Raw genomic sequence first — 139,243 nt, 5'->3', positions numbered from 1 at the left:
TCCTTGGAAGAAAAGTTATGACCAACCTAGACAGCATATTGAAAAGCGGAAACATTACTTTGCCGACTAAGGTCCGTCTAGTCAAGTCTATGGTTTTTCCTGTGGTCACGTATGGATGTGAGAGTTGGACTGTGAAGAAGGCTGAGCGCCGAAGAATTGATGCTTTTGAACTGTGGTGTTGGAGAAGACTCTTGAGAGTCCCTTGGACTGCAAGGAGATCCAACCAGTCCATTCTGAAGGAGATCAGCCCTGGGATTTCTTTGGAAGGAATGACGCTAAAGCTGAAACGCCAGTACTTTGGCCACCTCATGCGAAGAGTTGACTCATTAGAAAAAACTCTGATGCTGGGAAGGAGTGGAGGCGGGAGGAGAAGGGGACGACAGAGGATGAGATGGCTGGATGGCATCACTGACTCGATGGACGTGAGTCTGAGTGAACTCCAGGAGATGGTGACGGACAGGGAGGCCTGGCGTGCTGCGATTCATGGGGTCGCAGAGAGTCAGACACAACTGAGCGACTGAACTGAACTGAACTGAACCCCTCAGCACAACCGCAGGTTGTGCTGACCCCAAAATAAAAGATAACATGGGCTCCACATGTGAACGAAGTGACGTACTCACCAGAATGACGGTGAAGGGAGGTCCCAGGACAGCTGAGCCTCCGACCTCAAGGATGTCTGTCCAGGAGGGAAAAGGGTGGAGGGCTCCATGAAATATGTCCCCAGCGAAATGATCATATTGATAAACCACCTAACTTGTCTTAAGTGTATAGCAAGGAGATTAATTGTTTTTAAGAGACAGTTTAGATGTATTAATTATAGGTTCTGCTGCTGCTACTGTTGCTAAGTTGCTTCAGTCGTGTCCGACTCTGTGTGACCGCATATACGGCAGCCCACCAAGCTCCCCCGTCCCTGGGATACTAAAGTTTAAAAAAGAGGAGAAAATCAAAACTATACAGAAAGACTGATGATAGTATACTACTTGACTCAGAAATGCTGTTTCCATAGTTTTAACATGTAAACCCTCAGTATAGAGCTAAACAAAATGATGCCCCAAGCCTACTAGAATGACTTTAAAAAAGGAAAATCCTGGAAATGATATGGATCAAACGGATCCTCTCGTTCTTTGCTGGAGAGAATGCAAAGTGGATACCAGCACTTTGGAAAGTTTCACAGTTTGCTAGGAAACTAAGTACACATTAGCCCAGGACCCCAGAACCCCCTGCGCGGTGCTTACCTGAGTAAAAGAAAAACCTATGTTTGCACAAAACTTGTACATGAACATTACAGCGGTTTTATCTGAAACTGCCAAAAACTGGAAACAATCCAAATGCTTCTCGTCCAGTCAGCGGCCACACCACAGGGCATGCATACTCGGGACAGCTCCTGGGCAATGAGAAGGAACAAACTACTGCGGACCACGCGCAGGCGTCCTGTGCTCAGTGAGAGGCTCAGAGCCACACCCGGGGGCGGCCCTGTGGCCCAGCGGCTAGGACTCCGTGCCTGCACTGCAGGGCTCGCGTTTGATCCCTGGTCGGGGAACCCAGATCCCCAGGCCTGCTGCGTGGCCAGATAAATAAGACTAGGTACTGGGATGTTTCCAGTTATATGACCCTCTTGCAAAGGCAAAACTATGGGGCCAGAAAACCATTCACTGGGTGCCAGGGGCTGGGAGAGTGGGGAAGGGTATTAGTGAGTATGGGGGAATTAGTATTAGTGAGTATGGGGGATTTTTCTGAACTGATTGGAGCTGTTCTGGATCTTGGCTATAGTGGCAATTTCACAGTTGTATACATCTGTCAAAACTCACAGGACGGTACACTAAAAAGCATGGATGTCACTCTATTTAAATGTTCCTAAATTTAAAAAAAATGAATTAAAAAGAGCCCACTTTGTGGGAGAGGAATTTAAAAGCCAAAATGTCATAAAAGTCAGCAAAAAAAGCAAAAATAATTCTTAACTTTTAACAACTAAAGATGTCTTTATTCAAAACATTTAGAATGCCAAAACCTAGGATATAAACATGAGGAAGACTAGAGCAAGGTGAGACGTCTGTTGGAGGTGGCAGTAAGTGTTCAGTTGTTACAAGAGCTAAATCCTCACCTCTTGTTGTAATAATTCATTAGATACTGTTTAAATCTCATCAATCTAGATAAAGCAGGATAAGCTTTCTATTTAGAACACAGGAGGCAAAATCAACGGCTTCAACCAGAAAGGTTTCCACCCTGGGCTGTGAGAATTGTGGGTGAAGAGGATCAGGACAAACAGCAGACTTTTTCCAAGTCTTAAAACTTTGATCCATCAAACTATGTACACAGATATCTTTGATGTCAATAAAGTTTTTAAATGCAAGTTTGGTTAATGAAAATAAAAACATTAAGGAAACAACCTAGGACTCTGTCTCTCAAAGTGAAAGGTGCTCAATCGTGTCCAACTCTTTGCAAACCTACGGACTATTCAGTCCATGGAATTGTCCAGGTCAGAATACTGGAGTGGGTTGCCCTTCCACTTTCCAGAGGACCTTTCTGACCCAGGAATTGAACCAGGGTCTTCTGCACTGCAGGCGAATTATCCACTCACTGAGCTATTAGGGGAGCCCTAAGGTACCTGCCCACCTGGGCCTTCTTAGGGGCTCTCCAACCTCTGACACTCACTCCCTAACTCTAGCCCACACATCTCCGTGCTGCTGGGTCACACAGAAGCTTGTCCACATGAAACTCTTCTCTTCCCAGTAGCGCCAGAGGGAGAGCAGGGGGCCTCCAGAGACCAGGCATGTGCCTCTAACATGTAACCTTGGGCAGCCTGGGTCCAGTCACTGTCCCTCTGGGAGCCTAAGTTTCCTCCTCTACAAAGTGGGAGCTGCAGGTGGAGGCGGGGAGAATGGACACACGTGCATGCATGGCTGAGTTTTTTCACTGGCCACCTGAAACTCTCACAACGTGTAATTGGCTATCAGTCCAGTTCAGTCGCTCAGTCGTGTCCGACTCTCTGCGACCCCATGAACTGCAGCACGCCAGACCTCCCTGTCCATCACCAACTCCCAGAGTTCACTCAGACTCACGGCCATCGAGTCAGTGATGCCATCCAGCCATCTCATGCTCTGTCGTCCCCTTCTCCTCCAGCCCCCAATCCCTCCCAGCATCAGAGTCTTTTCCAATGAGTCAACTCTTCGCATGAGGTAGCCAAAGTACTGGAGCTTCAGCTTTAGCATCATTCCTTCCAAAGAAATCCCAGGGCTGATCTCCTTCAGAATGGACTGGTTGGATCTCCTTGCAGTCCAAGGGACTCTCAAGAGTCTTCTCCAACACCACAGTTCAAAAGCATCAATTCTTTGGCACTCAGCCTTCTTCACAGTCCAACTCTCACATCCATACATGACCACAGGAAAAACCATAGCCTTGACTAGACGGACCTTAGTCGGCAAAGTAATGTCTCTGCTTTTGAATATACTGTCTAGGTTGGTCATAACTTTTCTTCCAAGGAGTAAGCGTCTTTTAACTTCATGGCTGCAGTCACCATCTGCAGTGATTTTGGAGCCCAGAAAAATAAAGTCTGACACTGTTTCCACTCTTCCCTATCTATTTCCCATGAAGTGATGGGACCAGATGCCATGATCTTTGTTTTCTGAATGTTGAGCTTTAAGCCAACTTTTTCACTCTCCATTTCACTTTCATCAAGAGGCTTTTGAGTTCCTCTTCACTTTCTGCCATAAGGGTGGTGTCATCTGCATATCTGAGGTGATTGATATTTCTCCCAGCAATCTTGATTCCAGCTTGTATTTCTTCCAGTCCAGCGTTTCTCATGATGTACTCTGCATATAAGTTAAATAAGCAGGGTGACAATATACAGCCTTGACGTACACCTTTTCCTATTTGTAACCAGTCTGTTGTTCCATGTCCAGCTCTAACTGTTGCTTCCTGACCTGCGTACAGATTTCTCAAGAGGCAGGTCAGGTGGTCTGGTATTCCCATCTCTCAGAATTTTCCACAGTTTATTGTGATCCACACAGTCAAAGGCTTAGGCATAATCAATAAAGCAGAAATAGATGTTTTTCTGAAACTCTCTTGCTTTTTCCATGATCTAGTAGATGTTGGGAATTTGATCTCCGGTTATAATTGGCTATAACCCAGTACAAAATAAAGTTTTTCTTCACCATTCACCTGAAACTGTCACGTTTCCTGGCTATACTCCAACACACACACACAAATGCTGCTGGGAGCTGCGAGGTTTCACCAGATTGTCAACCCCTAATCTGGCTAGTGACTCTCAGTGGACATCCAGCTTCCATGTGTGTTTTCCTGACTGAGGGCTGGGAGTAGGGGTTTCAGTCACAGGTCCCTGGACCTGCAATGTCCAAGAGGATATGTGACCCCAGGGAGATGTCCTGCTCACCACCACCCCCTTCTCGTACGAATGTGGAACCATATTCCAAGGCTACTCACACAGTAGGGGTCATCTGTTCCTGTCGGTTCGTCTAGGTTCCTGCCACGGACCCTGAGATGAGCTTATGGCCACGGAGCCCTGAGGTGACCATACAGCCAGCCCGAGGGGGTGCGGGAATGGGGGTGGAGAGCGGGGCTTTGACACTTTCCTGAGAACACAGGGAATTTCTCCAGAGTCCTCACACACACACACACAGTTGGTCAATCATTTCTGATCTAGCCGCATGACCGCTCTTGTGCTACGTGAGACAGTCCCCGTAGCCCCTGACAGAGGTCCCCACCTGTGACGACTCCACAGCAATCTCATGGGCAGGGGCTGTTTCCACAAAGACCCCTGAAAAGAGTAGTACACCACACCTGCAGGTAGGTGAAGAAAGACTAGTTAAAACATTTAAAAGAGTAACGTAATTATATTTAAATATCAGTGTTTACAATATGGTAGAAATGGTAGATTTTTAAAGTATTTTGATCTGTGATAGACATTAGACATTAACTTACTAATGTGTGAGGGGACAGCTATTCAAAAGATGTAAGTAAATATTTGAAGATCACTTTTGTAGGATATGACTTGGTTATATGTGTTTTGAGGGGGGAGTTTGCAAGGATGTGTTTTGGGAGGATGCATGGGTTTTAGAAAACAACCCTGCTGCCTCCCTACCCCCTGACTCAACTTCCCTCAGCCACAACAGGTGGAAACTGAGGCAGCAGCCAGCCAGGTGCAGGCGCCGGCATCCCTGAGAGCAACCTCCAGGTGCAGGGAGGTCGGCTGACTCCAGGCAGCCGCTAAGAACTAGAGCCCTTGCTGCTGGGTCTCTGTGAGTGGAAAGTGGTAACACAGGCACTCATGGATGTGGTCGTGTGGGTGTGTAGATATGCATGTGAGCATGGGCTAGTCAGGATGTCAATGTGTGTAAATGTGGTTCATGAGTGTGTGATTCTGTGTGTGTGTTGCGTGTACCAGTGGGAAGTGAGGGGACACCAAGAACTTTATCAGTGGTCCCTCCGGTCATCAGGTCCTCCCGCCAGCACGGGGCAAGGACCAGAACATACTTGGGAGGCGAAGGCCACTAGGAGGAAGACAGGGACACGTTCTGGGAACGGGGCTGTGGCCGCATTAGAGGCTGACAGGCGGCAGGTGGTGGCAGACCCATTCCCAAGACCCTGGATTCTTCCTCGACTCTGCTGAGCTGGGGAGTCAGGCCGGGGGCGGGGGACTTCTCGTGCTCTCCAGCCACCTCCGGTGGCACGTGGAGAGCACGCGTGAGGGACAGTGGGAGCCCGTGCGCCTGACTCTCCTTGACCCCTCTCCTACCCTCTGGCAGCACAGTCTCCCCTACAGCACACCTCAGGGCAGAGGGCAAAGGCTGGTCCTCCGCTCCCTTTATAAGGAGGCCCCGGACTGGTGGAGCCCCGGAGGCGGAGTGAGTGTGCCGCGCTGGGCTGGTCCTGGGTGCCGGTGTGGTGAGGAACACAGCGCCCACGGAGGCAGCCATGGGGCTGCTGTCTGGGGACATGCTGGGGCCCCTGGCTGTGGCTGTGCTCATCTTCTTGCTCTTGCTGGACCTGATGCACAGGCGCTCACGCTGGGCCCCACGCTACCCACCAGGCCCCATGCCACTGCCGGTGCTGGGCAACCTGCTGCAGGTGGACTTTGAGGACCCGTGTCCCAGCTTCAACCAGGTGAGGACGGATGGGTGGGGAGTGCACAGCGGGGGTCCTAGGGCCCCACCTAGCAGCGGACAGTGGGCGCTGGGTGAAGCCACAGGCCGGAAGAGGACTGGGCCAAGAAGAGGAGGCGGATTCGAGAGGCCTCCTGAGGGAGGGCGTTTGTTCAGGGCCCGAGAACTGTTTGGATTTTCCAAACAGAGGTCAGAGAGGACAAAGGCCACAGGTGGGGGGTTTACAGGATGGCGAAGGCTGGGAATTCAGCCAACCAACTCTTAAATTATGTGAGTCTGAGTCCCTGAGGGTCACGTTGGGAGGAAAGGTCTTGAGAATGGGGGAGATGTCTGGTCATGAGCCCTCTTTAAATCAGGCGAGTTAAGGTTGAGAGAGGCACAGTGATCTGGTTCAAATCTTTTGCCTCCATGAGACCTTGGGCCTCCCTGCTCCCCTCTGTGAACCTGGGTTTCTTCACCTGTAAAATAGGATGCTAACTTGGCCTGCTGGCCATTTTGTGACGCTTGCACAGTCCTAGCTGGGTCTGTGAGTAGGATGGTCTCATCCAACTTGAGAGCCTCAAAACTAGTGGATGTAACCCCCGGGGCTCACAAGACTAGATTAAGTCCTTGCGGTGGCTCGCTGCTGGAGAGGGGCCCAGAGGTACCAGAGGCTAACGCCAGGAGGCTGGGCCCACAGCCTGGCGGGGCCTGGGCTTGCCAAACACCCTCGACCTTTGGCCTGCAGCTGCGGCGCCGCTTCGGGAACGTGTTCAGCCTGCAGCAGGTCTGGACGCCGGTAGTCGTGCTCAACGGGCTGGCCGCTGTGCGCGAAGCGCTGGTGTACCACAGCCAGGACACTTCCGACCGTCCACCTCAGGCACTCTACAAGCACCTGGGTTTCGGGCCGCGTGCCGAAGGCAAGCAGAGAGGGCAGGCCACGTCCCTGCAGGCGGAGGCAGGGTCGCGGACTCTCGGTGCAGGAAAGAGCCAACGAATCTGAGGGGGCGGCAGGTGGTGAAAGGAGACTGTGCCAAGCGTTGGAGAAATTGGATGAGGCAGAAAGCAGGGGCCTTACTAAGACAGGGCGGCTCAGGGCCACTGCGAGAGTGTAGGGGACATTGGTGTGGGCAGGAAAGAGGACAAAGTCGGGGTCGGCAGGGCAGGGGTAGGCCAGGACCTTCCCCACGTGACAAACGTGGTCTCGGATGGTAAAATAAAAAGTAGAGCCAAGATGGGCCCTTAGAAGAGGAGCCTCGGGGAGCAGTGTGGGCCGACAGCGAATGGGACCAGTCCTCAGATGGAAGAGGGTGTCAAAGTGGGCCGGATTTGGGAGGGGAGGGCGAGGCCATTGAGGGCAGGCAGGGCGGACAGCTTCCCCCACGGGGGCGGGGCTGTGAGCAGATCCCCGGGAGGGGCGGGGCCAGACCCGACCGCCTCCCAAGTGCCCGCCCCGCCCCCAGGAGTGATCCTGGCGCGTTATGGGAACGCCTGGCGCCAACAGCGACGCTTCTCCCTGTCCACCCTGCGCAACTTCGGCCTGGGGAAGAAGTCACTGGAGCAGTGGGTGACTGAGGAGGCCTCGTGCCTCTGTGCCGCCTTCGCCGACCAGGCCGGTGAGTGAGTGCTGGGGCTGAGGGACACGGAGGTCTGGGAGGTTTGGAGAGGTCTGGGACAGAAGAGATGGAGGCGTGCCCTACCTTGCACCTTCCCCTTCCAGGACATCCCTTTAGCCCCATGGATCTCCTGAATAAAGCAGTGAGCAACGTAATCGCCTCCCTGACCTTCGGGTGTCGATTCGAGTACAAGGATCCTCGCATCGTCAAGTTGTTGGATGTGATGGAGGATGGGCTGAAGGAAGAGATGAAAATAGCGCGCCAGGTGCGGGAGGAGGAGGCGGCCTTGGTCCTCCAACGAGCGCCCCCCCTGGAGGACTTGTGTAGAGAGCCAGCACAGGAAAGGGCTTTCCTGGAAAGGCACCAGCAAGGAAAAGTCTTAAAAGTCGGGAGAGATGGCAGACAGCCCAGGTGGGAGAGGCCAGGTCGGGGTCATTGCTCTTAGGGGTGGGAGTACGGTTTCACTGGAAGGGACCGGTATCCATGATATGTATTTTTTATGTTAGTCTTTCTGGGCCTCGGGCCAGGATAGAGGGGCAGGGTCTGAACTTAGGGAGGAACAAGGTCGATGGTGGGGACACTGGACGAGGCTGGGACCTGACTGGTGAGCGCCTGAGCACCAGGAGGTCCCAGGTTCCAAGGGCCCACTGCTGTGACCCACACAGGTGGTGGAAGCTGTGCCTGTGCTCCTGCACATCCCAGGGCTGGCCGCCAAGGTCTTTCCGGGGCTGAAGGCCTTCATGGCCCTGATTGATGAGTTGATCACCGAGCAGAAGATGACCCGGGACCCAACCCAGCCACCCCGACACCTGACCGACGCCTTCCTGGATGAGGTGAAGGAGGTAAGGTGATCAGAAGACAGATCTGTGTTGAGGGCCCAGGAGGCAAACTCGGGGCTCTGTATCACCCAGGGATCAGACACCTGGGCTGACCGGAGCAGGGTGGGAGGCCATGTGGGGACTTCACCTCTGTCCCTGAGCTTACCTTCCCGGTGTGACCCAGGCCAAGGGAAACCCCGAGAGCAGCTTCAATGATGAGAACCTGCGCCTGGTGGTGGTCGACCTGTTCTCCGCTGGGATGGTCACCACCTCGACCACACTGGCCTGGGCCCTCCTCCTCATGATCCTGCACCCAGACGTGCAGCGTGAGTCCAGCCTGGGGTGGGTGCTGGGAAGACGAGGACAGCCCGAGGCCTCTGAGCTCGGTTGATTTGGCCACCAGCACCAGCTCTGTGCAGGGCCTGAGCCCCAGCTCCGATGTCACAGCCACTCCTCCAAGTGGACGCAGTGCTACCCGGGCGTCAGGAGGAGGCAGGAGGCCAGCCCTTGGTTCTGACCACCACGAGGACACTTGTTTTCCAGGACGGGTCCAGCAGGAAATCGATGAGGTGATAGGGAAGGTGAGGCGACCAGAGATGGGGGATCAGGCCCTCATGCCCTTCACCGTGGCCGTGGTCCATGAGGTCCAACGCTTTGCAGACATCACTCCCCTGGGAGTGCCCCACATGACATCCCGTGACATCGAGGTGCAGGGCTTCCACGTGCCAAAGGTAGGCCTGCGGCTCTCCCAACCCCGCCTCCCCACCACCTGCCACCTGGTAGCCGCAGTGAGTGTTGCCAGGTCGGCCAGAACTGGAATCCAAGCCACCCTGTCCTCATGGCCAAGGTACTTAATGTCCCAGCCTGGGTGGGCGTGGACAGGAGAGCAGAGCAGGGCTGGCTCTGTCCACTCAGAGCCCCCGGTCGGGAGGGAAGACGAACGTATCAGAGCATTGCAGGAGGCCAGGCACTAGGGGAAGTAAGGGCACCTGCCACGGGCAGAGGGACGGTGCTGAGAAGCGTCTTGGGCTGAGAGTTACTTGAAGAGTTCGGGTGTGTGCCAGGCAGTGTGTGTGCCCAAGTGTGTTTGGTGGCAGGGGTCTAGGCACCCCCTTACCAATCGAGACCCACCCATGCCAGACATTTGCCACCAGGGGACGACACTCATCACCAACCTGTCGTCAGTGCTGAAGGATGAGACTGTCTGGGAGAAGCCCTTCCGCTTCCACCCGGAGCACTTCCTGGATGCCCAGGGCCGCTTCGTCAAGCAGGAAGCCTTCATACCCTTCTCCGCAGGTACCTGGGGGTGGGGTGGGGTGCCTGGTTTGCTTCCCCATCCTGAGGGGGTCTTAGACGGGGAGACCCAGGGTCAAAGAGCCCCCGTGCCCACCCACAGGCCGCCGCGCATGCCTCGGGGAGCCCCTCGCCCGCATGGAGCTCTTCCTCTTCTTCACCAGCCTCCTGCAGCACTTCAGCTTTTCGGTGCCTGCCGGGCAGCCCCGCCCCAGCGACCACGGTGTCTTTGCCTTCCTGGTGACCCCAGCCCCCTACCAGCTCTGTGCGGTGCCCCGCTACAGGCAGGCACCCTGCCCCAACCCGCTCCTCAGCCATAGCCCTGATGCTCAATAAAACCGGTTTCTGGTGGCTCCATCTTGACTTGAGTCTCACCTGGGGCCCCTGACCAGCCCCTGGCAGTCATGTGGCCTCAGCAGTCTCTCCAAAACCAGCCCTACCCCCCGGCCTGATTCATCCTTACCTGGCATTTGACCCCATTTAACACATGAAGTGTACTGAGGCTCAGAGTGTCCTGGGGTGTACTGTGAGATGGGTATACTGAGGCTAGAAGGTTGAGCTGGGTGTACTGTGAGATGGGTGTACTGAGGCTTACACCCAGACACTCTGGGAGACCCAACTTTGGTTACTGGGCGTAGTGACGAAGCTTATATAATCAGGTCCTGGCTTCTGCTGGAGGGGCTCACATGGGCTGAGGAGAGATTTCAGGCCCCCATGGGATAAGGGGGCCCATCAGCTCAGACACCCACATTTCAGGCCTAGCCACAGCCACCTGGCTCCACAGGTCGCAGGTCAGCCAGCACCTCAAGTCAGCTGGCCCAGAAGGTGGTGGGATGGGCGCCTGGGAAGCGATATGCCGGGTGAGCCCCCAGCACTCAGTGCTCTTAAGGCCGGAGCTCTTCCCAGGAGAGAGCGACCTCCCTGGGCCTCTTTATAGGATGGGCCCCCTTTCCCTGCCCCTTAAGGACACTCATCCCCCAGCCCCTGCCCAGTAGGAGTTGCCACTCAAGGCCGCGCTAGAGCTCGGCTCCAACCTGGGGCTCCATCCTCTGAGGGGCCAGGTGAGGCCGGGCTCTCAGGAGCCTAGGCAGGGGCCAGAAATGAGCCCGTGTGGACCGCGGCCGTGCCCTGGGGCAGGGTCAACCTTGGATCCTGGGACAGTGGGATGGCAGAGCAGAAGGAAGCCCTCAGAGCTCAGAGGAGGACACCCTGGCTCTCGTCCTTGCTGTGCTACGACACCATGTGACCTTGGGCTTCTGTTTCCCCTTCAGCCAGTAGGAGGTTTGCCTCTGATGGCTGCCGGACCCTGTGTTCCTCGGCCGACTCTGAGGCTGTGACCTCAGCCTGGAGCCCCGGCCGAGGGCAGGGACCCCCATTCTCCAGCTCCAGCCCCCAGTCTGGTCTGGACTGAGCTCACACAGACACCACCCAAGGGCTCTAACTGTCTTAGGCAGACTCCTTGGCACATTGAGGTTAAGAGCTGGGAGACACCAGTCAGGCAGGCCAGAAGCACCAGCCCCTGATCACGCCAGCTGTGCCTTCATGACAGTCAGCTCTCGACATTCAGGGAGCCTTGTCTGTCCCTTGGCACAGACTCAGAACACCAGCCAGGGCCCCCTTGAGTCTCCAGCAGAGCCACGTCGAGGGCTAAGTGGCAGGAGGTGGTGTTGCTGCAGCTTGTTGGCACAGGGGCCATGGACGAAGCCACACTGAGTTTGCAGAAACTTGAGGACCCTGAAAGGAGGAAACCGGGCCTGCAGAAGCAACAACTGTGGATTTATTGGACACAGGGTCACTCGTGGCTCCGAGTCTTGGGGATGTCAGAGGCGGGGAACCATCCCAGCCGGAGCTTCCTCAGGAGCTGGGGGACCCAGCCCCCGGGCCTTTCCTCCATGATGTCCTCCTCGGAAGCCTCTAAAAAGCACAATCAGACACGCCCTGTGGGTACCTTGCCGGAAGGAACCTTGCCCAGGGCTAGGGTACCCTCTGTTGCCAGGAGAACACATCAGCATTGCTTAAAGGGCAGTACCTTCCACCAGCCCAAGGGGAGTGGCCTCAAGTCCTGCCAAACCAAGAAGGAAGAAGGACACAGGGGGCTCAGTCAGGAAAGACTGGGCATCAGACTACCTGGGCTTCACCCCTGCCCCTTCCCTGGGCCAGGAGGGTCAGGGAGGAACTCAGCTATCTGTGACCTCTGCAGGGTCCCTGGGGTGAGGGAGCAGGGCAGTCCTGCTCACAGGGTAGGGTCTGCTGTCTGACCTGAAATGTACACGGCTGTCTCCTTTTGGGCCTTCTTATTCTCCTAGGAAGGGAGAAGGGGCAGAGGGTGGGATGAGGCAGGTTCTACATTATGTAGCTGGGGAAACAGGTCTCACTTCCCAAACAGTCGGGTAAGGCCAGGGTTCAGATCCACTTGTTGTTGCTCAGACCATGTCTGCACCTCTCAGCTCCACACAGAGCTGTTGCTCTACCGAATTGGAAGTTTGACTCAGTGGTCTTGGGGTGCCCTGGCCTCCCCCAACCGTTGCCACGGTGGCATGAGCCTGGCCTCTCCACTCCACCGTGCAGAGCCCAGGGGCTTCCCAGGAGGACCACATGGGGCCAATGTTTCAATTGAGCACCAGGCTTCCTTACCTGCCATCCTGGGGTCCCTGCCACCTCCTCTTCCTTCTCAGTTACCCCCTTCGCACCACGAATGAGGCTCGCTGGTTCCTCCCCCAGGGCCCCCACCTGCCGCTCCTCCCTAGACAAGACAGCAGTCTCCTCCTTGGGGGCAGCATCTTTCAATCCTCGCATTGCCTTGGGGGTCATGGCCTTCAAGGAGGTGCAAGAGGGGGCTATATGGGCAGAAAGGCCCACTGATGCTCTACACCTCCCCTCCTGCTCTGCACACTTGGAGTATGCATCCCCTCCTGCTGTGCACACTGGGAGTCCACATCCCCTCCCGATGTGCACACTTGAAGGGTGCACCCCCTGCTTCTGTGTACACTTGGAGTGAGCACCCCCTGCTTCTGTGCATACTTGGAGTGCACAACCCGCCTGTTGTGCACACTTGGAGGGCGCACCCCCACCTGCTGTGCACACTTGGAGTGGGACCCCTGCCTGCTGTGGCCACTTTGAGTGGGCATCCAGGCCTGCTGTGCACACTTCGAGTGGGCATCCAGGCCTGCTGCGCACACTTCAAGTGTGCATCCTGGCTTGCTGTGCACACTTATAGAGTGTGTATTCCCTGCTTCTGTGCACACTTGGGAATGTGTAGCTCTTTGTTTTTCCAGGGAAACCCCTCCCTTCTCAGCTCGAGGTGTGGTCGGGTTGTTAGTGTCCTAAAGGAGCCCCCCTACTATCCCTGGGGCCCTGACCATGCTCTGGCGAGTTCCTGTCTCAGGGAGCACTGACAGGTGACAGCCCCAGCCCCCGGCCCTTCCTGGCCAGGCCTCACTTACTTCAGAGTCATGCTTCTTCCCACTCCTGACTCCGCGTCTCTACAGAGGGAAACGGGCCATCACATACAGCTGAGAGTGCCCAGGGGTCTTCCCTGCCTGACCCATCATCCTCTGTATGTGTGCCCACCAAGGAGGCCCAGGACAGCCACCCCACTCCAGGGGAGGAGGAGTCCCCAGCCCTGACCCACCTGAGTGGTCACGGGGTAGCACTTATCCATCGGCCCCCACACTGGCCTTAAGGTCTCCCCGATAAGCTGTATGACAAGGAGAAAGAGAGAAGCCTGAGGTGACGTGTCAAGGGCTCAGTCACGCATTGGTCCACATCAGTGCATGCTGCAGACACCGAAGACTGCGAGGGGTTTCAGGAAGCTTCACACTAACAAATGATTGATGTCTTTAAACATAAAACGCTGCATTCACAGAACAAGGACGGGTGCTAAAATAACAATGTTCCAACAATAACCTCTCACTCCTTCTTAAATTTCATTTTGGCTGAATTGGGCCTGTTGTGGTGCATGGACTCTTCATTTCGGCGCTTGGGCTTTTTTTTTTTTTTTTCTCTCCAGCTCAGTGCACAGGCTCTTCTCTAATTCCTGGTCATGGCCTTCGTTGCCCCATGGCATGTGCGATCTTAGTTCCCCGCTAGGGATCGCACTGGCATCCCCTGAGTCGGAAGGTGGATTCTTAACCACTGGACCACCAGCAAGTCCTTCCAACTTCTAATTCTTCAAAAACAGAAATATGATCCTGGGACTTAAAAATCCAATCACAATGTAGAGGATAAAATTGAAAAAGAGTTTCTCCCAGAATAGGGAGATCAGGTGCTGCAATGGCTAAATCATAGATCTTTCTGAAAGAAGGAACAGAATCAACAAACTGAGGTGGCTGGGAAAATCCCAAATAAATCCCATTCATGTATTATTGAGAATATTCCCAAAGATGCAGGACCTGAGTTTGCACAGAGAAGGAATCGCCAAGTCTCCAGGAAAATGGATGAAGGAGACCCACCCCAGATGATGTCATTACTAAATACTGAAACACCTAGGATGAAAAGAAGAACCTAAAAACTTCCAGAGATATGAAGAAAGAAGTCTATTAAGTTTCATCAGACTTTTCAACACCAACCTTTGAAAGAAGAAGAAAATGAGAATCTTCAATATCTGCGAGAAAATTATTTCTAGTCTAAAATTCTGTACATAGTCACACTGACTTAAATACGCAGTAAGACATTTTCAGACAGGTAATATCTAGGACTACTCCTCAGGAGTATCTCAGGATTACCCCTCAGCACAACTGCAGGTTTTGCTGACTGCAAAATAAAAGATAACATGGGCTCCACATGTGAATGAAGTGACGTACTCAGCAGAATGACGGTGAAGGGAGGTCCCAGGACAGCTGAGCCTCCAACCTCAAGGACGTCTGTCCAGGAGGGAAAAGAGTGGAGGGCTCCAAGAAATACATCCCCAGGGAAATAATCATATTGATAAACCACCTAACTTGTCTTAAGTGTATAGAAAGGAGATTAATTGTTTTTAATAGACAGTTTAGATGTATTAATTATAGGTTCAGAGAAAACTAAAGTTTAAAAAAGCGGAGAAAAGCAAAATTATACAGAAAGACTGATGATAGTATACTACCTGACTCAGGAATACTATTTGCATAGTTTTAACACGTAAACCCTCAATACTGAGCTAAACAAAATGATGCCCCAAGCCTACTAGAATGACTTTCAAAAAGGAAATGCTGGAAATGTTAGGAAACAAACAGATCCTCTCGTTCTTTGCTGGAGAGAATGCAAAGTGGATACCAGCACTTTGGAAAGTTTCACAGTTTGCTAGGAAACTAAGTACACATTAGCCCAGGACCCCAGCACCCCCTGCGCGGTGCTTACCTGAGTGAAAGGAAAACCTATGTTTGCACAAAACTTGTACATGAACATTACAGTGGTTTTATCTGAAACTGCCAGAAACTGGAAACAATCCAAATGCTTCTCGTCCAGTTGGCGGCCACACCATGGGGCATCCATACTCCAGACAGCTACTCGGCAATGAGAAGTAACAAACTACCACGGACCACGCACAGGTGTCCTGTGCTCAGTGAGAGGCTCAGAGCCACACCCGGGGGCGGCCCTGTGGCCCAGCGGCTAGGACTCCGTGCCTGCACTGCAGGGGCCCGAGTTTCATCCCTGGTCGGGGAACCCAGATCCCCAGGCCTGCTGCGTGGCCAGATAAATAAAGACTAGGTACTGGGATGTTTCCAGTTATATGCCCATCCTGCAAAGGCAAAACTATGGGGCCAGAAAACCATTCACTGGGTGCCAGGGGCTGGGAGAGGGGGAAGGGTATTAGTGAGTATGGGGGAATTAGTATTAGTGAGTATGGGGGATGTCTCTGAACTGATTGGAGCTGTTCTGGATCTTGGCTATAGTGGCAATTTCACAGTTGTATACATCTGTCAAAACTCACAGAACAGTACACTAAAAAGAATGGATTTCATTCTATTTAAATAGTTCCTTAATTTTAAAAAAATGAATTAAAATGAACCCACTTTGTGAGAGAGGAATTTAAAAGCCAAAATGGTATAAAAGTCAGCAAAAAAAAAAGCGAAAATGATACTCAAAAATTTTTAACAACTAAAGATGTCTTTACTCAAAACAGTTAGAATGCTGAAACCTAGGAGATGATCATGAGGGAGACTGGAGAGAGGTGAGACGCCTGTTGGAGGTGGCACTAGGTGTTCAGTTGTTATGAGAGCTAAATCCTCACCTTCTGTTGTAATAATTCATTAGATAATGTTTAGATCTGAACAATCAAGACAAAGCAAGACAAGCTTTTTATTTAGAACAGTGGAGGCAAAATCAAAGGCTTCAGCTAGACAGTTGGAAGCTAGAAAGATTTCTACCCTGGGCTGCAGGAATTGTGGGTGAAGAGGACTGGGACAAACAGCAGACTTTTTCCGGGTCTTAAACCTTTGACTCATCAAATTATGTATACACATTTCTTTGACGACAATAAAGTTTTTTTTAATGAAAGTTTGGTTAATTAAAAAAAAAAAACACTAATGAAGCAACATTGGACTCTGTCTCCAAAAGTGAAATTTGCTTAGTTGTGTCCAACTCTTTGCAAACCTATAGTCCATGGAATTCTCCAGGCCAGAATACTGGAGTGGGTAGCCTCTCTTCCTGGAGAAGTCCCTTCTCCAGGGGATCTTCCCAACCCAGGGATCCAACAGAGTCTCCCGCATTGCAGGTGGATTCCTTACCAGCTGAGCCACAAGGGAAGCCCAAGAATCCTGGAGTGGGTAGCCTATCCCTTCTCCAGTGGATCTTCCTGACCCAGGAATCGAACCAGGGTCTTCTGCACTGCAGGTGAATTCTCTATCCACTGAGCTATTAGGGGAGCCCTAAGGCACCTGCCCACCTGGGCCTTCTTAGGGGCTCTCCAACCTCTGACAGTCACTCCCTAACTCCGTAGCCCACACGTCTCTGTGCTGCTGGGTCACAGAGAAGCTTGTCCCCATGAAACTCTTCTCTTCCCAGTAGCGCCAGAGGGAGAGCAGGGGGCCTCCAGAGACCAGGCATGTGACTCTAACATGTCACCTTGGGCAGCCTGGGTCCAGTCACTGTCCCTCTGGGAGCCTAAGTTTCCTCCTCTACAAAGTGGGAGCTGCTGGTGGAGGCAGGGAGAATGGATACACGTGCATGTATGGCTGAGTCCCTTCACTGGCCACCTGAAACTCTCACAACGTGGTAATTGGCTATACCCCAGGACAAAATAAAGTTTCCCTTCATGGTTCACCTGAAACTGTCACATGTTTCCTGGCTATACTCCAACACACACAAAAAAATGCTGCTGGGGGCTGCGAGGTTTCACCAGATTGTCAACCCCTAATTTGGCTAGTGACCCTCAGTGGACATGCAGTTTCCATGTGTGTTTTCCTGACAGAGGGCTGGGAGTGGGGGCTTCAGTCATAGGTCCCTGGACCTGCAGTGTCCAAGAGGATATGTGACCCCAGGAAGGTGTCCTGCTCACCACCACCCCCTTCTCATACAAATGTGGAACCATATTCCAAGGCTACTCACACAGTAGGGGTCATCTGTTCCTGTTGGTTCATCTAGGTTCCTGCCACAGACCCTGAGATGAGCTTGCGGCCACAGATCCCTGAGGTGACAGTACAGCCAGCCCGAGGGGGCGGGAATGGGGGTGGTAGAGCGGGGCTTTGTTTGACACTTTCCTGAGAACACAGGGGATTTCTCCAGAGTCCTCACACACACACACACATACACAGTTGGTCAACCATTTCTGATCAGGCAGCATGACTGCTCTTTGTGCTACATGAGACAGTCCCCTTAGCCTCTGACAGAGAACCCCACCTGTGATGACTCCACAGCAATCTCATGGGCAGGGGCTGTTTTCCCCAAAGACCCCTGAAAATAGTAGTACACCACGCCTGCAGGTAGATGAAGAAAGACTAGTTAAAACATTTAAAAAGTAACAATCATTTTTAAATGTCAGTTACATACAATAGTAAATATGGCAATAACGGTATATTTTTAAAGTATTTTGATGTGTGATGAAAGGCATTAGACATTAACTACAATGTGTGAGGGGACAGCTATTCAAAAGTCAAAATGAAAGAAAAGAAAGTGAAGTCACTCAGTCGTTTCCGACTCTTTGTGACTCCCATGGACAGTAGCCTACCAGGCTCCTCCATCAATGGGATTCTCCAGGCAGGAGTACTGGAGTCGGTTGCCATTTCCTACTTCAGGGGACCTTCCCAACCCAAGGATCGAAGCCAGGTCTCCTGCATTGTAGGCAGATGCTTTTTACCATTTGAGCCACCAGGGAAGTGGTGTTATTCAAAGAGCATAAGTAAATATTTGAAGATCACTGCTATAGGGTATGACTTGGTTCTTTGCATTCTGAGGGGGTAGTTTGTGAGTTTTTTGGGAAGATGCATGGGTTTTAGAGTCAGACACAGGTTAAAATCCCAGTTCTCCATGGAGATACAGAGGGAAGAAAGGGAGAAAGAAGGCCAGCCTCGATTCTGAGCAGTGTGACCGGCCCTGGGGAGGCAGGCACATGGTGATCTCAGGAGGGGGCCTCTGAGAGTCTTGGGGAGCAGCTGGAGATTGAAGTGGCTCGGAGACGAGCACCCATTCCTTGGGTCCTGCCATCAGTCCCCTGACCACCCCAGCACCCAGGCCCTCACCTGTAAGAATGAAGATCTGTATTGCGTAGAGGAGACTATAGAGCCTGGAAGGAAAGCAGAGCAGAGTGTGCGGCTGGGGTCTCCCGCCCTCACGGTTTCCTCTTCTGTCCAAGCCCCAGCACCTATTCCACCAGGATGCGTCCAATCAACACTTGTGGATGAATAAATCCACAGCTGTAACAGGGCTCAGCCTAGGCTCCCTGCTGACTCTGTGCCTCTACTTATTCAGAAAGCCAGACTTGGAGCCTGGAGCCAACATGGCCCCTCTGACCCCCTCCATTCTCCTTTCCTTCTTGTTTGCACAGGTCCATCTTGCCTCTCCAGCCTGAAGGCAGGGGCTTAGCCTTGGCTCAGCATTGAAAGCTGTTCGTTCAAGGGTTGTATTAGCTTTTTGGCCCACAGCCCCCCAAAGCCCTCCCTCCCTCCTCTGGACTGACTCCAGCCTGGATTAGAAATAATATCCCATTGTCCATCTTGCTCTTCTGGAACACCTCCCTTGGGACAAACAGAGCTTTTCCTGGCCATTCTGAATACCACCCTGGTTCCCCTACCAGAGATTGAGCTTCCACAGTGAAAGTGCCAAATCCTAACCATTAGACCACCTGAGAACCCCCTCGAACACAGCATCTTGGCACTGCCAGGATGCTGGCACCCTGTCTATGAACACACAAACACACACACACACAGAGGCATGTCCCGTTTGTCTGTACCAGGCTCTCCACTCTGACCCTGAGTCCCAGAGCCACTGCAACAGGCAGGAAAGGGGCACACAGAACCGCTTCCCTGTGGGGCCCAGTGAGGGGGTCCCCTTTCCTGCTTGATGGGGGCATGACAACAGGGCCCATGTGAACTTTACCTCTCTCTCTGGCTGCACAGACCAAACACCATTTTCGGTCTAAGGAGAGAAGATGGGTATCAGTCAGTGCATCATGTCACCCCAGAGGCCTAGTATTCCTTTACTTTGTGGCTGGCGGGGACGGCAATGGGCCAGAGGCAGCTGGGGGATGGCAGGACCCCCACCAGCAGGGTTCATCCAAGGGAGAGCCCGCTGGTTGCAGCTTGAGGCTAAACTAAGGACAATGGAGTGGGTTAGTACTCGGAGCTTGGAAAATGCTCAGGAATTTCTCCCAAGACCTCAGACCTCCCACTGGAAAAGTAGGGGTCAGGATGGGGAGGGCGGGTTGGGAGACGATTAAGGGAAAAGGAACAGCTCTACTGAACATCTGATGTAAAATGACCCCAGGGGGTAGGCAGCTAATTATAATAGTAAATAAAAATGATTAAAAACTACCACCAGTTTAAAGTATTTTCGGTGTTATGCAGCAGATTTGGAATAATCTTCGGAGGACAGGGGGAGATTCCCTAGCCTTTCGAAAGCACCCTCTCTGTCTAGAATCCCACCTTCAGCGTTGAATTGCATATAAACTGACACCAGGGTAAGTTACGGTCTCCAGGGTGAGGTGGACCTCAGCATGGCCTGGGGAGCCTCTGTTCCCCTTGAGTCCCCCACTCTCCACAGGAACTGTTAGGGAGTCTCTCTCTCAACCTCCAGCCCCTTGTCCGCCTTCCTCACTCTCACCCGGGCCCACAGGCTCTATCAGATGGGTGTTCCCAGATTTCCTGCCACTAGACTCACTCGTCCATTCTCTGCTTCTTGCAGGTCATTTCCTCTTCAGAGGAGGAGACCGCGCCCCCTTCTCTGGGGCTCACCCCCTCCTGTACTCCATCCCTCTGGTCTTCTTACAACCTGGTGTTTGGGTTTCCTCTCTCTCACTTGTCCTTCCTTCTCTTCCCATCTGTGTGTAATGATATCACCCAGCTCTTGTCCCTTCGGCCCACATCTTTTCTCCAGGTGCCATCCTAATTGTCCCCTTCCCTTCACACCATCTCCTTGAGAGACTCTGCCGTGCATGTCTCTGCTCCTCTCCACCGCTCCCTCACTCCACAACCCACTTCAGACTCTTTCTGTTCCCATCAACCTCTGAGACCTCTCTCACCAAAGTCATCAATAAGCTCCTAGTCTCCAAACCCAGGGGGCCTTTTGGGGGCCTCAGCTCATTTCATCTCTCTCTGGGGCACTACCAGACCTCTCTTCCTACTGAACTACCTTCTCTGAGAATACTGCTAGCAACATATTCAACAGTAAGCTTTCAAAAAGCAAGAAAGATATCAGTCTTTTTCTGAACAAAGGTTTGGAGGAGAGAAAATGAGAAGAGGAGGGAAGAGAGACTACCACATAGGAAGGGAGGCAGAAAAGTTAGGCTAGGAGTCATCAAGACGATTATCACCTGCTTGGGTGGTTTACCGAGGGCGGCCTTTTGAAACTGCGTACCAGATCTACCAACCTTGAGGATATTAGCAGTCTGCAGAGTATCCTTTGACCATATCAGTGTGAAGGCAGCCTATTCACCTCCCCTCAGGCTCCAGGACACACTGAGAAGGACACTGGAGCACAGCTAAGCCTGGGAGCACAGCTAAGCCTGGGAGCCCAGCACACAGCCCCTCCCTTTCACAACTGGGGTCTGTGTGTGACATCATGCCTTTGGGGGCTTTATGACAGGACAACCTCTCCAACCTTGACCAGAGTAGCTTGTCATTGCCTCAGGTGGAGGTAAACCCCCATCAGTCAGAGGCGGCACCTTTGCAGGTATCTCTTCGGGTCCATTCAGTGCCATCAATGCTGCTTGAGCACCCATGATGTGCCAAGCTCCATGCAAAGTCCTGCAGGGACACAAAGGTGCATAAGACTCACTCACATGACTCAATAATCTTGTTTTTTAAATAAAAAGCCAGATCACAACTGGACCATTTCTAAGTGTCATCCATTTATTAAACCAATGTCTACTGAGCTTTCAGTTTGGGCCAGGAATATGGTGAGGGTCCCAGGTGGCTCAGTGCTAAAGAATCCGCTTGCCAATACAGGAGACATAGGAGACCCAGGTTCGACCCCTGGGTCAGGAAGATCCCCTGGAGAAGGAAATGGCAACCCACTCCAGTATTCTTGCCTGGAGAATCCCATGGACAGAGGAGCCTGGCGGGCAACAGTCTATGAGGTCGCAGAGTCAGACACGACTGAGCAACTGAGCACACAGAAAGGTAAACAAGACTGAGACCAAACAAACATCTTCAGAGTCAAGACAACAGCTTTTACACCCTCCCCTAATTACTACAACTGTAACCAAATAATAATTACAAAACCACAGTGGTTAAAACAGAAGAATACCTTAGTTCCACATATATATGAAATATTTACCATGGAACACCATATTCTCAACCACAAAACAAACCTCTATCACTTAAAAGTTTTAAGTAATTGCAAGCATGTTCTTGGACTACATAGAATTAAATTATAAGTCAGTAACAGAAAGACCCCTGAAAAACCCCAAATATTTGGAAACTAAACAACACACTTTAAAGAATGTATGTGCGGGGACTTCCACGGTGGTCCAGTGGTTAAGACCCAGCGGTCCACGCTCCCAGTGCAGGTTTTCTATTCCTGGCCAGAGAGAACTAGACCCCACGTGCCACAACTAAGACCCAGTGCAGCCAAATAAATTTTAAAATAATAACAATAAGACTTCCCTGGTGGTGCAGTGGATAAGGATCTGCCTGCCAATGCAGGGAACATGGGTTCAGTCGCTGGTCTGGGAAGATTCCATATGCCATGGAGCAACTAAGTCCTCCAGCTGCAGTTACTGAGCCTTTCGCCTAGAGCCCCTACTCTGCAACAGGAGAAGCCCCTGCACCACAGAGAAGAACAGCCCTCACTCATGGCAACTAGAGAAAGGCAAGCAAAGCACTGAAGACCAGTGCAGACAGAAACAAATAAATACACATGTATGTGTGTGTGTGTGTGTGTGTGTGTGTGAAATAGATAATTCCCTGGCTGTCCAGTGATTAGAACTCTGCACTTTCACTGTTAAGGGCCCAAGTTCGATCCTTGGAAGCTTTTCAGTGCAGCCTAAAAAAAAAAAAATTCATGTACGTTTATAAAATAAAAAAGAAAGAATGTTAAACAAAAAGAAAAGAAAAACTATATATATATATATATATATCAGGGACTTCCCTAATGGTCCAATAGTTGGAAGTCTGCCATGCAATGCAGGGGACATGGGTTCAATTCCTGGTCAGGGAGCTAAGATCCTGAATACTGAGGAGCAACAAAACCCACATGCCACAACTGGAGAGATTGTGCACCGCAAGGATCCCGCATGCTGCAACTAGGACCCAACACAGCCAAGTAAATAAATATTTTAAAAATATATCAAAATTTTTGGGATGCAGCTAAAGCAGTACATAGAGGGAAATTTATAGCACTAAAATACCCATATTAGAAAATAAGAAATGTCTGTAGAAAACAACTTATGGTTATTAAAGGGGAAAGAGAGTGGGGGAGGGATAAATTAGGAGTTTGGGATTAGTAGATATAAACTGCTATACATATAATAGATCAACAACAAAGTCCTATTGTAGAGCACAGGGAACTGTATTCACTATCCCGTAAAAAACAATAATGGAAAAGAATACAAAAAAGCATATGTGTGTGTATATATATATATATGTATATGTATAACTGAGTCACTTTGCTGTGCACCAGAAACTAATGCAACATCGTAAATCAACTATATTTCAATAAATAATTAATTAAAAAAGAAAATAAGAAATGTCTCAAATCAATGACCTCAGTTTCTACTTTAAGAAAGCAGAAACGGAAGAGCAAATAAAAACCAAAGTAAGCACAAGAAATTTTAAAAGATCAGAGTGAAAAGAAATGAAACAGAAAACAGAAAAAGAGGGACTCCCCTGGTGGTTCAGTGGCTGAGACACTGCACTTCCAGTGCAGGGGACCCAGGTTCAATCCCTGATCAGGGCACTAGTTCCCACATGCCTCAACTAAAATCAATAAAATCAGAAGATCAACAAAATGTACAATCCTCTAGATACAACAGATCAGGAAAAAAATAAAATGCAAATGATCAATATCAAGAATGATAAAGGTGGAGCTTACCTGGTGGCTCAGTGGTAAAGAATCCACCTGCCAATGCAGGAGACACAGGTCGGATCCCTGGTCTGGGAGGACCCTACATGTCAACAAATGCATAAAAAAACATTTGACAAACTCAACATCTCTTCCTGAAACAAAAAAATCTCCCAGCAAACTAGGAGTAGTTGGAACATCCTCAACTTGACGAAGGACATATATGAAAAACAGAGCTACCAATATACCTGATGGTAAAATACCGAACGTTTTCTCTTTAAATTCAGGAAAAAGGCAAGGATATCAGCACTCTTTGCTTCTACACAACACGGTACTGGAGGTTTTGGAATGTAAACTAAGTCAAGAAAGACAAGTTATTTTCCCTTACCCCATCAGTAAACCTACCACACTCCTGAATGGGGCGATGATGTCAAATAAGAAGCATAACACCAGACCTCCCTTCCCATGCCTCAGTTCAGTTCAGTTCAGTTGCTAAGTCATGTCCAGCTCCTTGCGACCCCAAGGACTGCAGCACGCCAGGCTTCCCTGTCCATCACCAGCTCCCAGAGTTTATTCAAACTCATGTCCATTGAGTCGGTGATGCCATCCATGTTGGTAATTTGATCTCTGGTTACTCTGCCTCTTCTAAATCCAGCTTGAACATCTGGAAGTTCACAGTTCACATAACTGTGACTTCCCTTCCCTTGCCTAGTCTAGTCCAGAAATCAACCTAACATTAGAAAACCTGATTTATTATCATTTGTTGATCTTTTTCCTGAAGTCAAACTGTATACTTTGAGTAACAGATTTCTAGAGTCAGAACCACAATTTAAAAAAAAAAAAATGGGGGGGTATTTCCCAGGCAGTCTAGTTGTCATGACATTACATTTCCAATGCAGAGGTGAGAGGTCAGTCTCTGGTCAAGGAACTAAGATCTCACATGCTCCATAGAAAGGCCAACAACAACAACAAAAAAAAACACAAAAAAACAAAAACAGAACCTCATGATTGCAGTCATTAGCCCTTTATATATATAATTTACAAAACTATTGGTGTTAATTTTATAAGTTACAACATTTTCTTCATTTATGCTGCAAATTGTAAATGAGACAAAACTTTTCACTTGTATCTATATCATAAGTTTACTTATTGATTGCACTAATGTTTTTCAAATTTGACACATTCAGTCATTAAATAATGATCACCTCTTTCAATGAACTACAAAGATTAAAAATAAAAAATAGGGACTTATCTGGTGGTCCATTAGCTAAGACTCCGAGCGCCCAATGCTGGGTGCCCAAGTTCAATACCTGAACAAGGAACTAGATCTCAGATGCCGCAACTAAGAGTTCACAGGACACAACTAAGGACCCTGTGTGCAGCACTAAGACCCGGTGCAGTCAAATAAATAAAATAAAAAATAAAAGAGAGAAGTAAAATGTAACTACATTGGAAAGGAAGAAGTAAAGCTACCTTTATTTTGCAGACAGCATGTTCATATATAAAATCTTATGGGGTCATCCAAAAAGCTACTAGAGTTTAGCAAAGTGAAGGATGTATGATCAATATATAAAAGTCAACTGCATTTGCTATGACCCTAAAATTGCTCTAAAAATGTATTAATATCAATTATATTTCCACATAATAGCAATGAACAATTGGAAATAGAAAATTTTTAAATGTATTATGGTGTCAAAAATATGAAATACTCTGACAAAATATGTGGAAGGTCTGTACACTAAAAACTACAAAACACTGTTGAAAGAATTAAAGACCTAAGGAAGTGAAGAGATATACCATGGTCATGAATCAGAAGATTCAAAATTATTAAAATGTGAATTCTACCCTCAAATTCATCTATAGATTCAGTGTAATCTCAATAAAAATTTCAGCAAACTTTCTTGGTTGTTGAAATGGATATGCTATTCCTAAAGTTCATATGGAACCACCAAGGACCTAGAATTTTGAAAAAAACAAAGTTGGACAATAATCAATACAGTATAGGATTACTGACGTCAAGACAGATGGAACAGAATAAAGATTGGATGTAGACTCGTATTGTTGATTGGTTTTGACAATTAATTAATTTTTCCTTGAAGTGAAGGAAACCTTAACTCTTAAATCACATAATTTTAAGTTAACTTAATGAGGCAAAAGTAACACAAAAGTTTCCATATGTATACATATCCTGGTAAGATTTTTTAATATAAAGAACAAGAAAACATTATGATGGGGGGGAAAAACCCACAGGTTACCTAAAAAGAATGAGAGTCAGAAATCAGAACAACATCAGAATTATCACAAGAAGAACTAAGTGTCAAAGCACAGTGGGATACCCTTCTACAGAGTTTTGAAGGAAAATGATTGTGACTCAAGAATTCTATGGTGAGCCAAGTCAGCTTTCGGCATTAGGACAACAGAAAGGTTCTCGGGAGCCACTAAGTCCAAGATGTCAGACTGCCACCTGGGTACACTGCTTCTGTCTCCTACCTCAAACAACAGAGGAAAATAAAGCAAATCTTTAAATAAATTCATAATAGTACCAGAAAGCAAAAAATAACACCCTGTTGAATCAGAAGCTATAAGGAATCTCTCAAAAATGGAAGTCAGGCAGGATGAGGTCGACAGAGGAAACCAAAGGACAAAATACAGGAAGGAGGACATCACTGTGAGAGGTGGAGGGTCCCTGGATGTCTCTGTCCATCAGAGTGACAGATTTGGGGAGCGGGAGAGAAACTTATCAGGATGATTGGCTTGGGGATTCATGTGAAGCAAAAAGATGACCAACTTCCTCTCTTTCTACCCGAGGCAAGCAGACGAGATAGACGTATCAGGCACCAGGTAAGAACAGTGACTGTGAGACTCCTTGGCCAGAGAAGGGCTGGACGGTTGGTACCACCAGCGAGAACAGGAGCCCCAGTGCCCCACACTAACCACAAAGTATACCCTGCCTAGCAATGTCTTATCCTGGCTCCACAGAGAATAATGATACTTCTCAGTAAATAAAAACATTCAAGAAGAATCCATTAGAGACTCTCAAAGACAGACCTGAACATTTGAGCAGAACTTGCCAAATATTTCAAGAAAACCAACACAAGAAAAGAGAGGCACAACACTATACAAAGAAACAAACAAACAAAAAAAGCCCTAACAACTAGGAAAAGAGTGAATAGGGAAAAATGACAAGAAGCTTTAAACATTATTAAAATTCTCAAAAAGAAAAGGAAGGATGTGGCACCCCTAGAAAGTGACTTGTCTATTGGGGAAAATAAACAGCTATGGTGGAAATAAAAATAAAGCTGGAAAATAGTGGCTTCCCATTACACTCACACTTTTCGAGGACTTAAAAAGTTTTAACCATGAGGGAGTGGCTCATGTTGGATTTACCCTCCCACAATAAACAAATATAAAAGGGGACAAAATACATTCAACTACTTATAGGCATGCGTGCTCAGTGGCATTCAACTCTTTGCGACCCCATGGACTATAGCCCACTAGGCTCCTCTGTCCATGGAATTCTCCAGGCAAGAATATTGGAGTGGGTTGCTATTTCCTTCTCCCGACCTAGGGATCGAACACACCTGCTGGATGACACTGGAGACTGGGCCTGGCCAAAGTGAAGAGACTTTGGTGCATGTTCCAGGCATCAGTTAAGACTCCAGAAAAGCATCACCCTAGGAATAAGGACTACACCTACAAATATAGGCAGAATTAAAAGAGCTCCAATCAACTGAAGCCTAAATTCAAGCCTCAAAGCCTGTCAAAATAAAACTTGACATTCCTTTTCATCTTTTGACATTCCTTTTCATCCTTTTCATTATTTTGTATTGGAGTATTGTTGACTTACAATGTTGTATTAATTTCAGGTGTACAGCAAAGTGATTAAGTTATTCATATACACACATCCTTTTTCTTGATATTCCTTTAGAGAAAAATTAACATAATCTACAACATATCCATGATGTCAAGCTTACAATAAAAAGTTACTAAACTTACAGAAAGTGAAGAGGCAGAAAGTGAAGAGGAACTAAAAAGGCTCTTGATGAAAGTGAAAGAGGAGAGTGAAAAAGTTGGCTTAAAGCTCAACATTCAGAAAACGAAGATCATGGCACCTGGTCCCATCACTTCATGGGAAATAGAGGGGAAAACAGTGGAAACAGTGTCAGACTTTATTTTGGGGGTTCCAAAATCACTGCAGATGGTGACTGCAGCCATGAAATTAAAAGACGCTTACTCCTTGGAAGGAAAGTTATGACCAACCTAGATAGTATATTGAAAAGCAGAGATATTACTTTACCAACAAAGGTCTGTCTAGTCAAGGCTATGGTTTTTCCAGTGGTCATGTATGGATGTCAGAGTTGGACTGTGAAGAAAGCTGAGCGCCAAAGAATTGATGCTTTTGAACTGTGGTTTGGAGAAGACTCTTGAGAGTCCCTTGGACTGCTAGGAGATCCAACCAGTCCATCCTAAAGGAGATCAGTCCTGGGTATTCATTGGAAGGACTGATGCTGAAGCTGATAATCCAATACTTTGGCCACCTCATGCGAAGAGTTGACTCATTGGAAAAGACTCTGATGCTGGGAGGGATTGGGGGCAGGAGGAGAAGGGGACGACAGAGGATGAGATGGCTGGATGGCATCACCGACATGAGTTTGAGTGAACTCCGGGAATTGGTGATGGACAGGGAGGCCTGGTGTGCTGTGATTCACAGGGTCTCAAAGAGTCAGACATGACTGAGCAACTGAACTGAACTGAAGTGAACTGAACTGAAACTTACAAAGAAACAGAAAAATTGATAATTAAGAGATAAATAGTCAGAGAAGTTGACCCAATGATAATTTAGATATTGGAGTTACCAGATGACTTTAAAAATGGCTATGATTAGTATGTTAAAGAAAACAGATGAAAAGATAGACAAAACAGATGAATAGTTAGAGTAATTCAACAGAGAATTCAAGCCTATAAAAACAAAATCAAATAGACACTGCGGTAGGACAATCTCTAAGACAGTCCCTAATAATCTCAGCCTCCTACTATTCATTTGAATGTGGCCTGGATTTATCGAATAAATTTGGTAGAAGTGAGATGTCACTTCCCAAATAAGTTTTCAAAAAAAAAGGACCGTGGCTTCCATCTTGAATACTCACTCACTCTCTGAACACTTACCATATGGGGGAAGACAGTTGCCTTATGATGAGGCATCCTGTGGAGAGGTCCAAGCGATGAGGGACTAAGGCCTGTCAACAACCATGACATGGGTACCAGCTCACACTCTCTTCCCTGGCTCAGGTGAGCCCTCAATGATACCACAGTGCCAGCTGACTGATGCCACCTCCTGAGGAACCTCGAGACAGATGCACGCAAATAAGCCTCACCTGGATTCCTGGTCCACAGGAAACTGTGAGATAATAAATATTTACTGTTTTAGCTGAGAGTTTGGAGGTAATTTGTTCATAGCAATAGATAAAATAGACATTCTAGAACACAAAATACAATATCTGACATTAAGATATCTCTGTACTTATGGGTTAACAGCAGATACAGCAGAAAATAGAGTTAATGTGGGGAACAAGTACAAGATGCTTTGTGAGTAATAAATGCTCTGTTCTCTGATCCCTATCCAAAGGTCTTGAGTTTCTCTTAGAGTGTGAACATACATACACATACTATGTATAAAATGTTGGGAGCCAGTGTGAGGAACTCCGCCCATGGCAAAGGTCATGAGGAAGGAAGCTTGGCATACACAAAGGCATGATCAAGCCTCAGGAAACCCCGTTCCCGAGCATCTACCCCCAAAACCAGAGTACTTTACGGGGAGCTCTCCCCCATAACCATTTCTCTCAGAGAAGGAGTTAACTTGCAGCTCCAGTTAATAAAAATTCCTGGGCGTGACAAGAGTGTTTCAACTTACGAACTCTGAAGGTTCTCTGGCCTGCCTGATCAGGCTCGTCCGGCCGCATGTGATTGTTTACAGCCTCCCAACTGTGAGAGGCACGGGATGTTTTAAAACTTTCTAAACACAGGCTCTTTTGAGAAGTTAGAAGATCATTAGTATAGTATTAGTGGGTCGATTAGGAACTATATTGGTGAAGGGTTTTTTTCTTCATTTGTCGTGCCAATAATTACTGCTAATTCCCTGCCCTGGGTGTGACAAGGATGTCTCAGGTCAAACCTCTCTGCTGACAGACTAGCTCATGTGACAACCTCTCAACCATAAACAGCACAGAGAGTTTGGAGTACTAGCATAGGGCTTTTTTCATTGATGAGTCAATGATTGCCATCAGGCCTCCATATCCTTAGGCACCTGGGAATACATTAATCAATGCATTTGGAATATAGAAAAGGAAATATAGTAGTTTTTTGATGTTAGCAATACTAGACTTTTTGAGTTAATGAATTTTCTCTTTTGTTATAGATCACTGTACTTTGTTATAAATCACTGTGTCCTTGCTATGCAAAAATGTAACTTTATCACTATCTTAGGACAAAATAGATCTTAAGGGGAAACATTGGTGAAGGGTTTACATTTGTTGAGCCGATATTTGCTGCTAAATCTCCATATTCCTGCCCTTATAATGAATATAACTAGCATATAGGAGAAATAAGTATTAACCTTTAAGATTAATCATGTTAAACCTTAGGTTAAGTAAATTCCTTTCTTGATTGTAACTCACTACACCCTCACTCTATAGGAATGCAACTTTATTTGGAGGGTGACGCCTAATTTAAGAAAAAATCACCCCTGGAAAAATAAGTTTTCTGGTTAACTGACTGGTATCAGAAAGGGCCATAAAATGTCAGCAGGTCTCATGGCCAGAAGATGATGAAACCCATAAGACCTTTGTATAATTTTATATGAAGCACCTGATTGTGACAAGGGTCAGGTCTGCTGACCCCCGCGTGACTCCGTATTCATCCCTATGTATAACAAAAAGGTATATAAACAAACCTGAAAAAGAAAGAAATCGGATCAGTTTCTGGAAAGACTGATTCCCCGTGTCGTTTCTTTCTGGCTCCCCGCTTTCCTGGCTAAATTTCCATCTGAAATGTGGGTACTCACCAAGCCTGCTAATTCTGCCTGGGCTTCTGAGATCGGACTGGGGAGGCCTCAGTGCCTCCTCTCCTTCAGGAGAATGGAAAGACGCCTGTGGCCTACGTAGGCGGTGATTAGTATTCCACGTAAACCAGTTATTCAGCCTCTTTTCTCCATTAATTCTCCTACTACACTATCTGTTTCTAATCTCCCTCTATATCTGTAATTAAATAAGTTTTTTCCAGGACGCCGACTCTGTCCCCACCTTCGAATTACCCTGGATCCACTGGGGCTGGACCCCAGCAATAAAATACGCTGTGTTTCCTGTTTGGAAAACTCAACAGTATAAAGATGTCATTTCTATTTTTTTTTTAGGCACATCACACGGCTGGTGAGTTCTTAGGGATTAAACCCACCAGGGATTGAACACACACCCTTGGCTGTGAAAGAATGGAATCCTAACCACTGGACCACCAGGGATTCCCAAGATGTCATTTCTATATTCAATTTCAATCCATAGTCAATGCAATCTCAATCAAAATTCTCACTATATAATTTTTAGTTTTTAAGTTGTATTGAGAAATAACTGACATATATCACTGTAAAACTTAAACACATATAGCATGATGGTTTTATTTAAATATATTGTGACATAATTATCACCATAGGTTCAGTTAACATCCATCTTCTCATATAGATAAAATAAAAAATTCTCCTTGTTATGAGAACTATTAGAATTCACTTTTTAAAATGATTTATTGTGATTTTTGGCTGTGCTGGGTCTTCACTGCTGCTTGCAGGCTTCCGCTGGTTGCAGCGAGCAGGGGCTACTCTCCAGTTGCAGTGCGTGGGCTTTTCATCGTGGCGCCGTCGCTTGTTGCGGGGTGTAGGCTCTAGGTGTGCGGGCTTCAGGAGCTGCAGCACAGAGACTCAGCCTCTGTGGCTGGTAGGCCCTAGAGTGCAGGCTAGTAGTTGCGGTCCATGGGCTTAGTTGCTCCTTGGCATACATGTGGAAAGCTTCCTGCACCAGGGATCAAACCTATGTTCCCTGCATTGGCAAGCGGATTATTTACCACTGGACCAAAGGTACAAAAGCAATTCAGTGGAGAAAAGCTGGGTTTTCCACAAATGGTTCTGGAGTAATTGTACGCCCATCAGCAAAAACAAAACAAAAATCCCTCAATCTAAGTTAATGCCCCATATGAAAATTAACTCAAAGCGGACCATGTACTTAAATGTGAAACATAAAACTCTTAGGAAAACAATCAAAGAAAATCTGCTGAACCTACAGCTAGGATTCTTGAATTTGACACCAAAAACACAATCCATAAAAGGAAAAAAAAATTGGCTTTCATCAAAATGAAACACTCCTGTTCTGTGAAAGACTCTGATGAAAAGATAGAAAATCAAGCTACAGAGTGGGAGAAAATATTTGCAAACCATGTATCTGACAAAGGACTAGCACCGAGAACACAGAACTCTCAAAACTCAACAAGTAAACAATCTGATTAGAACACTGCCACAGACTTCCCTGGTGGCCCAGTGGTTGAGAATATGCCTCGCAATGCAGAGGATGCAGGTTTGAGCCCTGGTTGGGGAACCCATATGCCGTGGAGCAGCTAAGCCTGAAGCTCTCTTGTTCTGGAGCCCGCAAGTCACCACTGGGCCAAGATGCCACAACGAGACAGTCTGTGTTGCAACAAAAGATCCTGCATGACACAGTGAAGACCCAAAAAAAATAAATAAGCAAAAATATACATTTTTTAAATTGGAGCAAAAGACATGAAAATCCATTTCACTAGAGAGAATATAAGATGGGAAATAAGCATGAGAAAGGATGCTTATCACTAGCCATAATGTAAATTAAAGCAATAATGAGATATCCCTACACATCTATCAAATGGCTAAAATTAAAAAGTTGCTGCACCAAAAGTAGAACAGGAGCTGGGTCACTCATATATCGCTAAACGGAATGCAAAATGGTACAGTTTCTCTGGAAAACAATTTAGTAGTTTCCTACACAACTAAATATTTAACAAATACATGATCCAACAATTGCACGCCAGGGCATTTATACTAGAGAAATGAAGTCTTGTGTTAACACAAAGCTGTACACAAATATGTAGAGTTTTATTTATAATAGCCCCAAACTGGAAACAACCCAGATGTCCTTTAAGATGTCCTTTAAGGGTGAATGATTAACTTGTGATAAATCCATACCATGGAGTACTACTCCAGAAAAAAAAAAAAAGGAATAAACTACTGATACACAAAATAAGCTGGATGAATCTCAAGGGAATTATGTTGAGGGAAAACAAAACAAAATCCTATCTAAAAGGTTACATATTGTATGATTTCATTTATATAATATTCTAGAAATTAACAAAATTATCGAAGTGGAGTCTCCTGATTAGGGAGGGCATAAACAAGGAAAGGGATTCCCAGGGGGTTCAGTGGTAAAGAATCCCCCTGTCAATACAGGAGACACGAGTTCTACCTTCACTGACTTGTGAAGATCCCCTGGAGAAAGAAACGGCAACCCACTCCAGTACTCTTGCCTGGGAAATCCCATGAACAGAGGAGCCTGGCAGGCTACAGTCCACAGGGTCACAAAAGAGTTGGACATGACAGCAACTGAACAGCAACAAAGGAGAAGGGTGACATGAGGGATCCTTGTGGTGAGGAAAATGTTCTGTATCTTGATTGTATCCGTGTCAGTATCCTTGTGATATGGTACTATTGTTTTACAGTATGTTATCATTGGGAAAAACTGAGTAAAATGTGCATCTGACCTTTCTCTGTTATTTCTATACATGTGAATGCATAATTATCATATAAATTTAATTTAAAATGTGCAGTATGGGACTTCCCTGGTGGTCCAGCGGTTAAGAATCTTCCTGCCAATGCAGAGGACATGGGTTCAATCCTTGGTCTGGAAAGATTCCACGTCTCGGAGCAACTAAGCCCATGAGTGTGCTACAACTACTGAGCCTGTGCTATCTAGTGCCCATAAGGAGCAACTACTGAAGCCCACACACCCTAGAGCCTGTGCTCAGCAACGACAGAAGCCACCACAATGAGAAAACTGTGCACCACACCTGGAGAGCAGCCCCTGCTTGCTACAGTCAGAGAAAAGTCCATGGAGCAACGAAGCCCCAGCACAGCCAGAAATAAATAACACGTGTAGTATAAAACACAGTGCATGCTAAGTCGCTTCAGCCGTGTCCGACTATTTATGACCCTATGAACTGCAGCCCTCCAGGCTCCTCTGTCCATGGGATTCTCCAGGCAAGAATACTGAAGTCGGTTGCCATGCCCTTCTCCAGGGGATCTTCCCAACCCAGAGATCAAACCTGTGTCTCTCATGTCTCCTGCATTACCAGGTGGGTTCTTTACTAGCCCCACCTGAGAAGTCCCTAAATATAACACAGGAAAAATTATAAAAGCTGCTTTCCCGTCCCTATAGAGGCCAGAAAGAAAACAGTATAAGGCAACGTGTGGCTGTGTATCTCAGCCCTCATGAATCAGTTCCTGATACCTCCCCCTTGTTTTTGCTTCCATCTTGGGACCCCATGACCTCATATACCACTGGAAACCAAAAGACCCTCTGCTTGAATCTCTGATTGTAAGGTGGTCTCAGGAAGAAGGATGCAACCATCTTAGACGAGCTTCAAATCAAGGCCAAAAGGTGAGAGGAGGGTGAGAGGAGGGATGGAGCAGAAGAAAAACATCAGGCCCAGGTAAAAGCTCCAGGATCTAGTTCTCACTCCACTGCCAGCAGCACAAGTCTCTTACATGCTGAAGTCTTCGATTCAACCCAATTTAACATTCACTGAGCACCAACAACAGTGGCAAGAGGGGGCACAGAAAAGCAGTTATTCCTTAACCTGTATCCATATCCCCCACCAAAAGCATGTATTCTAGTCAATGAGAAATGGTATCTTCTTATAGTTTTGATTTGCATTTCAGTCAGTTCAGTTCCGTCACTTAGTCATGTCCAACTCTGCGATTTCAAGGACTGCAGCACACCAGGCCTCCCTGTCATCACCAACTCCCGGCGTCTACTCAGACTCATGCCTGTTGAGTCGGTGATGCCATCCAACCATCTCATCCTCTGTTGTCTTTCTCCTCCCGCCATCAATCTTTCCCAGCATCATGGTCTTTTCAAATGAGCCAGCTCTTTGCATCAGGTGGCCAAAGTATTGGAGTTTCAGCTTAAGCATCAGTCCTTCCAGTGAATATTCAAGACTGATTTCCTTTAGGATGGACTGATTGGATCTCCTTGCAGTCCAAGGGACTCTTAAGAGTCTTCTCCAAACCACAGTTCAAAAGCATCAATTCTTCGGCGCTCAGCTTTCTTCACAGTCCAACTCTCACACTCATACATGACTACTGGAAAAAGTATAGCCTTGACTAGACAGACCTTTGTTGGCAAAGCAATGTCTCTGCTTTTCTAATATGCATTTACATATGACTAATAATGTTGAGTGTCTTTTCATGTGTTACCACTCATTTGTATAACTTCTTGGCAGAAACAGCTACTCAAAGCCTTTGCCCATTAAAAAAAAAAAAAAAAAACTTTTAAAAGAGCAGTTTTAGGTTCACAGAAAAACTGAGTGGAGTACAGTTTCCACATATCCCTTGCCATGCCCACTCTCCAGCTTCCCTCACTATCAACATCCCCCATCAGAGTGGTACAACTTATTAAAATGGAAGAACCTATATTGATGCATCATTGCCATTCAAAGTCCATAGTTTACACTAGGGTTCAATCTGTGGATTTGGACAAATATATAATGACATGTATTCACCATTACAGTATCATTCACAATGGGTTCACTGCCCTAAAACCTCTGTACTGCACTTATTCCTCTCTCCCTCCACCCTGGTCCCTGACAATGATTTTTTGCCGCCATAGTTTTGCCTTTTTCTAGTGTGTCATGTAGCTAGAATCATAAAGGTAGCCTTTTCAGATTGACTTCTTTCACTTAGTAATATCCATTAAAGTTTCCTCCACATCTTTTCATGGCTTATTTATTTCTACTGCTCCAGAATATTCCATTGTCTGAATGTATCACAGCTTATTTATTCATTCACCTTGTGGAGGACTTCTTGGTGGCTTCCAAGTTTTGACAACTATAAATAAAGCTATTATAAATATCCACGTGCAGGTTTTTGTGTGGACATAATTTTTCAGCTCATTTGGGTAAATACCAGGGTGTGTGATTACTGGCTTATATGGTAAGAGTATGTTAGTTTTTTGTGTTTTGGCTGTGCCTCATGGCATGTGGGATCTTAACGTTTTCCAACCAGGGATCAAATCTGAGCCCCGTGAAGTGAAAGACTGACGTCTTAACCCCCAACCACCGGCAAGTCCAGAGTATGCTAGTTTTGTAAGAAACTGCCAAGCTGTTTTCTGCACTGGATGTATTCTCACCAACAGTGCGAGTTCCTGCAGCTCTGCATTCTCATGAGCATTTGGTGGTGTCGCCTTTGCTTATTTTCAAATAGGGCTTTTAAAAAAATTGAGTTGTGAGTCTTTTATATATCTTAGATAGAAGTCCCTTATGGAATAGATGATTTGCACATATTCTCCCTCTAGTTGTGAGCTGTTTTAGAGATTTTTTTTTCCCCACAGACTTCATTTATTTCTGACTACGTTGGGTCTTCATTGCTGCATGTGGGCTTTCCTCCCGTTGTGGTACGTGGGCTTCTCACAGCACCGGCTTCTCTTGCAGCAGAGCGCAGGCTCCAGCTGTGCAGGCTGCAGTAGTTGTGGCTCCCGGGTGCTAGGGCCCGGCAGCTTAGACGCCTAGAAAGAAAAGTGAAAGTCGCTCAGTCGTGTCCGACTCTTTGCGACCTCATGGACTATACAGTCCATGGAATTCTTCAGGCCAGAATACTAGAGTGGTAGCTGTTTCCTTCTCCAGGGCATCTTCCCAACCCAGGGATCGAACCCAGGTCTCCCGCATTGCAGGTGGACTTTTTACCAGCTGAGCCACAAGGGAAGCCCCAGATGCCTGGAGGCATGTGGAATCTTCCTGGACCAGGGATCAAATCCATTTGGCAAGCAGATTCTTAACCACTGGGCCACCACGGAAGTCCAGACCTTACTTTCTTTCAATGGATAAGAATATTAAACACTAAATTCATGATAGCGGTTACTCCTAGAGGAGGCAGGAGCTCAAACCAGGTCAGCTACCTGGGTCTCAGCCCAATATCGTCAAGTAACTTGGCCACTGTGTTTCAATTTTCTAATCTGTAAAATGGTATAACAGCATTTATCTCACAGGTGTGTCGGGAAGCTTCAACTAGTTAATGTGCCTGAAGAATGTAAAACAGTGGTTAACAGGAGCACCGTACACTTTAAATGCAAGCTCTGGGAGTTGGTGATGGACAGGGAGGCCTGGGGTCACGAAGAGTTGGACATGACTGAGCGACTGAACTGAACACTTTACATAAATCTTAACTGTACTACAACTTCTTGAGGCGGGTATTGAAGTTCAAAAGTTCCCATTCTGTTATCCCTTATAACTTACACGTTACATGCTTTCTTTAAACACACGACTCATTTCAATGTACACTAAAAAAATAGCACAAGGGGAGAAATCCAGTTTTTTATCCTTTACAATGGGAAAGACTAGGCTAGATGCAGGTCCATCCCCTATGGTGGCTGAGGTCTCAAAGCCAAGTTCAGCCCTGACTTCTCCTTCCCTAACACTCATAAGGTGTTTGTCAAATGCATTTCCAGAAGAGATAGACAGACTCCAGACGAGATAGATAAGACTCCAGACAGCAGTCAGTCTGGGGCAGAACCTAAAATGGCAAGTAACCTAGCCTGCACCATTTCAGCTTCCTCACCTGTAACATGGGGGTGCTAACAGGACCTACCTGGTCTAGAAGATGAAGGAAGACTAACAATATCTACCCACCGCCTGATATGTTGTTAGCTGTTATTTTTCCTTTTACTCTTCTAGGCTCTCCCCCTGACGTTCAGAGATAGCCTCAGTAGACAAATGTCAGGAAAGGGGCTTCCCCAGCAGTCCAGTGGTTAAGACTTTAAGCTTCCACTATAGGGGCCATTGGTCGGGGAACTGAGACCCCACTGCCACGCAGGCGTGGCTGAAAACTAAATAAATAAATAATAGAAAAATACCAGGAAAAAGAGAGGTACCCAGAATGGACGACCCAAGGTTCCTTCCAGCTCCAAAATTCTGGGCTGTTTTCACAGAATTTCATCCAGAGTTTGGGATGAAAACGTCCCCATCTAAAATGGGAACAGATGATATAAGCTACCTCCCTGGGCTGGGGAGAAGCACAAAGAAGCTCAAGGCCAGGAGAGCGCGTGCACTTCTATACTGAGCTTCGAAAGAGTTGGCTTAAAGGTGGGGAAAAACAGCTGCAGAAAATCTGCAGAGGGGCCAGGCCGACGACACAGCAGCCCAGGCGCCATTATCTACCTCAGGAGGGCCCGTGACCCGAGCGTGGCGAGCTGATATAGAAGCTCCACGAAGCGCGCGCCGATGTACGTTACCACAGCAGCACCCGGAGCGGTTCGCGGGCGTGATGCAGTGGACGCCGGGCAGCAGGCTCGGGCACTGCCGCCAGTCTGGGCCTGAGCGCCCCCTGTCTGCGCGGTCGAGCAACAGTTAGGACGCCCAACGGCAGACCGTACGATTCCGCAGGTGAGCATGCGCAGCCTACACCTGCCTGTCTCCACCCAGAGAGAGGGGTTTCCCCGCCAATCAGAGAGCTCTGTATCCGTTTACCCGCCCACCAGTGGCATTTAGGGGCGGGACTTTAAGTTCTAGCCAATGAGAAAGAAGATTCGTACCTCGGCTGCACTTACAGGTTGAAACGGGGTGGAGCTGGGAAGTGATTTTCTCAGCAAGATGGCGGCGAGTGGACTCCGGCAGGCTGCTGTTGCAGCCAGCACCTCGGTGAAGCCTATTTTCAGTCGGGACATGAACGAGGCCAAGCGGAGGGTGCGCGAGCTCTACCGCGCCTGGTATCGAGAGGTGCCGAACACTGGTGAGAGGCAGCGGCTCACGCGGGGCCCGGGAGGCAGCCGCCCAAGGTCGCAGCCGTCCCGGCCTCCCATTTCTGCCGGGCCGAGCTGAGGTCACCAACTTGAGCAGAGGTGATTCCGAGCGCTTCAGGCGAGTAGGGTCACACGAGCCTTGGTGGACCTGACCTGGCGGCTGCGCGGGGGCCATACCAGCCGTGCTGTGGGTCGGAACCGCGTTTCTAGGAGCCCTCGCTGTTTGGCCCCCTAGTTCTTCCTGAACCCTTGGGAGGGAGAGCAGGGACTGTCAGTGACACACTTCGTTTTGTAGATGAAGCAGTCGAGGCACTTAGAGTCGAAGTGATCTGTGCACGGCCGAGGGCCCGCCCCTGGTGGATCTGGAGCCCTACTCGAGTTCCTGAATGTATTTACAGATTCCCATTAGGTTATATAAACAGAAGGGTTGTGGGGTTTCAGCGACCACCTGGTTCCCACATCGACCGCAAAGAAACAGTACCGGAGAAGGGAAGTGAGTTTCCCAAGGTCATCCAGAAAGATGGTGGTGCCTTTTCCAGTCCCTCCGGTTTAGGTGGCCTCCTTCTGCAGTCTCCCAGGTCTTTTTACCCAGCTCCACAGGCCCCTAATATTCCTTAGGAACTCCTTTCCCTGCTTGCACCAGAACTCCTGTCTTCACTTAGATGTCAGAGAACCAGTCTGTCCTCCTAAAGGACTTAGACATAAGTTCCCTGGGTTCAGAGAGATTTTGTCTTGGCATCTCCATCAGTGCTGCTGCCCAGTGTCCCTGACCAAAGAAAAGTTGGGCAAAGTGTCAAGGGCAGTACAAATGTCAGGCACTGTCCATATTTTGTAATTGTCTAATCTGACTTACGGTGTTTTAGGGCTTCCCTGCTAGCTCTGTCGATAAAGAATCTGCCTACAATGCTGGAGACCAGGGTTCGATCCCTGGGTTGGAAAGATCCGCTGGAGAAGTGTGTTTTAATGGAGGCCGCCACTGGTGGTTTGAGAGGAGACGTGTTTTTAAGTGACCTGAGCACCAGAGCTCTCAGGGTTGCCGCTTCCTTGCCTGTGTGTGAGAAGCAGGAGAATGTAGTTATGTGGACTTGCCTCCAAACCCTGGCCCTTACTAGCTGTGTTACCATGAGCAAGCTATTTCATCTCACTATGCCTCAGTTTCCTCATCTGTAGAATGATAATAGTACCTTCTTCAGACAGTTGCTCTATTAAATAAGTTTATGCATCTAAAGTACTTGGCATAGGGTCTGACATTGAGACACTCCTTAAATGCTGGCAGCTCCTCTTGTCTTGCTATTGTTACTGTTATTGATAGGGCTTACTTTCCATGCAGAACCCAGCTCTTTACTGTATGAGAGCTGTGTCTGCTCCACAGTGTCACTGCCCTCAGGCTGACTTTTTAAGAGGTTTTCAAGGATCAGAATTTAAACTTGAAACCCATAGGATACAAGGAAGGGAGAAACTTGAGTGGTCCGTGGGCTCAGAGACTACAAATTCACAGACCTCCAGGGAACAGATGGATAAGTATAGGGCAGTGACAGTCGCTAGTGTGTGAGGTGGTGTGTGTATTCAAATGCAGATGTTTAGAAAATAGGTTTGCCTGGCAGAACACTTCGTGGGTACCCAAGAATGTTTTCTTGTTGCAGGGAGGACAGGAGGTGGGGAACAAGACCCAGATGACAGGAAGAATACTTTGCAAAGGGTAAAACATCAATGGCTGAACTGAGGCTAGAACCCAGGTATTCAGTTAATTCAGAACCAACACCCTCCAAGACTGTCCCTCAAATACTGTTTGAGAAGATAAGCCCAGAGTCAGGAGGGTCCTGAGAAGAGGAGGAGAAACCAGGGGATTATAGGAGCCTGTAGAGCAGGGGAGAGTCCATGTAGTGGGGCCAAGGGGGTGCAGCATCTTTGTGTGGAGGATCAGTAATCTGCAGCTTGTTTGCTCAGGCCTGTGTACGCTGGTGTCATGATATCCACCACAAGATTTCAGCTGAGGATCCAAACTAAAGATGGGGAATAAGTAAAAGTATTGATAATAACTAACATTCATTCATATCTAACATTCATCATTGTAATTATTATGTTCAGTTCAGTCGCTCAGTTGTATTCAACTCTTTGCAACCCCATGGACTGCAGCATGCCAGGCTTCCCTGTCCATCACCAACTCCTGGAGCTTACTCAAACTCATGTCCATTGAGTCAGTAATGCCATCCAACCATCTCATCCTCTGTCGTTCCCTTCGCCTCCTGCCTTCATCTTTCCCAGCATCAGGGTCTTTTCTAGTGAGTCAGTTCTTCGCATCAGGTGGGCAAAGTACTGGAGTTTCAGCTTCAGCATCAGTCCAATGAATATTCAGGACTGATTTCCTTTAAGATAGACTGGTTGGATCTCTTTGCAGTCCAAGGGACTTTCAAGAGTCTTCTCTAACACCACAGTTCAAAAGCATCAATTCTTCGGTGCTCAGCTTTCTTTATAGTCCAAATCTCACATCCATACATGACTACTGGAAAAACCAGAGCTTTAACTAGACAGACCTTAGTCGGCAAAGTAATGTCTCTGCTTTTTAATATGCCGTCTAGGTTGCTCATAGCTTTCCTTCCAAGGAGCAACCATCTTAATTTCATGGCTGCAGTCACCATCTGTAGTGATTTTGGAGACCAAAAAAATAAAGTCTGACACTGTTTCCATTGTTTCCCCATCTATTTGCCATGAAGTAATGGGACCAGATGCTATGATCTTAGTTTTCTGAATGTTGAGTTTTAAGCCAACTTTTTCACACTCCTCTTTCACTTTCATCAAGAGGCTGTTAAGTTCTTCTTTAATTTCTACCATAAGGGTGGTGTCATCTGCATATCTGAGGTTATTGATATTTCTCCCTGCAATCTTGATTCCAGCTTGTGCTTCATCCAGCCTGGCATTTCTCATGATATACTCTGCATATAAGTTAAATAAGCAAGGTGACAATATACAGCCTTGACGTACTCCTTTCTCAATTTGGAATCATTCCGTTATTCCATGTCCAGTTCTAACTGTTGCTTCTTGACCTGCATACAGATTTCTCAAGAGAAATTCCCATCTCTTCAAGAATTTCCAGTTTGTTGTGATCCGCAGAGTCAAAGGCTTTGGCACAGTCAGTGAAGCAGAAGGAGATGGTTTTCTGAAATTCTCTTGCTTTTTCTATGATCAAACAGATGTTGACAATTTGATCTCTGTCTGGTTCCTCTGACTTTTCTAAATCCAGCTTGAAAACCTGGAAATTTTCAGTTCATGTACTGTTGAAGCCTCACTTGGAGAACTTTGAGCATTACTTTACTAGCATGTGAAATGAGTACAGTTGTGCACTAGTTTGAGCATTCTTTGGCATTGCCTTTCTTTGGGATTGGAATGAAAACTGGCCTTTTCCAGTCCTGTGGCCACTGCTGAGTTTTCGAAATTTGCTGGCATATTGAGTGCAGCACTTCCACAGCATCATCTTTCAGGATTTGAAATAGCTCCACTGGAATTCCATCACCTCCACTAGCTTTGTTTGTAGTGATGCTTTCTAAGGCCCACTTGACTTCACACTGCAGGATGTCTGGCTCTAGGTGAATGGTCACACCATTGTAGTTTTCTGGGTCGTGAAGATCTTTTTTGTACAGTTCTTCTGTATATTCTTGCCACCTCTTCTTAATATCTTCTGTTAGGTCCCTACCATTTCTGTCCTTTATTGTGCTCATCTTTGCATGAAATGTTCCCTTGGTATATCTGATTTTCTTGAAGAACTCTTTAGTCTTTCGCATTCTATTGTTTTCCTCTGTTTCTTTGCATTGATCACTTAGGAACGCTTTCTTACTTCTCCTTGCTCTTCTTTGGAACTCTGCGTTCAGATGGATATGTCTTTCCTTTTCTTCTTTGCATTTCACTTCTCTTTTCTCAGCTATTTGTAAGGTCTCTTCAGAAAGCCATTTTGCCTTTTTGCATTTCTTCCTCTTGGGGATGGTTTTGATTACCGCCTCCTGTACAATGTTAGGAACCTCCGTCCATAGTTCTTCAGGCACTCTGTCTATCAGATCTAATCCCTTGAATCTATTTGTCACTTCCACATAATCATAAGGGATTTGATTTAGGTCATACCTGAATGGTCTAGTGGTTTTCCCCACTTTCTTCAGTTTAAATCTGAATTTTGCAATAAGGAGTTCATGATGTAAGCCACAGTCAGCTCCCAGTCTTGTTTTGCTGACTGTATAGATCTTCTCCATCTTTGCTGCAAAGAATAGAATCAGTCTGATTTCAGTATTGACCATCTGGTGATGTCCGTGTGTAGAGTCGTCTCTTGTGTTGTTGGAAGAGGGTGTTTGCTATGGCCAGTGCATTCTCTTGGCAAAACTCTGTTAGCCTTTGCCCTGCTTCATTTTGTACTCCAAGGCCAAACTTGCCTGTTACTCCAGGTATCTCTTGATTTCCTCCTTTTGCACTCCAGTCCTTTGATGAAAAGGACATCTTTTTTGGGTGTTAGTTCTAGAAGGTCTTGTAGGGCTTCATAGAACCATTCAACTTCAGCTTCTTTGGCATTAGTGGTTGGGGCATAGACTTGGATTGCTGTGATTTTGAATGGTTTGCCTTAGAAATGAACCAAGATCATTCTGTCACTTTTGAGATTGCACAATTGCCTAATAATTATTATGTTAGTTAATATCAATACTATACTTCTGCTTATTCCCAATCCTTAGTTGGATCCTCAGCTGAAATCCCCAGTGATGCATATCGTGACACCAGTGTACACACTGGCCTGAGCAACATTCTCTGGGGCTTCTCAGGTGGCTCAGTGATAAAGAATCCGCCTGCCAGTGCAGAGAGATGCAGGAAACCTGGGTCCAGTCCCTGGGTTGGAAAGATACCCTAGAAGAGGAAATGGCAGCTCACTCCAGTAGTTTTGCTCGGGGAATTCCATGGACAGAGGATCCTGGTGGGCTACAGTCTGGGGTCACAAAGATTTGGACACGACTGAGTAATGGAACACACACACACACACACACAACATTCATTGAAATGCAAACATATGGCCCGGCACTATGCCAGAGGCCTCATTGTAGTGTGGGTTCCAGTTGTTTCCCTGGCTTACAGATGAGAAAACTGAGGCACGTCAGCTTGTCTCACATCACACCATCAGACCCTGATTGTCAGCTGTGATGCTTAGCTCGGCTCCTGCTGTGGTCTTCCCTGAATCTCACAGGGCCCAGTTATGCTGCACACTTGGAACAGACTACCATTTGCCTGGGTGGTTGCCTCTGCATGGAAGCACAGAACCAAACCACCCCAGCTTCCCTCCTGTGAAAAAAATAATACTGGCTGCTTGCTGGTTACAGTGTAACAGAGAATTTCTATAGAAACTATTCATTTAAATTCCTATTTCATTGGGTACTTCTTGTACTACAGGGTCAGTACTAGATACCTAGAGAGATAGAAAAGTGATTAAAACACAACCCTGCCTTCAAGAGTCTTATGGTCTAGTCAGGAAAGTAGGCATATAACCAGATCATTAAAACTCCAAATATAATAGAGGTATGAGAAATAAGTGCTGAAATTTTCGACAGTTAACCCTGTATCAGTACTTTACTGTTGATAAGATGTTGTCACTTGATTTTTACCACATTCCTTTAAAGGAGTGAGGTCAGAGGTTATTTTCTCTCCTATGTTTTAGATGAGGAAACAGACGAGGAGGTTGTACCCCAGCCAAGGTCATAGTTCATGATGGTGTGGAGACCTTACCCAGCTCATTTGACCCCAGATCCCATGCTCTTTTTCATCACACCATGCTACCTTCCCACCTAAGAATCTCCTGGCACTTGGTATAAATGCTCCCAAAATGAAGTGGAGCAAATGACTGAAAACTGTCCCAGTGTCTTCCTTCCTAATGTGTCGAGCCTTCCTGACTCAGAAAAGCCTGAACTAACTTGAAGACACGCACCGTGGAAGTCCCTTTCATCCAGAAGGGGCACTTTCATATCTTCCTTTTGAGCCTCACAGATGTTCTTAAAATTGAAATTAAAATATTTAGGATTCTAAGAGTAAGCCAGGAATCTGTGAGTTGAGAGGGAGCAGCTGGAATTGGTTTCCCCCAGGGCTTCTCGACAGCAGCATCTGTGCCGGGTGGCCCTTGTTGTGGAGACCGCCCTGTGCCTTGTCGGATGTTCAGCAACATGCCTGGCCTCCCACCCAGTGGCGCCATCAGCACTCTTCCCCCTCGCTGTGACCGTCAAAGATGCCTCCAGACGTTGCCCAATGTTCTGGTGGGCAGAATCATCACAGGTTTGACGACCATGGATTTAGACCAAAAAACAGTTCAGCAGACTGTTGCTTAGCTGTTCCTGTTTCGCTTCCCACAGCCTTTCTCAGTGGTGAAGGGGTGTGTTCAGGGGGGTGCGACAGGAGGAGGACAGCTGGGTCAAAGCTATGGCATTTGTCTCCTTAGAAACAAGGATTCTTAACCTGAGAGGATGGGCACTGCGGTGTCCTTGAGCAACACTGTAAGCAAAACTTTGCCTTTGTGCCTGTGAACATTTTCCTGAGAAGATTCATAACACCCAGTGTGCTGGTGTGTGGTTCTGGAGACCTTGGGGAATGGGAGTCGGGTGGACACAGCTCCCCTCGTGTGCATAGAGACACCTTGGTTTTTTCTCCTATTTTGAACTGAATTCTAGTATGAAAATGTAGGAAAGGTAAGCACTGACAGCAGGGGAAGATTCCTTATACTCCTTTTCTTTAAAGAACACAAAATTGTAAATTAAAGAGCCAGCAACCTGGGTTCTTGGCCTGCGTTTGCCAGGGATCAGCTGTCCGACTTCAGGCAAGTCCCCACAGTGCTCCAGTGGTAAGATCCCAACGTTCAGGATTCATGTTAGTTTGCATTAATTTGCGTCTCTGTCTTCCTGTCTCTTTGTTGGCCCCTTTCTAAAATTCCTAATGTGATACTGTGGTGTGTTTTGGCTGTGCTGGGTCTTCGTGGCTGCTCACGGGCTTTCTCTAGTTGCCGTGAGAGAGCTGAGGCTACTCTTGTTTGTGGCGCGGGCTTCTCTTAGCCCGGAAGCATGGGCCCGAGGCGCGTGGGCTCAATAGTTGTGGTGCAGGGGCTCAGTTGCTCCAGCGTGTGGGATCTTCCTGAAGCAGGGATCGAACCTGTGTCCCCTTCATTGGCAGGCGGATTCTTAACCACTGGACCACCAGGAAAGCCGCTGCCATGTTCAGTGCCGTGAATACTCCCCCCACGGTTGACTTTAGGCTCTCAGTGAAGTCGCTGACGGCACATTTGGCAAGAGCTGCGTATAACTGGCGCATCATGGCAGGCTGCTCCAGCACCCCACTGGAGACTTTCTCTTTCTCATGTGATCTTCTACCCTCTGTTAACACTTCCCTGTAAAGCTGGGATGCAGTTTCTCCTGTTAGATTCTGCTTTTGCTTATTCTTTGGTTGAGTCAGCTTGGCATGGTCTTTCCCTCAGCAGCAGCTTTATTTTTCTATTGCTGTCACTAAGCTACCTGTATAATTAAAGATTCACACTTTGTTGTTGGTTAATTCAGTCACGAGATGGCCCTCCTGGTTTTCAGAGCTGGCTGTGATAGCTCCATAGACTAGAGTGGACCTGTCACAGGAATGGCCATACCGCAGGGTATTCTCACCAGTGAGCCCGCTGGTCTCAACCACAGTGCTCATTCTAGCCCATGAGCCTGGTTATGCTGTCCGCTTAGCCTCATGTACCCCCTTCTCCCCTCATCCCATCTACCTACCGTACAAGGCTTCATTCATGTCTTTGTCATCAGCAAATCCACTGAAGGCCAACTGCCAGAAAATGAGAATAAAATGACTAAAACCTAATTTTCAAAGACATACATGCTTTGTCGGACTCCCAGGTCATTGAGTCTGTCCCACTGTTTTAGCACTTAATCAGGGATTACTGAATACTGTGACTTTTTCAGTATTTGCACTGGTGGGTTTAAGACCTAGAAAGCAGGAGCTGTTACATCTTACACTTCCCTCTCCTTCCCCCTGGTAAACCTAACATGGTAGTAACTGCCTGCTGGATTGCCACCTTTCCCTACCTGCACACTCAGCAGTCTCCCTCGGCTCTTAAGTTTGCATGGTACACAAACCTACACCATATCATTGTATGTTAATGTCAGCCCTGCATTTCTTGCCAGTTGTTCTTTGCAATAATAATGCTGACGTTTATTGAGAGCTTATTCCATGCCAGGCACTGGCCTAAGCATCTTTCCTTCTCTCAGAATCCTCACAGCCGCTCTGGAGTTAATATGTGCTGCTCTCCTCGTTTCACCAGCAAATAAATACTCTCAGGCAGAGAGAAGTTAATGTATACAGAATCATAGAGCTGATAGACGGCACAGCTGGGATTTGAACCCAGATTATTCATATTCTTGAGCTGTGCTGTGCTGCCTCTTCAAATGCAGTGGGCTTGTTTCCCCAAACAAAACTTAAGTTCCTGAGATAGCATCGTATCTCACGCTTCTTCACATCCTCAAGTAGCTCGCTTAGGGTCAGGCTGATATTTGGTGAATGGAGTGAATGGGCAACCTGTGTATTCAGTGAGTGACACTGACTCAGTGTTTTAAAAGCACATTTTAACCATCTCTACCCTGAATGGTGTTTTCTCTCTAGTGCATTTATTCCAGCTAGACATCTCTGTGAAACAGGGACGGGATAAAGTCCGGGAAATGTTTAAGAAGAATGCGCACGTCACAGACCCCAGGGTGGTTGATCTTCTGGTAATTAAGGTAACTGACGCTCCCTGACTGATTTAAAAGAGGAATCATCTTGTCCAGAGCTTTCCAGATGACTATTTTATCACCAAGTTTAAAAGCAACAACTGGGTCAGCAACCGTTACCTAGTGTTTCAAAGGAACAGTTGATTGGAGGTTCTCACCTGGTTAAATAGATTGTAAGATTATTCAAGGGAAAATTCACTGGGGTTTGCATTTTAAAACTAAAAAAAGAGGGAAGTTTGAATTCTTCTTGAACCTCATTCATGCAAGTTACCGCTTCACCACGTTGCCAGTTTACAGCCAGAAGAGGCCAGTTGGCCGAGTAAGCGGAGTCAGATTGTGGGCTTGATTCCGTCTCTCTGGTCTGTCTCACTAGCATCAGTGGCAACTTCAGCGTGGGCCAGTAACGTGGAAAGAATGGCACATGTTAAGCCAGTCAGGTTAGGCAGTCACGGGGCACAGGCCTGGTGGCCGAAAGTTATCCCCTTGGAACCAGTCAGCCAAAGGGTTAAAAATATATATATTTAACAGGCCTCAGAGATTATTTAGTCTACCACCTCATTTTCCAGATGCAGAAACTATGGTCTGGACAGGGCATATTACTTGCCCAAGGTCACTCAAAAAGTCAGTGCTAGATGATCTAACTCTGGCCTTCAGTGTTGTTCCTTCCACCCAGCCACTCCTGACTGAGACCTGTCCCCTCACTTGTACAGGGAAAGATGGAACTGGAAGAAACAATTAACGTGTGGAAGCAGCGGACACATGTTATGCGGTTTTTCCACGAAACAGAAGCACCAAGGCCAAAGGATTTCCTGTCCAAGTTCTATGTTGGGCACGACCCGTGAAATCACTCAATGGAAAAGGTGCATGTTGCTATTTAAATATTTTAAAGCAAAAATAAACTCAATATATGACGGTCGTTTCAGGATATTCCATTGGTTTCCCAGTGGGAAGCTGTACTTCTGCAGTCTCTCACTTTTTGTCTGAACAAGTTGGGTCCGGTATACACACCACCTGTTCTTTCCCTTTTCCTGAAGTGTGGTGTTTCCAGTAAATTAGATTCTCTTTTCTCTGAGCCTTGCATGTCGGTAAACAAAAGGAAGAGGCCATCTGCTCAGAAACTGTCATTCTGGGTATGGTGCTGGATGGCTTCGTTAACTTCACTATTTCTATAGCCACCAGGAGTGGATAGCTTGGTGTAATGCCACAGATTGTCCAAATTTAACCAGCTCTTACTATTGGAAAGGGTTAGAGCAGCACCAAGAGGCTGAGAGGTAGAGCTGACAAGCTGGGCTATTTTTCCCTGGATTCTGAAGAAAATGTCTGCTCAGCAGGCTAGCCCTCTATTTGCAACAGTGCTGGTCCTTAAAATGCAGTTAACTTCCTTCTCAGGCATTCTGCTAGAGACACAGCTGTTCAGTGCACACACAGAACAGAAATATTCCCTTTGTGAATTGAGGTGTAGCTCAAGTGACAAGAATACATTTTGACCCCACTGAAAGAACTGTTTGCTCTGGGCGGTGGTGGTCTTTTCCATCCCTGGACAGTCTAAATGCTGGAGAAGGGGCTTCAGTATCTGTAGGTACAGTCACCCTGAGGAGTCCCAAATTTTTTAGCACCAACAACCCCTTTATTATTTTTTCAGCTAAGGAACCCACCTTTTGCTAAAAAGTGGTTATTTCTCAAGGACTTATTTAAACACTCAAAGCTGCTTCTGACTGTATGTAATAGCTAGCCAGTGTTACTCAACACAAAAGCTTCAGCCTTAGTTACCCGGTGCAGCTGTTAGGCTTTGGTAAATAATGAAAATTTGTCCCGGGTTCCCAGATTCCTCTGTGGATCCACAGGGGCCTGAAGACCCTGGGTTGTAAATCAAAGACCTATTTGTTCAGCAGATAAGAGATAGGACGGCAGGGGCAAGAAACTGCAGCTACAGCCAACTCGAGAGACTTCAGCCATCTTCACACAGAGCTGATGTTTATTTTGTTTTTTCATAATCTGATTATGCTCAGTGGACAGCACATTTCCAGGAACCTCCCAGAGCCTGGGGATTTGGGCTGTGGTCGCAGACCATGCAGGGGTCTTCACTGGGACTGGGAGGCTGAGGGCTTTCCCCGGGCCCATCTATGGATGGGAAAGGAGGAGAGGCTGCAAGCATCACCATTTCTTAAGTTAGGGCTTTCTCCTTTCTGTCCTTCCTCCAGGCCCTGCAAAAAAGGAAAGCAGCAATGAACTGGCTGACAGAACAGACCTCTAACCATATACTGAAAGAGAATTCCACAGAGGCCCTACCAAATATGGCAGGAGAAAGGCAGCTTTGAGTACATTCAGTTATTCATTCAATATTTACATTCACCAGACCCTGCACTGGGGCCCCAAAGATATTAAAAAAAAAGTTTCCTGCACCAAGAATGTAGTCGAGTGGAGTTTAGGGTATATCTTAAGAGTATAATCCTGAATACCACAAGAGGTACTGATCAGTAAGGGGGCAGAGCAGTCACTTTCAAGTGGAGGGATGAGGAAAGACACCTTCATCAAAGATAGTGAAGAACTGGCAGAAACAGCACAGTGGGAAACAGCCTTTCAGTCAGGAGGAACGATGGGCTGCTACTGCCTGGGAGTGGGGAAGAGGGGGGGGAATTCAAGAAACAGTGAATAACCGGGGATAGCTATGTGGAAGCTAATATGGAAGATGAGGCTGGAATAACAGGTGTAACCAGATCATGCCAAGCCTTAAAAACCAGACCAAAGAGTCAGGAGGGTACTTATTTACAACAATAATACAGCCAGTCAGCACATACTAGGGCACTGGAAGTCAACACAAGAAAGCTGAATGGATCTGGCCCTGGGGAAAGGTTTGTGAGCAGTGTGTGAGCCAGGCTGCAGCGCCTGTGTACAGACTACTGGTAACGAGCTCACTGATAAGGGCCTGTAGTTTCTAAATTTCAGTGTGGAGCTGGTGAAATGAAGCTGTGATGGGTGTGTAAGGCATATTAAATTATCTACAAAGTTTGTGGGTTGAGAGAATTGAGGGTACACAAAGGGCAAATGAGCTTCCCTAGTGACTCAAACTGCAAAGAATCTGCCTGCAATGCAGGAGACCAGCGTTCAATCCCTGGGTCAGAAGGGAAGATTCCGTGGAGAAGGGAATGGCTACCCACTTCAGTATTCTTGCCTGGAGAATTCCATGGACAGAGGAACCTTGAGGGCTACAGTTCATCAGGGTCACAAAGAAATCAGACACAACTGAGCGACTAACACTTTCAAAAGGCAAATAGAAAAGGGTGGTTGGGATTCAAGCTGGTTAGAAGAGATCCCAGTGAATTTGTAAGTCTATAAGATAATTTCCTTCATCCAACATAGAGAAAAGGTGACATAAAAGACATTAGTCAGCAAGTGTGTCTATTCATTAAAAGTCTGTGCTCCTGCTTGGAGTGTCCAAACCACATCACAGTTCTGATGCTCCACCCCACTTCGGGCTCCTGGTCCACATGTGGGGGAGAAGCAAATCTTACCTGTCAGTCATCATCGTCATCGTCCTCTGGAACAAAAATGTCATGTTCCTCAAGTAGAGCAGCAAAGTTCTTGCTAATGAGTGTCCCAACATAGAGAAAGGGGATCACAATGGAGAACACGCGGAGAAGGCCGAAGGACATCTGCAGAGAGTCAAGAGTGCTGGCTGTGAGCGCCAGGGCCCACTGGCAAGACCACACAGGGCCTGGCCCTCTCAGGGGCATTCCCTCCTGTGGACCTCAGATTTATCATAAGCAACTTGATTTTAAAGTCCTTGGAAAAATTTGGAGCAAGAAAAATGATTAGAAGAAAAGATAAAGTGATTCTATGGCCATCAAACTGTCTACCAGAAAGAAAAAGACAAGGCACTCTTCCAGACATCTAAAAATTAGGGCACTAGCTATTAATTACTTGCAGATGCTTTTAAACAAGTGAGAAAGTACTAGGAGGTGGACTAGGGAAATAATAGTTCAGTTCTGCTTGGGTTAAGTTACTAAATACATGCAAATGGATTACAAAATTATGAACATGTATACTTAAGAGAGATTCTGTACAGTTCTTTAACTGGTTCCCTGGTGCCTGACAAATTTGACTTCACTATATTACATTTTAGAAACAGGTGTATTTTGAAAATTGAGTATGTCGTTATAGTAAAAGACTTTAAATAGACTTGGGATGTTCCAATAAAATCTCAACATTTCCTCTCATTATTTCCTTACAGGGGTTCCCCCCGCAAAAAAATGTTTTTCAATCGTGCCTCTTTAAAGGCAGCTTTCCCCTAACATGGACCCTGTTTCTTGCTGTGAAACAGGCTTGAACTCATTCTGTGTAAGCTTGCGTCGGCCAAAATAGCTTTAAAGTAATTTGTTTTTGTTTTGTAACTCTCACACAGCCCTGGAATTAAAAAAAAAAAAAAAAAAAAAAAAAACCCTTGTATAAGGGATTGTTCTTATTTTACTGAAAAAACTCCAAGGGTACTGAGGGCATGTAACAACACTCAGTAATGGGAAAACAGGATCTGGTGGTGGGAGCTGGACCCACAGGAAGTCTGAATTTCAGAACCTAACTCAGCTGTTAGCTTTGCACACTGGCTTCACTACTCTGGCCCCTCATTTTTCACTTGTAAAAACAGACTGTAATAATTCCCTGCACACCTAGTCACATGAATTAAATACTAGGTCCAAACACAAAATGATAAGGTCTGTCCCAGGAACCGTTTATTTACAAATTCGTTTTTCATCCCATCAACTACGAAGTAGAGACGTAACAAGACTTGTCTATACTGTATGCATAAAGCCGAGTCTTTTGGCTCCAAAGAGCCAGGGCACTGCGCTCCTCCGGATGAACTAGTGCAAAGTGCCACCTTTCTCCGCTCTTGACCCCCATCTTCTGTCTCCCTGTACCCGGCTCAACAGCGACCACTAACTCAACCAGCCACTTCCACCCACTTGTCAAAACTGTCAGTGCATCAGCGCAAAACTTTGTCCTTGATACGGTTTCCGCTCTAAGGCAGTCGTTCGACTGGCCTTTGCTCCTGTCGATCAGCGTCAACCTGCACACACTCCCCACAATGATTGGCCTCGGCCCCTTCGCCCCGCCTCCAGGCAGACACTCACTTTCACCGGTTTGGGCAAAATGGCGCCGCTGCGAGTAACGATGACCGACCTCGTCGGTACCAGACTCTGACCTGAGCAGCTCCGTCCGGCGGAGACATCACCACCTTTCCTCAGGCTCAGCCCGCTTCGGGAAGCCCCAGATCCGACGCGTACCAACGCCAGCCACCGAGCCGCTCCTGACGCCATCTCCCAGCTCCGCCCCTAGTCCGGGCCCCAGTACCCCACTGCCCGGCCCCAGTGACACCCTCAGGAAGAACGCCGCCCAAGCCTCGCGAGTCTGTAGATATCAAACGAGAGGTCCGGCTCACAGACTTGCGCAGTGCGCCTAGTTCCTGCTGCGGCACATGGTGACGTCACGAGGATGACGCCAAGGGCCGGGTACACCCCTCATTCCAGGCTTGGTGAGTGGGACCATCTGACTGGGGTTGTTCTTGTGGAACTTGCAGATTTCTGTTATTGTTCCCGCACCCGGGACAACCAGGGCTTGGCCGAGCAGGGAGTTACTGAAATGAAAGACCAGTTTAACTGAACTTCAAACTGTCGTATTTTTTAAACACTTAAAAAATACAGTTCAAATTTATTACTTGTGCTACTGAAATGATTTTGGAAATTTATTTCATGCCACGGTATATGTTATGTACAACGAAATGGAAAATATATCTGAAAAGGGGGAATATATATCTGAAAAGGGGGGGAATGGGGGCTTTCACACAAACTGCTAAAAAAGAACCAATACAAGTAATAAACATGGTGTTTTAATCATATAAAAAGCACTGTGACAATAAATATAACCAAAAACCCTATAATATCTGCGTATAAAACAAGAGATACAGGCTGTGGGGCTCCCAAACAGGGCTAGGAAGGTAGCCTCTCTTCTTAGGAAACAAACCTAGCTTCCTTGGAGCAGGTCCTGGACCCTGGGCAGCATCGCAGCCTCCTGGACTGAAAGAGGCTCTTAAGCTGAAGACTCTAGGCCTAGTTGGCCCCTCCTCAGGTCTCATAAAACCCCAGTGAGGGAAAGAGGCTAAGGGAGAGATTGTGTATACTGGACCAGGCTCTGAATCTTCCATCCAGCCGCTGCTACCAGAATCCTTAGGATGCCAGGCTGATCGGCCTCTGGCCCTGTCTACCCAGTCACTTTGCCTCTCACAACAACTGGTAAAGAAAATGCTTGGCACCATGTTGGTGACAGTAGAAACCAGAGGGTCTTGGCAGATACATGCTGGGTAATAAGAAAGACTGAAGGGGTTTCTGAATCGGGAATACCTTTAGGGACCCAGTCAAGAGAGAAGAGTTGATCACAGGGTGCCAGGAATCCTATGTCCAAGCTCCTAAAATGCCCAGGACTGAAATTCAAAGTCACTGACTTTCCCAGGGAGCCCACTTCAGCTTCCCACTTGGCAGTTGAGGACAGAGTTTCTGCTAACACAAAAGCTACTGGCCCCTCCTGAGGCAGTGACCAGCACCATCTGCTGACAGGGCAGTCAGGGAAAGAAGAGGGGCCCTAACACTTTCTAATCAGGATAAATCCCTCTTTACTAGCTAAAGGCCCTCTCTCTCCAAAGGGCCCTGTCTTCACTGCAGGATAGGGGTCCCACCATGTTCAATCTTCTCACCACTCAGGAGGAGCCAGGCCCCAGAAACCCCTGTGACACAGTAAATCCACTTTTTCTGACAGTGTCAGTCCCTCAAGCCAACACTGCAGGCAACTTCGGGTATTTACACAAGATTCCCCATGTTGGAAACTGTAGAATCGTACAGGTGAAGGCGGAGTGACCTGTGGTCATGTGATATAACCCACTTCATTAAATCCCCTGAGAGAGGGACAGTCCAGCACAGTCAGCAGACCTGAGTCTTGCCTTGTGACTGCTGAGCAAGCCACCTCTCCTCTCTGGGCCTCAGGAAATAAATGGGTTGAAAGTTAATGATTTCGCAGTTCCCTCTAGGTATGAAGGTGGACTTGGAACCTGGGGGAAAAAAACTAAAAAAGCAGGAAGGAAAGTGCTCACCTCAAAAGCAACTTCAGAAACCAGTTTAAAAAAAAAGAAAAAAGAACCTGTAAAACCTTAAACTCCTGAAAAAGCACTGGCCCTGGCGTCCTGACCAGCAGGACAGGGGCTGAACCTGAAGGGCCCAGGCTCAGGGTCTGTCCTGGTCCTTGCATTCTGGCTGGTTCTCCTGGGCCCTCTGCAGCCAGGCCCGCCTCAGCTCCATAATCTCCCGGCCGTACCACTCATGCAGGGTAGAGAAGCAGGAGGTCTCAGGGGACACGGGGCTCTGCCCCCTGCCTAGGAGAAGGCTGGCAGGGCCCTGCAGCTCCCACTCGGCCAAGCCCCGCCCTGCTGGCCGGCTGCCCACTTCTTCCACCAAGCCCATTGGGCTGCAGTCTCTGGAGAGGGAGTGGCCGTTCTTCAGGCCAGACCAGCAGTCAGGAGCCTGGGGCTTGCAGCGGCTGGAAACGGCCTTCCAGGATGAGCGGCGGTGCAGGTCCAGGCTGTGGCGGGCTTCACGCAACTGGTTCTCCAGCTCTCGCACCACCAGGCGCATGTAGCCAAAGCTGGCCCGGGACAGCGCCTTCACCCAGGCCTCCTGGGCCGCCGGCCCATCTGCCGCGAGCAAGTGTGGGCGCACCCCAGGAGCGTCGAAGCGGATGGCGAAGGCAAACTCTTCAGGCACTGGAGCCTCGGCCAGCTCCACCGTGCAGCCCTCCAGCACCACGAGGCTCAGAGGCGCCCGGCCCTCTCGACTCTCAAAGGAGAACAGCAGGTTGCCCTTGAGGACAAACCAGCACCTTCGGCCAGCACCACTGGGGGTGGGTGGCATCCCTGCGCCTCCCCAGGTGCGCAGGAAGCCTGTGTGGTCTGCCGGGGAGTCGCTCAGTGCATAGTGGGCCACACTCCTCTCATTCAACTTCATGGCTCCCATGAGAACTGTGAGATGACAGAGGCAAACAGCGATCAGAGAGGGAGGTGGTGCTTGCACCCCGTGGGAAAAAGAGTCCTGGCTCTGGAGGAGACCTGGGCCCCAGCCCGGTGGCCTCTTCTTACTTTCTGTGCCCTGAGGTTCTCAGTGTCTCCATCTGTGAAGTGGGCTAGTCTCCCTGCCTTTGTTCTCAAAGGGTTGTGAGGATCATGCAAAAACAAACAAACAAACACACACTTGGTTATCAGAGGACTCAGAGAAAAGGAAAATGTCATTTGTGTCAGACCAGGAAGTATGGCAGGGCTGTGAACAGCTTTTTAAAACCCAAAGGAAAAGGCATCAGCTGGGCTGAAATGGACTCATAAAAACCAGACTCTTAAAAACCACTTTGCTTACATCACCCCCTAATCTGAGGGCCCCTTAGCTCCAACCCTGAAGCCAAAATCCAGGGTTTCCATGGGCTCCGTGGGTCCCTGTTGGCCTCTCATTTGATAGCACAGTAGTCCTTTAGCTGCCTGCAGGGCCAGATAGGGCTGTGCTGGGGCAGGCCTGCCTCATTCCTCGATCAGTGTGGGTTCAGATAGGGACCTTCTCAGGAAACAAGTACAAACACAGGGCGTGGTGGAGTAGGATCAACCTCAACTACCAAATGTTGGTGCCCCATATGTGTGTGCTAAGTCACTTCAATTGTGTCCGACTCTTTGTGACTCCATGGACTGTAGCCTGCCAGGCTCCTCCATCCATGGGATTCTCCAGGCAAGAATACTGGAGTGGGTTGCCATTTCCTTCTCCAGGGGATCTTCCCGACCCAGGGATCGAACCCAGGTCTCCCATGTTGCAGGCAGATTCTTTACCATCTGAGCCACCAGGGAAACCCACACAAGTGGCATATAATCCAACTGTTCTCCTGACTCACAGAAAACTGAGACCAGAACAGTGAAGGTGAACTTCCCAGGATCACGTGGCCAGTGAGAAGCAGAGCCTGGTCTCCTGATTCCCTCACCTCTTTGTGGGGGCAAGTCCTGGCAGTGACCCACTTACCCGCAGAGCTCCCTGGGCAGGGGTGGGGGCCTCTCTTGTCTGGCCACACGGCTCAGCCCTTTGACTACGTGGTTTCCAGGACACCTGCAAAAGAATTCAAATACAGTCAATCCATCCTAAAGGATTGGACTTACTCCTACTCAGCTTCCTATTCAGCCTCAGGTCAAATGAAACCACCACCTCCTCCAGGAAGCCTTCCCTGACCCCTGATAATCTACTGCCCTGCCCAGAATACACATACGCACATAGGTCCACCCAGGCCCTGCACTTGGGAGCAATTTAAGGATCTCAGTCCCATCATCCTGATCATCACTCTTTGGACCTCAGCACCCTGCCCTCTAAGGCTAGGTCAGAGTTAAGTACCCACATAGCTTGTTGCTTTTCCCTTTTAGTACTTGCCACATAGTTTATCTGTGGTCTTTAAGTGACCTAATTTGAGAGGCCTGCCCTGATCACTATATGTAAGGTGGTCCTGATCAGGAAGGTGGTCTGATCTAAGGTGACCCAACAGCAGCCTTCATCCCACAATGATCTCCTTTGTGTTTACAGCCCTGTCCGCAGCCGCAGAATGTCTAGAACCAACCACCTGGACTTGGTTCCGGTGGAACCTCCCCAATATCCAGCCCTTTGCAGGGCTTGGGGAGGCCCTCAGAAAGTATTTGTTTAAACAATTGAATACAATAGTGGACAAAATAAAGCCCCTCCTTCCTGAAAACCACATTTACGAGGGGGAGGCACAGTGTAAAAAAAAAAAAAAGACAAAAATAAATAATAATTAGTGTCTTTTTAAATTAATTAAATAACGTGAAGACCCGTCTTGATAAGGGCTATGGAGAGAAGCAAGCAGGGTCCTGAGATGGGGGCTGGGCCGGTCTCCGTTGGTGGTTGGAGGAGAAGGAAGAGAATAACACAGATGGTTGGTTCCTTGAGCAGTAGCCTCACCTCCCGGCCGTCCAGCACTGGGGCGCGGAGAGGAGATCCGGAGCCGACCTAACTGTCTCCGCTCCCCAGGGAAGGGCGTCTCCTCCCCACCCGCCTCCCCGGTTAACGAGGCCCGCATTGCAACCCCGGCGGGAATCCGCTGCACTGCATTTTTCTAGATTCTTTGTTAGAGGATCGGCGGGCTGGGGCGTGGGACCCACTGGCCATGGCCGCCGCGGGGGGGTGGGGGTGTCTGACCCGCTGTCGCCCAGAAACGGGGTGGCCTCACCGGGAGCTCCGCGGCCAGCGCCGCAGACTCTGGGCGCGGCTGCCGCCTTGGTTTCCCCATCGCGCGGGGAGCGGCCCCGCCACGTCCCCGCGGGCCACGCCTTCCCGGGGCCGCCTCCTCCCGAGCCCGCCGGGCCCGCTCTCACCTCCACGCCCCCGAAGCCCAGGAGCGCGGCCCGCGGGCTGGCCCGGGGCCATTTCGACTCCGGACCCCAGGCCTCCGTCCGTCCGGGCCGCTAAACGTGGCCGCGGGAGCTGAGAGACCCCGCCTGGGCGGCTCGAGTTACCGCCCTCACCCCTCCCCGCCCACGACTCACTAGGCCCCGCGATCCACGCCGGGGGGAAACTGAGGCCCGGCCGGCTGTGCCCAGAGTGAGGCCCAGTGCTGGTTGGCGATGGCCGGCCTCGAACCCAGAGTCCCACCTCGGGCCATCCGGGGGCCTCGGACCATCCGGGGGCCTCGGACCCAGGCCACCTCCCAAGAACTTCGAGACCTTCTCTTTCCCCCTCTCCAGCCCCCCTCTCCCCGCCCGGCCCACTTCTCGCACAGAGCCAAGTCTGGGACGGCCTAGGCCCAGACGCCTCCTCTGGGCGGGCTCCTATCCAGTCCTCGAGGCCCAGCCCAGCTTCCCAGTCACCCAACCCGGCCCCCTGGAGTCGGCTGGATCTCCGCTTCCGGGGTGGGGGGGATTATTCATTTCTGCTCCCTTCACTCCTGCCAGCCTGGAGCCCATCTTCAGTGCCCAGGCTCTGCCTGGGGTCAGTGGACAGCTAGGCCTGCTGTAAAAGGACGCAGGAGTGCACAAGCAAAGACAGGGGGAGGCGTTCCTGACAGCCCTGGGAGCCTGGTGAGCTCAGACAATCCACCCATGAACTTGCCGGTTGTCACCTTGCAGAGTTCTGGCCCTGGCAGTTCCTGCAAGAACGCTCCTCCTTCCCAACCCTACCCCAAGGCTCTTAACTCCTCCGAGGTCCTTCACATTATTTAGGCCTCAGTTCCTGTCCCCTCCCCAGCCATGAGAAAGCAGCCTGCCTGCAGGTCTCTATCACATCCTTGGTTTGTATTTGCGTGAAAACACTAACCACTTATATAGAAAAAGTTCCTTACATTGATGCTTTTATTTCCTGTTTATTATCTGTCTCGTCCACTAACTTTTATTCAGTTACTAATAGACACCATAATAAATGAGATAGGAGGCAATAAGTTCTGTGGAAAATATAGAGCAGGGGCAAGGAGTCTGGGAATGGGGTGGGGGGTGCGGTAGGAAGGTTGCAATTTTAAACAGAAGGGTCACAGTAGGCCTCACCCAGAATGTGACATTTGAGAAATAATTGAAGGAAACCAGGGAGCCAGTCATGCCAGAATCTGGAGAGAGAGCATTCCAGGCAGAAGGAACAGCTAGTGCAACGGCTCTGAGACCTGTTGTATTTGAGGAACTGAAAAGAGACCCGTGTGTGTGTGCATGCGTGTGTGTGTGTGTGTTGGGGAGTGGCAGGAGCAGCAGGATATGGGCTTAGAATGTGTGGGGTGGGGCTTTGTAAATCTGTGAGGGTTGCTACTCCAGACTGAAATGAACAGCCATCACCAGGTCTTGAATGAGGTTTTGTTTTTTGTTTTTTGTTTTTCTTTAATAATTATTTATTGTGCTCTATCTTCATTGCTGCCGGGCTTTTCTCTAGTTGCAGGGAGCAGGAGCTACTCTCTAGTTGGAGTGTGCGGGCCTCTCATCGCCACGGCTTCTCGTTGCTGAGCCCTGGCTCTAGGGTGAGAAGGCTTCGGTAGTTCAGTTCCCAGGCTCCAGAGCAAAGGCTCAATAGTTGTGGCTCCTGGTAATGTCCAGTCTTCCTGGACCACCGATCAAATCCGTGTCTCCTGCATTGGCAGGGAGATTCTTTACCACTGAGTCACCAGGGAAGCCTTCGAGTGAGGTCTTGAGCTGTTTTAAAGGATTTCTCTGGCTAGTAGGAAGAAAACAATATGAGTTGAAGCAGACCAGTGAGGAGGATGCTGGAGTAATCCAGGCAAGATGTGATGCGGGCTGGGAGAGTAGAAATGGCCAAATTCAGTTTTGTTTGCTTGATAATTTTTTTGGACGCACTGCGTGGGCACGCAGAAGCTTCCTTCCCCAGCCAAGTATGGAACCAGCGCCCCCTGCGGTAGAAGTCAGTCAGTCAGTTCAGTCGCTCAGTCGTATCCGACTCTTTGCAACCCCATGAATCGCAGCACGCAGGCCTCCCTGTCCATCACCATCTCCCGGAGTTCACTCAGACTCACGTCCATCGAGTCGGTGATGCCATCCAGACATCTCATCGTCTGTCGTCCCCTTCTCCTCCTTCCCCCAGTCCCTCGCAGCATCAGAGTCTTCTCCAATGAGTCAACTCTTCGCATGAGGTGGCCAAAGTACTGGAGTTTCAGTTTTAGCATCATTCTTTCCAAAGAAATCCCAGGGTTGATCTCCTTCAGAATGGACTGGTTGGATCTTCTTGCAGTCCAAGGGACTCTCAAGAGTCTTCTCCAACACTACAGTTCAAAAGCATCAATTCTTCAGCACTCAGCTTTCTTCACAGTCCAACTCTCACATCCATACATGACCATAGGAAAAACCATAGCCTTGACTAGACGGACCTTTGTTGGCAAAGCAATGTCTCTGCTTTTGAATATACTATCTAGGTTGGTCATAACTTTTCTTCCAAGGAGTAAGCGTCTTTAATTTCATGGCTGCAATCACCATCTGCAGTGACTTTGGAGCCCCCAAAATGAAGTCTGACACTGTTTCCCCATCTATTTCCCATGAAGTGATGGGACCAGATGCCATGATTTTTGTTTTCTGAATGTTGAGCTTTAAGCCAACTTTTTCACTCTCCTCTTTCACTTTCATCAAGAGGCTTTTTAGCTCCTCTTCACTTTCTGCCATAAGGGTGGTGTCATCTGCATATCTGAGGTTATTGATATTTCTCCCAGCAATCTTGATTCCAGCTTGTGTTTCTTCCAGTCCAGCGTTTCTCATGATGTACTCTGCATATAAGTTAAATAAGCAGGGTGACAATATACAGCCTTGACATACTCCTTTTCCTATTTGGAACCAGTCTGTTGTTCCATGTCCAGTTCTAACTGTTGCTTCCTGACCTGTATATAAGTTTCTCAAGAGGCAGGTCAAGTGGCCTGGTATTCCCATCTCTTTCAGAATTTTCCACAGTTTATCATGATCGACACAGGGAGTCTTAACCACTGGACCACAGGGAAATTCCTCAGCATGGGGTTTGAAGGTGGAGAGTACTAGGTTTGCACAGAGACTGGACGTAGGGAATGAGGGGAAGAGGAGCCAAGGAGAACTCTAATATTTTGGCCTGGGCATCTGAAAGGAAAGTTGCCAGTAACCTGAGATACGAAAGTGGCAGGTTTTTGGAGCCAGTTCTGTTTGACATGCCTTTGACCATCCAAGTGAAGGTGTCAAGAATAAAGTGTTTGTTATCTAGTCGTTGCTCAGTAGGACTGTGATGAATGAAAACGGAAAGAATGCAGAGTGTCTGGATGAGCATAATGGGTGGCCCAAGTGTCAGGCAAGATAGGAGAGTCTCCTGGCGAACAGTCTTTTGGACTCTGTGGGAGAGAGTGAGGGTGAGATGATTTGGGAGAATGGCATTGAAACATGTATAATATCATATATTAAACGAATCACCAGTCCAGGTTCGATGCATGATACTGGATGCTTGGGGCTGATGCACTGAGATGACCCAGAGGGATGGTACGGGGAGGGAGAAGGGAGGGGGTTCAGGATGGGGAACACGTGTATACCTGTGGCAGATTCATGTTGACGTATGGCAAAACCAATACAATATTGTAAAGTAATTAACCTCCAATTAAAATAAATAAATTTAAAAAAATAAAAATAAAAAGCGGTTCATAGCACCTATTCATCTTCCACTACAGTTTCTGAGTGGTTTACTATGGGCCATACTCCAGGGCATGCTCTCATTTTTCTTTAAAAACGCCCTCAGCAAGTATCCATGCCACAGCTATTAAATGAGCATCTACATTACCCTAGTCAGAAGACTCTTGAGTGTCCCTTGGACAGCAAGGAGATCCAGTCCTTCCTAAAGGAAATCAGTCCTGAATATTCATTGGAAGGACTGATGCTGAAGCTGAAACTCCAAAACTTTGGCCACCTGATGCAAAGAACTGACTCCTTGGAAAAGACCCTGAGGCTCAGGTCAGTCGCTCAGTCTGGTCTGATTCTTTGCGACCCCATGAATCGCAGCACGCCAGGCCTCCCTGTTCATCACCATCTCCCAGAGTTCACTCAGACTTACGTCCATCAAGTCAGTGATGCCATCCAGACATCTCATCCTTGGTCGTCCCCTTCTCCTCCTGCTCCCAATCCCTCCCAGCATCAGAGTCTCCCCCAATGAGTCAACTCTTTGCATGAGGTGTCCAAAGTACTGGAGCTTCAGCTTTAGCATCATTCTTTCCAAAGAAATCCCAGGGTTGATCTCCTTCAGAATGGACTGGTTGGATCTCCTTGCAGTCCAAGGGACTCTCAAGAGTCTTCTCCAACACCACAGTTCAAAAGCATCAATTCTTCAGCACTCAGCCTTCTTCACAGTCCAACTCTCACATCTATACATGACCACAGGAAAAACCATAGCCATGACTAGATGGACCTTAGTTGGCAAAGTAATGTCTCTGCTTTTGAATATACTATCTAGGTTGGTCATAACTTTTCTTCCAAGGAGTAAGCGTCTTTTAATTTCATGGCTGCAGTCACCATCTGCAGTGATTTTGGAGCTCCCCAAAATAAAGTCTGACACTGTTTCCAGTGTTTCCCCATCTATTTCCCATGAAGTGATGGGACCAGATGCCATGATTTTTGTTTTCTGAATGTTGAGCTTTAAGCCAACTTTTTCACTCTCCTCTTTCACTTTCATCAAGAGGCTTTTTAGCTCCTCTTCACTTTCTGCCATAAGGGTGGTGTCATCTGCATATCTGAGGTTATTGATATTTCTCCCAGCAATCTTGATTCCAGCTTGTGTTTCTTCCAGTCCAGCGTTTCTCATGATGTATTCTGCATATAAGTTACATAAGCAGGGTGACAATATACAGCCTTGACATACTCCTTTTCCTATTTGGAACCAGTCTGTTGTTCCATGTCCAGTTCTAACTGTTGCTTCCTGATCTGCATACAGATTTCTCAAGAGGCAGGTCAGGTGGCCTGGTATTCCCATCTCTTTCAGAATTTTCCACAGTTTATTGTGATCCACACAGTCAAAGGCTTTGGCATAGTCAATAAAGCAGAAATAGATGTTTTTCTGGCACTCTCTTGCTTTTTCCATGATCCAGTGGATGTTGGCAATTTGATCTCTGGTTCCTCTGCCTTTTCTAAAACCAGCTTGAACATCAGGGAGTTTACGGTTCACGCATTGCTGAAGTCTGGCTTGGAGAATTTTGAGCATTACTTTACTAGCGTATGAGATGAGTGCAATCGTGCGGTAGTTTGAGCATTCTTTGGCATTGCCTTTCTTTGGGATTGGAATGAAAACTGACCTTTTCCAGTCCTGTGGCCACTGCTGAGTTTTCCAAATTTGCTGGCATATTGAGTGCAGCACTTTCACAGCATCATCTTTCAGGATTTGAAACAGCTCAACTGATCCGGAGGCTGGGAAAGATTGAAGGCGGGAGAAGGGGACGACAGAGGATGAGATGGTTGGATGGCATCACCGACTCAATGGACATGAGTTTGAGTAAACTCCGGGAATTGGTGATGGACAGGGAGGCCTGGCATGCTGCAGTCCATGGGGTCTCAAAAAGCCGGACACGACTGAGCGACTGAACTGAACTGATTCCTCGCCTTAAGGGACCCGGCGGAAGCGAAGAGACTAGCTCGGCGGAGATCGGGAGCTTGTGAGATGGGCGGGTGCCTGCCTCGGGAGCGCGCAGACCCGGAGCTCAAAGGAGGAGGGGCTTTGGGAGGTTCCGAGGGCTTTCTGGGCCCGTGTAGGGCGGGGCAGGACGTTGCTAGGGGGATTCTGATAGGTTCCGTCGGGAAGGTTTGCGTCCGTCAGGCCTCGCCCCGCTGGAACGCGGTAGACGAATCAGGTGACTGCGGCGGTAGTCTACTCGGGAGGCCGAACCAGGCGGCGGCTCAGATCGCAGCGGAAGAGTCGGTGAGCTGCCGAGGATGGGCGACTGTGGGTGGGCTCCCAGGGCTGGGCCGCTGGGCCTGCGGCCTTTGGGGGCGGCGGCGGCAACCCAGCCCCGGTGGGAGCGGAGGCCTGGCTCCCGGCCCGCCACCTCCGATCTTCCTGGGCGTCCTGCAGTCTGTCGGTGCCTCTCTCTGACCCTAGCCTGGCAGAGGGTCACCCTTGGGCACTCGGGGTCCCCAGCAGGGCAGAGGAGGTGAGGTCTAACGTCCACGAAACTTTGTTGAGTATTTCCGACGGGAGAACCCAGGCTCGGGGAAGTGATGGCTGGGGGAAGAGACTGGGCGCTGTGAGGGCGCCTTGGGCACCCAGTGTGGGATCCATACCCAAGGTTAAGGACGGCAGGGCTAGTCAAACAGGAGGGACCCCAGTGCTTTTCTTTCTTTTTTTTTTCAGTGCTTTTCTAACGTTTCTTAGCTTCCAAATCCCAACATACGGAGGCTGGTAAAAGCAGAGCAGATCTGGTCAGGTCCTGAGACCGCTGAGTCCAGAGCAATGTTGCTGAAGACAGGTACCTACATGGACTGGGTTGGGTGTGTGTGGCTTTGGGAGGGGTAAGTGACCACTTGTGGGAAGGGAGGCGGTGGTGCTGCCTGGAGGAAGTTCCAGTCCTGTGGTTTCTGGGCCTCCTTCCCTGATGTGGGCATATGGGGAGACATGTTCCTCTCTTATTCTTGGAGGTGGGCCAGGAAAGGAGGAGATCCTTCCCAGGCAAGAATCAGTTCCCCTTCAAAGAGACCTCTTCTTTGCTCACCCCCTCTACCTCACAGCCAGAGGCCCTATCTTCTGTAACATCAAAGTGTGCTGATAACAGCCGTATAACATCAGTATTCCATTTTACAGATAGCAATTTAAGGCCCTACGGCGCTGTTCCCGCCAGCTGACCTCTTAAGCCCTTCTGAAGCCTCTTGGGTGCCCACGGAGAACACCGAGCCCTGGATGGGGCTCAGGAGACCTGGGTCCTGGCTACAGTGTCCTGTCAAGTTCTGTGTGAATGGAGTAGGGAGAGCTGGTCAGGGTGTAGAAAGCCTGTGACTCCAGATGTTAGATTTTGGTGATCCCAGCACTGCTGTGGCGACAGCAGGGGGGAATCCAGGCCTCAGACACCGACCGCACTATGCCTGGGGCTGTCCACCCACTCACAGCCTGGTGGGAGCCAGCAGTTGCAGGAAGAGCCCTTTCCACCTTAAGCTGGAGAGTCTAGTTCCCCTAACGTGTGGGGCTGGGCGGCATGCGGATGGGGTGGGGAGAGGGCTGGGGCTATGGGAGCCACTCACAGTCCACCCCACTACAGTGCTCTTGCTGGCCTTGGTGGCCCAGGTGCTAGTCCTGGAGAATGGGCTCCTGCGGAAGCCACCCATGGGCTGGCTGGCCTGGGAACGCTTCCGCTGCAACATTGACTGCAATGAGGACCCGAAGAACTGCATCAGGTGAGTCAGGTCTGCACCAGCAGACAGGAGTGGGGGCAGGCGAGGGTGGGGGTCAGCTCGGAAAGAGGGCAGGGTCAGGGCCACCCCTATCCCGGAGAGGAAGCAACCGGAGGTAACTTTTGAGACATCTGGCACTCAGCCTCATGACCAGCTTGGGGGCATCTGTGGTGACCTCAGGCCTGTAGGGGACCCAGCCCCTGAGATAAGGGAAAGGAGATCACAGTTAAGGGTCAGGCCTGACCCCACGTGCTTCCCACTGGCCCAGTCCTGCTTCTTGGCCTGGAAGCCAAATCACCCCTTTCGCTCCACCCTGCTTATGGCTCAGGACGTAACCCTTGGTCACCTGGCTTAGTCTCTAGCTTGACAGCAAAGGCCACGGTCCTTACAGGCTGGATCCACACTCAGAGTATCTAAGAAGTTTGAAACCCTCTGAGGAAGGGGGGTGGGGTTAGGGCGAGGCCCACGCTGGGCCACTGAGCAGCGTGCCCTCTCCCCTGCCCCTCGCCAGTGAGGAGCTCTTCATGGAGATGGCTGACCGGCTGGCGCAGGATGGATGGCGGGAACTGGGCTACGTATACCTTAACATCGATGACTGCTGGATTGGTGGACGTGATGCCAAGGGCAACCTGGTGCCAGATCGCAAGCGCTTCCCCCACGGCATTGCCTTCCTGGCTGACTATGTGAGCCCCCCACCCCAGCCCTGTCCTGCCCGTTGGCCTGCGGGCCAGACCACTCTTTCCACCCCATCCTACTTAGGGCTCATTTCTATAGTCCCTGCCTGAGAACAAACAGTTTGGTGGAGGAGATAGATACGTGAACAGGTAGTTGTGAGTCACGGTCGTGAGCAAGAGCAATGAAAAACCTCTTATTCAGCCTGGGATTTCAGGAAGGTTCTCTTGAGGAGGCTGATCCTAGAGAGGGCATTCAAGGCAGAGGGGATGGCAGGAGGAAATGCCTAGAGGCTGAGACAGCCCACGCAAGGTGTGTGTGTAGGAGGGAGGGGAAGGGTCATGTTGGCAGAGGCAAGGCCAGGCCAGAAAGCTGAGACCCTTCCCTCCAGGCTTTTGGGAGCCTCTGAAGGTTGTAATGGGGCCTGGTCAGCTATGCCTGTGAGTGGTTCCCTGAGGTATCCACTGTGTTCTCAACCCCTCCCCGCCCCAGGCTCACTCCCTGGGCCTGAAGCTGGGCATCTACGAGGACTTGGGCAACTTCACCTGCATGGGTTACCCGGGAACGACGCTAGACAAGGTGGTGCAGGATGCGCAAACCTTCGCCGAGTGGAAGGTGGACATGCTGAAGCTGGATGGCTGCTACTCAAGCCCCCAGGAGCGGGCCGAGGGTGGGTCCCGCAGCTGGCTGGGGCCATTAGGTAGACAGGGAGGGGTGGCCGTGGAAGGCCCCCCACTGGCTGGCTGTATGGCCCCTAGGGGTAGTGTTTCCCAGTTCCTCTCCCCCAGGGCCTAGGGGTATCTTGGCTCCCGGAGCGCTGGTGCCTTGCTCTTCCCAGGGTGTGCGTGCAGCTCTGGTACAGGAGAGGTGCCTCCTCTTTTGAGCATTAGTCTCCTCACGTGTTGGGGGAGGTTTGAGCTGAGGCCCGAGATCACCTTGGGTTTCTTCATCCTAAAATGTGGTGGTTGGACTTCTCCAGGGTACCCCAAGATGGCCGCTGCCCTGAATGCCACAGGCCGCCCCATCGCCTTCTCCTGCAGTTGGCCAGCCTATGAAGGGGGCCTCCCCCCAAAGGTGAGCCATTCTCCGCACCCACCTGGCAGTGCCACCCCGTACCCAGGCCTTTTTGCCTTCTGTGCAGCCAGAGCTTCTGTCATCTTAGTTGCTCACATGCTGATTTGTAGGAGGCCGTGAGTACCTGAGGGCTTGAGCAGCCCAGGGTCTTAGAGGAGACAGTTGTCAGGTGGGCTGAAGGGTGTGGGAGCTGTGTGTCAGGTGCTGACACAGCACCGCTGCAAGCACTCAGAATCCTGGGTGGTACTGAGTGGGCTTGGAGGACCGGAAGACTGGTGAAGCCAAGGCAGGTGGGGCCTAGCCTCCGAAAGGCCTCATGGGCACCTCGCCAGGGGCCCCTCAGCATGTGGGATGCTAGAAAGGGTGGAATCAGATATGTAGACTGGATGGAGAACCCTGGTGGAGGGTGGCAGTCTCCCTGAGAGAACACAGGGGTGGGCATGTGGGAGGAAGGCTATGGGTACCCCAGCCCCGGTTTCTATACCCTGCGCTTGGTCCCTGCTGGCATGAGAGGGAAGGGTCAGTTTCCGGCAAGCAGCACGCCTGGAGGGGAGGCCTGGGCAGCCCCAGAGGAGGGGCACTCCCTCCGAAGCCCTTCCTCATCCTGAGCACGCTCAAAGCCTGATCTCTTAAGCCTTCCCACGCTCTGTGTCCCCTGCTGAGGCTCCCCAGCTCCTGGACAGGCCTCCGGGCCGCAGAGTGTGACGCTGGCCCGGGACTCTGCCTGCCTCCACATCCAGGTGAACTACACCCTGCTGGCAGACATCTGCAACCTCTGGCGCAACTTCGATGACATCCAGGACTCCTGGAGGAGCGTGCTGTCCATCCTGGACTGGTTTGTGGCCCACCAGGACGTGCTGCAGCCGGTGGCCGGCCCGGGGCACTGGAACGACCCAGACGTGGTACCAGCATGGAGGGGGCTGGCCCGGGGCCCACGGCCGTGTGCTGTCTTCCTGGATGCTCTTTGCCAGGCTCTAGCTCGACACCTCTGAAGTGTGTCCTTGAACCACCGTGTGGGACATGCCGTGGGAGCTTGCTTACTATTCTTTGCCCAGGGCCCCACCCCCACGTCTTAGGTTAGAATGTTCAGGGAGGGCCTGGGAATGCCCACTGTTAACAGTCTTCCCAGTCGGTTCTGATGTTTCCTCAAACTTGAGAGTTGGTCTGGAGAGACTCTGGTGCTTCATCCCCCTGTAGGATGGAGAGCACCACGAGCCCCCCTCTGCTATCATTCCCTCCCTGGACTGTCTTGCCAGGCCTGCCTCTGAGCCCCCTCACAACACTCTGTGCTGTTCCCTCCACGGGCAGAGCTGGCCCCTCATACCTACTTCACTCATAGCCCTGACCGCTTAAATTGCCCTGCAGTTTCTCCTACAGTTTTCTAGCTGTCACCAAGTATTTACCCCCAGTGGCAGTTATAATAATTACAAATAATAGGCCAGGTGGAAAGGGTGAGAAGTGGACCTGCTGAAGTTGGAGCTCCAGCTCTGCCGCTTACCTTGGGCACTTGGCTTCATTTTTTCTGTGCCTCAGCTTTGTCATTTGGAAAATTGAAATAATAATAGTAGCTCCTGTAATAATGTTGTTTTGAGGGTTAGAAGGATGACCCTTTATTTTAATTTTTCTAGGCCAGTGCATGTCTGTTTTTGTAAACAGGACTCAACTCCCCAGGGGTTAGGGAGGAGCTGACCTTCACTGACCTACTGAGTGCTAGGCCCAAGGGCCAAGTACTCTTATTTTTTGTCGTGCCACATGTCATGCAGAATCTTAGTTCTCTGCCCTGGGATCGAACCCATGCCCCCTGCAGTGGCAGCTTGGAGTCTTAACCACTGACCACCAGGGATGTCCCCAGAAGGATGATCCTTTAAATGCTTAGTACCGTTTGGCACATATGCATTGTGTAACTAAATTGGTCTCATTAAGTACACAACAGTGTTGAGTTAGCAATAATCGTTTGTCCTGTCAGTGTATACTGGTTGCCTGGGGACAGGAGTGCCCATTGGTGCAACTATCTTTAGGGCAGGTGGGTAGCTAATGGCAGGAGCAGACACTCTTCAGGTCTGACTTCTACCACCCTGGCTGTATTTCTTCCATGTTCCAGTTTATAAATGCCTTCGGCAGTAGGATTTATTGGATTCTTTCAACATCCTGTGACATGGTTAGAACATATTATCACCCCTACACTCTTGTTGGGAAAAAAAAAACACTGAGGCTCTGAAAAGTGATTTGACCCACCCCAAAGCCACAGTGCCAGGGAACAGTATCGGCAGAACTAGGGCCCATAACCTGGCCGTCCTCCCCATCTCTCTCTTGTCTTGCTACAAGTTTAGGGTTGGTCCCCATGCCCACCGCCCTGTAGAGGGCAGAGCTGAGCACTCCTCTCCTGCCCCTAGTTGCTCATCGGGAACTTTGGCCTCAGCTTCGAGCAAGCCCGAGCCCAGATGGCCCTGTGGACGGTGCTGGCGGCTCCCCTGTTGATGTCCACAGACCTGCGTACCATCTCCGCCCAGAACGTAGACATCCTGCAGAATCCACTCATGATCAAAATCAACCAGGATCCCTTAGGCATCCAGGGACGCAGGATTCTCAAGGTACTGGGGTATGGGGCCAGGGAAGGGGGGGAAGCTGAGAGACTGGGCTTCCCTGAAAACAAGGCTGCAAGCTGGAGGTTAAGGGGTCAGGATTGGGGTCTCTAAAATCCACTCAGTCCCTCCTGGTTGCATTCGGTCGGAGGCCCTACTGGCAGCTGCTCTGACTGTCCCCTACTTACCCGGGTAATAGCAGGGCCAGAGCAGGACAGCTCACGGGACTGGGGGAAGGGAGACATCACCACAAATGCCCGTGGGAACAGCGTGGCCCCCTGGTTTGGAAGTATTAATACAAGACTTCAGCACAAGTCTGTGATGTCTGGCAGAGAACTTGGGCTTGCCTTAGAGTTTAGGACTTGCTTGAACCAAGGAGTATAACTAAGTACTAGTAGTAGCATTTACTAGTTTTTGAGCACCTGCTGTGTGTTAGGCATTCTAGATACATTTTCTCAGAAGGTAGATGCTCCTTCCTGGTTTTACAAATGAGGAAACGTAAACTTGAAGCGCCTCAGTGACATTGTCCCGAGGCCACACAGTGGGTGAGTGGCACAACAGGATTAGAGGCCTGCAGCGTCGCCTCAGAGCTTGTGCTCTCTGTGCAGAACCCTTGCCCCTCTAGTGAAAAGGAATCTCCACCACTCTAGAAGGCACCCGCTGAGCCGGTGATGCCCAGAGGCGGCGTCTGATCCTGCAGAGGGGCTGACGGTGGAGCCCGGCCCAGAGACCTTCTGGAGGATGGGGCTTCCCCCTCCTGGCTCCTCGGGGCGGAGCTCGTCATTCCCACTGGACTGTGCCCTCCAGTCTAGAGCCAGGGGCTGTCCACGGGTGTCCCTCCTGTTACCCTGTGAGCTCTCTGACGTTAGGACCTCAGGCAGCATTTGTCGTGTCCAAACAGGGGGCCTAGCACAGAGGAAGTGTCCAGGAGCGTCTGTTGAGTCAGGAAAGGAAAGGAAAGGAGGAAGGAAGAAGGGAAGAAAGAGAAAGAAAGGAGGAGGGAAGGTGCAGTTAGAGGAGTTGGTGCTAGAGGGCTGTCTTTCCCCCTCTAAGCTTCTGTGGGCTGGCGGGACCCAGAGTTCAAGGGAGGGTTGGGAAGGGGGCTTCGGGGCCTGCTGAGCAGGGGCCCCAGCCAGTTAGCCATCTTCCATGCCCAGGAGAAATCCTACATTGAAGTGTACTTGCGGCCCCTGGTCAATGAGGCCAGCGCCATCGTCTTCTTCAGCCGCAGGACAGACATGCCTTATCACTACCATTCGTCCCTTGCCCACCTGAACTTCAGCAGCTCCGTGGTGTACGAGGTGAGTGCTCTGCTGTCTCAGGACTTCAGGCTTCCCAGGGGACGCTGCTGAGTTCTCACTCACACACCCGTCCCCCTAAGCTGTGGGTCCTCTGGCTGGTGCGGTTCTCTGCTCCAGTGCTTTCAAGCTACACAGATGAACTGCTGTGTGTAACTGAGTCCTGCCAGCCCCCAAGGTCGTGGCTTCCCCTCTTCGGTCTTGCTGGCACGTCTCTTGGGTTCTCACCCCTGGCCTGTGCTTAGGTACTGCTTGGCTTGGCCAGAGGGGACGTGATTCGGGGGTTCACGCTCCCACTTCTGTAGGGCATACTGGAGGCTCCACATAGGCAGACCGAAGTTCAGGTGTTTCATCCTCTGCGGGGTGGGGTGGGGTCCGTGCAGCCATCCTTAGGGTGGCATTGGTGCTATCCTCCCCCTGCAGGCCCAGGACGTCTACACGGGTGAAATCATCAGTGGCCTCCAGGATAAAACGAACTTCACCGTGATCATCAACCCTTCGGGGGTGGTGATGTGGTACCTGTACCCCATCAGTAAGCTGGGGATACCCCAGCAGTGAGGGGCTGGGGCCAGTGACAGGCTGTGGCGGCACCACTGAGCCTGGACCATGGAGGGTCCGTGTGCCGAGGGCCAGTGCGGTGGGGTTCTCTGCTCCCTAGGCCTGCTCGGCGACCCGACCTCATCAGACTTGGGGTGCGAGCTGAGGGCCAGGTCCCGCTCCCTGCTGGAGCTGGAACTCTCCAGGAAACTTGCCTCAGGGAGACCCTGTGGCTTTGTGGGCCTCTACCGTGTCTCCACAGCCCCACAGATACTGCTGAACAGCTCGGTCAGCCTCCCCTGTGGGGACAGGCAGGGACACGCATATCTGTCGGGACACGCATATCTGTCAGGACACGAGCCTTGGACCTTCTGTGTGTTGACTCTGAAATCAGGAATTTTGGGAATTTTTCTTATAACTAGGAGTAGAGCTCTGATCTCTTGTCAGGAATCCCCGTGAATTATGTGACTGACTTTCCTGCCCGGAGAAGGCCTTGCAGGCTGACGCGGCCTGGGAGTGACCTTGGCTCCTTCGGGTCACCAATAAAGCTGTTTTTCTGTCAAGCAGTTGCAACGTGGACCTGGGCCGTGGGCGGTAGGGACTCCGGGGAGCACGGCACGAGGTGCCGGTTTCAGATTGCGCCTCACAGGGAGGATGTATGGCATCGTCCGGCCCCTCACTCCGCAGACCGGCAGATGGCACTTCTGGCCATGCCAGGCTTGCCCCTCACCCCAGGCCATCCCTGCTCCGCCCAGCACTGAGGAGGTGACAGCACAGAGCGGCCGGCTAGTGATGTCCCGGGCCCTCTGCCCAACCCCATCCACGTGTTACAGGCTCTGCCTGCCTTGACCACACTCAGCGGCCCCTCGGCCACACAGGGAAAGGCCCTGGTCTGCTGGGGGGTGCTGCGTCACTGTCTGGGCCGTCTTTCAGGCGCCCTCCCCCTTCCTGACAGGCCCTCAGTCAGTGGCGCCCCTGGCTGCAGCAGCTGAGGGCAGTGAGCTCTGCCTTTCCCCCACAGGGCCCACACAGCTTGTCCTCTGCTCGTCAGTGCTCCCAGCTCCCCCCTGAGCTTCTCTCCTAACCTGGGTGAGAGGACTTTCAGATCCCTCAGCTGTGTCCAAAGGAAGGTCCAGGGGCTCTCTTTGTGACCTGAAGTATGTTTCCTGCTCCTCCTCCTAGGGAAGGGGGTATCCAAAGAACAGCTGGTTCTTGACTTCGGTTCCTCGTTCCCAAGCCCTCTCTTTAGCTAAGGCCTCAGGGCGTCTGTCTTCCATGGTGGCCCTCGTTCTCCTTTGGAAAGGGGCAGCAGAGCAGGTGAGGTAGGTTCTCCTTGTGCTTTGGAGCACACGCTGGGGCACCCAGGCCCCAGGCTTTGTGTGATCCTCCCTGTAGGAACTCTTCTGGGGGCTCTCCCATGTTCCCTTCCTCGGGGGTCTGAGGTCCTTATGTTTAGAGTATGGTGGAAAGAACTCTCAAATGTGCATTTTATAGGGTAATTTAAGATCTCTGGAGTCCAGGGTCATCAGAGGAAGCTCCCTTTTCCCAGTTGATGTCTTGAGGCTATGGGTCACTCAGGAGGACCGACGCCTCCGTAGCCCAGGCTTCTGCCCTCTGAGGTCTGTCAGCTGCAGAAAAAAAGTCAACAAACTTGAAGATGGGTCCATAGAAGCTAACCTATCCTTTGGACATTGTGGGAGAGGGAGAGGGTGGGATGATTTGGGAGAATGGCATTGAAACATGTATACTATCATGTAAGAAATGAATCGCCAGTCTATGTTCGATACAGGATACAGGATGCTTGGGGCTGGTGCACGGGGATGATCCAGAGAGATGATATGGGCTGGGAGGTGGGAGGGGGGTTCAGGATTGGGAACTCATGTACACCCGTGGCAGATTCATGTCAATGTATGGCAAAACCAATACAGTAAAGCAAAATAAAGTAAAAATAAAAATTAAAAAAGCTAACCTATCCAAGGGATAGAAAGGAACATGAAGAAAAGTTAATAGGCTCAGAGACTTGTGAGATACCATGCAGCACAGACATGAGGAGAGAAAGGGTGGAAGGATATAGAAACAATGGATGAAAATGTTGCATATTTGATGACTAATCTACACATCAAGGAGCTCAACAAACAACCAGCAGGGTAAAGTCAGAGATCCATATGTCAACACATCATAATCAAACTCTCAGAAGACAGTCTTCCCTGGTGGCTCAGCAGTAAAGAATTTACCTGCAATGCAGGAGACCCAGGTTCAACCCCTGGGTAGGGAAGATCCCTTGGAGGAGCGAACGGCAACCTACTCCAGTATTCTTGCCTGGGAAAAAAATCCCATGGACAAAGAAGCCTGGAGGCTACAGTCCAAAGGGTCACAAACAGTCAGACAGGGCTGAGCGACAGACCATACCACATGTCATAACCAGAAGATAAAGGGAAAATTTTGAAAGTCAGACAGAAGTGACTCATCACATACGAGGGAATATACTTCAAGATGAATGAGAATGAATATGCAACACCAAAAATACTAAAGCAACATACTAACGCTTATGGAGTCCAAGTGATAACCAGACGGAAATTAATAGCCATTATTTGCCCATGTTAAAATCAGTGAAAAGACAACCTAAGCAATGGGAGAAAATACCTGCAATTCATGTATCTGATAAGGGACTTGTATTTAAAATATATTAAGACATTGTAACTCAATAAAAAGGCAACCTAATTTCAAACTGGGCACAGGATCTGAATAGACATTTTTCCAAGGAAGATATGCAAACAGCCAATACTCACTAAATGTAAATGAAAACAGCAGTGAGATACCACTTCACCCCAAAAGGATGACTAGAAAGAGTCAGATAATAAGTGTTGGCAAGGATAAGGAGAAACTGGAACCTTCATATGCTGCTGGTAGGAATGTAAAACCATATGTCAAGGGACCCAGAAGCCTTACCCATCCATGCATCAGGTAATAGGCATAGACTCCAGTCCTGACTGTAGAAAGTGGCCTCTGAACTGGCCCCAGTCCCTCTCAGCCACAGTCTGGGAGACCCCGGAGAATGAACGCTGTCTTAAGACAATCACCCGCAGACGGGAGAGCCTTTGTGGAAGTCTAGGTTTCCGGTGGAGAATTTCCAGCGCACTGCTGCAGAAAGGCAACAGTGGCTTGGACACACGAGAGGAGTCAAAGTAATAACCAGAGGGAAATTAATAGCCACATCACCCCTCCCCCAAGGCAGCACAGCTCTGCCCAGGGAGGCATTCTTGGCCCTTGATTTCTCCCACGGGAAGCGTGCGGGCGCACACCTGACGTCCTGGCTGTGCCGAAGAGGCACGCTTCTCTCACTCCACCCAGAGGCCAGGGTCATGGCTGCCTGAGGCGGGGGCGGGAAAAGGCTGGGAGAGGGGCTGATAGGACTCGGGGCGGGGGGATTAAAGGATGCAGATCCCTGCCTGCAGGCCCCCCCACCCGGCTCATAGGCCGCCCACCCCTCAACGCACCCCCACCCCCACCAGCACCCCCACTCACACCGCTACCCTGCGGCTAGCTCTCTGTGCACACCCCTGATGGTGGTGAGTGTGGCCTTTGGCAGATGGCTTTTGAGTGCATGTAGAAAGCCAGCCTGAGTCTGTAGGCCAGGGAGAGACCACAGACTTGAGCTTTAACTCAGAACTTGGGCAAACAAAGCGGAGGCTGTCAGCTCCGGGGCTGGTGTATTTCGGGACCGAGGGAAGGCAAGCAAGCTTAAGAATTCTGCCACAAGGGGGAGCAACAAGTATGGTGGCGGTATATCCATAGAGGTCTGGGAAAGCCTCAGATTCTAGCAGCACTGGCCGAAGGGATTTCTCTCCCAAAGTCAGCTGGTAAACAATCTGGAGGGGTGACTGCCACTGCAAATGTGAAGAAAACCACTCGAGACTTCAAGTAACATGAAAAACTGAAGGAACACGACACGACCAAAGGATCACAGCCGTCTTCTAGGAACTGGCTTCCCTCCTTCAAGAGAGGCTCCAACAGTACATGAACTGAGAACTTCCAGAGGTACAGGCTGGGTTTAGAAAAGACACAGGGACCAGAGATCAAAGTGCCAACATCCATTGGATCATAGAAAAAGGAAATTCAAAAAGAGCATCCATGTCTGCTTCACTGACTGTGCTAAAGCCTTTGTCTGTAGATCACCACAAACGGTGAAAAATTCTTAGAGATAGGAATGCCAGAACATCCGCCCTGCCTCCTGAGAAACCTGTAACAATACAAGAAGCAACAGTTAGAACTGGACATGGAACAACAGACTGGTTCCAAACTGCGAGAAGTACATTAAGGCTGTATATTGTCACGCTGCCTGTTTAACTTATATGCAGAGTACATCATGTGAAATGCCAGACCGGATGAAGCACAAGCTGGAATCAAGATTGCTGGGAGAAATATCAATAACCTCAGATATGCAGATGATAACACTCTATTGGTGGCAAGTGAAGAGGCTGAGAAAGATTGAAGGCGGGAGGAGAAGGGGCCCACAGAGGATGAGATGGTTGGATGGCAGCACCGACTCAATGGACATGAATTTGGGTGAACTCCGGGAGTTGGTGATAGGGAGGCCTGGAGTGCTGCGGTCCATGGGGTCGCTAGAGTTGGGCACAACTGAGCAACTGGACTGAACTAAACTGAACTGAAGAGGAACTAAAGAGCCTTTTGATGAGGGTGAAAGAGGAATGTGAGAGAGTTGGCTTAAAACTCAGCATTCAAAAAACTAGGATCACGGCATCCAGTCCCATCACTTCATGGCAAATAGATGAGGGAAGAGTGGAAACAGTAACAGATTTTATTTCCTTAGGCTCCAAAATCATTGTGGATGGTGATTGCAGCCACAAAATTAAAGGATATTTGCTCCTTGGAAGAAAAACTATGACAAACCTAGACGTTGTATTAAAAAGCTGAGACATCACTTTGCCACAAATGTCCATATAGTCAAAGCTATGATTTTTCCAGTAGTCATGGATGGATGGGAGACTTGGACCATAAAGAAGACTGAGCCCCAAAGAACTGATGCTTTCAAACTGTGGTGTTGGGGAAGACTCTTGAGAGTCCCTTGGACACCAAGAAGATCAAACCAGTCAGTCCTAAAGGAATTCAACTCTGAATATTCATTGGAAGGAATGATGCTGAAGCTGAAGCTTCAATGCTTTGGTCACCTGATACAAAAAGCTGATGCAAAAATCTTTTCAGTGGAAAAGATCCTGATGCTGGGGAAGATTGAGAGCAGGAGGAGAAGGGGATGACAAAGGATGAGATGGTTGGATGGCATCACTGATTCAATGGGCATGAGTTTGAGCAAACTCTGGAATATAGTGAAGGACAAGGAAGCCCGGCATGATGCAGGCAATGGGGTGGCAAAGAGCTAGACATGGCTGAGTGTCTGAACAACAACAATAACAACCCAAAGGCATGGAGATCTGCAGTTTACCTGATGGAGAATTCACGATAGCTGTTCTAAGGAAGGCCAATGAGTGACAAGAAAACAGAAAGGCAATTCAGCAAGATCAAGAGAACAACACATGAGTAAAATGAGAAGTTTAATAGATAGAAATCATTTTTAAAAAGAACAGAAATTTTGGAGGCGAAGGATACAATGAATGAAATGAAAAATTCGATAGAGAGTGTCAGTGGACCAGCAGAATGATCTCTCGTCAAGTAACTGGTGTGGTTTCTGATTCCTGGCTGGACCTTAACAAGTACCCAGGGAGCCTGGAACTGGCCATTCAAAGATCCAGGTGAGAGACAGGAAGACAGGAACGGGAGTGATTGTAGTGAAGATGAAGAAAGAGGGACTGGCCAGACCCCCATGACTGAGTGGCTGTGGACAGGAGACACTGGCGGTAAATAAAGACAGAAGCGTTAGGGAGTGGTTGAAGATTACCTATTTCATAACACTGCCTCTAGCAACAGTTTAACATTTCTAGACTCCCCTGATAAAAACAATAAAACTGGATTCCTGTTTAAAGAAACTCAACCCGTTTTCAGAAACTATTTCAGAAACTATTTCCCCATACAGTCCCTGGAGAGGCTGTATATGGGAGGGGTCCTGCAAAGACTGACCTCCCAGCTGAAAGAGATCCTATACTGCCCAGGTTGGAACAGAGGTTATTTATACTGAGTCAGGATGTACAATATAATAAACTAGATGATTTGCCTCACTAAAATGGACTGTCTCATTTATAGAATGAGAAAAAAGTTGCATATGGTGATTTAGTTATATATTCTATTTCTAGATCTCAATCTTGGCTCCACTTACAGCAATCTTAAACAAGTTAATTTCTCTGTGCTTCCACTTCCTCTTCTATGAAGCACGGCTGTTAATAGTTCCTACCTCGTAGGATTGTGCTAGAGGATAAAATGAGATCATTCACGTAAAGCACTTTAGAAGGGCACCTGAATAAGTCATTATTTAGGCCTGACGTTTCCACATTGTGGTTTTTGCCACTAAGGCCAGAAGAGCTCTGTGGGAAGCCTTGGGAAGTGACAGGCTCTCGCTCTTAATGGGTTTCCCAGTTCTCATGTCTCCCCTCATCCCCTTTTTCAAAAGAGCAATTTTAGGCTTACTGAAAGATCGGGAAGAGAGTTTCCATACACCCTCTCTTCCCTCAGGTCTCCTGCAGTATCTTCACTGTTGGCATATGGCATTAGTATGGTGCATCTGTTGTAACTGATGATGACATTGATGTATACAACTAGCTAAAGTCCTTAAGGGAATCTCCTGGTGGTTCAGTGCTTAGGTGCTTTCACTGACGTGACCAGAGTTCAATACCTGATTGGGGAACTAAGATCCCAAAAACTGCGTGGTGTGGACGAATTTTTAAAAATAAATAAAAATAAAGTCCATAATTTACATTGGAATTCACCTTTTGTGTTGTACATTCTATAGGTCTTGACCTGTAGCCACCATTACAGTCCTGCACGAAAGTCTCGCTGCCCTAAACTCCTCTGTGCTCCATTTACTCATCCCTCCCTACCCCCATCTCAGCCCCCAAACCACCCATTTTTTCAGTCTCCATAATTTTGGCAGTCTTCGTAATTTTTCCTGTTCCAGAATGTAGAGAATTGAAGTGACTGCAACTATGTGGATATTGAATTTTTTAAATAGGTTGGGTATCCATTAAAATGGATTTGCTCAGCTATTTACATTAATGAGTATTTAAATGCAATAGATATCATTTCAGGTGACAACATGAATGAATAAAAGTCAATGCAATTGGACTATTTTTTTGTTTGAAAAAAAAGAGAATTGAAATTATACAGTATGTAGCCTTTTCAGATTGACTTCTCTCACTTGGCAGTTTGCTTCAAGGTATGCTTTCATAACTTGATAACTCATTTCCTTTTATAGCTGGAAATATTCCATTGTATGGATGTACCACTGTTTATCCACTCGAATACTGAAGAACAGCCATCTGGTTGCCTCTGTATCTTGGCAATTACGAATAAAGCTACTATAAACATTTATGTTGAGTTTTGTGAGGATATAGTTTTTCAGCTCATTTGGATAGATACCAAGGAGCTCAATTGCTGGATCATGTGGTAAAAGTATGATTAGTTGTTTTTTGTTTGTAGGGGTTTTTTTCCGCCAAGTCATGTGGCATGCAAGATCTCAGTTCCCCGACCAGGGATCAAGCCCAAACCCCCTGCATAGAAGCACGGAGTCTTAACCACTGGACTGCCAGGGAAGCCCCAAGTATGTTTAGTTTTATAAGAAACTACCAAACTGTATTCCAAGTGGCTATGCCATTTTATATTTCTACCAGCAAATGAATGGATGCTTCACATCCTTGCCAGCATTTGGTATGGACAGTGTTTTGAATTTTAGCCATTCTAATAGATGTGTAGTTGTAACTCATTGTTTGAATTTGCAGTTCCCTAGTGGGAAACCTGTATACAGGTCAGGAAGCAAGAGTTAGAACTGGACATGGAACAACAGACTGGTTCCAAATAGGAAAAGGAGTATGTCAAGGCTGTATATTGTCACCCTGCTTATTTAACTTATATGCAGAGTACATCATGAGAAACGCTGGGCTGGAAGAGGCACACGCTGGAATCAAGATTGCCAGGAGGAATATCAATAACCTCAGATACGCAGATGACACCACCCTTATGGCAGAAAGTGAAGAGGAGCTAAAAAGCCTCTTGATGAAAGTGAAAGAGGAGAGTGAAAAGGTTGGCTTAAAGCTCAACCTTCAGAAAACTAAGATCATGGCATCTGGTCCCATCACTTCATGGGAAGTAGATGGGGAAACAGTGGAAACAGTGTCAGACTTTATTTTGGGGGGCTCCAAAATCACTGCAGATGGTGATTGCAGCCATGAAATTAAAAGATGCTTACTCTTTGGAAGGAAAGTTATGACCAACCTAGATAGCATATTAAAAAGCAGAGATATTACTTTGCCAACAAATGTCCGTCTAGTCAAGGCTATGGTTTTTCCACTAAGAGTTGGACTGTGAAGAAAACAGAGCGCTGAAGAATTGATGCTTTTGAACTGTGATGTTGGAGAAGACTCTTGAGAGTCCCTTGGTCTGCAAGGAGATCCAACCAGTCCATCCTGAAGGAGATCAGTCCTGGGTGTTCATTGGAAGGACTGATGCTAAAGCTGAAACTCCAATACTTTGGCCACCTCATATGAAGGGTTGACTCATTGGAAAAGACTCTGATGCTGGGAGGGATTGGGGGCAGGAGGAGAAGGAGACGACAGAGGATGAGATGGCTGGATGGCATCACCGACTCAATGGACATGAGTTTGGGTGAACTCCAGGAGTTGGTGATGGACAGGGAGGCCTGGCGTGCTGCGATTCATGGGGTCACAAAGAGTTGGACACGACTGAGCAACTGAACTGAACTGAATGACATGTGATGCTGAGCATCTTTTTATATGCTTATTTGCCATCCCTATATCTTCTTTGATGACATAGCTGCTCAGATCTTGTACCCATTTTCTTTTTGGCTGTGCTGGGTCTTCATTGCTGTGCACGGGTTCTTTCTAGTTGTGTCAAGTAGGGGCTACTCTCTTGTTGCGGAGCACAGGCTCCAGAGTGTTAGGGCTTCAGCAGTTGTGGTGCACAGCACTTGGAAGTTTCCACAAGATTCCGTGGCAGGTGGAATCCTCCCAGACTAGGGATCTAACCTGTGTCTTCTCCATTGGCAGGTGGATTCTTAACCACTGGGCCACCAGGAAAGTTCCTTCTGCCCATTTTTAATTGGGTCATTTTTCTTATTGTTCAGTTGTAGGAATTCTTTATATATTTTGGATATTAGTCCTTTACCAGATGTCTTTTGCAAATATTTTCTCCAAGTCTGTGGCTTTTTTCATTTTCTTAACAGTGTCCATCACAGAGCAGAGTTTTTTAATTTTAATAAAATCCAACCTAACAATTTTTTCTTTCATGGATAGTGATTTTTGGTGTTGTTTCTAAAAACTCTTGCAAAGCCAAGGTCATTAGTTGTTCTCTTATGTTATCTTCAGGAGTTTTATAGTTTAGCATTTACATTAGGTCTTTGATGCACAGTGAGTTAATTTTTGTAAAATATCTGTGTCTAGATTTTTTTTACACATGCATATCCAGTTTTTCCAGTGCCATTTGTTGAAAAGACTATCTTTTGCCCACTGAATTGTCTTTCTTTTTCAAAGATAAGTTGATTACATTTGTGTGGTCTGTTTGTAGGCTTTCTATTCTGTTTCATTGATGTTTGTCTATTCTTTCACCAACACCATACTGTCTTGATTATTGTAGCTTTATATAAAGTCTTGGAGTTGGACAGAGACAGTTTTCCAACTTTGTTGCCGTTCTTTGATATTGGATTGGCTGTTACTGGTCTCTTGCTTCTTCATATAAAATCTAGGATCAGTTGGTTGATATCGACAAGATAACTTGCTAGAATTTTGATTAGGATTATGTTGAATCAATAGACCAAATTAGGAAGAACTGGCATCTTGACAACATTGATTTTTCCTATCCATGTACATGGACTAGTTTCCTTACTGAGACTGGACCATAAAGGCCTTCCTGGTTGGAGCACCAAAACAACACAGGGGAGGCTTACCTGGTGGTTCAGTGGCCAAGAGTCCGAGCTCCCAAAGCAAGGGGCCGGGGTTCAATCTCTGGTCAGGGAACTAGATCCCACATGCTGCAACAAAAAGATCTTGCATGCAGCAACTAAGACTCAGTGCCATGAAATAAGTAAATAAGTATTTTAAAAAAACAAAACAACGCAGGCATCCCCTTCTTCAGGAAGCCTACAGAGCCAGCTCAAGCTGGCCAGAACTCCTCCTCCAAACCCTGTGCAGACCTCTATCAACTGCACTTTTGTCAGGAATTGGAAGTGTCTCTCTTACTGGTCATCAGGTTAAAGCCAGGAGTCTATGCCAGAATTAGGTCTAATGGAGAAACCCAAGCTTGAGCAGAAATATTTCTTAAATAGTTCCTATACTGAGGTATGCCAAGGCCATATCAGAGGTCTGAGGACCAGGGGAAATAAGACCAACAGAGCAAGGCAACAGGGGGAGGTCTAGACAACCTCCCCAGGGGGACCACACGGAGGGCGCGGCACCTGCCTGCTTCCTCCTCGCATTTTAGGGGTGGGTGGAGCCCAGGATAAGGTGGACACTTGGGAAATGTAATGAAATTATCTATCTCTGGAGCAGTCTGTGTAGTCCTCAAGATCAGGCCATGTCAGATTCCTTAGAGTACAGGACTGGCAGAAAGCAGCCTCAGTACATACTTAAGCTGAACTGATCCTTAGTGAGCTCATGGCAATACGGTTTGGGGCAGTACAACAAACAAGTGGTCACTCCACAAGCTCTCACATCAATTTACTCTGGCCTGCCTCTCCACGGAGAGTCAGAGAATAGGCTTCCTTGACTTGGACAAGTGCTCCATCAAGAGGATTCAGAGACCTCAGCACTAAGACCCAACTCTCTGGGAACCAGACAAGTGCGGTGCCCACCCTGAAGCTGAGAGCCTGGGTACCTCCAAGCTGCCCTCCTGGGAACCCCCAAGGGACCAGCACCAGGAGATGCATGTCAGCGATGCCCTCAGAAACGGGGAGAGCCAGGGCCACGGCCGAGGTATGCAACAGCAAGCATTAATTTAATCGAGGGTGTCTAAGCAGGGGACCCTAGCCTCTTTGGTTCCAGCGATTTCTCTCTTCTGCTCGGGTCAGAGGCAGGAAGAAGGCCTGTTTTCTAAAGAGAGTCAGTCTCCATCCTCAAGCTGTTTTATGTGCCTCTTCACAGCTCTCTCACGCTAGTTGGCTTGCAGTCTGTTTTCAAGCATCTTCCTTCCTTGAGAACAGGAGTCATCTTCTCACCTTCATCTGTGTTTTGAGGCACTAGGTATAAAGGAAGGCACCTGGAATTAAGCTGCCTTTACACTAGCCGTTCCCCCTGCCTCGGGCACTCTTCCCCAGATATCTGCATGGCCACCCTGCTCATCTCCTTCACCCTTCAGAGCCTTACTGAAATGTCACCTTCTCAACAAGATACAATCTGCTCCCTCTGCCAACACCCAGGGTTCCCAATCTCCCTTACTTTGCTCTATATTTTTCACAGCTCTCAATAAGTTCTCTGTCTTTGCTTTTTCTGCAGGTTGAATATGATATGCCTAGTTATATCATCACATTACATAATATATAATACATATAGTATATATACATATAGACAGTGTTTCAGTATTACTAGAATGTTAGCTCCATAAGAGCAGGAATTTTCGTTCATTTTGTTGAACACAAAGCACACAGAGGGCTTCCCTGTTGGCTCAGTGGTAAAGAATCTGCCTGCAATATAGGAGACTCGGGTTGGATCCCTGGGTTGGGAAGATCCCCTGAAGAAGGAAATGGCCATCCACTCCAGTATTCTTGTCTGGGAAATCCCATGGACAGAGGAGCCTGGCGGGCTACAGTCCATGGGGTCGCAAGAGTCAGACACAACATAGTGACTAAACCACCACCACCAAAGCTCACAGAAATGGCACACAAACAGCACTCAACACACGAGCGTGGGAATGAAAAGGGAAACCCAAGTTCAGATCCCGCCCTGTCAGTTATTAGCCGGCTATATGCCTTTGGCAATTTGCTTCTCCCTCAACCGCAGTTTCTTCATTTATGAGGTTGGAGTCTAAGCACCCACCTCACCGGATTATGCATGTGAAGTGCCTGCCGGGATGCTAGGCATGAAGAGATAGTTAAAACCATTTTGGCCAATTGATATAATCACTGCCTCTCAGACTCTTCAGCTTCCATCTGTTATAGGTACCCGTTACTCAGGGCCATCACAGAGGCAATTAATGCATCAGAGCCTTCAACTCTGAGGCTGTGATGAGGGCAGGAGGGCGTGAGGCCATGCATAGCCAAAGAGCGCGGGATTCTCTTTTTCCTAGGCTACTTGAGCTGACTCAGGGGCAGCTGACCCCGGACTCTCAGCTCTCAGTCACATGGCAGCCACAGATCTGGAGCCAGCCTTCTGTTCCTGTGAGGAATCTGAGCCCTTCTCTGACCTGCTAAACCACCTCTGACACACTCGATTTTCTAAGCCCTCTGATCAAGTCTGCAGCAGGGAAAGGGACTCCGCTCACCAGGACCTCACAGGTGTGTGGAGAAGATCAGGCCACGGCGTGCACATGAACAGCTCTTACCACTTGGCACCTGTGGGATGAAAAGGAGATGCTCAAAAAGCAGTTCCCAAGTCAGAGGTTAGGGTCCCATATCCTGCCTCCACTGCTCAACAGTTGGGATTCTTCGGTTTCCTAAGGTCTCCGAGCTTCATCGTGCTTAGCAGTAACATGAAGACAGTAACACCTCACTGGATTGTTACGGTGAGATACAGTTCTGAAGTGCTTTAGCATGTGCCTGGCGCCTCATTATGTCATCTTCAAACACCAGATGAGTTCTATAGGAACTCATAGGAACTCTATAGGAACTGGTGAGGTGGCTCACCAGTGGTGGCTTAGGCCAGTAGAAAGCATACAAACTATGGCTGTGGGATAGGAAGGAGGGAAATGCATCATGCCTTCAGGACTGTTTAGCTCAGTCGACCAGAGAGGGAACAGCTTTCTCCAAAATCTGAAAAAATAATTTTTTTGTTTGTCAATTTATTTACTAATTTCTAATTGGGGTGTAGTTGATTTACAATATTATATGTTTCAGGGTACAACATAGTGATTCACAGTTTTTAAAGATTATACTCCATTTGGGAATTCCCTGGTGGTCCAGTAGTTAGAACTCGGCACTTTCAAGGCCAGGGCCCTGGTTCAATCCCTTCTTGGGGAATTAAGATCCCACAAGGCGTGCAGCGCAGCCAAGAAAAAAAGAAGATTATACTCCACTTATAGTTATGATAAAATATTGGCTAAATTCTCTGTGCTGCACAGTATATCCTTATAAATTATTTTATACATAGTAATATGAACCCTACCCTTATCTTGCCCCCTCCCCTTCCCTCTCCCCAGTGATAACCACTAGTCTGTTCACTATATCTGTGTTTCTTTTTTCGTTATATTCACTACTTTGTTTTATATTTTTGTCTTATCTTTTAGATTCCACATATGAGTGATATCATACAGTATTTGTCTTTGTCTGACCTAATTCACTTAGTATAATATCCTCTAGGTCCATTCATGTTGTTGCAAATGGCAACACTTCATTCTTTATTATGGTTGGGTAGTAGTCCCTCGTGTGTGTGTGTGTATATCACATCCTTTTTATTCATGCAACTGTTGATTGACACTTAGGTTGCTTCCATATCTTGGCTGTTGTAAATAATGCTACTATGAACACCGGCATGTGTATATCTTTATGAAATAGTGTTTCCGTTTTCTTCAGGTAATGAAATTTCAGGAGTGAAATTGCTGGATCATATGGTAGTTCTACTTTTAGTTTTTCGAGGACACTCCATATGGTTTTCTAGAGTGGCTGCTGCTGCTGCTGCTGCTGCTAAGTCGCTTCAGTCGTGTCTGACTCTGTGTGACCCCATAGACAGCAGCCCACTAGGCTCCCCCGTCCCTGGGATTCTCCAGGCAAGAACACTGCAGTGGGTTGCCATTTCCTTCTCCAATGCAGGAAAGTGAAAAGTGAAAGTAAAGTCACTCAGTCGCATCCGACTCTTAGTGACCCCATGGACTGCAGCCCACCAGGCTCCTCCGTCCATGGGGCTTTTCAGGCAGGAGTACTGGAGTGGGCTGCCGTTGCCTTCTCCTCTAGAGTGGCTACACCAATTTATATTCCCACGAATAGTTTACGAAGGTTCCCTATTCTTCACATCCTCACCAACACTTGTGAAAAAGTCTGAAATTTTAATTTCTTTTTAAAAAATATTTATTGATTTGGCTGCACCAGGTCTTAGCTGAGGCATGCGAGATCTTTGTTCTTCATTGTGTCATGTAGGATCGTTAGTTGCGACATGAGAACTCTTATTTGCGGCATGTGGGATCTGGTTCTCCAAGCAGATGGAAACTGGGCCTTCTGCATTGGGTGCCTGGAGTCTTAGTCACTGCACTGGACCACGAGGGAAGTCCCTGAAATTTCAGTTTCTAATCCTCTCTGTCTGCCAAGCAAAACTGATTCTGCAAATTATAATCTTCAGTTGATGACCAGAACTCAGGGAGGTATGAATGTGTTTTATGTGTATATCGTAAACCAAGAAACACAATTTATTCATGTCTTTATTCACTCCAGGAATGTTTATTCACCCACTCTATGCTGTGCCTTCTGCTAGGAGCCCCTGCAATGAGATACAGGCTCTGCTTTCAAGGAGCTCACAGGTTATGGAGGAGATGAGCACACAAACGATCCCAATGAGATTGGCATGGTATTTCACGAGAAACACTCCAGGTTACAATACAAGTTCAGCAGAAATGCAATTATCCTGGAGGGTGTGTGTGTGTGTGTGCGCGCACGCGCACGCACACAGGTGCTCAGTTGTGTCCGACTCTTTGTGACCCTATGGACTCTAGTCATCCAGGCTCCTCTGTTCATGGGATTTCCCAGGCAGAACATTGGAGTGGGCTGCCACTTCCTACTCCAGGGGATATTCCCAACCCAGGGATGGAACCTGTGTCTTGTATCTCCTGCCCTGCAGGTGGATTCTTTACCGCTGAGCCACCAAGGAGGCCCAGTTAGGCTAGAAGAGGAGTTCAGAAAAAGCTCGTCTGGGCTCTTTTGAAAGATGAATAGAACATGCAGAGAGGAAGGAAGAGGCAAAGGTCATGTGGAAGGGCCAGATCGTGCAGGGCCTTCAGTACTAAGGAGTATAATGTGCCAGTCTGGGCATACTGGCAGTGCTATTGACATTCCCCTTGTGCTACTGACATTCCAGTTTCCTAGACTCATACATGACTCAATGCTGGTAACTTACAGAGGACCTTTTTTATTTTAAAAAAAGTTATTACTTTCCCCAAAATTTTTAATTTGGTGTGTTGTATTTTCAATTTTATTCAGTTCAAGAAATTATTTATTTATTTTTTTGGCCAAGTGGCATGCAGGAGCTTATTTCCCTGACCAGGGATCAAACTCATGCCCCCTGCAGTGAAACCGCTGGTCCATGCCATAGCATGGACATACTATAGTTTATTTAATATTTATTATTAACAGACATATAGGATATTTTTAATTCAGTGCTGTTAGAAACATTGAATGTAATGAAATCTTCCCACATACAACTTTGTGCACATGTGGAAGTATTTCTTCAGTTCAGTCATTCAGTCGTATCCGACTTTTTGTGACGCCGTGGACTGCAGCACACCAGGCTTCCCTGTCCATCACCAACTCCCAAGCTTACTCAAACTCATGTCCGTCAAGTTGGTGATGCCATCCAACCATCTCATCCTCTGTCGTCCCCTTTTCCTCCCGCCATCAGTCTTTCCCAGCATCAGGGTCTTTCCCAAGGAGTCAGCTCTTCACATCAGGTGGCCAAAGTATTGGAGTTTCAGCTACAGCATCAGTGCTTCCAATGAGTATTCAGGGTTGATTTCCTTTAGGATTGAATAGTTTGATCTCCTTTCAGTCCAAGGGACTCTCAAGAGTCTTCACCAACACCACAGTTCAAAAGCATCAATTCTTTGGCACTCAGCTTTCTTTGTAGTCCAACTCTCACATCCATACATGTCTATTGGAAAAACCAGAGCTTTGTCTAGATGGACCTTTGTTGGCAAAGTGATGTCTCTGCTTTTTAATATGCTGTGCAAGTTGGTCATAACTTTTCTTCCAAGGAGTAAGCGTCTTAATTTCATGGCTGCAGTCACCATCTGCAGTGATTTTGGAGACCAATAAAATAAAGGCTGTCACTGTTTCCATTGTTTCCCCATCTATTTGCCATGAAGTGACGGGACTGGGTGCCATGATCTTAGTTTTCTGAATGTTGAGCTTTAAGCCAACTATTTCATTCTCCTCTTTCACTTTCATCAAGAGACTCTTTAGTTCTTCACTTTCTTCCATAAGGGTGTTGTCATCTGCATGTCTGAGGTTGTTGATATTTCTCCCAGCAGTCTTGATTCCAGCTTCTGCTTCATCCAGCATGGCACTTCTTGTGATGTACTCTGCATATAAGGTAAATAAGCAAGGTGACAATATACAGCCTTGATGTACTCCTTTCCTGATTTGGAGTCAACCTGTTGTTCCATGTCCTATTCTAACTGTTGCTTCTTGATCTGCGTACAGATTTCTCAGGAGGCAGGTCAGATTGTCTGGTATTCCCACCTCTTTCAGAATTTTCCACAGTTTGTTGTGATACACATAGTCAAAGGCTTTGGGGTAGTCAATAAAGCAGAAGTAGATGTTTTTCTAAAACTCTCATGCTTTTTAGATGATCCAGTGGATGTTGGCAATTTGATCTCTGGTTCCTTTGCCTTTTCTAAGTCCAGCTTGAACATCTGGAAGTTCATGGCTCACATACTGTTGAAGCCTACTTGGAGAATTTTGAGCTTTACTTTGCTAGCATGTGAGATGAGTGCAATTGTGAGGTAGTTTGAGCATTCTTGGGCATTGCCTTTCTTTGGGATTGGAATGAAAACTGACCTTTTCCAGTCCTGTGGCCACTGCTGAGTTTTCCAAATTTGCTGGCATGTTGAGTGCAGCACTTTCACAGTATCATCTGTTAGGATTTGAAACAGCTCAACTGGAATTCCATCACCTCCACTAGGTTTGTTCATAGTGATGCTTCCTAAGGCCCATTTGACTTCACATTCCAGGATGTCTGGCTCTAGGTGAGTGACCACACCATACTGGTTATCTGGATCATGAAGATCTTTTTTGTACAGTTCTTCTGTATATTCTTGCCACATCTTCTTAATATCTTCTGCTTCTGTTAGGTCCATACCATTTCTGTCCTTTATTGTGCTCATCTTTGCATGAAATGCTCCCTTGGTATCTCTAATTTTCTTGAAGAGATCTCTAGTCTTTCCCATTCTATTGTTTTCCTCTATTTCTTTGCATTGATCACTGAGGAAAGGCTTTCTTATCTCTCCTTGATATTCTTTGGAACTTTGCATTTAAATGGGTATATCTTTCCCTTTCTTAGGGATGGATATTGAGTGAAGCTGCTAAATCAAGAGTAGAAATATTTTAACTTTTAAAAGCTACTTGGGGAAGCTTCCCTGGTGCTCCAGTGGCTGAGACTCCACACTACTCAACGCAGAGGCCCCAGGTTCTAGCCCTGGTCAGGGAATTATATTCCACATGCCAAAACTAACACTCAGTAGAGCCAAATAAATAAATATTTAAAAAGAAATGGAATGGCCCAGTGAGACCAAGTTACTATAGTTCTCATTGCAGTACAACTTTGAACAGGGTTGAGAGATTCCAACTCATGCTGAAAGAACTCTGTGGCCACACACCTGAATATTATTGGTCCATGGGCCTTGGTTTTAGATCTGCAAGAGGTGGGTTCCTTTACTAGAAAAATACAGAGTCCAGAAACCCAGACCATTCCTTGCCAGCTGGGGCTACGTTTGTGCAGTGATTTTCATGGCAGCCTACACCGGTTTCTCACTTGGATGGATGCCACTCACAAGCAGTTTGTAACAAGGAGCATGGAAAAAGGCCCAAGGTGGAAGTCATCTTGACTGTCTCAATCTTTTTAATGCTTCTGAATCTTTAAAGATAAAAATTGTTTTTCATTTCAAGTTTCATTTATCTAAGACAAGTCAAGTTCAACATCTTTTCATGCTCCTTGGCATGTGGAATTTTCCCAAACCAAGGACTGAACCCATGTCCCCTGCATTCGAAGGTGGACTCCTATCCACTGTGCCACCAAGGAAGTCCTCAAATGTTTCTTGAGGCTATTGCCTCAGTTAATTGAGAATTCACATCTTTTGTCCATATTTTCTTTTGAGTTGATTTGTAAAGTTCTTCTTATACTTTGACTACAATTATTTTGTTTAATATATACATTGGCAATTAGTTCCTCCTAGTCTAGTCAGAGAAGGAAATGGCACCCCACTCCAGTACTCTTGCCTGGAAAATCCCATGGACGGAGGAGCCTGGTAGGCTACAGCCCATGGGGTCGCTAAGAGTCGAACATGACTGAGTGACTTCACTTTCACTTTTCACTTTCATGCATTGGAGAAGGAAATGGCAACCCACTCCAGTGTTCTTGTCTAGAGAATCCCAGGGACAGGGGAGCCTGGTGGGCTGCAGTCTGTGGGGTCACACGGAGTTGGATACAACTGAAGCAACTTAGCAGCAGCAGCAGTCTATTGCCTATCTTCTAACTTTGGTCATACAGAAGTTTAAAATTTTGATATAGTCAAATTTATCACTGTTTTCCTCTATTGCTTCATTGTTTTTGGTCTTCTTAAAGAAGGCCTCCCCTACCTTTAGATGTCATTTTCAATGGCTACACAACATTTCATTGTATAATTTGTGAGATTCTCTCTTACTGAAAATTTAAGTTGTTATATCCTTTCACTAATATAAATAATGCTATGTAAGTGTTCAACTTGATTTTTAAAAAAATTCTGGCCATGCCACATGGCATGTGGGATCTTAGTTTCCCAACCAGGGATCAAAACCATGCCCTTTGAATTGGAAGCATGAAGTCTTCAGTTCAGTTCAGTTCAGTTCAGTCGCTCAGTCGTGTCCGACTCTTTGCGACCCCATGAATCGCAGCACGCCAGGCCTCCCTGTCCATCACCATCTCCCGGAGTTCACTTAGACTTACGTCCGTCGAGTCCGTGATGCCATCCAGCCATCTCATCCTTGGTCGTCCCCTTCTCCTCCTGCCCCCAATCCCTCCCAGCATCAGAGTCTTTTCCAATGAGTCAGCTCTTCGCATGAGGTAGCCAAAGTACTGAAGCTTCAGCTTTAGCATCATTCCTTCCAAGGAAATCCCAGGGCTGATCTCCTTCAGAATGGACTGGTTGGATCTCCTTGCAGACCAAGTGACTCTCAAGAGTCTTCTCCAACACCACAGTTCAAAAGCATCAATTCTTCGGTGCTCAGCCTTCTTCACAGTCCAAATCTCACATCCATACATGACCACAGGAAAAACCATAGCCTTGACTAGACGGACTTTAATCAGCAAAGTAATGTCTCTGCTTTTGAATATACTATCTAGGTTGGTCATAACTTTTCTTCCAAGGAGTAAGCGTCTTTTAATTTCATGGCTGCAGTCACCATCTGCAGTGATTTTGGAGCCCCCCAAAACAAAGTCTGACACTGTTTCCACTGTTTCCCCATCTATTACCCATGAAGTGATGGGACCAGATGCCATGATCTTCATTTTCTGAATGTTGAGCTTTAAGCCAACTTTTTCACTCTCCTCTTTCACTTTCATCAAGAGGCTTTTTAGCTCCTCTTCACTTTCTGCCATAAGGGTGGTGTCATCTGCATATCTGAGGTTATTGATATTTCCCCCGGCAATTTTGATTCCAGCTTGTGTTTCTTCCAGTCCAGCGTTTCTCATGATGTACTCTGCATATAAGTTAAATAAGCAGGGTAACAATATACAGCTTTGACATACTCCTTTTCCTATTTGGAACCAGTCTGTTGTTCCATGTCCAGTTCTAACTGTTGCTTCCTGACCTGCATACAGATTTCTCAAGAGGCAGGTTAGGTGGTCTGGTATTCCCATCTCTTTCAGAATTTTCCACAGTTTATTGTGATCCACACAGTCAAAGGCTTTGGCATAGTCAATAAAGCAGAAATAGATGTTTCTCTGGAACTCTCTTGCTTTTTCCATGATCCAGCAGATGCTGGCAATTTGATCTCTGGTTCCTCTGCCTTTTCTAAACCCAGCTTGAACATCAGGGAGTTCATGGTTCACATATTGCTGAAGCCTGGCTTGGAGAATTAATAAAGCATTACTTTACTAGCATGTGAGATGAGTGCAATTGCGCGGTAGTTTGAGCATTCTTTGGCATTGCCTTTCTTTGGGATTGGAATGAAAACTGACCTTTTCCAGTCCTGTGGCCACTGCTGAGTTTTCCAAATTTGCTGGCATATTGAGTGCAGCACTTTCACAGCATCATCTTTCAGGATTTGAAACAGCTCAACTGGAATTCCATCACCTCTACTAGCTTTGTTCATAGTGATGCTTTCTAAGGCCCACTTGACTTCACATTCCAAGATGTCTGGCTCTAGATTAGTGATCACATCATCATGAAACCCCTCAACTTGATATTTTTAACATATATCTTAGTTCCTAGCAAACTTAGCATAATGGATGTTTCTTGAATTGGAGAGGGGAAAATGCAGAACAGTTTTTCCAAACTGACTCAAGGCATGTTTAAAAAAATGTAATTTAAAAAAAAATGCAGCCAATGTCAACCAAATTGTTGGTGAATTAGCTGTATGAATGTACTTCTCCTTTAGCCCATCTAATCAAGAATTGGTGGTGGTGGCCGTGGTGGTGATGGTTTAGTCACTAAGTTGTGTCTGACTCTTTGCAACCCCATGGACTGTAGCCTGCCAGGCTCCTCTGTCCATGGGATTTCCCAGGCAAGCATACTGAAGTGAGTTGCCATTTCCTTCTCCCAGGGGATCTTCCCGACCCAGGGATCAAACCTGCATCTCTTGCATTGCAGGCAGATTCTTCACCAACTGAGCCACCAGGGAAGCCTAATCAAGAACTGACTTGGCCTCTAAAATCTAGGCATGGAAGTAAAGCTTCATCTTCCCTCTAAGGTTGCCCTTCCAAAGGGTATGACAACTACCTGGGTTGGGACTTCAGCCACCTACCTGAGTCTTCCTTCTTACTGTAACTTTCAGTTTTAGGGTGCCCTTTGCTTGGTGAATCTTCAAGATTTAACTCTGAGAAGGTGGTAAATGGACCTGAGAAGATGAGGTAGAGGGAAGAGAAGTCTCCTGCTGAGCTGCCACAGATCTGTGAGAGGCAGCTGTATTTCCAGCAGATGGAGGTTCATATGCCGGGGGCAGGGCTTCATTTCCAGCTGGTGGGGCTCCATATCCTGCAGGTGGGGCTCCATATCCCCCAGGTGGGGCTCCATATCCCGCAGGTGGGGCTCCATATCCCCCAGGTGGGGCTCCATATCCCCCAGGAGGGGCTCCATATCCCCCAGGTGGGGCTCCATATCCCCCAGGTGGGACTCCATATCCCCCAGGTGGAGCTCCATATCCCACAGGTGGGGTTCCATATCCCCCAGGTGGGACTCCATATCCCCCAGGTGGGCCTCCATATCCCATAGGTGGGGCTCCATATCCCCCTGGTTGGGCTCCATATCCTTCCAGTGGAGTTCCATATTCCCCTGGTTGGGCTCTATATCCTGGTGGTGGGGGTCCATAGATCACAACTGGATATGCTGAGAAGGAAAAAAAAAAATCAGTTACTCATTTTTTAGAGCAGACAAGGAATAAGTAAGAAAGAGGTGGAAGATAAAAAAATACTGAAGCAGACTGACACAGGAAGAGAATTCAGACAGAACAATGCAAAAGCCTTATCCTTCAGTCATCACCAGTTGGATGCTTTAACATTTCCTGTTGTGGAGGAATCCAAATTAACATGAAAATAACCTATAGTTAAATCTCTACATACTAATAGTTGTACACAAATACATACTTAACTCAGTAAAGTTTGATTTGATAATAAAAAAATGCTCAATGAGGAATATGTATTTGGGAAATAGAGAAGAGATAAATTTTTAAAAGTCATCTATAATTTCATCATCAAAGACAAAAATTTATTATTTTGGTATATTTATAGGTAGGATCTCTGTTAATATTTTTTATACAGTCATGATTATGACAATCATAATTTTTAAAAATCTGTCTCTTTTTACTTGACATTGTGAGAATGCTCTTTATATTATTTTTCTCTTTTTTTCCTGGCTGCTCTGCATGGCTTGTGGGATTCTTAGTTTCCCAACCAGGGACTGAATCTGGCCCTCAGCAATGAAAATGCCAAGTCCTAACCACTGGACTGCCAAGAAAGTTCTTTATATCATTAATGTATTTCACAGATTAAAACCTGGACAATATTTTATCATATGGATAAATGCTACTTATGATAAGTGCTACCTGATTGTCAGAGAGTTATGTTGCTTCCAACTTTCCAATTAATATTATAATAAACATGGATTTTATTTATTTCCTTGGCTACTGCTACTGCTAAGTCACTTCAGTTGTGTCCGACTCTGTGCAACCCCATAGATGGCAGCCCACCAGGCTCCCCTGTCCCTGGGATTCTCCAGGCAAGAACACTGGAGTGGGTTGCCATTTCCTTCTCCAATGCAGGAAAGTGAAAAGTGAAAGTGAAAAGTGAAAGTGAAGTTGCTCAGTCGTGTCCAACTCTTCTCGATCCCATGGACTGCAGCCTACCAGGCTCCTCCGTCCATGGGATTTTCCAGGAAGAGTACTGGAGTGGGGTGCCATTGCCTTCTCCATTCCTTGGCTACATTCCCAAAATGATTTAACTGTGTCAACATGAATGGATAACTGTCAAGTTGTTTTCCTATAATCCATATTTAATATTTATGCTATCTAGAAAAAAATTAAAAGAATCGTCATTAAGATGCTCAAAGAACAAAAGGAAAAATGTATATAAAGTCAAGAAAACTGACATATGAACAAAATAGAAACATCAGTAAAGCGATAGAAAACATAACAAGAAACCAAAACAAACGAAGTTCTGGAGCTGAAAAGTGCAATAACTGAAATGAAAAATTCACTAGAGGGATTCAAATTCATATTTGAATAGGCAAAAGAAAGAACCAGTAAACTTGAATATAGAATAATAAAAGCTGTAGATAGAGAGGAATAGAAAGAAAAAGATTGATGGAACGTCAACAGAGCCCAAGGGACCAGTGGGACACTACCAAGGAGACCAACATATACATTGTGGAAGTTTCAGAAAAAGAAGAAAGAGAGAAAGATGTAGAGAAAGTATTTGAAGAAATAAAGACTGAAAACTTCTCAAACCTGATGAAACACATGAATATAAACATCCAAGAAGCTCAATAAACTCCAAATAAGATGAACTCAAAGAGATCCACACTGACACATTATAGTCAAACTTACAAAATAGAGACTCTTGACAGCAGCAAGTTCAGTTCAATTTAGTCGCTCATTCGTGTTCAACTCTCTGCGACCCTATGAACCGCAGCATGCCAAGCCTCCCTGTCCATCACCAACTCCAGGAGTTCACCCAAACCCATGTCCATTGAGTTGGTGATGCCATCTAACCATCTCATGCTCTGTCATCCCCTTCTCCTCCTGCCCTCAATTTTTCCCAGCATCAGGGTCTTTTCAAATGAGTCAGCTCTTCACATCAGGTGGCCAAAGCATTGGAGTTTCAGCTTCAGCATCAGTCCTTCCAATGAATATTCAGGACTGATTTCCTTTAGGATGGACCGTTTGGATCTCCTTGCAGTCCAAGGGACAGCAGCAAGAGAGAAGTGAATAATTACATACAAGAGATCCTCAATAAGAAGATTAGCAGATCTCTCTTCAGGAATGTTGGAGGCCAGAAATAAACTGTCCAACAAGAATCCTATATCTGGCCAAACTCCTTTCAGATAGAGAAAGAAAGATGTTTCCAGATAAACAAAACCTGAGGGAGTTAATTACAACTAGACTTGTCCTGTAAGAACTGCTTAAGGGAGTCAAATGAAAGGACACTAGATAATAATTTGAAGCCATATGAAAAAATAAATATCTCAATAAAGGTAAATCATTGAGCAATTATAAAAGTCAACATTATTATAACAAAGGTTTGTAATTTCATTTTTGTTTTCTACATAACTTAAGAGACTAATGCATTTAAAGGAAATATTAGATTATGTGTTTGGGGACACAGTGTATAGAGATATAATTTTGTGATATCAACTAAAAGGAGTGAGAAGGAGGGCTTGTAAAGGTACAGAATATGTGTATGTTATTGAAGTTAAGATTGTAAAATTCAAATCAGTGTTATAACTTTAGGATGTTAAATGTAACCCCCATGGTAGGCACACCCAAAATAAAGCTATACAATATAAACAAAAGGAAATGAGAAAGGAATTCAAACTTTTCACTATCAAAAAATCAACTAAACCACAAAAGAAGACAGTGATGCAGAAAATGAGGGACAAAAAAGCTATAAGGCATATAAAAACCAAATAGTAAAACAGTAGAAGTACTTTGGCCACCTCATGAGAAGAGTTGACTCATTGGAAAAGACTCTGATGCTGGGAGGGATTGGGGGCAGGAGGAGAAGGGGACAACAGAGGATGAGATGGCTGGATGGCATCACTGACTTGATGGACATGAGTCTGACTGAACTCCGGGAGTTGGTGATAGACAGGGAGGCCTGGTGTGCTGCGATTCATGGGGTTGCAAAGAGTTGGAATGACTGAGCGACTGAACTGAACTGAAGGCTCCCATCATCAGTAATTACTTTAAATGCAAGTGGATTAAATTCCCCAATCAAAAGACAGAGATTGGCAGAATGAATGAAAATTCATGATTCAACTACATGCTATGTGTTTAAGAGACTTGTTCTAGATACAAAGACATAAATAATTAAAAGTAAAGGATGAAAAAAGATATTCCATGTAAATAGTAACCAAAAGAGAGCAAAAGTAACTATACTAATATCAGACAAAGTAGACTTTACATCATTAAGAAATAAAGAAGAAAATTACATGTTAATAAAACGTTCAGTACAGCAAAAGAATATAACAATTATAAACATTTGCACAGCTGATAACAGACCATCACATATACGAAGCAAAACTGACAGAATTGAAGGAAGAAGCAATTTTACAGTAATTGTTGAAGACTCCAATATCCCTGACTCACACTGATGGATAGAACAACCAGAGAGAAGATAAATAAGAAATAGAGGATCTGAAAAAGCACATCAAGCCAACTGGATCTAACAAACATAGGACACTCTGCCCAACAACAGAATGCACATTACTCTCAATTGCTCAGTTGATCAGCCGTGTCCAACTCTTTGTGACCCCATGGACTGTAGCCCACCAGGCTCCTCTGCCCATGGAATTTTCCCTTCTCCAGGGGATCTTCCTGACCCAGGGATCGAACCTACATCTCTTATGTCTCCTGCACTGGCAGGCGGATTCTTTACCACTAGTGCCACCTGGGACCCTAGTACTCTCGAGGACACATGTGATATTTTTCAGAATAGACCATATATTAGGCAACAAATTAAGTCTGGATAGATTTTAAAAGATAGATGTCATACAAAGTAGCTTCTCTCATCACAAAGGGATTAATTTATAAATCAACAACAGAAGTAAAACTGGAAAATTCACAAATTTCTGGAAATTAAACACCACACTTGGGCTTCCCTGGTGGTGCAGCGGTTAAGAATCCACCCACCAATGCAGGTGACGTGGGTTCAACCTCTGATCCGGGAAGATCCCACATGCTGCAGCCACACTCTCTAGGGCCCGTGCTCTGCAACAGGAGAAGCCACTGCAATGAGAAGCTTGCAAGGACGCACAATGCAGAAACAGGTAGCCCCTGCTTGCTGCCCAAGAGCAGCAACAAACACACAGTGTGGCCAAAAATGAATAAATAAATAAATACTTTAAAATGGGCAAAGGACTTGAATAGATACAGCTCCAGAGAAGACACACAAATGGTCAACAAGCACATGAAAAGATAATACCATTGGTCATTAAGAAAATGCAAGTTAAAATTATAATGAGATATCACCTCACCTCACTAGGATGACTTTAATATAAACAACAAGCAAAAAGAAAGGAAAATAACAAGCATTGACAACGATATGGAGAAATAGGAACTTGTGCATTGCTGGTGAGAGTGAAAAAACAGTGCAGTTGCTGTGGAAAAAGAGTTTGGTGGTTTCTCAAACAAGTTAAACATTGAATTACCATATCACCCAATAATTCCAAACCTAAGTATGTACTCAAGAGAAATGAAAACTTATGTCTACAGAGAAACCTAAATACAAATGATTATAACAGCTATTACTCATAATAATCAAAAGGTGGAAATAAGCCAAATGTGCATCAATGCACGAATGAAAAAACAAACTATGATATAAACAATGGAGCACTAGTCAGACACAGAGAGTGAAGCACTGATACATGCTACATCTTGGACGAGCCTTGAAAACATCACGTTAAGTGAGATAAGCCGAACACAAAGCCACATGTTGCTTGGCTTCTTTTATGTGATATACACAGAACAGGCAAATCCAAAAAGACAAAAAGCAGATTAGAGGAAACCAAGAGACAAAGGAGAGGAGACAACGAGGAATGATTACTTCGTGGCTGTGGGGTATTCTTATGGAGTAATGGAAACGTTTTCCATTTGGTTTGTTTGTTTGTTTTTTGACTGTGCAGCACAGCATGCAGGATCTTAGTTCCCCGACCAGGGATCAAACCTGCACCCCCTAAGTGAAAGGGCAGATCAACCACCGGACTGCCAGCGAAGTCTTGGAAAAGTTTTGAAACTGGAGAGAGCTGATGGCTGCACAGCACTGTGATACACTAAATACCATTGAATTGTACGTTTTAAAATGGTTAATTGTATGTTATACAAATTTCAACTTAAAAACATTTTTGTAAAACCTTACCAATACTTACTTCAAAATTTTGAATGTCAGTTGATTAACACTTAAAGATTAAGGTAACTACAAAGGCCAGAAATAACTACCCATCAGTTGTATACAAACTAAATGCTGATGGACATGCATGTCATGCTCCAAGGAAAACCCAAGAAATGGCCTGCATCTGGGGGTCTGTTGGCAGCCTGTTAGGAGACCTTTCATGGTCCACCCACAGACTGTGAACCACACTTGAGAGTACTGATCTACATCTCTGGGGAACATGGCTCAGCATCTGTGGACAGACACAGCTGCTACAGGAAAGGGTACAGGTCACAGAGCCCAGGATTGGAGTCTTCAGTGAGGATGAAGGGCGTGGACAAGCATGATGGCTGTGCTTGTATGAGAGAGGAATGAGGAGTATCCAAGAGCACACATTTCTGCCCAGGTTGTAAGCAGAAGTGACTTCCTACTAATGAGAGTTGCCCAATATCCTCCATATTTGTACATCAAAGTAAGCCTGAAATTGATGCTTTTGAACTGTGGTGTTGGAGAAGACTCTTGAGAGTCTCTAGGACTGCAAGGAGATCAAACCAGTCAATCCTAAAGGAGATCAATCCTGAATATTCATTGGAAGGACTGCTGCTGAAGCTGAACCTCTAATACTTTGGCCACCTGATGCGAAGAGCCAACTCAGAAGAAAATACTCTGATGCTGGGAAAATTGAAGGCAGGAGGAGAAGGGGATGACAGAGGACGAGATGGTTGGATGGCATCACTGACTCGATGGACATGAGCTTGAGCAAGCTCTGGGAGCTGGTGAAGGACAGGGAAGCCTGGAGTGCTGCAGTCCATGGGGTTGCAAAGAATCGCACATGACTGAGTGACTGAACAAAAACAAAGTCTGAAATGGAAAGCCGGTCACTTACTGGCTTACCACCGGGTTTGAATCTGGAAATGAAATCATGGATTCAACTATTTTCCAACCTCCAAAACTCTGCTGCTTCTCCTGCAGCAGAGTTGGAGGCAAGCTATCCGTATTAGATCTGTGAGCCCTGGGCACACCTTTCCACCTCCCAGGAAGAACCTCCCTGCCATACCTCACCTGGACAAGGTTGTGAAGAGCACACTGCAGCCCCTGGGACAGTAATTATGTACAGTCCTGAAGTGTCAAACCAGTAATTTACACTTCCAAGTGGAATTCCTCTGGCAGCTGAGAAGACAAATTTGGCAAAATAAGGGCTCTTTAATTCTTTTAAGACAGATATACAGCAACTATCAACCAAATAATTAACAGAGTTTTAACCAACATGTTACATGAGTGTCTGGCAATGCTCCCAGGATACAAGATTTAAAATATATTCTGTCCTTGTCCTCAACTGCATGCTTCCTGAAGACAGTGATTGTGTATGTTTTCCTGTGCTTATTGAAGGCCCAGCGTAACACCCACCATAATAGGGATTCAGAAAAAATTTTCAAGTGAAGATTCTATCAAGTTGTCAAGATAACTCCATTAAAGGCCAACATAATGGCAGTACCCTGCAGGTGGTGACTGCAGCCATGAAATTAAGATGTTTGCTCCTTGGAAGAAAAGCTATGACAAACCTAGACAGTGTTTTAAAAAGCAGAGACATCACTTTGCCAACAAAGGTCTATATGATCAAAGCTATGGTTTTTCCAGTTGTCATGGATGGATGTGAGAGTTGGGCCGTAAAGAAGGCTGAGCACCCTTGAAGAACTGATGCTTTTGAACTGTGGTGCTGGAGAAGACTCCTGAGAGTCCTTTGGGCAGCAAGGAGATCAAACCCATCAATCCTAAAGGAAATCAACCCTAAATATGCATTGGAAGGACTGATACTAAAGCTGACACTCCAATACTTTGGCCACCTGATGCAAAGAGATGACTCATCGGAAAAGACCCTGATGCTGGGAAATGTTGAGGGCAGGAGGAGAAGGGAGCCACAGAGGATGAGATGCTTGGATGGCACTGACTCAGTGGACATGAGTTTGAGCAAACTCGGGGAGAGAGTGAAGGACAGGGAAGCTTGAATGCTGCAGTCCATGGGGTCATAAAGAGTTGGACATGACTTACTGACTGAACAACAACAATGACATTACCAAAGAAAGCTTCTGTTGGTCTCTGCATCTCTTTTATAAGGACACTTTAATGGTATTTAGTATTTGATGGTATTTGAGTAATCTAGAGTAATTCTCTCATCTCAAGATCCTTAATTATATCTGAAAAGCCTTTTTTTTTTTTTTTTTTTACAAAGTAACATTCAAAGATTCTGAGGATTATCTTTTCAGAACCATTGTCAACCTGCCACACTAATTTCTGCCCTATGGCATATGACCAGAAGCAATGTACACAGTTTCCGTGCCTGGCCCATGAAAACATCCCAGGTGAGATCTTTACTCTCTTCCTCACTCTGCTGACCACCCAAAGAGGCTGTGGAAGCCATGTGTTAATGATGAGATTCTACTACCCTGGGTCCCTGAAGGGCTGTGTGGAACAGAGGTCCCTTTAACCCCTGCTGATTGGCCTCTTTTCAAGGTTTATTTTGATGGGAGCCATTTTTAAAGTCTTTATTGAATTTGTTGCAATACTTGCTTCTGTTTTATGCTTTGCTTTTTTGGCCCTGAGGCATGTGGGGTCTGAGCTCCAGGCTAGGGATAGAACTCACACTGTCTGCGATGAAAGGGGAAATTTTAACCACTGAACTGTCAGAGAAGTTCCTAACTGGCCTTTATATAAGCGGTAATATCCATTACCTTATTGTTGTTTGTTTAGTCGCTTAGTTATGTCTGATTTTTTGCCGCCCCGTGGATTGCAGCCCGCCAGGCTCCTCTGTCCATAGGATTTCCCAGGCAAGAATACTGGAATGGGTTGTCATTTCCTTCTCCACCACTATCTTAAGTCACTGATAATTTAGGGTTTATCTGTTTCAATAGCTAGCATTATCTTAACTGGGTGGGATGTGCTCAGTTGTGTCCAACTCTTTGTGACCCCATGGACTGTAGCCCGCCAGGTTCCTCTGTCCATGGGGTCTCCAAGGCAAGAATACTGGAGTGGGTTGCCATTTCCTTCTCCAGAGGATCTTCCCAGCCCAGGGATCAAATCCACTTCTGTATTTCCTGCATTGCAAGCGGATTCTTTACCTCTGAGCCACCAGGAAAGCCCACCGTAAGACAGGATAATGTATTATTCTTGCATATGTCTATTTCCACCAGACCATGTGCATCTTAACTAGACTGGAGTTGGTGGTGGAAAGCAAGGGAGAAAGAAGAAGAGCATTCCAGACAGAGCAAATAGCCTGAAGGCTCAGAGATGGGAGAGCAAGGTACAAAAATGTCCAGCTGGATTGGGATACAAAAACTGAGAGAGTGAGGGATACAAAGTGAAGCTACACTGAATTAAAAGATTACTTGTATTCTAAGTTTGAAAAGAGTCCTCTGGTACATCTATTAGATCAGTGCTGCAGGACTTGACAGTATCTCTTCCCATGCTTTAGTCCCATGAAAAATGAGAATTAAACCCAAGAAGAGCAAAGCTATAGCCAGAGAGAAGACAAGAAGGCATGCCAGAGGAAGAAGAGCCAAGCTAACTCCACCAAAAACAAGAGTATTCAATGATGCAACCACTTAAACAGACAAGAGACTATCCAAATGATTTACTAAGGCAAAATCACTCAGGTGTCTGACTGTAAATTCCCACTAGATTGTGAACTTCTTCAGGTTATGCTCCTACCATGTAGTAGGGTACTTGGTACATAGTCAGTAGGCTCAGGAAATACCCACTGAATACATGTGAAATGTGGAGAAGGAAATGGCAACCTGCTTTAGTATTCTTGCCTGGGAAATCCCACGGACAGAGGAGCCTGGCAGGCTACACAGTACATGAAGTTGAAAAAAGTCAGACACAGCTTAGCAACTAAACAACAACGTGGGGAAATACCACCGTCCTGACCACAGAGGGCAGAAGTCTTCACTAGTTAACCATCTTATTCCAATTATACAGGCCCCCAAATCCCAAAGAGCTTGATATCTTTATCAGCATCACTCACCAGCAGAGGCAGCTTTTCTCATCAGTTGGGCAAATTCGATGGCACCTCCTTTCTTGAAGGATAACTTAAAAACAGCTTGTCCTTCCCAGCCACCTGGGGGGAGAAATGGCAGACACTCACTAAGAGGCTGGCACGCTGGTAACAGAAGTATGGAGAGAAGCACCACCCAGTGGAGTCTGAATCTTAAACTTTCTATAAGCTTTTGAGAAAAAATACACTTCTGAGGGGGACACTTACCACCCGGAGCTGCCTGAATGGTTCCTTTAATGTAGTTGGGGGCAAAAATTGGTTGTTCAATGGTGCAGTCACTCATCAGGTCAAAGGGCATCATAAAAGAAAGCATGGGGTCATTGACTAAGTGTGAAGTCACGAAGACCACCTAAGAAAGGAAAGAAACTTTGGGAAAGGAATACGATTCGTCCATGCGTTGAGACATAGAAGAACAATTCTAAAGTCGAGGCTGCTTTGGCATTCTGGCCTAATTGAGAAATATCACAGATTTTCTTCCAGCACTCTTCAACAAGGAAAATCTCCAAGTGGTAACGTTTCAAAACATTTTGAAAGTCAAGGTTTAACCTCTCTCTCTTTTAAGGGAAATAAACGTAGAGTTAATTAGATCAGAGGAGAAGCAGAAATTACCTGTTATGGGACTTTCCTGGGGGTTCAATGGTTAGGAATCTGCCTGCCAATGCAGGGGACATGGGTTCGATTCCTAGTCCAAGAAGATTCCACATGCCACAGGGCAACTAAGCCTGTGTGCCACAACTCCTGAGCCCGAGTGCCCTAGAGCCTGTGCTCCTGAACAAGAGAAGCCACTGGAATGAGAAGCCCGAGCACCACAACTACAGAGTAACCCCAACTCACCACAACTGGAAAAGGCCCGGGCATAGCAATGAAGACCCAGCACAGCGAAAAAAATAAATAAATAAAATAAACTAGATTAAAAAGAGAGAAATTACCCGGTATGAAGTGAGAAACAACGTTCCTTTCTTTGTGCCATTAAAGAGATGGGATTCCACTGGTTTCTGCAGGAAGCAGAGGTCCACATCCTCACACTGCTTCAAGACACTGCAGAGAGGAAAGGCGGACAGCACGCGGTTTAGGAGTTATACGAAAAGACACAAACAAAGCTCTCAGTGTAGTATCTAGCCTGGAGGGAGGTTATTGGCTGCTACTGGTGCTACTGCTACTATTTTATTAAAATAGAAAGGAATTGAAATGATCTTATTCTCTGACAACTCACACTTGTCTTCCTCTTTATCACTGGGTTCTTTTTTTTTTTCTTTCTTAGCAAACCTAATTCTATTCTTAAAGTCCACTAATTCTTATACTTCTTGTGCATTTTATATTAAGCACTGTGTTAATGAAACGGTTTCTTGGACTCTGGTAAAGAAGGTGAGACATATGAAGTGAAGTACAGGATCCTCTGACATGCCTGCCATGTTCTCCCTTCACTCCTAACCTGAAAACCCTGGACCCATCCTACTCTTACAGAATCCTATTGGGGTTTTTTCTCTTTCTTAGTTTTATATATATATATATGTGTGTGTGTGTGTGTGTGTGTGTGTATAATATATATATATACTATTAATATTTATTGAATGAATGAATGAAAACATGGATATAAGTAATAATGCAAGAAAAACATGATATGCATCACATAGGCAGAACAAAATATCATGGCAGGTAGAGATCAGCTCTTGATAGAAGTAATTAGGAATGATTTTATAGAAAAATTGAAATTCGAGCTGATTCTTAAGAGATGAATAGCGTTTCATTGGGCAGAAGTGAGGGTAGGGGACAGTCCTGATGGGATGCAAACAGCATCAGTGGAAAGAACACTGTATTCTTGGGAGCAGCCTACCTGCGTGAATTTATCAAAACATCATGGGAGTGTGATTAGGAGGAATAGTGAGATAAAGCTGAGCCCGTGCTGGGACCAGAGCTAGACACATCATTCAACAGGCAAGGCAGAACTGTGACCTGCAGCTGTCTCAGCAGGTAGGTCACATGATCAAGGAAATGGTGATATGTCAGAGGGATCCATTTAAGAACTAGCATAGTCCTGATATGAGGTAATAAGAACTGGAATTAGGGTGATAGTATATGGCTAAAAAGTCCTTATTAAAAGAGTATGAAAAAGTGGATGTCAGCAACAATAGTGGAACAGGGATCTCTAAAAGCCAGTCTAGAACTCTAGAATCTAATCAAAACTGATAGCAACCAGGGGAATGTTTAATCAAGAAAAAAAATAAGAGCGTCAATAAGAGCTTCATGCACTTCAACTTAGGCCAGTACTCCTCCACTCCCTAGCTTGGCACAGCTCTGAAACAGCAACCCACATTCTCAGTATAAGTACAAAGTGCTGGGGTGAGGGGAGAAGAACAGACCTTACTGTGGTTTTCTGCTTTGACCTGTCCAGGGGTTCCCTGGAGGACTAGCTCAGAATTCTCTCAGGATTAAGGCAGCTACCCAGGGCACATTTGTTAAACAACATTTCAAAATGTGTGAGAGCCGTTAAGTGGGGCAAAAGATGATTTTGGGGGGCAAACAATAAAAAACTTAAAAGACAGGAAGAAAAGACTGGGGAATGAGATGCTTTGAGAAATAAAGGCTTTGAAAACCTCTAACATGTTCATGGGAATCTAGAAAGCATCACAGACTGGGTGCTTTCACATATCAGGGCTGGGTTCATCCTCAGAAGAAACCTGAGAAGGCTCTAGAACAGTTACCTCTGGCTGACAATGAGGCTTTGCCCAATCAGGAAGTAAAAATTAAGACAGTTTTACATTGCCTGACTGAGTGACAAAGACTGGTTCACACACACACACACACACACACAGAGCCCATCTAGGATATATAAAGAACTCATACAACTCAACAACAAAAAATCTAATTTAAAAATGGACAAAGGGATAACCAACAAGGACCTACTGTATAGCACATGGAACTCTGCTCAGTGTTACGTGGTAGCCTGGATGGGAGGGTAGTCTGCGGGAGAATGGATACATGTACATGCATGACTGAGTCTTTTTGCTTTTCACCTGAAACTATCACATTGTTAACTGGCTATACCTCAATACAAAATACAAAGTTTAAAAGAAAAAAATTCTTTTAATGGACAGAGGATTTAAACAGACATTTCTCCAAAATAATATATAAATAGCAAAAAATACCAAAAGATGCTCAACATTATTAATCATCAGATAAATGCAAATCAAAACCACAAATGATATATCACCTCACACCTATTAGGGTGACTACTATTGAAAAAGATATCCTAGGTGTTTGTGGCCTAGAATATTGACAGGTTGAAAATTCTGTGCACTCTTGGTGGGATTGTAAAGTGGTTCAGGCACTATGGAACAGTATGGAGTGGCCTCAAAAATTAAAAATAGAATTACTCCGTGGTCCAGAAATCCCATTTCTGGGTATATGTCAAAAAGAATTGAAAACAAGGTCTCAAAAAGACATTTGTGCACTCATATTCATAATAGCCAAGAGGAGGAAGCAATCTAAAAGTCTGTCAGTGAATGGAGAAACAAAATGTGGTATATACATACAATGGAATATTATTCAGGCTTAAAAAGGAAGGAATATTGTCACATGCCACCACATGGGTGAACCTTGAGAACACTGCGCTAAGTGCAATCGCAGAGACAAAGACAATTATACAATTTCACCCACATGTGGAATCTAAAACAAAATCAAATTCATAGAAGCAAAGAGTATAACAGTAGTTATTGGGGGTTGAGGGGATGAGGGAAATGGGGAAATGTTAGGCAAGGATACAAATTTAGAGCTATGTAAGATGAGTAAATTGAAGAAAGTAGGGAAAACCACTAGACCATTCAGGTATGACCTAAATCAAATCCCTTACGATTATACGCTAAAAGTGACAAATTGATTCAAGGGACTAGATCATGATAGAGTGCCTGAAGAACTATGGATGGAAGTTTGTAACATTGTATAGGAGGCAGTGACCAAAACTATCCCCAAGAAGAAATGCAAAGAGGCAAAATGGTTGTTTGAGGAGGCCTTACAAATAGCTGAGAAAAGAAGAGAAGCAAAAGGTAAAGGAGAAAAGGAAAGATACACCCTCTGAATGCAGAGTTCCAAACAATAGCAAGGAGAAATAAGAACACTTTCCTAAGTGATTAATGCAAAGAAACAGATGAAAACAATAGACTAGGAAAGACTAGAGATTTCTTCAAGAAAATCAAAGATACCAAGGGAACATTTCATGCAAAGATGGGCACAATAAAGGACAGAAATGGTATGGGCTTAATAGAAGCAGAAGATATTAAGAGGAGGTGGCAAGAATACGCAAGAGAACTATACAAAAAAAGATCTGAATGACCCAGATAACCACGATGGTGTGATCAGTCATGTAGAGCCAGACACCCTGGAGTGCAAAGTCCAATTGGCCTTAAAAAGCATCACTACGAACAAAGCTAGTGGAAGTGATGAAATTCCAGCTCAGCTATTTCAAATCCTAAAAGATGATACTGTGAAAGTGCTGCACTCAATATGCCAGCAAATTTGGAAAACTCAGCAGTGGCCACAGGACTGGAAAAGGTCAGTTTTCATTCCAATCTCAAAGAAAGGCAATGGCAAACAATGCTCAAACTACCTCACAATTGCACTCATCTCACACGCTAGCAAAGTAATGCCCAAAATTCTCCAAGCGAGGCTTCAACAGTACCTGAACCAAGAACTCCCTGATGTTCAAGCTGGGTTTAGAAAAGGCAGAGGAACCAGAGATCAAATTGCCAACATCTGCTGGATCATGGAAAAAGCAAGAGAGTTGAAAAACATCTACTTCTGCTTTATTGACTACCCCAAAGCCTTTGATTGTGTGGATCACAACAAACTGTGCAAAATTCTGAAAGAGATGGGAATACCAGACCACCTGACCTGCCTCTTGAGAAACCTGTATGCAGGTCAGGAAGCAACAGTTAGAACCGCACATGGAATAATGGACTGGTTCCAAATCGGGAAAGCAGTACATCAAGGCTGTATATTGTCACCCCACTTATTTAACTTCTATGCAGAATACATCATGTGAAATGCCAGACTGGATGAAGCACAAGCTGGAATCAGACTGCTGGGGAAAATATCAATAACCTCAGACATGCAAATGACAACACCCTTATGGTAGAAAGTGAAGAGGAACTAAAAAGCCTCTTGATGAAAGTGAAAGAAGAGAGTGAAAAAAGATGGCTTGAAACTCAACATTCAAAAAACAAAGATCATGGTATCTGGTCCCGTCACTTCATGGCAAATGATGGGTAAACAATGGAAACAGTGACAGACTTTATTTTCTTGGTCTCCAAAATCACTGCAGATGGTGACTGCAGCCATGAAATTAAAAGACGCTTGCTCCTTGGAAGAAAAGCTATGACCAACCTAGACAGCATATTAAAAAGCAGAGACATTACTTTGCCAACAAAGGTCCATCTAGTCAAAGCTATGGTTTTTCCAGTAGTCATGTATGGATGTGAGACTTGAACCATAAAGAAAGCTTATTGAATAAGAACTGATGCTTTTGAATTGTGATGTTGGAGAAGACTGTTGAGAGTCCCTTGGACTGAAAGGAGATCAAACTAGTCAGTCCTAAAGGAAATCAGTCCTGAATATTCACTGGAAGGACTGATGCTGAAGCTGAAGCTCCAATAGTCTGGCCACCTGATGCGAAGAACTGACTCACTGGAAAAGACCCTGATGCTGGGAAAGACTGAAGGCAGCATGAGAAGGCGTCAACAGAGGAAGAGACGATTGGATGGCATCACCAACTCGATGGACGTGAGTTTGAGCAAGCTCTGGGAGTTGCTGATGGTCAGGGAAGCCTGGTGTGTTGCAGTCCATGGGGCTGCAAAGAGTCGGAAACAACTGAGGAACTCAGCTGAACTGAAGATGAATAAGTCTAGAGATCTAATATGCAGGCGTGAAGACTATATTTAATAATACTGTATTGGACACTGGAAATATGCTAAGAGAGTAGATTTGAAGTGCTTTCATCACACTAAAACAAAAAGGTAATTATTTGAGGAAATGAAATGTTAACTAACTTGACTGCAATAATCATTTCACTGTGTACATTACATTATTGTTATATACTTTATATACAATTTTTATTTTTTAATGGTTAAGATGGTAATTTTTGTTATGTGTTTTTACCACACAAAAATGATGAACAAATTAGCCAAAAAGTGGAGGATATTTATGAACCAAGAAAATTCACCAAATACATATATAGTTGATAACCATAAGACAAAAATAATTTCATTAGCAATAAAACTTTAAAAAAAGATTTCATTATTTGGATTCCATTATCAGACTAGCTTCCCTGGTGGCTCAGATGGTAAAGTGTCTGCCTGCAACGCGGGAGACCTGAGTTCAATCCCTGAGTCAGGAAGATCTTCTGGAGAAGGAAATGGAAACCCACTCCAGTACTCTTGCTTGGAAAATTCCATGGATGGAGGAGCCTGGTAAGCTACAGTCCATGGAATCGCAAAGAGTCAGACACGACTGAGCAACTTCACTTTCTTTCCCTTTCCTATCTGACTGGCAGAGCTATCAAAGATTAACATTTAGTGTTGGCAAGGTGAAATTGGACACAAAGTATTAAAAAGAATGTAAATTGATACAGTTCTGTAGGGGGATTTTTCCAGTGGTCAGGTATGGATGTGAGAATTGGACTATAAAGAAAGATGAAAGCAGAAGAACTGATGCTTTTGAACTGAGGTGTTGGAGAAGATTCTTGAGAGTCCCTTGGACTGCAAGGAGATCTAACCAGTCCATCCTAAAGGAGATCAGTCCTGAATATTCATTGGAAGGACTGATGCTGAAGCTAAAACTCCAATACTTTGGCCACCTGATGTGAAGAGCTGACTCATTTGAAAAGACCCTGATGCTGGGAAAGATTGAGGGCAGGAGGAGAAGGGATCAGCAGAGGATGAGATGGTTGGATGGCATCACCAACTCAATGGACATGGGTTTGGGTGGACTCCGAGAGTTGGTGATGGACAGGGAGGCCTGGCGTGCTGTGGTTCACAAGATTGCAAAGCATCAGACACGACTGAGCAACTGAACTGAAACTGAAACCATAGGGGGAATTTGCAATAAATACATTTCCATTTATAAATATGTTAAATATAAAATATGTGTAATATTTAAAAATATTTTTACAAGGATTTTTATATAAATATGTAAAAAAAAATTTTTAAGTCTATGTCCTCTGGGGACTTCCCTGGTGGTCCAGCAGTTAAGACTTCAAGCTCCCAACGCAGGCCTGGGTTCAATTCCTGGTCCAGGAACTAGATTCTGCACACCAGAACTAAAGATCCCACAGGCCACAACAAAGGTTTGTGTGCCAAAATCAAGACTCAACACAGCCAAATAAAAAAATATATATATTTAAATAAATAACAAATAATTGTTTTTTAGAAGTCTATGTCTTTTGACCCCCCAATTTCACTTTCAGGAATATGTCTGAAAGAAACATTTTGATAGGTGAACAAAAATAAATCTTCAAGAAATTAACTGTGGCAATGTTTATAGCAATGACAAATTAAAACCAGATTTATCCCAGATAGTGGCTTGAGCAAAAATGTCTGCATATTGGAGTACCAGACATCAAAAATAATGATGTATTAATAGATGCCAATACTGCAAAGCATTCTCAATACATCTGTAAATGAGGAAAACAAATTACAAAGCAGTCTGATAGGGGAAGGTGTGTGTATTTCCACAGAGGGATGTGCAAAAGGATACATATCAAAATATAAAAAGCACTTCATGTAAGAATTTGGAGTAATTAAATGTTTCCCAATTTTTCTAAATGGTATTACCTGCACACTTTAAAATATGGATTTTTTTAAAAAACAACTCAATCAGTATCTTCCTTTTTACCAGTACAGTCTGGCTCATACATTTATGACTTTTCAGCTGGGCTCAGAAAAAAAATCTCCACATAACACAGCCAAGCTGTGATGAATTTCTTAACTGTGTATTGTGAAGAGTCAGGAGAAGTCAAAATATAACCAATCTTCTTCCTCTCAAGCTATTTCTGTAAAGTAGTTTCTATCCGAAAAGGTAGAGCCCTGACAGAGTCTTTGCTTGCAGAGACAGAGTTCTCCTTTTCAAGGGGCAGCCAGCGTAGAGACATGAATACACACTACCGAAATTCAGAGCTCTGCCACATGCCTGACCATATGATTTTAGGCAAATTACTTTTTGCTTCAGCTTTTCCACCTGTGACATGAGGAAAATCATACTGATCCTCACTGCAGATAGAGCAGTTATAAACACAAAGCCCTTAGAACAGTGCCCCAATAAGGCGAACCATTGGAGAGCACAGAAAGGACTCCACAAAGATAATTCACATAAAATCAATATTTGCTATAATTTTTTAAGGCCACGCTTCATTCCTTGCCTCTAGCACACAAACAGAAAAGCAGAGAGACAAACTCGTAGCCCAGTTGAGAAGACACCCAAACACCAGATTAGAAGTGGCTTCCAGGCACAGAGCCACAGGCACACAGGTCTCAGTTCTCCAGGCCAGCGTGCAGGGCATCAGCATGGTGGGCAATCATCTCACTACTAGGAAAACTGAACAAAACAGCAGCCGTCCTTCAGGGCCAAGGGAGGATGTACAGCCTTCAGAGTGTATAAATCTGTCAAGAAAATATTCTGGGGAAGGAAGCATAGAAAAAACAGATCTGGACATCAGCATGATGTACTGTCTTAAAGGATCTTCCTGATAGATGCATTCAAAGCAATCTGGGTGTGTTTTGCCTCACCTGAGCACTGCATTGGGCTTCAGAGTCTCACAGCTAGGCGAGAGCAAAGGAAAACGAGGGCAAATCTGACCAGAGAGAGGAGCATATTTAAGAACTGTTGGGGAGTTTGAACAGGACTCTTAACAGCCTGGGCAGGGGATTGAGGAGGGGAGTGAAGCAGGGGCCAAGGTATTGGGTTCAGTTCAGTTCAGTCACTCAGTCGTGTCCGACTCTTTGCGACCCCATGAATCGCAGCACGCCAGGCCTCCCTGTCCATCACCATCTCCCAGAGTTCACTCAGACTCACGTCCATCGAGTCCGTGATGCCATCCAGCCATCTCATCCTCGGTCGTCCCCTTCTCCTCCTGCCCCCAATCCGTCCCAGCATCAGAGTCTTTTCCAATGAGTCAACTCTTCACATGAGGTGGCCAAAGTACTGGAGATATTGGGTAGGGAAGTAAAAAGGGGCAACTCTGGGCTGAACCTGACGAGGCTGGAGGAAACAGGTGAACAGCAGGCACTGCTAGCACCACAAAGCCATGGGTGCAAACCCCAGGGCCCCCACGGGAGGTGAGAGAACATCACTCTTCCCAGACGTGTCTTCTTTTGGTCCCCATCTTTTCAAAAAAGTAAGACCAGCCATCTCCTTGATTGGGGACGAAGAAGAGAGGGTTTTTTTTTGAAGTTCTGAGGGTGAAGAGAGGCCCTGGACAGTTTAGGATCTTTCTAGAAAGAGCCACACTCGTGACTTTTCTACCTCCCAGAAGCCTGGGACCTTGGTGCCGTCACTCTACAAAGGTAGCTCACTCCTAACAGCACGGCACGCCACCCCGAGGGTCGGTGTGACTTCCCTTTCCTGCCACTGCACTTCCAACTTTTTTCTGAGGCAGCACACGGCTCACTCCCTGGGCACGTGCCCTTCACACGTGCAACACCCCTATTCCCGCCTCCACCACATTCACATCCAGAACACCCGCGAGGCAGCGCCGGCTCTAACGGTCGGGGAAGAGCTACGCTTGCTATGAGCGCAGAAAAGGCGGGAAAGTCTCTGACTGGCTGAGAGTTTGTGCACCGCCAATTCTCCTGGCCTCTCCTCCCTCCGACAGCTCCACAGGCTTCCTTTCAGGCACCTTTCGCCAGTGGAGATGAGGGCCCCACGACGGCTCTCGGTGTGGCTCTGGTTCACGGCCATCCTGCTCAGGCCCCCTCCTGCCGCCCCGCAGATGGGAAGGGGCGGGGCCTGCGCCAAGCCGTTGGGCGGGGTTCTGGAGGGCAGGGCGGAGATTATGGCGCAAGGACCGGGAGTGAGTGAATGAGGCAGCTGGTCACGTGAGGGGCCTCCGTCAGAGAACCCAGCAGAGTCAAGGTTGAGACAGCCGTGAGGGGAAAGCGGGCAGGTCCAGGGGATTGGCTCCGCCCCCAGAGCGCCGAGGCGTAAGGGATGAGGCGGTGATCACCGCAGCCAGACCCAGTCTTGGCCGCTGCTTTGTCGTCCCTGCCTAGCTGCCCCGCTGCCCACGAGTATGGACTTGAATTGGTCCTGTCAGGAGTCAAAATTAAAAGCGGGATTTTCCTATGCCCTTCCTGACCCAGGTCAGAAAACTGTTGCCCTTTGGAGAAAAAGTTTGAAATGATTCCTCACTTTTCCTGAGGCGAGCAGAACTCTCTTCCCCCAGAGAAAGACTGAAATCAGAGCCAATTTTTTTTGTGAGGCAGCGTCCAGGAAACGGTGCAAGAGCTGGGTGAGGAGATCCAAGAGGGGATTTCGATCCTGAGTGAGTCCGTTCCAGCTCCAAGATGGAGAGAGCCTTTTGTCTGTGTCTCCCATCATACCTGCCCTGCCTCCTCCAAAGGGTGATTGTGAGGATCAGGTGATACATTTTATCAGAGTTGCTTTTAAGACTAAAATGTTGTGTGTTTGCTTATTTCCTTGAACTTCACCAATAGCACCAGAGGTCTTCCAATAAAAGGATGTTAACATCTGGATTACCTACCATATATTTCATCAAATTTAAGATGTTGTCAGTTATAAAATAGGGGTTTCCCAGGTGGCTCAGAGGTAAAGACAGCCTACCAAGCAGGAGACACTGGTTTGATCTCTGGGAAGATACCCTGGAGAAGGAAATGGCAAGCCACTTGAATATTCTTGCCTGGGAAATCTGGACAGAGGAGCCTGGTGGGCTACAGACCATGGGGTCGTGAAGAGTCAGATACAACTCAGCAATTAAACAACAGTTATAAAATGCACCATTTTGAAGTGTAACTCTAAGGGGAAAAAGCTGCTAAATCTACTGACATCTGTTGTAAGATGTATCCTGATTTCAGAAATGTATATGTATACATATATTTTTAATTATGACTACCATAGGAATGGTGTGAAGCAGTGGAACAAACATCACGCATTGCTCTCTAGGTCCTGTCCTGCGTTGTTAACTAAGTATATAACCTTGGGCAAGATGATCATGCTTCCTAGCCTTGTTTCCTTATCTGTTTGAAGAAAGAAGTAGAAGAACTCTTAGGTTTCTTTCAGCTGTAATATTTTATGTTTGCCAAGAAAAGAAAGAAAGTGAAGTCGCTCAGTCATGTCCGACTCTTTGCGATCCCATGGACTGTAGTCTACTAGGCTTCTCTGTCCATGGGATTTTCCAGGCAAGAGTACTGGAGTAGATTGCCATTTCCTTCTCCAGGGGATCTTCCTGGCCCAGGGATCAAACCCAGGTCTCCTGCATTGCAGGCAGACGCCTTACCCTCTGAGCCACCAGGGAAGCCCAACTGTCTCTCAAATCTTCTCACTTTTCTTCTCCTTGTGGCTCTAGGTCTGGCCCTCATCATTTAACCTGAATGACTCCAAGAGCACAGTGACCTTGCTTCCTCTAGTCTTGACCCCTACCATTCATTTATACCTTGAGATCATCATACAGAACATTGAGGATCCAAACACAATTGCATATGGTGGTTGTATTCAAATTCAGAGAAATAATGTGCAGGTAGAGTTGTGTTATTTGCTGGCTATAGAAGACAGTGTAAACCACATAGACAGGAAGGACTGACTTAAGTTCAAAAAAGATAAGAGAAAAGCTAGTGCTTTAAGTTTAAAAGTCTTCAGTGCAAAATAGGCAGGTTTCTAGCAAGATGGATCCACTCCTCTCACAGTTTTGGTTTTATGCCTTTGGAAAAAGGAGGAGAGAAAGCTCGGAAATTAACTGAATGAAAATAAGCATCGTTTCCATTGGAGGAAACAGGCTACATAGACTACCACATCCCTCAAGGTCGTGTGAAAGATCTATAACTTATTTTGGACACAAAAGTCCAGGGAATAATGCCTGGCAACCAATTTCTTGCCAACTGAAGATGAACAAAAATTTTCCATCTCTAATTTCTGTGTCTGCTTCTTACCAACATGGTCCTATCTCACCCTCCACAGGAGTGAGATGATGTAATAGCTAATTTGGCCAAGAATCGAGGAGCACAAATAAAACACAGTTCAGACAGTTATTGTTCAAACAGCAATGTTTAGTTGTACAACACATAAAGTCTAGCAACATTTACACAACCAGTTTGAGTGTCTGTTGGCTTACTTTCAATTGGGAAAATTAACCGTAATGTCACCAAAAGGTTGGCTGGGACTGGTAACATTTAAGAAATGGGTCGTTCTTGCATCCCCTAGGCTTGGGCCTCTTGCTCCATCAGGACTTGGTTGTAGATGAATGGCCCACAAGTCACCAGCCTTTGAGCAAGTTGTGTCCAGGTGGAAGTGGTCGGGCAGTGGGCAACGGGTAGTCCATAAAGACTCAGTGCAGGGGTGGGCAGTGGCAGCCAACATTCGCAAACATTCATGCATCTGATGGGAGGGCTTTGCCCTCCACTGGGGATTTTCCACCAGCCTACAGTGACCGACTGTGGCCAGGCTAATGCATTACTGACATTAATGGAGTGGGGGCGGGGTGGGGTGTAGGAGTAGCCAGGGTAGGTGGGAAAAGATTCCCTCTTATTGCTAAGTGGACAGAAGGGTGCTTTTCTTCCTAGAGTTCACATCTCGTGAGCTTCCGGAATTTGGTGTGTGTGTTTAGTTCTTATTTAAAATCTAAGGATAAGGAAGTCAACTCCAGGAATGTCTCTTCAGGAAAACCACCATTCCTAAATGGCTGCTATATGGGGTAGGGAGGGTGTGTGGCTGCACTCTGGGCCAGTCACCAGCGGTGATTTTTTTTAAAAAGTGATCCTGGCCCTTGCTCCCCCCCATCTGGAATGACCCATCCTTACAAATAGGCTTTAAGCAATGAAGGAGACACCCTTGTCCCACGTTGGGGCTCACACAGCTGACGTCAACAAATCCGACAAGCAGAAAAGTTGCTTTCTTGACCCTTTAAGGAAGTCAAGAGCAGCTCATGCAGATGAATGGACAAGGAGCAACGCCATATCCCTTGGAGATGGTTACAAGTAGCTGATATGGGTTTGCAAGGGCAGAAGAAGCTCTTGGTGAGTTCTTTCACCCTACGGATGGGCTAGGACCGGCTGACACAGACGATGGAGGAGGGCAGTGCTGGCGGGAACTCCATTCCACTGGGAGGAGAGGGGTGGTGTGGATAAATGGAAGCAGCAACTATCCTAAAGAGGCAGCTGGCCGCCCCCATCTGCTGAGGGCTGAGAGGGGCTGTGGTGGTGGGCCCGACACGCACAGCGCTAAAGAGCGCGTGGCCCTGCAGCAAGAAGAGCTGAGCGGAATGGAGGGAGGAGCGGCGCCTGGAATGGCCTTCATTCGGCAGTGGGGCAGGGGGTGGCTGGCACGGGTGGAAGGACAGTGCCCAGGAGGCCTTCTCCCTGCAGGGGGGTTGAGAACGGTTGAGGGTGTGGAGACCGGCAGCTGACAGCAGGCATACAGAACAGCTCCTCCACAGAGGCTGAGACCACGGTTGAGGAGCCCCAGGCATCATTCTCCTATTCTCTTCCTCGGCCTCGCCAGGGCCCCCCATGCCCACCTCAGACCTTCCCTGTGAGGCCAAGGTGTCCAGTCCCACGTCTTCATATAAGCCAGGGGTCCCTCTTCTGTTGAAACTTAGCAACCTCTGGATTCTAACCCTGCGCTGTTCTGCTCTGACTGGTGCCTAACCTGGGATAACTGTGTGAGTGAGGGAAGATGGGGGTTGGAATGGTAATGAGCTTCCAGGAAAGATTGGAGACCATGAGTTAGGGGCCACTAGCAATCTGATCACCCACCTCTTTCTCCTGGTCTGCTGAATCTTGGTCTTAAGTCTATACGTTTTCCTAGCACCTGAGTGATAAGGGCCTATACATGCTGGGATTTGTAGAAGGCCAGTAAAACGCCTCGGGTTGGACCAGGAGATGAAACAGGTTGTAAGAGGTCACTGTAAACAGTATCAATTTTTTCCCTTGCCTGAGGCTAAACTGTTTCCCCAGCTTGAAATTTCAGCCACCTTACAGACTAAAGGAGAAAGAGTAACTTGTGTGTCAAACAACATGGAAAATATATGCATTAATAAATACAGGGCTGATGGGGAAGGCAAGAAAAGGCTACTTGCAGGCTTGTGAGTATCATTGGGCATGTCTACAGGGGTGAGGAAGAGGAAGTGCAGAAAGCTGAGAAAGACAGACAAAAATGCAAGTAGCTTCAACACGAGAAAGAGAATAGAAGAGAAGGAGAGGGAGGTCAAGTATACATAAGAAGGAGGAGAAACAGAAGCCAGCTTTAAGGAGGAAGAATCCTGATGGACAGGAGGGAGATGAGGTTCGAAACTGTCTCTGAAGCCAAACAACCAAGAAAGACAAACACTGTATATTGTTCTTGATACTTCTTTAGACTCAGTTCTGCTAGGACCTGACACCTAAAACAAAGGTTGTCTCACTTGACCAGCACATGTGTTTCTTTAACCAGACACTGGGAACCACAGAGCTCCCTGTGTCCTGTCCTTTGCAAGGCTGCCCACAAGCTCAGGGCCGTTTTCATCACTCGACTGCAGAAACTGTGTTTCCCATGCTTCTCACAGATCTGATTTCCCTTGTAATCTCCTTTTGTACTGTCCTGTGATTTTACTGGGGATGTTAAGTGGCCTAAAGTCACTTTTGGAAGTAACCTGGCCATAAATCCTAAATATAGAAGTGCAGCTCAAATGGATTAGGCTAAAAGGAAACGAAAGATGTCAGAGGGGGCAGGACAAAGGAAGGAGGGAAAGGGAAGAAAGAGAAAAGAGGGGAGCAGAGGAGAGTGAGGCAGGGGGCTGGCGGTGGGATATGTGGAAAGCAGCAGTCTGCGACAGAGACAGGTGGTAGCTTCTGGACAGTGAATGCCACACAGACCGAAGGGTGGAGCTCTCTCCTCCACTTGTAGGCACTAATTCTGCAGGAACCCAGCACTGGCCGACTTCTCTGCTCTCCCCAATCTTTCTTTTCCCCAAAAGTCCTAGCCTCACAACAGACCACCCCGGGCTTACAGGGAGGTTAAGTCCTCAACTCTCCCCGCCCCACCATCCCAGGTCAAGCTCCACAGACCGTCTTTGGAGAATTTCTGCGGTCCCTGCTCACAGGTGGGTTCAGAGATAAGAAAGCGTTACCTGAGGCTCACCTGCTCCCATCATTTTTAAATGAAGCCTCCCCCAGACCTCTTGAGTGAGGCACACGGCCTTGTTCTGGGACACAAGGAAAGGAGACAGATAATGGACAGCCATGGAGGAACCAAGCTTACTAGGAACTTTCCAGGGAGGCAGTATAAATACCTCAGCCCTGCACAGGCGCACACACATACACACATATGCACGCACACACACATACACACTCTCTATCTCTCGTACACACACAACACACACACACACACACTGTAGACAAGATGCTCCACAATTACCAGACAGGCCTGTGGGACAGAGTAGAAAGGAAGAAGGTGGTGGGTGGTGGTCTGAGGATGTGTGTGTGTGGGGAAGTGGGTATGTGTGATGATACGGAGAAAGGGCCGTCATGGGTTACTGCCGTGGCCTTCCTCTGTGTCCACGCTCACCGGGGGGAGGCCTCCATTGTCATTAAGACGCTTGGCCCTGTAGGTCTCATAGTGGATGTTGTGTGTCACTTCCTTGAGGTCCTGGAGGTGCGTCCTGAAGGACACAGGGCAAGAGAAAGAGGGATGATTAGGGGCAGGACGAGGGAGAGAGGACCCACGTCTGCGGTCAACACATGGCTTCCAGGGTCTGGACCCGGTGACTGGGACCAGAGAGCCAATGACAGCTCTTGAGCCCCTTGTCCTTCAAGATGGGAGTGGGGACTGCGGCAGAAGCTCTGTCAGAGGGACCTGGGGACCGAGGAAGTGGATCTGAACAAGTGGCTGCTGGACCCCAAATAATTAAACCTGCCATCGGATGGGAGGGGTGCATCTTACCTGATGACAAAGTCTCGAAGCAGGGCAAACTCACAGTGGTTGAGGTTTTCCACTGTGAACAAACAAACAACAAAAACACGTGGTCATTCACTAATGCAGGTACCAGCAGGTGAACTTCTCTTCAGGTCATGGACTGAGCCATGGGCCGGGCATTTGCCACCTTCCAGAGGTATGCTCATCTGGGCATTCAACTGAGCTGGATTTTACTCACTGAACAAGGATTCATGAAGCAGCGACAAGGGCACAAAACTATTCTAGACTCTGTGGAATAATAGCTCATAGGTAGTATTATATTCCCCATTTTATAGGAAAAGAAACTAATACACACGGAGTCTAAGAAACTTGCCCAAGGCTGAAGACACAATTTCCATCTTTAAGGAGCTTATAACCTGATTGGAAGACAGTAAACACACAGAGAGAATAATCGAGCCATCTTAAAAAGGTCAGGATGGCTTGATAAATCTAATTCAATATAGATCAAGTGCCTACTATTTGCAAACCACTTGACAAAGACGATGGAAGCTGAAGAGAATTAAGTCATGAGCACTCTTTCTCATAGTCTATGGGTAGGACAGATGTTCTTACAATTTCATTCAATTCAATTGATGAGAAAAATGCTATTTTTAAAAAAATCCCAACAAAAGATAGAAAAATAAGAGACAACATGATATAATGGGATAAACTTGGTTCTGAAATCAAAATATCCAGGTCTAAAATCCAGGCTTCACCACTAATAAGTCATGTGATCTTAGGCAGGACACTTAACCTGAGATCCAAGTGCCTCAGCGAGGATGATCTGAGAACAGGGATTCCATCCCTACCCTGCCCCTCTCCAAGGGTATCATGATGAATTCATCACCTAAGTGATTCTCTGAGAGCTCTCAGAATCACTGTGACCTTCTCAAGGTCACATCATTCCTAATAAAATGAAAATGGCAACATCTGACAACCCTTCAGCAGCTTTTCAGATCATGCCTCCTTTCATGTGAAAACCTTTCTCTGGTTTTTCTGATCTTTATTAATCTCTCCATGTTCTGAACTCCTTTGACCCTCAAGCTAGTGCCTCCCGGTCAGGTGCTAAATCCATCTTTTATTTCTTCCTGCTCATGAGTCTCAGCTTCTCAATTAGATTGTAAGCCCCTTACGTCAGGGTCTGGCTGGCTCTGGCTGGCATTCATTTTATATCTTGCATCCTAGGACTGTGCCTTGACCTCTAGATGCTTAATTAATAAGCATAATTGACTGGCAACCAGTTCTTCAAGAAGATGCATTGAATTACCTTCAATGATGCCCCAGGGAGTTTTCCTGCCGAGGACCCGCTTGCCATTCACTTGGTACTCCTTGTCACTTCCCACCACAGCGAAAGGCATGCTCTCCTGCTGACAAAGCAGACGCCACGCATGTCACCCTTCTGCTCTTTGCGCCTCCACGGGTAGGATGGCATCAGTCCTGGGCCTCTAACCTTGAACTGCACATTTCTGAAGCTCATTCAGTGATCCCACTGATGGCAGAAGCCAGGCTCTTGTCTCTTAAAAAGAGCACTGGACTGGGAGTCTGAAGTCCCAGGGTCCCAGACCTGATTGCTCCCCTGCCTGGCTGGTTAACCTCAGTAAATCAGCTTTCCCACAACTGGCAAATGCTTTGTATTCTTTAGCCCTTTTAACAGGGTTTGGTTTGATTTGGAACAACTCTGTGAGCTAGCCAAGAAAGACAGGCCTCTTAGATGACACCCACCCAATGGACAGCCAAAGTAATGAGTTTTACACGGTCTCCTGGACTGGCAGAGGCCCATGCCTGCTGCCCTGCCAGAGTTCAAAGGCCACTTTCTGATGTACCTAGGCTCCTCTGCTCCAGCAGGTGTCTGTTCCCAAGTTGATCTGCCTGGTGTGTACTGTTACTGCATTTTGATAAATTAACTATTATATAAGCTGAGGACAAATCAGTGTGGAGATCTGTTTTTCTGAAAATGGGATGTTTCAGAAAGACTTGATAAAGGTGAGTTCCTTTTGCATTAAGAGTGGATTTAGCAGGACTTTCCTGGTGGTCCAGTGGTTAAGAATCTGCCTTTCAATGCAAGGGACATGAGTTTGATCCCTGGCCAGGAGACTAAGATCCCACATGCCACAGGGCCCAAGCTCCTCAACTAGGGAGCCTGCATGCTGCAGATTACAGAACCCATGTGCTCTGGCCCCAACTAAAGAGGAACCCCAAAGCTGCAATGAAAAGCCTGCATGCCACAACTAAGACTAGACATAGTAAAAAACGTATTTTTTTTAAAAAAGCACTGAATTTTAAAAAAGAGTGGACTTATCTCCAAAGAAGAGGCCTTGTCTCTACATAAAAAGAACATTTAATAAACATGATGGGGTTTTGATATTTTAATAATTCAGTAAAACATCTATTTTAAAACATTTAAGATTTGTATGTTTCATTTTTAAAATGATTTCTTCAGTTGATTTTTTCAATGAACTACCTGTCTTAACTACATCAGGTGAGGGACTCCTCCTAGGTTACCACACTTGATGAGAAGGAGACTGACTCAAGGCCTAAGTGAGGGATCTGTCCCAGGTTACAGTGATTAAAAGATGCTTACTCCTTGGAAGAAAAGTTATGACCAACCTAGATAGCATATTCAAAAGCAGAGACATTACTTTGCCAACTAAGGTCCGTCTATCAAGGCTATCGTTTTTCCAGTGGTCAGGTATGGATGTGAGAGTTGTACTGTGAAGAAAGCTGAGCGCTGAAGAATTGATGCTTTTGAACTGTGGTGTTGGAGAAGACTCTTGAGAGTCCCTTGGACTGCAAGGAGATCCAACCAGTCCATTCTGAAGGAGATCAGCCCTGGGATTTCTTTGGAAGGGATGATGCTAAAGCTGAAACTCCAGTACTTTGGCCACCTCATGCGAAGAGTTGACTCACTGGAAAAGGTTCTGATGCTGGGAGGGATTGGAGGCAGGAGGAGAAGGGGACGACAGAGGATGAGATGGCTGGATGGCATCACTGACTCGATGGACGTGAGTCTGAGTGAACTCCGGGAGATGGTGATGGACAGGGAGGCCTGGCGTGCTGCGATTCATGGGGTCGCAAAGAGTCGGACACGACTGAGTGACTGAACTGAACTGACTGACTGACAGTGATTAGTGGAAAAGCTCAGACTAGAACCCAGGATTCTGATGAGGAATCACAGAACAGTGGAAGTTTAGAATTGAGAGGGATCTCGGAAATCATAAAGGTCAAGGGTTTCCCAGCCAGGTTTCATGAAGCCTTAAGATTCCCAGAAAACATCTCAGGGGCTGCTCAGAAGTTAGGATTGAAAAGACCCTGATGCTGGGAAATATCGAAGGCAGGAGGAGAAGGGGGCAGCAGAGGATGAGATGGCTGGATGGCATCATCAACTCAATGCATAAATTTGAGCAAATTCTTCCGGGAGATGGTGAAGGACAGGGAAGTCTGGCGTGCTGCAGTCCATGGGATCGCAAAGAGCTGGACACGACTGAGCGACTGAACAACATACTGGAGTCTGTCTGACACTTAGCTTTTTAGAAAAGGTTCTTCCAGGGGAGCAAAACAGCCAATAAGCCACTCATCTAGCCTGATCTCTGAATTTTAAAGAAGGAGAAACTGAGGAGGAGCTCTGCCTGAAGCTTTTTCTGCCTATATCCTTCCATCACCCCATACTCTGGTTTTGCTTGGCCTGGTGGGGGAACCAGCAGCTTCTGTTGGCTCTGGGGATGAACAGGAGAATTTGGCTTTCTGGGTGCAGGGTTCACAGTCGCAGCGAGGGCCCCCAGTCCTCTTCCTCTCTCATGCCACTTCTGGTCTGGGTCAGGTAAGGTGGGGCAGGGAGTTTGGAAAGGGGAAAGCAGGAGGAAAAACAGAAGTGGTACATGATACATATCCCAGGGGGACCAATGTGGGCATCTATGTGATGAACAGAGTCCTAGGCACCTACCCGGATTTTGTCATTCTCTGTCTTGTCCTCCAAATCCTCATCAAATTCCTTCTGGGGGTAGAATTCAATGCCATTCACTTCAAGCTCCTTTCGAACCTAGAGGCGGGCGGGAGAAGCATGGTAGCCAAATGTCAGGAAAGAGAGAGGGCTACGTGTGTGTGTGCATGCTTGTGCAAATGTGTGCATACTGAAGCCAGAGGGGTAAATGGCAGTCATCTTTGAACTCTAAGGCCCTGGGCAGCAGGAGGATCCTGAATGAATGGGAGCCCCAGCCCTGCAGTTACCCCTGCCCACCGCAGCCTGCCACGAGGAAGAATCCGGGGGTGCAGTCTGTTCCTCTGAGGGTGTGTAAGATCAGGATCCAGACAAGCAGGACCGCTCAGAACAGACTCCATGGGGGCAGTGCTCATGCCTTACTTGTTTCACTCCTCTTGGCAGGGAAGAGAGGTCCAGCTCGCCACCCCCAGCCTCTCCCCATTTGTCCTCTTTCAAAGCTCAGCTTAAGTCTCCTCCTCCAGGAAGCCACCAGTGCTTTTCAATAATCTCCTTGATGAAGTTTCTTAAAGGCAGCAAACGTCTTTATACTTCTCCGGCATTTCCCCAACCCAGTCCCCTGTGTGTCCAGCACAGGACAGAGCTTATGGAAAATAACGATAAAGACCAGTGGGTGGTTGATTAATTAGTCTCGTCCTTCAAGCAACCTAACAGTGCGGAATGGTTTCTCACGTTGGAGGTGATTTATGCATTTAGTGGTGTTTGCAGGTACGTTGCGAGAAGGCTGGAGCCGCACTAACTTCTCTTCTCCACCAGCCTCGCCTCTCTAACAGTTGAGTAGGAGCCAGGTGGGAAGTGGGGTAGGAGGTGGGTATAGTAATAGAGGATAGATGAGGGCTTGGACCAGAGCGGGAGAGGCAAGCATGGGGACAGGAAAAGGAGGAGGGGCCTTCTCACCCTTTGCTTGAATTCAGACTTCTCCTCCAGGGTCATGGTGTCAGCCTTAGCAATGACGGGGATGATGTTCACAACTTTGCTGAGGTGTTTCATGAACTCCAGGTCAAGAGGTCGCAAGCTGGGGCCCAGAGGAGGTGGGGTGTCAGAGCCACCATGCCCTCCCCCACTCAGCCACTGCCACCACTCCAGGGGCACCCTTGGGACAGGAGGACTGGGCTGAGAACTGGCTGAGGTTAGCCACCATCTCCTGTCTGCAGAACAGAACTCAACTCTCTACCCACACATGGTCCACCAACTCCCTTTCTCTCTCCCTTGGCTCTGGGGTATATCCTGGCTTTCTTTAAGCCCCACTCAAACCACTCCTTCCCAATACCTTTTCTGACCTGAGATTTCTTTCTCCTGGGAACAGCCATGGACTGTTGTCCCTACCCACGCATCCTTGTATCATGGTTATACGTGTGTGTATTCTGCCTACGGGGCAGCACTTTTGGACAGGCCTCCCCCTGTCCCATAGTATTCCTGCAGGGGTCCAGCTGGAACCTGGCCCCTCCCCTACCTGAGGGCCTCTGGACTCTGGGGCCCCGATCTGGCTGTAGTTTGAAGTCCACCAGATATTTAAGGCAGGCTGCCTGCTGGCCTGCTCTGACCTTGGGTCCAGGCTCTAGGGAGGGATAAACGCTAGCTTTCCTGCTGAGTTCCTGAGCTGCACCGTTGAAAACCTGCTGAACGTCTGGCTCCTTCAAAACTGGGGGCCTGCTGCGCTTGTGCCATCATCTCAAGAATGAAATTCTTGCCTAGTCACTGGGCTCAGGGACAGTTAGGTGACCTCCCCAGCAGGAAGGTGGCCTGCTTGTCCATTTGGATGGCTCCATTCTCCAGGGGCACTCCCTATCGTTCAGCCTTGCCTGATACTCACAACCAGAGTTCCCGGCATGCCCGATGGTTGTCAGCCTTCATTGCTGGACACCTGGCTCCTCTTGCTGGGCTGGCCACCCTCCAAATGCCTACAGCTGGGTCCCCCCTCCCCACCTCCACCTGAACACCAGCCCCAATCTAGTAGCCTGGGCCCTTCCCATCTCATCCTTCTTGCTGCCCCTGACCCCAGGCCTCTGCATAGCATGTATCTGTTGAACAAACGAGGAGCCCTTTGCTCACAGCAACCAACTTCTGTCCGCTGGCACAGTGGTGCTATGGTGCTAACACACCGACGGGCAGCATGGGGGCTGATGGTGAGCTTCTCTCTCCTGTCAAGGATCTCTGGGGGACTCCCAGGGCCATGACTATGCGGGGGCCCACCTGACCTCCCCAGCTGAGTCTAGATATCACTCATTCACTATAGGCTGGGATCGAATGATGCAAACCAGAGGCAGGCGCGGGGATGGGGGCAGGCCTGGCACGTACGAGTGTCCGGTCGGGGAGATGAAGTAGAGGCAGCAGTGGACGCGAGTGTCAGGGATGCGTTTCTTCCTGGCGATGTTCACCTCCTCCTTCAGGAACTTCTCGTACTGCTCGTTGATGTACTTCTCAATGGGCTCCCAGCTGGAGGAGGGGGGAAGAAAGCAGATGGAGGCCCAGAAGGACACGACCGGGAGCCCCTCTCACCAGGGTCAGGAGGCAGGCTCTCACCTCCATCTCACTCCCTGCCTCCCGAGGGCTCTCGGTGACCTGTTGACTATTCTCTCTCAGCCCCCATGGGTGGCTTTCCCTGTTAGCAAGGGCAGAACTCGTCTGTGGTCCGAGTCCTCTGATTGGCCTATGGGAACCTGCAGAGCCCCACCCTACTCCTGACAGCGGTGCACTTTCCCCACATCCATCACTTACTAGCTGGGCCACTCTGGGGAAGTCTCTGCCCTTCTCTGAAGCTCTTTTCTCATAAGTGAAAAGAGAGTAACAACAGGTGCCTGGAGAGAGTCACGTTAAGAATTAGGACAGAGGTATAATACTGAACGGGGCTTCCCTGGTGGCTCAGTGGTAGAGTCCTCCTGCAATGCAAGAGATGCAGGTTCGATCCCTGGGTCAGGAAGATCCCCTGGAGAAGGAAATGGCCACCCGTTCTAATATTCTTGCCTGGGAAATCCCATGGACAGAGGAATTTGACGGGCTATAGTCCAAGGGGTTGCAAAGAGTCGGACACGACTGAGGGGCTAAACGACAACAACATAGTTCTGAACAGAGAAATGGCGCAGAGAAAGCACTCAAGCCTGGCGCTATAATAATCATAGCATAAGCACAAGCATATAATAACCCCAGCGCAACGATTCATCCTTATCATGCTGTTGCTATAATAGTAACCTTTCCCTGTCTAGGAGTGTGTGGACAGCCAGAGAAGGTGACCAGCCACTTTCTGAGATCAATACAGCAAATTCCAAGGTGTGTTGTTGAGAGGCCCTGTCTGGCTGGGGCAGCCCCAGGCTCCCTCACAGAGGCACAGCTGTCTTCACCCCTGTCTGGGAGCAAACTTCTGCCCAGAGCCTTCTGTAAAGCAAGGAGTGTCACTTGCCATCTGGTTTTACAAGGATTAAGTCATTAGCCACTGTAGTCACTGACCTACAATATATCCTGGAAGGAATTTGGGACAAAGATCAAGATAAGGCTCTCTGCGCTTTGGGAAAACAGGCCCTTCAATAGTTGTATTTCAGGAAAAAAAATTTTGGACCCAAATTCTTACACTTTCCCATACTTAGAAAAGCACTAAAATCATTAACAGAGATCTCTGTTCCTCCTGACTGGCAGTAGCCTTCTGCTGAGATGTATGCCTGGCTGCACGTATCCCCAGTCAAAAAGCACAGGTATACTGGCCTCTGCCCACCTTTTCAGAGCAGGTCCTCCGAGCCATCTGGGAGGCTGACTCAGGCTACAGTCCTCAGTGTGTGCTTGTGTGCTCAGTTGCTAAGTCGTGCCGACTCTTTGTGACCCCATGGACTGCAGCCCGCCAGGCTCCTCTGTCCGTGGGATTCTCCAGGCAAGAATACTGGAGTGGGCTGCCATTCCCTTCTCTAGGGGATCTTCCTGACCCAGGAAATGAACCTGAATCTCTTGTGTCTCCTGCATTGGCAGGCAGATTGCTTACCTCTGAGCCACTTGGGGAGCCCTCAGTAAGAGAGTGAAAAAGACCCGACTTAGAACTCTTACATTGTGCTTTTTTTTTTTTTTTTTTTGGCTGCACCGTGAGGCAGGCACTGTGCGTTCTGTTCACAGCCGACACTTCCATCCTCACCTGGGCAGTGTGCTTCCCCCATTTTGGCTGGACGCTGGATCCCCAGAGGCTCTCTCCTCATGGGAACCACCCTCCCCCGTTTCCCTCCTGCCCTCTCTTTGTCCAGGTGGCCAACACCTGGCCCTCAGGCCAAGCCATCTGCCACAACCTCCAAGTCCGCCTGGGTTTGCACCCCAGCTCCCCCTGCTCCGTTGCTCCAGCTCCTGACCCACTCCCATCTCCAGGCAATGCCTCAGCTGACATTCCCTCTGCTCTGTGCCCCTCTATCCTCACGCCTGGGCCCCATTTGGTCCTCTCCGCTTGCTTCCTGACAACCCCCCTCCCCTCTTTCAGCAAGTCTTGCCATTTGAGCCCTCAGCATGGAGGGCACAGATGGTTCTCAGTTTGAGTGAATCTGCTCCACATTCAGTGTCTGCCTGGCAGTCTTTAGGATGGAGGTCTCATACACGGGCAGACATACCAGTTTTCATTGTTGATCTGGTCTCCAAAGCCCGGGGTGTCAATGACAGTCAGCTTCATCTTGACACCACCCTCCTCGATCACTGGGGAGGGAACAGAAAAGGCACCCGGAGAGTCACTCCTCCAGCTGATGCCAGGTGCCCCACTGCCTACCAGCTGGGGGAGACCTGGGCTCCTTACTTCTACAGGACCAGTGATTGGAAAAATCAAAGTTCAGGGTCCTCAACCCTTCAACACCTTTGTTCATGCACCTAGAATGCCCTCCTTACCCCTCTGTCTGTCTAAATCTAAGTCTTGGGACTTCTCTGGTGGGCCAGTGGCTAAGACTCCATGCTCCCAATGCAGGGAGGCCCATGTCCAATTCTTGGTTGGGAACTAGGGTTACAGACATGAACACTTTGCATGCGGCAAAGAGTTCTCGTGCCCCACTGAAGATCCCTCATGCTGTAACTAAGACCTGGTGCAGCCCCCCCCAAAAAAAAGAGTATTTTTTTTTAATGAAAACAAAATCCACCAGGCTTTATCATCCCACTCAACTCCTACTTCATTCCTCTCTAATTCCCACACCCCCTTTTCTGGACTTACAGTCGAAAGACCTGGCTCCATCTTGTTCAAGGGCTTAATTCTATTCCATCTTCAGGTTGTCTTTCATTTGTCTCACCCCCCAGATGCCCCATTCTTCCCCTTTTCTGGCAGAGGCCCTTGGGACAGTGCCCATCAGGGTCCCTGCTGGGTCCTCACCATGCCCAATAGCTTTGATCTCCACTGTCTTGGGAATCTTCTCCTCCCGGTTCCAGCTGGAGGCCTTGCGGCTCACTTGGGATTTGAAGAGGGTGTTGACCAGTGTTGACTTGCCCAGTCCACTCTGACCTGCAGCAAGACAGGAAGGGGATGAGAAGGCAGGGAGACGCCAGGCCCAGCTCCCAAGCCTAGCATCTCTCCCCTGAGCTTACAGAATTCTAGAGCTGTGATCCAAGTCCTTGACTGACCACTCACTGGAGAGGCTAGAGGCTGAGCAGGGAGAGCGAGTGGGTGGGAATGCTTTCCTACTTGCTGGTGAAGGGCCTGGGGAAACATCAGTCGCATTGCACATTCTCTCCTTCTGGAGCCCTGGGAGCGCTGGGAAAGGGGCAACCTCTGCACTTGTGTATTGGTTTTCTGTTTCATTTTTGCTTGACCTAAGTCTTTAGTCCTTAATCACACTTAAAGATGGAATTACTTTGCATACTGACTTTACGCTTCTGAAGATTTCATTCCAAGGAAGAGCTCCACAACTAAAAGAGAGGTGAAAACCACTGCTCTGAGCAGAGTGTTTCTCAAACATGCACAAGAATCACAGGATAATAACGAAGGCTGAGTGAAGAATCAATGCTTCTGAATCATGGCTCTGGAAAAGACTCTTGAGAGTCCCTTGGACTGCAAGGAGATCAAACCAAACAAACCCAAAGGAAATCAACCTTGAATATTTATTGGAAGGACTGATGCTAAAGCTGAAACTCCAATACTTTGGCCACCTGATGCAAAGAGCCGACTCATTGGAAAAGACCCCGATGCTGGGAAAGAAGGCAAAAAAGAAGTGAGTGATAGAGGATGAGATGGTTAGATAGCATCACTGACTCAATGGACATGAATTTGAGCAAACTCTGGGAGATAGCGAAGGACAGGGGAACCTGGTGTGCTGCAGTCCATGGGGTTGCAAAGAGTAAGACATGGCTTAGCGATTGAACAACAACAAAGATGCTATACATGGGAAGTGGTAAGAGATGAGTGGAGAAGTAGCACCAGGCCAGGCTAGGAATTCAAACCCTTAAATTTATGAAATATTGTTAAGTAGGATGGGTGATGATGAGTTTTGCAGGGTAGAAAAATTATTCAGTCACTGGTAGACAATGGATTGAAGACAGGGAACCAGGAGAAAAATAAGTAATGTCATCATGCACGCTGTCTAGTTTAGCCAATATTTTTTAGAGCAAGATGTTCCAGATGATTTCCACTCTGGCCCAGACATATGAGCAGCTCTGAGTCAGGTGGACGTGGTAACCCAGGGTAGTAGCAGGGTGCTGGCAGTGGAGATGGAGAGGGTAGACAGACCGGAAGAGATATTTGTGAGGTAAAACTGACAGTATTTAGTGACCGACTGGATTGGGGGATAAAGCAGGAGGAAGAAGGATGATTCCCAGACCCCAGTTTCAGCAACTGAGAAAATCTGTCAGTGCGATCAAAGGCAAAGGTCCCTTCCTGCTCTTACATTCTGTGGCCCAGTGCCCCTACTTAGTGACCGATGTCCTGAAAATTCTCTTCAAGCTTGAAAGCAGTATCAAAGATCAGAAAGAAGACCACCCTTCTTCTGACCCTCCCCCAACTCTTGAAGGTGGGGAAGAACAAGGGTGATGCCCCCAGGCCTTGAGCACAGCTATAAGGCTGCCTGTGTACAGAGAGGGGGGTGATGGGGCCAGGTTGACCATCATCCATTCACATCTCCCACCCTCAGATCAGCCAGCCTTGTGGGAAGAAAGGAGTAAGGCCTTTGTGATCAGCACGCTGAGATCTTTCCTCTGAGGAAGAGCTCGTTCTAGAGAAGCCAGGGCTGAGGCCATTCCAAAGAAAGAAGTGGGATCCTAAAGGGTGCTGCCTGCCACCAGGGTCTCCAGGGAGCGCACGGCCTCCGTACCGACCACCATGATGTTGAAGTCGAAGCCGGTCTTCATGGTCTTCTTGCGCATCTGCTCGATGATGGTGTCGATGCCGATGTAGCCCAGCAGGTTGGGGTTGATGCCCACGGGCTTCATGGGCACTGCCGGCTTAGGCCTGGGCTCAGGCACCAGCTCTGACATGGCTGCGTCCGTCCTGGTCTCTGGGAGCCCTGCAAAGCCAAGGTGGGAGGGGCGGGCTGAAGTCATGTGGACACCACAGTATTAGTCTCTGGATACACAATCATACAGAGTTAGCCCTGGATGGGACCGTGGATGTCCTCCAGTACAGGTCTCCCATCTCATAGATGTGGAGACTGAGGCCTGGGGGTGGGAGGCGGTGATAAGGGCTCGCCTGAGAACAAAGAACAAGTCAGATGGAAAATCTGGACCAGTACCCAGACCCTCCAGTTGCTGGGGTACTTTCAAACGCACCTCGCTGCCCCAAAGCACCACATCCGTGTCTCTAACCCAGGGGTTTCTTCGCCTTGGCACTGCTGACATGCTAGGTCAGATAATTAGAGTAGGGAGCCGTCCTGGGCATTGGAGTCCGTTTAGCCGCATTCCTGGCCTCTACTAGACGCCTGTCCATGCTTAGTCACTCAGTAGGGTCTGACTCTTGGCAACCCTTCGGACTGTGGCCCACCAGGCTCTTCTGTCCATGGTATTTTGCAGGCAAGAATACTGGACTGGGTTGTCATTTCCTTATGCCAGCACTAGCTCCCAATTTAATGACCAAAAGCATTTTCAGACTATGCCAGATGTTGTCTGGCACTGCTAACAGTTGAGAAGCACTGACCTAAGAGATGTCTGGGGTTATTCCAACCTGAGTCCTGCCTCACCCAAATAAAGGGCAAAGCAAAGACCTTTTAGGATTCTGGACCTAATGTCTATTGACTGCCTGTCCCTGCCCTAGTTGCTTTGTCTTTTAGAAACCCATGGGTCTGGGACTTCCCCGGTGGTCCAGTGGTTAAGAATCTGCCTTGCAATGCAGAGCATGCGGGTTTGATCCCTGGTAGGGGAACTAAGATCCCACATGCTGAGGAACAGTTAAGCCTATGCACTGCAAATAGAGTCCATGAGCTACAACGAAAGATCCAGCATGCCACAACTAAGACCTGATGCAACAAAATAATCTTCTTAAAGAAAGAAGCACATGCTGCTAAGTCACTTCAGTCGTGTCCGACTCCTAGCAACCCCACGGACTGCAGCCCACCAGGCCCCTCCATCCATGGGATTCTCCAGGCAAGAACACTGGAGTAGGGTGCCATTGCTTTCTCCTCTAAGAAGCACATGGGGCTATCTCAACTCAGCAGAGCGAGCATCAGTCGTGTCCCCTCTGTTCCATGAGCACTGGTGCAAAGTAGGAGTCTCTGTGCCCTGAAGATCCCCAGACAGCCTCCACGCCTTATTATCATTTTTTAAGTCATTTATTGCTTTCAAATTTTTTGTTTGGCTGTACCGCACAGCATTCAGGACCTTAGTTCCCTGACCAGGCATCAAACCCATGCCACCTGCAGTGGACGTAAGAAGTATTAACCACTGAACCACCAGGGAAGTCCTCTCCAAGCCTTAGTTTTAAATCTGAGGAGGAGTAAGTCTCCCCTGCTGACCAATGAGGAAAGGATGAGGCCCAAGTAGGGGCAGTTACAGGCCTAAGATGACATGACACGCTGTGTTCTTGGCATGGTGGGTAACAGGAGAAAGGAGAGCCTGAGATCACAGCCCTTCCCCAGTGGAGAACAGCAAACACCCTTCTGGGTCTGGCGCATCATGGGCACGCTCATACACATGAGAAATCTGTGTTCCCCCATCAGGACACTGTCCCTCCAGGGTGGGGTTCAGGACATGGCCTCCCCATAAGACGGGTGTGTGTGGTGACGTGGAAAGGGCCTGGCTCTGTGACTTGCCTTCTCTGTGGCCTCGGGTGAACCACCTGCCCCCATGCACCCGCCTCCTCTTCTGTAAACTTCTCAGGATAGTGATGAAGGCTGCGGGGAGCCCCGCACGTGAGAGGCACCCCCCACTCTGCCTCACTGCTGCAAACCCTCTTGGTCCTGCCCCTTCTCAGTTCCCAGTCAGGAGGGGGAATGAAGTGGTGTATGTGAAAGCGCTTGTTAAAGGGAGGTGCCTGAGATGCTAATTACCCAGCGGGGTCACTGGACTCCATGCTCTCTGGAGGCCCCCTTCCGGCCTGGCCATTCTAGAATCCTATGGCTCCTGGTTACCACCATGCAGGGTCTCCGGCTCACAGGGAGAAGTGATGGAGCAGCAGATGGGAAAGACAGAGAGGGCACAGGAGCCTCCCGCCCCCACCCCCGAAGCCAGCCAGGAGTCTGTTCTTGCTCCCCCACCACCTGGTCCTTTCCCTAGTCCTGGCATGACTCTCCTCTCTCTCTCCACTGGAAACCGTTCTTTCCTTGTCATCCGCGGGCACAGCCAAATCTGACGGAGTCTCGGGACCTCCCCAGGGCCTGGCGTGGTTCCCTCCTGCTTCCCAGGAAGTTGTTGCCAGCCAGGCGGCTCCAGAAGGCACCCAGATTGGCTCAGGCCTGAAGCAGCTGACTATCAGCAGCCTGGCCTGCGCCTCCACTCCACACGTGGTTCCCAGGCCCAACTCAGCACACCTGCACTGGGGCCAATGCCCTGATTTCCCTGTCCAGCTGCTCACCAGGCCAGCCCTCTCCATCCCCCGGATGCCCCTACGGCCAGCCCACTGGGTCACCACAACCATTGTTGTGAGATGGAGCCATCTGTGTACACGTGTGAGTTTTGGGGGGGCAGGGTCTTACTCTGCAGACCTGGAAAATGAGTCTGGTATTTATTTATTTATTTATGAGTCCTTGCCTCATACTGTCTGGTGAGGAGACCTCCAGAGCACAGGACGTACGGAGCTCCAAAGTTAAACTCTGTAGCTCCCTCCTCTGCCCCTGCAGCCCCTCCAGGTCGGGCCATGCCAGCTCCAGACGGGCAGCTGGCCCATCCTTGACTCCCAGGCGGATGGCCTCCGGGAGCCTCAGTGTTCTCAGGAAGACAGGGACAGTCCTGACCTCATTGGGTTGCTTTGATGCTTACACAAAAGTGTGGGCATAAACCTGGCACTGAACACATGCCAGTTGCCACCCTTCTTCAGGGCAGGAGCCATGTCTTATGGATTTCTGTGCCCCAATGTACCTAGTATAACAAAGCACTCAGCAATGAATGAATGGATGCAAGCCTCACTGCAAGGCTGATGTTACTCAGAGCCATCACCTTTCTCCTCCTTTGGATGCTGCTCCCTTGGTGGAGCAGCTGACCTCCAACCCAGCAAATGGCTCTTGGGTGGGCCCCAGGCTCGGAGATAGACTCTGTTAAGAGACCTTCTCCCCATGCCACAACAGGGATTGGAGGAGGGGCTCCCCAGGGGTGGGGAAGAGCTAGGGATGGGCTCACAGCTGGATGTAATTCAAATATGCCATCCTGCCTACATGGTTCCTGGGGCTCCTTCTGAGCTCCCAGCTTTTTCGGGGCCCTGCCTGCAGCACCTCCTGCTGGGAGCCACCTGCCTCAACCGTGCTCCGAGGAAAGACCCTGTCCGTCCCCAGCTCAGCTCTGGCTTAGTCCCCATAGAACCTGCTACCCCCTGCCCCGCCCCCACCTCCCTGCCAAGCAAGAGCCCTGGTGCTTTCTCTTACAGGGAAATGAACGGGCTTTGTCTTTGTCCGGCCCAGGGACCCCACCCCTCTGCTGGGAAGGTGGCCGCAAAGGGAAGGGACCTTTCCAGAATAGCACCTGCCTTCCTGGCTTCGTGGGGATCCAGGGGGTGGGGAGGCTCTTCCTTCCGGAGCCGGAGATCATTCCCAACCCCCAGACCCCAGCAGTCTTTAAGACTCCACCCCCACCCGCAGAGGCAATTTCAGTTCACCCTTAGCTCCAGCCCCTGGCTCTCGGCGGAGAAATCACAAAAGATATCTTAGTACTTTCCCATTCACAGAAGCAAAGGGCGCTGAGATATATACCCCTTCCTCCATCCCAGTCCTCTGGAAGCCAGCGAGTTCCCTTGGAGACCACCAGCTGGTGCCTGTCTCAGCGTGCGCCCGCCCGCCGCTGTGTGTGGGGGAAGGGGTCTGTGTGTCAGCGCACAGGTCTCTGAGCCCGGCTGTAGGTGGTCCCGATACCTGTGCGTGGTGTGCGCGTGTGCACGTCTTAGTGTGCTCCAGCGCGCATCGCGGCGCCCGCTTGCGTGTTCGGGGGTCTCCGTGCCTCTCCGCCTTCCCGTCTGTGCATTTCTCCAGGCTCGGGCATCTTGGGAAGGGTGCCACCGTGTGTGTGTCCGTGCACATATGTCACCGCGCGTGGGCTCCTCCGCGCTTCAACCCTCCCCCGGTAGCATCTCCAGCTGGGCTGGCAGGGGCCGCAGCCTCCGCCTCCCGGCGCGCGCCGATGGCCCGGCCGGCCTCCTTACCTTTGGACATGAATCCTCCTTTGTCTCCGTTTCCTCCGGGAAGATGCTCAAGGGCGCGGGGCTGCAAGGCTGAGGGGGACGCGGGCTCCTCCTGGGCCGAGTAGCCCCTGCAGCCGGGCCTCGCCCTTCGGCGTTCTCCGCCCACCCGCCCGGCCCGCGGCCCGGCCGCGCCGCCCCAGCGCCCCGCGCCGCCGCGCCCGCCCGAGACTTCGACTCCGTGGCTCGGCGCCGCGCTGCCCCTGCCCGCGCACACCGATGCCGCCGCCGCCGCCGCCACCCGCACCACGTGACCCGCGCGCCGCCCGCCCCGCCGAGGGCCCCTCCCCCTCCCACGGCGTCGGCGCCCGCACCGGCTCTCGGCCCGCCCGCCCGCACGCGGGAGCGCGGGCACCCAGCGCCGGCTGAGCGGGGGCACTGGGCCTCGCAGGCTCGAGATGCCGGGCGGGGGGCGGCGCCCCGATCCCATCCCTCCGCCTGGATCCCTCTCCCGGCCTCTAACTCTCTAAGGCTGGGGTGGGGCGGGGGCGCGGGGGACCGGTGACAGCTGCGGGATGCGGTGCGCTAGCGTGAGTCACGCGGTGGTTGGGATGTTGGGCTGATTCCGTGGGGTTCTACCCAGGCGTGGGTGCCGGTAGAACCCTGCCTGATTCAGGAGCCCGGGTTCCAGGCCTGGCTCTGGGATGACGAGCCCTATGACCTTGAACTGGTCAGGAACTTTCTTTCCTGGGCCTCAATTTACGGGTCAGAAAAAAAAAAATCTTTCTTGCATTTAATCCTCATGAATGGATAGCATATTGCCAGGCCAGGTGGACATAGGAATGAGGACCATTCTCTTATACCCTCAAAGAGCTCTGGGTCTGGTGCGGTAAGACAGAACGCTGGACCGTCCTAACACAGGGCGTGCGGTGTGCACAGGGAAACTGCGGGTGCAGGGAGGTGGGCACTCTGGGAAGAGGGGGTTTGTAGGATTTCCTGGAGCGGGTGCGGGCCAAGATGGAAAAGCAAATGTAGGTGGGCGGGAAGAAGGGAAATCGTTCCATGGAGAGAGGAGGGCTGCGGTGAGACCAGAAGTGAGAGCTGCCTGGTGCTGCGGGCAACAGAGCTCCTGCGCACAAGGAAGCAGGGAAAATTCCAGATGGATACAGAGCAAAGAGGCTGGAGAAGTCCACAGCCTTGGGAGTCAAGCTAAGGAGCTGGACTTTAAAAGAAGATAATGGTGAGTCACCAACAGCTGTTAAGCAGAAAGTGCTCCCATGAGATGAGTCCCTCATCTCATGCCAGTTGAAGGGGGAGGGTGGCCTCACAGGGGCAGAGGGATGGAGAGAAAGGGACACAGAGCCTAGGACTGAGGAGGCTGGGCCACAGAGTTGGAATCAGACTGACTGGGATGAAGGAGAGAGAAAGAGGAGGATGCCTGGGTCTCTAGTGGGGTGGGGCCTGCAGCTCTGGGAGTGATATCAGGGAAGGCAGAAGTCAGGAAGAAAAGGGCTGCCTCTGGACCTGCCTGGGAGCTGTCTGGGCGGAGGGGTCTGGCAGGCCGCTGGCTGTCCACACCTGCATTTCGGAAGAGAGGGCTGGGCTGAAGATGGAGACAGAGCTGGGGTCCTGGAGGAGGGAAGACGAGAGCCTGAGTGGGCTCCCCCAGACCGAGTGTGCAGAGTGCAGTGGGAAGGGGGCTGACAACCCCCAACCCCAGGTAAGCCACAGGACCAGATGCTTTCCGAGCATCTGTTCCAGACCCAGAATCTCTGAGCCTTTGAAAGGCTGGGAATGAGACTGCCAGAAGAATTCCAATCGCTGGGTCCCTGTTACCTTGCATGAATGCATGCTAAGTCGCTTCAGTCGTGTTCGTCTCTTTGAGACATCTATGGACTATAGCCCACCAGGCTCCTCTGCCCAGGGGATTCTCCAGGCTCCTCTGCCCATGGAGTGGGTTGCCATGCTCTCCTCCAGGGAATCTTCCCAAACCAGGGATCAAACCCGAGTCTCTTATTGTACATCTCCTGCACTGAAGGCAGGTTCTTTACCACTACTGCCACTTTAGACATGTCAGCTATATGATTTAGGCAAGTCACAGCCTCATGAAGACCAAATGAACTTCTGGCCCTTGTGTTGACCAGTTTATAGTTCGTGTAGGACTTCCAACATACAAGTCTCCAACTCACCCTTTAGGACTACAGCGCTGGGGCTAGGGAATCAAGAGAGATTTCCAGGTAAGACACCTTCTAAGCAACAGCTATCAGGGCTTCCCCCCAGTGGCTAAGACTCCGAGCTCCCAATGCAAGGGTTCTGGGTTTGGTCTCTGGTTAAGGAACTAGATCCCACATGCTGCAACTAAGAGTTAAAATCTATAACTAAGAGTTAAAAATCTTCCCTCTCAGGACTTCCCTGGTGGTCCAGTGGTTCAGAATCCACCAATGCAGGGAACATGGGTTGGATCCCTGGTCAGGAAACTAAGATCCGCATGTTGCATGTACTGGAACTAGAAAAGTTCCACATGCCATGATGATCGAGGATCCTGCATGCTGCAGCTGAGACCCAGCACAGCCAAATAAATAAACTTTTTAATGTAAAAAAAAAAAAAAGGAAACAGCAACAGCTATCTTCCTGAAAGGCTGAATGGGAATGATTTAGAAGGTCTCACTAATAATGTGAGATCACTGTTCACATCTGGAAGAGCGTGGCAGTGTTGACTGTTAGACAAATCACCACTTACTGAAGTGCTGGTCTACATTTTCATGTAGGTGGGTTGCTTTCAAGCTGGACTCACCTATAGCTCACCTGATTATTTTAGGTCTTCAGGGAACAGAGAGATAGTAATGGAAGATGGCAAAGGACAAACGCAGCATAATTGCTCTCTCACAAATTACACCTGCAAGCCTTTCTTCTGAAGGCTTCCCTCAGCTTGAACTCTGACTGGCAGTTTGGGACCCAGCTCAGGCTGCCTCTCTTGTGTCCTGCCCCTCAATCCCATCCCCTTCCCCCAGCTCATTCAACTCTGACCTTAAAATCTTCCCTCCCAGGACTTTCCTGGTGGTCCAGAGGCTCAGAATCCACCTTCCAATGCAGGGAGCACGGGTTGGACCCCTGGTCAGGGAAGTAAGATCCCACATGTTGCATGTGCCACAACTAAGACCCAGCACAGCCAGATAAATAAACTAAATACATAGATATTAAAATAAATGGCACTCTCACCTTAAAAAAAAAATCTTCCCTCCCTTTCCAGATCTAGCCAAGCATAACCTCTCTCCAGGCCCTTACACCCCTGCCCGCCTACCCTCAGCAGCCCAGTGCCTCCCCAGCCCAGCTCTTTGCGTTTACCTTTGGTTTCTCTGGCCCGGTCCAGCTCTGTGGCCCAGTCCATAGCAGCATCTGCTGTAGGGTGGCCTAGGGCTGCGTCTGTGCTTCGGCTCAGCATTGATGGCTGGGTGGCAACGTCTGATGTCGCCAGGTTGATGACACTGTCCAGTGTGGTCTCACCAGCAGCCGGGTCTGGGGTGACTGGCACAGCTGGACCCATGGCTATGACCAGCCTGCTTATATCCACAGCTGGAGAATTTGTAGTCATGCCCAGCTTGGCTGTGTTCACCAGCATGACTGTGTCCGGCCTGGCTGTGCCGAGCTTGACTGGATCTGGGGCTGCCCGTTCCATGGCTGCACCCCCTGTGGTGGATTCTGGCTGGGCTATGCCCTCTGTGGCTATGGCTTTGCCCACCTTGTCTGGGTCTGGAGTTACCGAGTCCATGCCCCTGCCAGGCTTGCTTGTGCCTACTGTAGCCACATCCATGGCCAAGCCCAGATTGGTATCCAGATCAGGGGACTCAATGCCTGTGTCCAGTCTGGATGGCTTTGGTGTAGCCAAGTTGACAGTCAAGCCGGGTCTGTTGGTGGTCCTTGTGGATAAACGGCTGGCTGTGCGTGGCCTTGTATCCAGAGCAGCCAAGTCCATGGCCATCGCAGGCCCTGTGGTAGGGGAGGCCCTTTGGAGATGGAGCCGGGGTCTCGGGATACCCCTGGACCGGGGTTTGCCTCTTCCTGGAGAAGCTCTGGCAGGAGCGTGTGCAGTCACTGGAACGGGGTGCCTTGGACCCGCTGAGCCTGGCCCCGCAGGACCTGGTGGACTCGGAGCCAAGCGGGACTGGAATGGTAGGGTCAGGTACGAGCTCACCAGGGGCTTCTCCGCTGTGGGCATCCTGCTGGGTTTGGCCAGACCTGGGTTCCCTGGGCCCTCGGAGTGGACCCTGTCCCCTGGAACTAGGGACACTGATGACGAGCCAACTGTGGGCAGCCTCCTTCCTCCGTGGGTGGCTGCCTCCCTGCCCGGGCTGGACAGCTCTTCCCAGTGAGAAGGCAGGGGGCCCAGGGGCCGTGCCTGCCTGTGCGGATGGACTGTTAAGGAGATGGAACTGAACTTCCTGGATGCCAGGCTCTTGCCAGTCTCCTGGGAGGACTCGCTCCAGGCCCTCGCTCCAAGGCCCGGCCGGCTAGAAGCCTGTGGGATGTGGCTTGGGGAGAAAGCATCCAGATGGAAGGTCTTCCTGAGAACAGGGATGAGAGGTGACACCCCGCCAGGGAGCTTAGAGGGGCGGGCTGGGTGGCCCAGCAGGTGGCTGCGGGAGGAGTTTCCGGGGCCGGGGGCCCCATGCGGCTGCATCTCAAAGTCGTGGTCCATCCAGGTCTTCCACTTTCCCCTGATCAACAGAGCAAAGGGGCCAAGCAGGGGTGAGGCGGTGGAGCCTGGAGGTGCCGGCCTTCCGCAACCTGACCAGCCGCTAGCCCTCCTCTGAAGGGGCCTTGTTTGGAGGGGGCGGTCAGGTCCTCAGTGGGGTACAGCTTCCTTCCTACAGCTCCCACCGCTGCATGCCTACACACGTCACACTCACACACCTACCTGGACACCAGGTGAAGGTGGTACCCAGTGAGCAGGC

General features: G+C 48.0%; 8 protein-coding genes and 1 pseudogene across 25 annotated transcripts; 3 read left to right on the top strand and 6 right to left on the bottom strand.

Moving 5' to 3' along the window:
• The window catches only part of LOC138436442 (uncharacterized), a 9,479-nt pseudogene extending 3,546 nt beyond the window's left edge, over window positions 1–5,933 (bottom strand).
• On the top strand, window positions 5,487–10,182 carry LOC138437960 (cytochrome P450 2D14). Of its 2 annotated transcripts, none has more exons than XM_069586135.1 (9): window positions 5,487–6,120; window positions 6,847–7,018; window positions 7,562–7,714; window positions 7,819–7,979; window positions 8,380–8,556; window positions 8,717–8,858; window positions 9,076–9,263; window positions 9,687–9,828; window positions 9,990–10,182. In XM_069586135.1, the coding sequence occupies exons 1-9, from the start codon at window positions 5,932–5,934 to the stop codon at window positions 10,067–10,069; spliced, it is 1,404 nt and encodes a 467-aa protein (XP_069442236.1). In that variant the 5' UTR covers window positions 5,487–5,931; the 3' UTR covers window positions 10,070–10,182. The 2 variants fall into 2 exon arrangements, with proteins under 2 accessions (XP_069442236.1, XP_069442235.1); XM_069586134.1 differs by having other exon boundaries at window positions 5,729–6,120; window positions 9,929–10,182.
• Window positions 10,183–11,475: 1,293 nt separating this feature from the next.
• On the bottom strand, window positions 11,476–19,367 carry LOC138438352 (uncharacterized). The gene is made up of 8 exons (XM_069586519.1): window positions 19,336–19,367; window positions 18,480–18,523; window positions 17,641–17,717; window positions 13,457–13,522; window positions 13,269–13,307; window positions 12,460–12,639; window positions 12,085–12,127; window positions 11,476–11,739 (listed from the first exon to the last, which is right to left on the bottom strand). Exons 1-8 carry the CDS (start codon window positions 19,365–19,367, stop codon window positions 11,618–11,620), a joined length of 603 nt encoding a protein of 200 aa, XP_069442620.1. The 3' UTR covers window positions 11,476–11,617.
• An 18,971-nt stretch (window positions 19,368–38,338) lies between these two features.
• Window positions 38,339–51,725, top strand: NDUFA6 (NADH:ubiquinone oxidoreductase subunit A6). 2 transcript variants are annotated; one of them, XM_069586131.1, is made up of 4 exons: window positions 38,353–38,521; window positions 47,181–47,296; window positions 47,998–48,147; window positions 49,489–51,725. In XM_069586131.1, exons 1-3 carry the CDS (start codon window positions 38,383–38,385, stop codon window positions 48,127–48,129), a joined length of 387 nt encoding a protein of 128 aa, XP_069442232.1. In that variant the 5' UTR covers window positions 38,353–38,382; the 3' UTR covers window positions 48,130–48,147; window positions 49,489–51,725. The 2 variants fall into 2 exon arrangements, with proteins under 2 accessions (XP_069442231.1, XP_069442232.1); XM_069586130.1 differs by lacking the exon at window positions 49,489–51,725 and having other exon boundaries at window positions 38,339–38,521; window positions 47,998–48,203.
• On the bottom strand, window positions 49,245–52,939 carry SMDT1 (single-pass membrane protein with aspartate rich tail 1). Its single transcript, XM_069586133.1, has 3 exons — window positions 52,414–52,939; window positions 50,800–50,940; window positions 49,245–49,491 (listed from the first exon to the last, which is right to left on the bottom strand). The coding sequence occupies exons 1-2, from the start codon at window positions 52,597–52,599 to the stop codon at window positions 50,803–50,805; spliced, it is 324 nt and encodes a 107-aa protein (XP_069442234.1). The 5' UTR covers window positions 52,600–52,939; the 3' UTR covers window positions 49,245–49,491; window positions 50,800–50,802.
• On the top strand, window positions 52,401–71,936 carry NAGA (alpha-N-acetylgalactosaminidase). 7 transcript variants are annotated; one of them, XM_069586120.1, is made up of 11 exons: window positions 52,401–52,814; window positions 63,211–63,747; window positions 64,180–64,294; window positions 65,078–65,213; window positions 65,722–65,893; window positions 66,375–66,552; window positions 66,862–66,956; window positions 67,697–67,858; window positions 69,350–69,547; window positions 70,696–70,839; window positions 71,260–71,936. In XM_069586120.1, the coding sequence occupies exons 3-11, from the start codon at window positions 64,279–64,281 to the stop codon at window positions 71,392–71,394; spliced, it is 1,236 nt and encodes a 411-aa protein (XP_069442221.1). In that variant the 5' UTR covers window positions 52,401–52,814; window positions 63,211–63,747; window positions 64,180–64,278; the 3' UTR covers window positions 71,395–71,936. The 7 variants fall into 7 exon arrangements, with proteins under 7 accessions (XP_069442221.1, XP_069442218.1, XP_069442222.1 ...); XM_069586117.1 differs by having other exon boundaries at window positions 52,426–52,814; window positions 64,201–64,294; XM_069586121.1 differs by having other exon boundaries at window positions 52,629–52,814; window positions 63,353–63,747.
• PHETA2 (PH domain containing endocytic trafficking adaptor 2) lies at window positions 52,990–58,213 on the bottom strand. Of its 5 annotated transcripts, none has more exons than XM_069586125.1 (3): window positions 57,903–58,213; window positions 56,377–56,460; window positions 52,990–55,343 (listed from the first exon to the last, which is right to left on the bottom strand). In XM_069586125.1, the coding sequence occupies exon 3, from the start codon at window positions 55,336–55,338 to the stop codon at window positions 54,553–54,555; it is 786 nt and encodes a 261-aa protein (XP_069442226.1). In that variant the 5' UTR covers window positions 55,339–55,343; window positions 56,377–56,460; window positions 57,903–58,213; the 3' UTR covers window positions 52,990–54,552. The 5 variants fall into 5 exon arrangements, with proteins under 5 accessions (XP_069442226.1, XP_069442227.1, XP_069442230.1 ...); XM_069586126.1 differs by having other exon boundaries at window positions 57,732–58,178; XM_069586129.1 differs by having other exon boundaries at window positions 58,009–58,113.
• A 20,711-nt stretch (window positions 71,937–92,647) lies between the features above and the next one.
• WBP2NL (WBP2 N-terminal like) lies at window positions 92,648–112,413 on the bottom strand. The gene is made up of 7 exons (XM_069582013.1): window positions 112,352–112,413; window positions 103,398–103,506; window positions 102,676–102,817; window positions 102,439–102,531; window positions 99,480–99,587; window positions 93,034–93,162; window positions 92,648–92,970 (listed from the first exon to the last, which is right to left on the bottom strand). Exons 1-7 carry the CDS (start codon window positions 112,411–112,413, stop codon window positions 92,648–92,650), a joined length of 966 nt encoding a protein of 321 aa, XP_069438114.1.
• A 2,303-nt stretch (window positions 112,414–114,716) lies between these two features.
• Window positions 114,717–138,987, bottom strand: SEPTIN3 (septin 3). 6 transcript variants are annotated; one of them, XM_069581691.1, is made up of 11 exons: window positions 137,637–138,987; window positions 129,853–130,044; window positions 127,923–128,051; window positions 127,183–127,264; window positions 124,907–125,044; window positions 123,506–123,623; window positions 122,555–122,650; window positions 119,882–119,981; window positions 118,603–118,654; window positions 118,228–118,321; window positions 114,717–116,042 (listed from the first exon to the last, which is right to left on the bottom strand). In XM_069581691.1, the coding sequence occupies exons 1-11, from the start codon at window positions 138,985–138,987 to the stop codon at window positions 115,977–115,979; spliced, it is 2,418 nt and encodes an 805-aa protein (XP_069437792.1). In that variant the 3' UTR covers window positions 114,717–115,976. The 6 variants fall into 6 exon arrangements, with proteins under 6 accessions (XP_069437792.1, XP_069437797.1, XP_069437798.1 ...); XM_069581696.1 differs by lacking the exon at window positions 137,637–138,987 and adding an exon at window positions 134,316–134,581; XM_069581697.1 differs by lacking the exon at window positions 137,637–138,987 and adding an exon at window positions 134,316–134,508 and having other exon boundaries at window positions 119,882–119,978.
• Between the last annotated feature and the right edge of the window lie 256 nt (window positions 138,988–139,243).

The sequence above is a fragment of the Ovis canadensis genome, chromosome 3, assembly GCF_042477335.2.
Source record: "Ovis canadensis isolate MfBH-ARS-UI-01 breed Bighorn chromosome 3, ARS-UI_OviCan_v2, whole genome shotgun sequence".
Classification (NCBI taxonomy): Eukaryota; Metazoa; Chordata; class Mammalia; order Artiodactyla; family Bovidae; genus Ovis; species Ovis canadensis.
This window is presented reverse-complemented; position numbering and strand designations above follow the sequence as displayed.

What these genes read in the sequence shown, in the direction of transcription:
- LOC138437960 (XM_069586134.1), top strand. Translation starts at nt 5,932, where the DNA reads ATGGGGCTGCTGTCTGGGGACATGCTGGGGCCCCTGGCTGTGGCTGTG. An exon ending in TCCTGGATGAGGTGAAGGAG is followed by an intron (nt 8,557 to 8,716) that starts GTAAGGTGATCA and finishes GGTGTGACCCAG; the next exon opens with GCCAAGGGAAACCCCGAGAG. An exon ending in CCTGCACCCAGACGTGCAGC is followed by an intron (nt 8,859 to 9,075) that starts GTGAGTCCAGCC and finishes CTTGTTTTCCAG; the next exon opens with GACGGGTCCAGCAGGAAATC.
- LOC138438352 (XM_069586519.1), bottom strand. Translation starts at nt 19,367, where the DNA reads ATGGTGTTTGGTCTGTGCAGCCAGAGAGAGAG. An exon ending in ACAGATCTTCATTCTTACAG is followed by an intron (nt 17,718 to 18,479) that starts GTGAGGGCCTGG and finishes ATCTACCTGCAG; the next exon opens with GCGTGGTGTACTACTATTTT. An exon ending in TTGCTGTGGAGTCATCACAG is followed by an intron (nt 13,523 to 17,640) that starts GTGGGGTTCTCT and finishes CTTGTCATACAG; the next exon opens with CTTATCGGGGAGACCTTAAG.
- NDUFA6 (XM_069586131.1), top strand. Translation starts at nt 38,383, where the DNA reads ATGGCGGCGAGTGGACTCCGGCAGGCTGCTGTTGCAGCCAGCACCTCG. An exon ending in TCGAGAGGTGCCGAACACTG is followed by an intron (nt 38,522 to 47,180) that starts GTGAGAGGCAGC and finishes TTTTCTCTCTAG; the next exon opens with TGCATTTATTCCAGCTAGAC. An exon ending in TTGATCTTCTGGTAATTAAG is followed by an intron (nt 47,297 to 47,997) that starts GTAACTGACGCT and finishes TCACTTGTACAG; the next exon opens with GGAAAGATGGAACTGGAAGA.
- SMDT1 (XM_069586133.1), bottom strand. Translation starts at nt 52,599, where the DNA reads ATGGCGTCAGGAGCGGCTCGGTGGCTGGCGTTGGTACGCGTCGGATCT. An exon ending in TTTTGCCCAAACCGGTGAAA is followed by an intron (nt 50,941 to 52,413) that starts GTGAGTGTCTGC and finishes GACTCTCTGCAG; the next exon opens with ATGTCCTTCGGCCTTCTCCG.
- PHETA2 (XM_069586125.1), bottom strand. Translation starts at nt 55,338, where the DNA reads ATGGGAGCCATGAAGTTGAATGAGAGGAGTGTGGCCCACTATGCACTG.
- NAGA (XM_069586117.1), top strand. Translation starts at nt 63,490, where the DNA reads ATGGGCGGGTGCCTGCCTCGGGAGCGCGCAGACCCGGAGCTCAAAGGA. An exon ending in AGATCGCAGCGGAAGAGTCG is followed by an intron (nt 63,748 to 64,200) that starts GTGAGCTGCCGA and finishes AACGTTTCTTAG; the next exon opens with CTTCCAAATCCCAACATACG. An exon ending in TTGCCTTCCTGGCTGACTAT is followed by an intron (nt 65,894 to 66,374) that starts GTGAGCCCCCCA and finishes TCCCCGCCCCAG; the next exon opens with GCTCACTCCCTGGGCCTGAA.
- WBP2NL (XM_069582013.1), bottom strand. Translation starts at nt 112,413, where the DNA reads ATGGCCGTGAACCAGAGCCACACCGAGAGCCGTCGTGGGGCCCTCATC. An exon ending in GAGAAAAGCTGCCTCTGCTG is followed by an intron (nt 99,588 to 102,438) that starts GTGAGTGATGCT and finishes TTGTCTTCTCAG; the next exon opens with CTGCCAGAGGAATTCCACTT. An exon ending in CCCACCTATGGGATATGGAG is followed by an intron (nt 92,971 to 93,033) that starts GCCCACCTGGGG and finishes TGGGATATGGAG; the next exon opens with CTCCACCTGGGGGATATGGA.
- SEPTIN3 (XM_069581691.1), bottom strand. Translation starts at nt 138,987, where the DNA reads ATGGACCACGACTTTGAGATGCAGCCGCATGGGGCCCCCGGCCCCGGA. An exon ending in AGTCTGAATTCAAGCAAAGG is followed by an intron (nt 122,651 to 123,505) that starts GTGAGAAGGCCC and finishes GCCCGCCTCTAG; the next exon opens with GTTCGAAAGGAGCTTGAAGT. An exon ending in CAGAGAATGACAAAATCCGG is followed by an intron (nt 119,982 to 122,554) that starts GTAGGTGCCTAG and finishes CTGCTTTGTCAG; the next exon opens with CAGGAGAGCATGCCTTTCGC.